This window comes from Rattus norvegicus (genome assembly GCF_036323735.1).
Source record: "Rattus norvegicus strain BN/NHsdMcwi chromosome Y unlocalized genomic scaffold, GRCr8 chrY_unlocalized_39, whole genome shotgun sequence".
In the NCBI taxonomy this organism is placed as follows: Eukaryota; Metazoa; Chordata; class Mammalia; order Rodentia; family Muridae; genus Rattus; species Rattus norvegicus.
The window spans coordinates 93,623-237,801 of NW_026947399.1; the positions used below are offsets into that span (position 1 = coordinate 93,623).

Here is a 144,179-nt window from a genome sequence, read left to right on the forward strand (position 1 = left end):
ATTTCTGGATTTTAAATTCTTGGCCTAGTTGCACAGAATCCATGTTACAATTCCACCTAGCCTCATACCTGTTGGAGCCACCAAAAGTATATATATATATATTCAGCCACCAAAACTAGATAAGATTGATGAAGCTAAGAAGTCCCTGATGCCAGGAACTGGATATAGATCTTTCCTGAGAGAAACAGCTAGAGTATATCAAATACAGAAATGAAAGCTACTGTCAAACCAGTAAACTTGAAAAGGGTCTCTTGTTGGTAGATTTTGAGATAGGATTACAAGTGCTGGAGGGACTTTCAACCCCATAAGAAAAACAAAGCCAATGAACCAGAGATTTCTGGTACTAAACTCATATTCAAAGAATGTGCAAGGAGAGAACTGTGGCTCAAACAGGATATGTAGCAGAGGATGGCTTTGGTGGGCACGAATGGAAAGAGAATTCCTTGGTTTTTCCTTTTTTGACACCCTGTTCAAGGGAATGTCAAAGGTATGCAAGGGGTTTATAGAAGAAGGGGAGGGGGACCTGTTAGGGAACTTTTGTACAGGAAATTGAGAAAGGAAAAATATTTGAAATGTTATTATAGAAATATCCAATCACAAAAGTAATAATATTTGGTAAAAAGTAAAAAAAAAATGAAAAAAAGAAACTGCCAGCTAATCACACCTATTGACTCTGAAGTCTAGAGAGTCACTGTCAGGGAATGGTAGTCAGAGTAATACTAGTGAAAGACTGAGATGATGAAGACTCAACTAGAAGCACTTCTCTCTCCCACATATCAGTGTCATACACAAACTGCACTACAGGGATCATAATCCTGGAGGAGTTTACTCTGAGCTAAGGACAAAATACTTGTCCATCCCTTCTTCCTTAGGATGTTTTTCTTCTTGACAAAAAGAATAATGGCCATGGGCTCTCAGGAAACAACTGTGCCATTCCCAAAACATGGCTTTTGGAATAAAGAAATGAATGATATAAACTCTCTGACTTTCAGGAACCATAAGATCAGGGAAGTCCAGATGTTTCTAAGATGCTTCCATCTCCGGATTCCCATATGTGGAAGGCTCAGATCAAGGCTGTCTCTTCAGGGAACCCACTAAACCCCTACCCATGACTAACTGAGCTCTGCAATGGACCACATATTTCTTCCTTTTTTATACCAATACCGAGGGGCAGCTTCTTTTTCCCCATCTCTGATCTCCTCATCCTCTTTGTTCTCCCTCCCAAATGGCTGTTTACTCTTAATTAAAGGCCAATTAGCAAGCCCTAGAGGTACTGAAGGAATATCTGAGAGGCAGTTGCTGTCACAGCAACACTTGTGACATTACAGAAGGAGCTAGGGCTCTCCAGGATACAAGAGATTTTTCAGGGAGGGCCTAATGATGATGTCACTGAGAACTGCCATGGCCTACCTGCTGAACAGCTTTCCTTACATTACCAGTTTTGAGAGTGCCTTTTCCAAGAGACTCTCTTGTGACACAGGGTAAACCTTTATGTACTCCATCTCTCTAAGCCTTGAGACTTCTCTTGTCCTCATTAGTGGTAACATGCTCTGAATGGAGAATGTTAGTCTGGGGCTTGGCATGGGTAGAAATGATTTAGGAAAATAAAGTATAGGATATTCTTCTAGATAATAATTTATTCCCAGGTTCATTCGTGTGACTTACAGTTCAATATTCTATGATTTCTCTTTTCCCCAACTGGCAGTATTTTCCCTATAGACGACTAATTTATTGAATATTGTATTACACAATTGTGATCATGTTCTAGTGTGCTTCTCTTGCTTAGTGCTGAAAAAAGTGATACCCAATACTGTATTAGAACAAATATTACATAGTACACCTAAAGAAAACAAATTACTTCCAAGGCCAACATAACTTCATAAGTAAGCAATTTGAATTTACAGAGAAATGTATTATTGTAAATTGTATTATTTATCTTCAAAAGTACCCTTATAAGAATCTTTAAAACAATAGAAATCTAAACATCTGTATAAAAATTTCATTCCTGCTTTAAAAAAATCAGAATGCACATCTGTGATATTGAGTTGTAAAGTGCGTAAATAAATAAATGAATTTTAAAGACACAGATGTCCCATCTATGGTCAACATGTTTTGGGAAAGCCCAATTCTAGTTGTTCGGTACCCACATGAAGACTCTGTAGTTCCTATGTCCTTAGAGGCCATAATCCTTTTCATTCTATTCTTCCATCAGAGTCCCAAGCTCTACCCATGGTTTGGCTAGTTGATGTCTGCTTCTGTATGAGTCAGTAGTTTAGTGGAGTCTCTCAGAGGGAAGCCATCTTAGATTCCTTTCTCCAAGCATATCAGAGTTTCATTAATAATGTCAGGGATCAGTGCTCATCCACGGGGTGGGTCTTAATCTGCACTAACCATTGGTCAATCATTCCACACTCTCTGCTCTATGCACGGACCTTTTATTTCTTGTGGTCAGAATAAATTTTGGGTCAAAAGTTGGTGTCTCTCTCACTCCATTTGGTTTGCTCTCTGGCTACAGGAGATGGCTTCTTCAGGTCCATATCTGTGAGGCTGTGAGTCTCAGCTAAGGAAACACTCATTGATTCATGGGCATCTCTTACCCCAGGTCTCTGCCACTTTCTGGATATGACTTCTACCTCCACACCCCTTTCCATCTAGGCTGCTGTATCTGGCCTCTGTAGCAGAGGATGTGATAACAGAGACTAGATATCCAAGGTGAGGAGATACCCATGGGGTCCACTCCTGATCAGAGGAGAAAGGGCTAGGAGAAAGATTGTGAGAAGGGTGAACCTGAGGGGGGCAGTGTGCAGTAGGTACAGTGAATATATAAACAAATAACTATGAAAATAACTAAGTCTACTTGAAGGTAGGAAGCAGATATGTGTATATGTGTGTGTGTGTGTGTGTGTGTGTGTGTGTAACTAAGCAAACTTGAATGTAAGAAGCAGGTGCTTGTGTGTTTGTGTGTGTGTAAGTAATTAAGTAAACTTGATGTAAAGAGCAATTTTGCATGTGTCTGTGTGTGTTAGTGTGTGTGTATCTTTGTGTTTATGTCTGTGTGTATCTGTGTGTTTGTACGTGTGTGTTTGTTCATCTGTGTGTGTGTGTGTTTATCTGAAACTATGATATTGATGTTGAGAATCACCTGGTTGAAATTCTTTTACACCGCCCTATTAGAAATCAAAAAGGGGAGGAAAGACTACTCATGTTCCAAAATCGTAGGCCCTGGGTGCCCAGAACTGAAGTATGGACTGACCAAATGGTACACAAAGCAGAGGCTAACAATTCACTCTCCTGAGAACTACTTAGCAGTTCCAGTCCAATGCAATGAATTTACATGTACTGAGGAATATGGAATTGTAGCATAATGAGCTGAGATCATTTACAAACAATTTCTGGAAAATTTCCAAAGAGCTAAGAATGGATATAGGGAATTTTCAAGGCCCCTGAGATATTAGTTTGTGGTTTAAACTCTGCCCAGATGAAAACGTTTAAATACTGGACTAATCTACTAAAGTAATTTAGTAGCAAGCATGCTTTACAATTAATTGCAATTAAGCATGGTGGTGAATAAAGAGAACACTGTAAAACAAAGTTATGTTTCTTAAAGTTTGTTTGAAGCCAGCAAGAAAGAGCATAGTGGTTTTGTTTTCTTTCTTTCACAGACTTTTCACCTTTTTGAAAGAGCTCTTTGGGATCCTTAATTACCTATTTATTATCAGACCTTCCTTCCAACCCAGAGTTCTTTCAGGTCTGCCTTGACTTCTTGGTTCATTACCTATAGACAATGGGGTTCAGCATGGATATCACTGTGGTATGGAAGATGACCAAGAATTTATCACCTACTTGTAGGTGGTTACATGTGGGTCTCAAGTAGTTTTGTCCCAACCCTACAAGGCAACCTATTCCCGATGAAAAATTGCCAAATGGGAATATACCTCTCGACTCATTTGTGTTGAATAGTTAATTAGGGCCATACAGTGGTCAAAGGCCATGGCTGCCAAAGCAGCACTCAGTTATACCTGAAAGTGTGAAGAAAAAGTGTGGCACATCCCTCCTGAGTGACTCCTCAGATCTCACTTACAAGGCTCTCCATATCTTGGGTATGACAGAACCAGTGTAACCAACTTCCAGGATACATAAGTTCGCCAGAAAGAAGTGCATGGGGGTGTGTAGAGATGGATTTATGTAGATAGCTAATGCTATGAGAGCAGAATGAAGGTTAACAGGAGGAAGCATTCTCCAGAAACCTCAAAGTTCTTGGTAATTGCAAAGCATTTTTAAAACAATCCCTTTTCCTGCCACAAAGAGCAATTGACACAATTGACACTCATCTCCTGGAAGACAGAGCAGTAAGCCATTAGAAGGATTCTTGCAGATGAGAGATAATGATTTTTTAACAGTTTTAGACACTCACTTACATCGGAGTCAAAGTCTTTCTCTGTAGTCACAAAAATCAAACTTAGAAATGATTTATTCTCACAGATTTTCATATCTAATACTTTCTTTCTTAACACCAGGGGATTTTCCAAAATGTGCTAAGCATTGAGCAAAGTGTCCAAATATTTACAAAGATGGTGCAAACTTGTATTCTTGGCACTAATGAAGCTCAGGCAGAAGGTTTACCATGGGTCTGAGTTCAGATTCACATGCTGTATAAGCAATCATTCAAATTAAGGAAAGAAAACCTTGACTGTATCTCAAGTTTTTACCCATTCTAATCACTAACTAGTTATAAATGTTATGCAGAAAAACAGATCAACCCAGTCATTTCTACGCTTTCGTTTTGCCACAGGTATAGTCTCTCCAACCACCGTGTGTGTGTGTGTTGGGCCCCGATTATTCTCTGATTGCTCTTATGAATATTGAAACCCACACAGTAAAGGTATAATTTCCACAAGACCCTTTATTTTTGAAAATAATGTAAAATCAAATAATCATTTGATAAAAAATGTTTACAGGTTTACATACATAAATTTAAAGCCATGGAACATCTAGATGTCTGCACAATATTGACATGGTCTGAGGTGCATCTGAGCCATGAAAGAGAAGAAGGATCAACCAAACAGGACCATAGCCCTTCATGCTGGATTTTTCACTATTGCAGCTGTTATCTGTAACTTAAAAGTTTCTGTCTCTTTATAGAACATGTTTTCTTAGTGAAACTATCACTGCATAGGCATTAAATTTCTGTTTTCTTAATATTGTTCATGTTATTCTATCAATCAGACTATTGATTTAATTTAAAAAAGAGAAAAAATGAGGTGTTGTCTTGATATGTATTCCAGGCTAACCTGATTCCTTATTCCTCTCCCTCAGTCTTTTGAATGTGAGTATTCAAAAAGACATGGTGCCTGGCTTGATAGAAATTTCGTCCTATCCTTTCATCTCAACATCTTAGAATTCCACCAAATTGCCTGTATTTCTGTACACATAGTATCTATACAGTTCATTCCTCTTTGCTCACTTTTGCATATGGCAGCTGCTGTGTGCTTGCTTGGTAACCTACATGGAAAGATGTTCAATTCCAGCACAGCCTTTTCTGTATTCATATACCACCCTCTCTTCTTTCTACAGGCACATTCTGTTTTCACACTGTAACTTGTAAAGTAGCTTTAAGCACTGCGCTGGCGACTACTTTTCATCTTGTTCACATTGTAGCCTTATATGGAGACTGAGTATGGACTGCAAAGTTCTTATCATTATGTTTACCATCCTTACCAATCAATGAGCTCTCATGTAATGAGAAGCTCCAGTGTTTAGCTTATTTTGGCTCCTTTGGGATTCTGCCTGTCCCTTCCCATTATAACTTCTGAAGTTTAATCTCATGTCTCTCAAGTATTGGAGAAGTGGCTAACTCATTTTTCTCCCAGTCTGATATCTTTTCCCTTCAAATGATATAACCTTTCCTGTTTTGTTGGTTGTATATGTCTTTGCTGAAGATTGGGTTTTCTTGCCAAAAAATACTTTTTCCTGACAAGGTTAGAATAGGAGATACCACCAGCCTATTAGGTTCTATCTCTGTTTACTTGATATAATGGAATTTCAAAGATATGTGAGTAGATCAGTCGCATGGTTGATCCACAAATCAAATGTGAGCTTCAGTATTTCCAAATTATAAATACACATGTTACCTATGTTTATAAATACTATATAAGACACACACACACACACACACACACACACATGCACACATACTCACATGTATGCCACATACATATGTGTGCCTATATATTCATGCAGAAACACAGACACAGAGAAACAGAATAGAAAAAGAGCACATGGAGATTGTACATGTATTAAAATGTTTGTATAAACAACAATGCAGGGTAACAGTATTTGTTTACATCCCATTTCACCATTTGGTCACTTAAAGACATGCCTGAGAAAACAATGTATTCCCAATGAGTTTGCTTGTGTGTGAAATAACTTAATTTCCCAAATCACTTATGTTGATCTGGTATTGAATGTTTGTCAGCTACATGGGTCATGAGCATGTGTGCATGTCTACCCACACACATTTCAGATTTACATTTGCTTACACTCTGTTTTGGGGAATTTCTCATCATCGTACATAATTTTCGTTTCTATTCACTAATTCATTACTAGATTAATTTTCTATTGGGAATAATAAAAAAACCCAGCTCCCCAAACAACAACAACAAAAAAACCAAAGCAATACATAATTTCTCATGGGGGCAGGAGACATAATCAGGTATACCAGTTTATTAGATCTATTAATTAGATCTGCATCCATTCATAAAAATCTAAGTGTAGAGAATATGAGACATACTTAAAGCTCTGACATTTATGAAGCAGGAGGTCTGTTGTACATACTTGACATCTCAGTGGACTCTGAAATTGTAGAAAAATTGTGGAATGCAAAGGATTCTATTGTGATGCATTTCACACTTATTTTGATGTACTGTAAATATTTCTCAATATTAAATTAAAACAAACAAACAAAAAGAAGTAAAAAACACAGAAAATGAATACTTTTTTAAATCTGAAATATTTATAAAGAAACTTCCTTTTCATTAGTAGGTTCTGTATTTGTATAGGCATCTCTTTAAGTAGAGAGTGTGGCCTTTCCTCTCACAGTTAAATTTTCAGAAAATCAACTCAAGAACTAGAATGTTATATTTACATTTAAATTTGTCCAACAAAAATGATTCGTGGGAAATCCTGAGGCTGCAGGACATATTGACACATCTCCGCACCTCAGCACAGATCCCTGATGCAAGGAGAAATTGAACAGTGCTTCTGGACACTGTGATATAGGAACCGTCTGCCACTGGTACACAGGATTCTGGTCTGCAGCGAGGACTGCGCTGAATGGGCAAACAGTTCCCTGTACCCAAATCCCATAGGGGTGACAGCTGCTTACACACATGAGAACAGAACACCAAAGACAACTCAATGACTAGGGCCAAGCGTAGAAACCTAAGAAACAAAACCAATACTACTTGGCATCAGCAGAGCCCAGTTATCCCACAAAGAAAACACTGAATATATAAACTCACCAGAAAAGCAAGATTTAGATTTCAAATCACATTTGTTGATAGTGACGGAGGAATTTGAGATATACCTAAAGAATTGCATTAGAAAAATCCAGGAAAACACAAGTGAACAAGTAGAAGCCCTTTGAGAGGAAACACAAACATCCATGAAACAATTACAGGAAACATGACCAAACAGGTGGACGATTTGAAAATAGAAATAGAAATAATAAAGAAAGCAAAAAGTTGACAAAGATGGACATGGAAAAACAAAGGAAGAGACAAGGATCCGGAGATACAAGAATCACCAACAGAATGCAAGAGATAGAAGAGGAATCTCAGGGGCAGGAGATTCCATAGAAAACATCGAAACAACTGATGAAGATAATGTAAAAACAAAAAGTTCCTGGCCCAAAACTTAAAGGAAATCCAGACGGAAATGAAAAGTTAAACCTGAGGTTAATAGATATAGAAGAAAGATATGACTCCCAACTTAATGGGCCAGTAAATATCTTCAACAAAATTAAAAAAGAAAACTTCCCTGACCTATAGAAAGTGATGCCCCAAAACAAACAAGAAGCACACAGAATTCCAAAGAGATTGGAACAGAAGAGAAATTCCTCCCATCACATAATAATCAAAACACCAAATGTGCAAAACAAAGAAAGAATATTAAAAGCAGTAAGGGAAAAAGGTCGAAGTGACATATATACTCAGACCTATAAGTATTACACCAGACTTCTCACCAGAGACTATGAAAGTGAGAATATCCTGGACAGATGTCAAATAGACCCTAAGAGAGCAAAATTGCCAGACCAGGTTATTGTATCCAGTAAAAATTTCAAGTAACATAGACAGAGAAACCAAGATATTCCATGAAAAACCCAAATTTATGAAATGTCTTTCAGCAAATCTAGGCGTACAAAAGAAAATACACGGAAAACACCAACACAAGGAGAGAAAATACATCATACCAAAAACAAGAATATAATTTCCTTGCAATGAAATGAAAAGAGAGACAAACAAACATAATTCTACCTCTAATTAGAACAATAAATATCTCTCCACATCAATGGACTCAAGTCCGCAATGAAAAGGCACAGACTCACAGAATGGATACAGAAAGAGTATGAAGCATTTAGCTGTAGGCAGGAAACACACCTCAGAGACAAAGACGGATACTACCTCAGAGTACATGCCTGGAAAACAAATTTCAAGAAAATTGCCTGAACAAGCAAGCTGAAGTTGGATTATAATATCAAATAAAATTGAATTTCAACCAAAAGTCTTTAAAAAAAGATAAGGAAGGAAATGCCTTTCTAAGGAGGATAAAGAGGATGATGACTTCATAGTCATCATAGGATATATCCACCAAGATGAACTCTCCATCCTATGTATCTTCAAATGAAAGGGCACCTGCATTCATTAAAAAAAAAAAAAACCTTACTAAAGTACATAGCATACATTGCATTTCACATGATAGATAATAGTAGGAGATTTCAACACCCCACTCTCATCACTGGAGAGATCATGGAAACAGAATTTGGACAGAGATGTAGAGAAACTAACAGAAGTTATGAACCAAATTTATTTAACAGATATTTATAGAATATTCCATCCTAAATATAAAAATATATACATTATTTTCAGAACCTCAATGAACCTTCTCAAAAATTAACCATATAATCGGTCACTAAACAGGTCTCAATATATACAGGAAGATAGAAATAGTCCCATGCATTCTGTAAGATCACCATACACTAAGACTGGTCTTGAACAAAAACAATAATGATAGAAAGCTCATGTATACATGGAATTTGAACCATGCTCTACTCTATGACAATGTGTTCAAGGAAGAAATAAAGACATAAATTAAAGACTTCTTAGAACTTAATGAAAATGAAGATACAACATTCCCAAACATATGTGACACAATGAAAGCAGTACTAAGAGGAAAACTTATAGCTCTGAATGCTTGGGAGAAGAAACAGGAGAGAGCATATATCAGCAGCTTGACCGCACACCTAAAGCTCTAGAACAAAAAGAAATAAGTAAACCCAAGAGGTGTAGAAGGCAGGAAATAATCAAACTCAGAAATGAAATGAATCAAGTAGAAACAAAAAGGACTTTACAAATAATCAACAACACCAGAATCTGTTTCTATGAGAAAAACAACAAGATATATAAACCCTTACCCAGACAAACCCGTGGTCACAGAGACTGTATCCACATTAACATAATCAGAAATGAAAGGGGAGACATAAAAACAGAATTTGAAGAAATTGCAAAAATCATGAGATTTCACTATAAAAGCCTATATTCAAGAAAATTGGAAAATATGGAGGCAATGGACAATTTTGTAGACTGATACCAGGTACCAACATTAAATTAGGAACAAATAAACCATCTAAACAACCCCATTAATCCTAAAGAAATAAAAGAATTTATTAAAGGTCTCCCAACCAAAAAGATCCCAGTTCCAGTTGGGTTCAGTACAGGATTTTATTAAACCTTCATAGAAGACCTTGTAAAAATACTGTCCAAACTGTCCACAAAATTAAAACAGAGCACTATCAAATTGCTTCTATGTAGCCACAATTAGTCTAATACCTAAACCACACAAAGACCAAAAAAAGAAAGAGAACTTCAGATCAATTTCCCTTATGAATATTGATGCAAAAATACTCAATAAAATACTTGCAAACCAAATCTAAAAAAAACATCAAAATATTCATCCGTCATGATCAGGGATGCAGCAATGTTTGAATATACAGATAACAATCAATGTGATCCAACATGTAAACAAACTCAAAGATAGAGACATATGGTCATTTCATTAGATACTGAGAAAGCATTTGACAAAATTCAACAGCAATTCAGGATAAAAGTCGTGGAAAGATCAGGAATTGAATGTCCGTATCTTAACATAGTGAAAGAAATATACAGAAATCCTCCAGCTAAGATCAAACTAAATGGAGAGAAACTTGAAGCAATCTCACTAAAATAAAGGACAAGACAAGTCTGCCCACTCTGTCCCCACTTATTCAATACAGTTCTTCATGTCATAGCCAGAGCAATCAGACAGCAAATGGAAGACAATGGGATACAAATTGGAAAGGGGAGAAATCAAAATATCACTATTGGCACATGATATGATAGTATAATTAAGTGATTCCAAAAGTTCCACCAGAGAACTTTTTAACCTGATAAACAACTTCAGAAAAATGTCAGGGTATAAAATTAACTCAAACATACCAGGAGCCTTCCTCTCCTCAATGTATCCATAGACAGGCTGAGAAAGAAAATAGTGATTTCACAAACTTCACAATAGTCCAAAATAATATAAAATATCTTGGTGTGAATTTAACCAAGATAGTAAATGATCTGTATGAAAGAAGTTCAAGTATCTGAAGAAAGAAATTGAAGAAGGTCTCAGAAGATAGAAAGAGCTTCCATGCTCATGGATTGACAGTAGTAATATAGTAAAGGTGACCATTGTGCCAAAAGCAAACTACACATTCAATGCAATCTCCATCAAAAATCCAACTGAATTCTTTAATATAGATAGAAGAAACAATGTTAAAATTCATTTGGATTAAGAAAAAGCCAGGAAAGTGAAAACTATCTTCAACAATAATAGAACTTCTGGGGAAATCTTCAACCCAGAATTCAACAAGTATTACAGAGCAACAGTGATAAAAAGTGCACGGTGTTGGTACAGAGACAGAGAGATCGACAATGGAATAGAATTGAAGACCCAGAAATGAACCCACACACCTATCAGTTGATCTTTGGTAAAGGAGATAAAATCATCAAAGGAAGAAACATAGCATTTTTCAAAAATAGGGCTTATTCTACTGGAAGCCAGCGTGTAGAAGAAGGGAAAATATCCTATTCTTTTTTTTTTTTTGGTTCTTTTTTTCGGAGCTGGGGACTGAAAAATATCCCATTCTTATGACCATGTACAAAGGTTAAGTCCAATAAGGGAGAGAGAGAGAGAGAGAGAGAGAGAGAGAGAGAGAGAGAGAGAGAGAGAGAGAGGAAGAAGAAGAAGAAGGAGGAGGAGGAGGAGGAGGAGGAGGAGGAGGAGGAGGAGGAGGAGGAGGAGGAGGAGGAGGAGGAGGAGTTGAAACAGAAAGAAAACTAAACTTTAATTCTTCCCCATTCCCTCTCTTCCTCAGCTGTTGTGTAGGCAGTCATGTTAGTGAGACATTATGAGTGTAATTTCTGGTGTTACTTTGAGAACCCATCTTGTAGTACTCTTTAATCTTTTACAATCTTCTCGCACCCTCCTCTGTAATGTTTCTCAGCCTTGAATCAAGTGACATTTTGTAGATAGAGCCATTGAGACTGGACTTGAAATTGCTAACCTGCAGTTTGAATGGCTGGGGTTTTTCCTGTGATCTTTGTTGCAGAGACTGTAATTAATTCTGTATATAAGGACACATGGCTTTGATTGTTGTTAGGTAAGATACTTGCTTAAGTAAGTAAGGGGCTTTTCATTCTACCCCATAACCACAGCTTCAATAGCCTTCTACACATGGGTAAATTACCAGTACCATCCATGTTCATTGAACAGGACTTAAGCAAAATTAGAGAGTTTTTTTGCTATTACCAAGCTATTTATGCCACTGCCCTGCCATCGTGGATATTCTGCCATGTTGATCATTGTGTTCTCCAGGCATGTTGTGAACAATCACTTAAAACTGACAAGACTGATGATTGTAATTACAGGTTATACTAGAAATTCGACCAGTGCCTGGCACATCTTCCTGTAATAGAATATTGACTTTCTGATAGGCAGGAGTATGTAAAAGTTAAATTTAGTCTTAACTAATAAAAGGAAATTAAAATTTTCCTGCTATAGCACATTTACTTAATTGAAGCAAAATAAAATCTATTTACTTGATGTTGGGGAAATATCATTTAACAATATAATCCTAAATCCTTTTAAGTGATTAAAAATCACAGATAGTTATTAGCTGTCATACTGTGTAAAATTGGCATCAGGATTGTGACTTTGAAATATCCTGTTTTATGCAAATGCATAGTAATAATGAACAAAATTATGTACCAAGCTTCATGCTTTAGGTAACTAATTGCATGTATTCAATTGTATCTAAGATAATTTTACATTATCTAGGTATCAAATGCATAATTATGATTAAAATAATTAAATATTAAAATAAGCATACTAGAGTTACCAAGTGGACATGGAAAATAAAATATATTAGAATAATCAAAAATATTTATTAAAAGCCAAATGATGAAAACATTGTATATATAAAAGTAGCCTGGAGCTATATGTCACCTTAAAGTGTTAGAGTGTGTTCCAGTGAGGTGGTTTAGCAGATAAAATTTCATGGCATGAAAAGCCAAGAACCTAAATTAGATACCTACTCATATATGTTTGGGAGACTTCTATATTCACTATATGAACAGAACACATAAAAGCTTACACAGAATATTAATAATGAGACTAATGAGAACAATAATACTAAGAAAAAAACAAAACTCTAGGAATATTTTAAAAATTAATGTATTGCCCTTCAAATAGAAAATTCAAAACATTTTCTTAGTACATTAACTATTCAAAGAACAACTAAAAAGCTCTTACTTCATTCTATATGAAAGCAAAAACACATCAGATGGACTGTGTAAAGAGAGAACTGCAAGGTGTAAAATTAATATAGTCATTGCAGAGGAAAGAAACAGACACTAACCCAAGGTTTTGTAAGTAAACATTTGAAGGATTTAGTGCATAATATTAACATATTTAATCCAACACATCTTAAGATGATAAAGAAAAGAAAGCTGGGAAAAAATAATGCTTGTATGTAGTCATAGCACTTAAAACGTGGCAAGATGTCTCAAGTTCAATGATACCCTGAAATACATCAGAAAATTATAAATAGGTTGATTTTATTATGGAGTGAGTACTGTAGTATTAGCTTAGTGGTTAAGAGTACTTACTGTTCTTAATAGCAAACACGTTCGGTTTCCAACACCCATGAAGCCACTTGTGACCATCTACAAAAGCAGCTCCTGGTCTCCCCATGTACCTGTGTTCATATGCACAAATCTATACATAGACATTCACACATAACAGATCATTAATATAAAAAGATTCATAAATCTATTTTCTGCACAAATTATAAAGAGTAAGCCTTCTACATATGCAAACAGAATTGATGCAATGTAATAAAAAAGAAAATTCGCAAATAGTATGAAGAGGAAGTTTAGGATTAAAGCTTACACAGTTCAGTAAGCATAAAACGCTAAACTTCATGATTGAATTGCAATGTAGATGTTAAAAAGAATCTAGCATTTGAATTTATAAGTGAATCTATTTATAAATTATTTTATTTATTTACATTCTTTCCATTGTACACTCTCCTTGTCTCCTCCCAGAATTCTTTATCCCATTCCACCTCTTCCTTCCCTGACTCCAAGAGGATTTTCCCCAAATCCTGCCAGACACCATAATCCCTGTGGCCTCAAGTCTCTCAAGGATTAGGCCAGACCAGTCAGTCCTCTGCTATACATGTGTCAGGGCATCAGACCAGCTTGTGTATGCTGCCTGGTTGGTGGCTCAGTGTCTGGTAGATCTCAGAGGTCCGGGTTATTTGAGACTGGTGGTCTTCCTATAGAGGTTGCCCTCTGCTTCAACTTCGTCAATACTTCCCCTATTCAAAATATGACAGAAGTCAGAGACTGATACCCTTTTAAAATATATGTCTCATTTAATTTTGAATGGTATACTATGGGTTCTTTCACATAAAATTGATTACTATATGTATTTATTATAGTCTCTGAGATGGAAATTGGCAGTATTTATACAAATATTACATTACTTAACAGCCTTGACATCATTCCAACAACGTGTTTTGTAATTTATACAAAATATAATGTAAATAATCACCACTGAGCACAGTGCCTGAGTCAGTGTCCATGCTGATTTTCTGTAGCTAACTTTAGTTAATGAAAATGAAAATAATATGAAAGCCACCATGAGGTTATTATTTAAACAAATGAGTATACTACCATTTATTAAATGGATGATGTTCCATGAAGAAATTCCCCATGCACATGTATTCAAGATATATTGTTAAAAGAAAAACACATGACAGAATATTGCATTATGTAATCAAACTTCATAAACAGAAGATTTACACATATTCTATAATTTTGTCAATGTAGAGTAAACCTGCTACAAGAGCATGGGAAGCAGTAGATAGAACACTGGGAGTTCTAGTTCAATTTGAGCTACACTATGAGACCCAATTTTAAAAACAAATAGAGTAGATTTGAAAGAATGTCTGCCAAACCGTTCTTAGTGGTTACATTTGAAAGTTTTAAGAAAGCAAGTTATTCTTTGACAATTCCACACTTGCACAACACATGTATGGAAGCCCTCTACACTCTCAATCTAATATCTTTCCCAATCAACATACTCTCTTTACACCAAATCCCATAGAACGTGCATGTCTTTTATCTTTTTTGCTTCATGACCCCGTGGATATAAACTGAGCCTCTTCTGTGAACATGTGCATGAAGCTATACATGTAACACCTGGTAAGACGCCCGTAGCTACATCATTTTCTATTTCCAGCACTGCGCTTAGTTCCTTTGAATAGGCAGTATCAATATTGTATAGAGTCTGTTCAGATAGATGTAACTATTGTGAGTTCCTGAGTGCCACAAATGTATCATGCTCAGAGGACAGCATCTCACAGATGTCCTTAATTATTAATTAGCCCTTGAAAGAAGCCAAGCCCTGCATCTCACCTTCTCTCTAAACTGGAAGTTATCTTCAATGGGTTATCATTAGAAAATGAAAACTTAGTTTTCTCCAAGGCAATTTCACTGGGTAACCAAACTTATTTTAAGGGTAGACTGCATATAAAGCACTAAGGGAACTCAATATTATCTTTGGAAAATCCTTGTTAGGACTTTTTCTTCAGAATGTTTTTTTTCCTTTTGCTATTTGTTTATTTATTTATTAATTTTTTCTCTGTATGTTTTGTGTATATATTTTTTCCTGGTTTTATGTTTCCATCGAATTCATGAGTATGTGAATGGAAGTCTGGGTCTCTGTGTCTGTATCTGATTCTTGTAGCATGCATTGGCTCTTTTCTATCTGCTTGTTTTGTTCTACTCCAGTTCATTAACTTTCATTTTATTTTTATCCCATAGATGACTGTTTTCTACTGAGAGTCAGAAGAATGTAGAAACAGATGACTAGAGAGGCATAGAAGAATGGGGTAGTAGAGGGAAGGGAAATCATAATTCAAAAATATTGCAAGAGAAAGTCTAATTTTAAGAAAATAATTTTAAAAACATACTTTCTAGGGCCTGTCTGTCCCCTTTTCTCAAAGTCCTAAGTAGCTCCACATCAAAAGTTAGTGAAAATATTTAAAACCCTTTCGAAGACACAGCAAATGATTTATTTACAGCCAATCTGGAACGGCCAATATGGGAGTGAAGCTTCTGTAGAGTTGCAGTAATGCAGTAGGAGAGTCTTTAAATGCTTTCAGATACATCAATCCACAGAGGTTCAGTGGGAGTTTCACATGATGGATGTTACAAGTTTTGAATGGGAAGGTATACATTTTCGATACTTCAGTTTTCATGAATCTCTTCAAGATCAAATTAAAAGTTCTATGGGATACAATCATGGCATAGGTATGTTCCTTTTAAATTTTCAAAATTAAACCAAGTAATACTAAAATATCATTAATACATAGAACATAATGTATCCTAAGCCCATATCAACATGACAATTAAGAAATAGAAGTAAATGCATATTAGTGGATAAAAGCTGTTTCTAGAGAGGCACTATCCTATTTCTGTGACAATTTCACTTCGTTGTCAGATTTGTTGAGTCAAAATCTGATAATGAAGGCCTTGCTGTAAAGTACCATTCTCTCACTAAGGGACTCCCAAACACTGTTGTATAGGGCACTAGCATTTCATTCAATCATCTGAAGCAACTTTTGCAATATCTTTATAACATTAAAATGACTGTACAGGACTTAGTATTCATTAATATATCTTATTCAAGCACAATACTTCTCATTTCATTCTTTGGTGTATCAAAATTCCAAATTCAATTTCATGTAAATTAGATAATGATGGTGTTGATGATGTTGATGATGGTGGTGGTGGTGTTGGTGTTGGTGGTGGTGGTGGTGGTAGTGGTGGTAGTGTAGTGGTGAAGATGATGAAGAAGAGGTCAAAAACGATCTGTTGGGACAGAGTACAAAGCACATACTATATTCAGTGTTTTTCCTTTCTTTAGTGTGACTAGGATCTACAGTGAGAAATAATCTATTGTCAGTGCTATGTTGGGAAGGAGAGGTTTAAGCTCATCAAAACCCCACAAAACACCAGAAGAGAAAGTAAAATTTGTCATGAGAAATTTATTTCTATTTTTAAAAGAAACCCTTGTCATAACCATAGCAATGAATCAATATAATTTTGTGAGGCAGCAAATTGCCTTTCATAGTTTAGCTAATTAATATAAAGTGATAATGTACAGAGTGCAATCCCTGGCTGTCAGAACCAAAGCCCATGGATTTTAGATCTTGTTGTCCTAGGATTTTAAAAATGAATGACATAATTGATGGCAATGTGCCACCCTAAAAGTCTTACCACATAAGTCACAGAGACACCATAATATATGCTGAGTATCAGGTTAGAACTTTTATATTCATAAGAATTTGGAGTTTCAAAGAGTAAAATTGTTGAGGTTAAGAACAGGACATTTTTCGATTTGGATTTCAATCTCTAGTGTGCAGTTTGGTTTTGGTGGATCATTATGCAGTGTTTCATTTTATTTTATTTGAACAGGTGATATAAGTTAACTGTACAGATTAATGAGCCTCAGTTTGATATTTCCATAATGCAGACAGCATTCACTGAACTAAGGTAACTAAATTTTTTCACTGAATTTTCTGCAACTTACAAAAAGTTAGGATACTCTATTCTATTTTTGAGAAAAATGACTTCCATAGGATATAGAAATCATTAATATATTTTCAGAATTTTTTTTTATTTTAGAATTTTTATTTATTCCTCACACATGTATACAATGTACCTTGATCACACCGATCCTTAACTTGGTTCTACACTCTCTGAATACATTCCCTTTTCAGCTTCCTGTTCTTTATGTTTTCCTGTTTTATTTTCTTTATAATCCATTGGTTCACTGAGTACTGCCTGCTTGGATCTTCCCTAATCCATTGTCTTAATTATGTACAGGACTTTGTCATATGACTGTAGATGCAGTGAGCCCGTAGGTCCAATAACTGTGTCATGTCTAGATGGGACAATTTCATCTTCTCGTTCCTCAAATTCTGCCTTCTCCTTTTCTGCAATGTTTCCCTAGCCTTATACTCAGCTCCCTTCTTCTCACTTTCTTAGCACTTATACCAGTTACACAAACTACAGTAATTGCTGCACAGTACACCTACTCATTTCTCTGACCACAGCTCATAAAAGCAGTAATGTATGGACAAAAACAATAAGAATTGGAAGGCAGTTTGACAACATGGATATTTAGCAAAACAGGAATAGTAGAATCCTCTCTATGGCCATGTGAACCATGGGAAAAATGTGACCATGATTATAACATGACATCTGACTTTCCTTCTATAGAAGAGGCTTCAAAGTCAAACAAACAGCAGTTGGCCACTTTAATAAGATTTAGATAATTGTCTTCATACTTCTGAATTTTCAACTGGCACAATGATATCTATTTTCATCAATATCCATGCCAATGATATAATTTTGCTCTTTTGTTGGTTAAATAAAGGTCTAGTGCCTATATAATTTATTTTTCCAATTTTGTAACATGGATATTGTGAAGAGCTAGAAGGTAAAGACATTCATGGAATTAAAACTGGGGTAGACAGATTCCTTCAGGTAGATATTGCATAAGTGGTACTATTGGATCACAAATAATTTCAATTTTCAGGTTTATATTAATTTCTTTAATAACTATATTAAATTTTAGACCCAACAAACTTATACCAGGGTTCTTTGTTCCAGCAACACTATACAAACACTGTTATTTGTAATTGTACTTCAGCAATGATTTGTGGGTTTAGTATTTTTCATGTAATTTTTGATAATTACTGTGCCATTATTTTAAGCATTTATTCAAATATATAGCGTATTTAATTGCATTACTTTATTTATGAAGCATAAGGTATTTTGTGTCTAAAAGATATGATCCATACGTCAGATAAAGAGCCAGTAAAGTTTTATTTTCTCCATTGATATTAACTTGGTATCTCTTAATGACACTCCATTGTGAGGATGTACCATATATCTGTGTCCATTCCTCTGTTGATGAGCATTTGATTTCTTTCCAGCTTCTGGCTATTATAAATAAGGCTGCTATGAACATAGTCGAGCATGTGTCTTTGTTAAATGTTGGGGCATCTTTTGGGTATATGGCCAAGAAAGGTGTAGCTGGGTCTTCAGATATCTCAATGTCCAATTTTCTGAGGAAACTCCACACTGATTTCCAGAATTGTTGTTCCAGTCTCCAATCCCACCAACAATAGAGGTGTGTTCATCTCTTTACACATCCTCGCAACATTTGCAGTCACCTGAGTTTTTGATCATATCCATTCTGAGTGGTGTGAGGTGAAATCTGAGGGTTGTTTTGATTTGCATTTCCCTTATGACTAAAGATTATACATTTCTTTAGGTATTTCCCTGCCATTCGATATTCTTCAGCTGTGAATTCTTTGTTTTGCTCTGAACCCCATTTTTCAATAGGGTTATTTTTCTCATACAGTCTAACTTCATGGTTTCTTTGTATATTTTGGATGTAAGTCCTCTATCTGTTGTAGGATAGGTAAAGATCTTTTTTCCAATCTGTTGGTTGCCGTTTTGTCCTAACAGCAGTGTCCTATGCCCTACAGAAGCTTTGCAGTTTTATGAGATCGCATTTGTCGATTCTTGATCTTAAGCATGAGTCTTTGGTGTTTTGTTCAGGAAATTATATTCAGTACCCATGTGTTCCAGATGCTTCCCCACGTTTTCTTCTATTGGTTTGAGTATATCTGTGATGAAATGGATGTCTTTAATCCAGATGGACTTAAGCTTTCTACAGTGTAGTAACACTGGTTCGATCTGCATTCTTCTACATGCTGACCCCCAGTTGAATCAGCACCACTCTATAAACATGCTATCTTTTTTTTTCCATTGATGGTTTTGGCTCCTTTCTCACAAAATAAGTGACCATGGGTGTATGGGTTGATTTTTGGGTCTTCAATTCTATTCCACTGGTTTATTTGCCTACCTCTGTTTTAATGCCATACAGTTTTTATCACTGTTGCTCTGTAATACTGCTCGAGTTCATGGATAGTGGTTCCCAGGGAAGTAATTTTATTTTTGAGGACAGTTTTAGCTATTCTGTGTTTTTTCTTTTTCCAGATGAATTTATTAACTTTTCTCTCTAACTCTATGTCTTGGATTGGAATTTTGATGGGGATTGGAAAGAATCTGTAGGTTGCTTTTGGTATAATGGTCATTTTTACTGTATTATTTCTGCCAGTCCATGGACATGGGAGATCTTTCCACCTTCTGAAGTATGCTTCAGTTTGTTCAGAGACTTGAGGTTCTGCTCATATGCTTATATCTTTTACTTGCTTGTATAAAGTAACCCTGAGATATTTTATATTATTTGGGGGGTATTGTGAAGGGTGTCATATCCCTAGTTTCTTTCTCTGCTTGCTTAGCTTTTCTGCAGAGTTATTTTTATACCCAGCCACTTTGCTGAAATTTTTTATCAGGCTTATTAATTCTCTTGTGGACTTTTTGAGGTCACTAAGTATACTATCATATCAACTACAAACAGTACTATTTTGACTTCTTTTTTTCCGGTCTATATCCCTTTGACCCCCTTCAGTGTCTACTTGCTCTGGCTAAGATGTCTAGAACTATATTGAATAAGTTGTGAGAGAGTGGGCAGCCTTGTCTAGTCCCTGATTTCAGTGTGATTGTTTTAAGTTTCTCTCTACTTAGTTTAATGTTAGCTATGAATTAGCTGTATATGTTTAGGTATGGGCCTTAAATTCCTGGACTTTCCAGGTCTTTTGTCATGATCGTGTTGAATTTTGTCAAATGCATTCTCAGCATCTAATGAAAGGATCATTGGGTTTTTATCTTTGAGTGTGATTATATAATGGATTAGGTTGAAGATTTCCACATACAAAACCATCCCTGCATGCCTGGGATAAAACCGACTTGATCATGAGGGATGATTGTTTTGATGTGTTCTTTGACTTTTTTTGCAAGTCTTTTATCGAGTATTTTTGCATCGATATTCATAAGGGAAAATGGACTGAAGTTCTCTTTTTTTGTTGGGTCATTTTGTGGCTTAGGAATTAGAGTAATTGTGGCTTCACAAAAGGAATTCAGTAGTGCTCCATCTGTTTCAATTTTGTGGAATAGTTTGGACAGTATTGCTATGAAAATTTCTATGAATTCTGGATAGATTTTTGCACAAAACCCATCTGATCCTTGACTCTTTTTGTTAGGGAGGTTTTTAATGATTGGTTGTATTTCCTTAGCAGTTATTGGTTGTTTAAACATTTTTTTCTGTTCCTGACTTAGCTTTGGTACCTGGCATTACTCTAGAATATTGTCATTTTTCTCCAAATGTTCAAGTTTTGTTGATTATAGGCTTTTGTAGGATGATCTGATGACTTTTTTAATTTTCTCTGATTCTGTTTTTATGTCTCCCTTTTCAATTCTTTTTTTGTTAATTTGGACACACTCTGTGTGCCCTCTTGTTAGTCTGGCTAAGGGTTTATGTATCCTGTTGATTTTCTCAAAGAACCAGCTTTTGGTTCTGTTCATTCTTTGTATAGTCCATTTTGTTCTACTTGGTTGATTTTAGCCATAAGTTTGATTATTTCCTGCCTTCTACTATTCCTGGGTGTATTTGCTTCTTTTTGTTCTAGAGATTTTAGGTGTGCTCTCAAGCTGGTGACATATGCTCTCTCCTGTTTCTTTATGCAGACACTCACAGCTATGAGTTTTCCTTTTAGCACAGCTTTCATTTTATCTCAAAAATTTGGGTATATTGTACCTTCATTTTCATTACATTCTATGAAATCTTTAGTTTCTTTCTTCATTTCTTCCTTGACAAAGTTATCATTGAGTAGAGCATTGTTCAACTTCCATGTTTATGTGAGTAGTTCTTTCCTAATTGTTATTGAAGAAGAGCCTTAGCCCATGGAGGTCTGATAGGGTGCATTGGATTATTTCTATTTTTCTGTATCCTTTGAGGCTTGCTTTATGACTGATTATATGATCAATTTTGGAGAAAGTGCCATGAAGTGGTGAGAAGAAGTTGTCCTTTTGTTTTATGATAGAATATTGTAAAATATCTGTTAAGTCCATTTGGTTTATAACTTCTGTTAGTCTGTATATGTCTCTGTTTAATTTCTGTTTCTGTTATCTGTCTAGTGATGGGAGTAGTGAGATTAAATCTCCTGGATTATTATTTTCGGTGCAATATGTTTTTTTGAGGTTTAGTAAGGTTTCTTTCATGTATTTGGAGCATAGATATTTATAATTTCTAGTTCATCTTGGTGGATTTTTGCTTTGATGAATATGAGATGTCCTTCCTTAAGCTTTTTGATCTCTTTTGGTTGAAAGCGATTCTATATGATTTTAGAATGGCTACTCAAGCTTGATTCTTCAGACCATTTGCTTGGAATTTATTTTTCCAGCCTTTTATGCTGAGGAAGTGTCTGTCTTTGTCTCTGAAGTGTGCTTCCTGTAGTTCAAAATGCTGGATCCTCATTTGGTATCCAGTTTGTCAGTCTGTGTCTTTTCTGTGGGGAATTGAGTCCATTGAAGTTGAGAGATATTAATGAATAGTGATGGCCACTTTCTCTTAATTACAAAAATGGTGGTTACTTTAGGATTGTGTGGTTCTCTTTGATTTGTTGTGAAAATTAATTCTTGCTTTATCTATGATTTTACTTGCCTCTATGTGTTGGGGCATGCCAGTGAGTGTCCTTTGTATTACTGGATATGTAGAAAAATATTGTGTAAATTTGGTTTTGTCATTGAATATCTTGGTTTCTTCATCTATTTTAATTGAGAGTTTTGCTGGATACAGTTGCCTGGGCTGTCGTTTGTGTTCTCTTAGTGTCTTTATGTCATCTGTCCAGGATCTTCTGGCTTTCATAGTCTCTGGTGAGAATTCTGGTGTAATTCTTATAGATTTGCCTTTATATGTAATTTAATCTTCCCCTTACTGCCTTTAATATTTTTATTTGTTTTGTGCATTTGGTGTTTTGACTATTATGGGATGGGAGGATATCATTTTCTGGTCCAATCTATTTGGAGTTCTGTAGGCTTTGTGTATGTTTATGGGCATTTCTTTCTTTAGATTAGGGAAGATTTCTTCCTTAATTTTTTTGGAGGTATTACTGTCCATTGACGTTGGCAGTCTTCACTCTCTTCTGTACCTGTTATCTTTAGGTTTGATCTTCTCATTGTGTCCTGGATTTCCTGTATGTTTTGGGCTAGGAGCTTTTTCTGTTTTACATTATCTTTCACAGTTGTCTCAATGTTTTCTATGGAAACTTCTGCTCACTAGATTATGTCTTCTATCTCTTTTATCCTGTTGGTGATTCTCACATCTATGACTCCTGGTCTCTTTCCTAGGTTTTCCAACTCCAGGGTTGTCTTCCTTTGTGATTTCTTTATTGTTTCTATTTCCATTTTTAACTCCTGGATGCTTTTATTCATTTCCTTCTCCTTTTTTGTTGTTTTTCCAGTAGTTCTTTAAGGTATTTGTGTTCCTTCTTTTTGGGATTCCACCTGTTTACTTCTGTATTTTCTGTTATCCTGTATTCTCTTAAGGGAGTTATTTATGACCTTCTTAAAATCCTCCATCGTCATGATAAAATGTGAACTTAAATCTAGATCTTGCTTTTCTGGTGTGTTTAGATATCCAGTGTTTGCTTTGGTGGGAGATTTGGGCTCTGATGAACCCAAGTAGTCTTGATTTATGTTGTTTGATTTCCTGTGCTTCCCTCTAGCCATCAGGTTGTCTTTGGAATTTGATTGTCTTGCTTTTTCTGTCAGTGGCTTGACCGTCCTGTAGGTTCATGTGTCAGGACTGCTGTAGACCTGTTTTACTTGTTTTTTTTTCCCCAGTCATGGGAACAGAGTATTCTGCTCTCATGCGTCCAATTGCTCCTGTGTACTGGCTTTCATCTCTCCCTGTGGGCAGGAGCCAGAAAGAACTTCCCATACTTCTCCTAGGTCCTTCTGTGGGGGTAGATGACACAGAAGGCCCAAGGTGTTTTCCTCTTTAGTCAGGAATCTGGGCAGAAAGTAGTCTCCTCTGGTTTCCCAGGAGTATCTGCTCCTCTGAAGATCTAGTTCACCCACCCCCAGGATTTGTGAGCAGGGAGGTGTTTGACCAGTTCACAGTCTAGAACTACTCCTGCAGTTTTACTCCTCCTATATTCCTGGGTCCAGAGGCACTATGGAGTTTTTTCTAGGGCCAGAGATGAGAGTATGGGTGGGCAGACATGGCAGTCTCTGTGCCTTCTAGGCTCAGTATTGCCCACACTCCTGGGTGTTCATCTCTCTCCCACAGTGTTTAGGAGCAGGGAGCTCTGGGCTGGGATCAGCAAGGTTCAGGAGCTTGCTAGGAACTGGAAGTGCCTGGTACCAGAGATGTTGTTTCTTTGCTTGTCCTGAGTCCACCACTCAGGTCACTTAGAGGAAAAAAGTAGGATTCACTTCTGGTCTAAGGCCTGAAGTTGCTTCTCAGGCTGACTTTCAGCTCACTATGAGAGCCTCAGCGAGAAAGGTCCTGCCCCTACTGCACGTAGGTCCCTATGTGCAGGATGCCCAGATGGAGCTAGGTGGTTTTTTTTTTTCTTTTTTTTTTTTTTTTGAGTCAGGAATGTGAGCAGAGTTCTCAGGAGTTCTGCCTCTCAGACAGTCTAAGTCTTCCCCACCCCACATGAGAATTGGTAGTAGGTGCAGTTTGGACTACAGGGCTCCTTCAGCTTAACTGCTCCTATATTCATGTGTCCAGAGGCATTATGCAGTTTCTTCTTGGGCTAGGGATGTGGGCACAGGTGGGCAGAAGTGTCAATCTTTCCTTCCCTGAGGTCTCAGTATTGCCAGCTTGTAAAAATACAAGACTGATTTCCAGAATGGATATACCAACTTGCAATCTGACCAAAAAAGGAGGAGAGTTCCTCTTTCTCCACCTCCTTTTCAGAATCTGTTGTGAATTTCTTATCTTACCATTCTGAGTGGTGTGCTGTGTAACCTCAGAATTTGTTGATTTGCATTTACCTGATGGCTAAGGATGTTGATATTCCTCAGTAGAGAATTCTTTGTTTAGTGCTATTCACCATTTTTGAAAGGACTATTTGATATTCTGGAGTCTAACTCCTTGAGACTTTTATAGATAGATTTTAGCCCTCTATCAGATGGAAGCTTGGCAAAGATCTTTTCTTAACCTATTTTATTACCTTTTTCCAAATTCCAGTGCCCTATGATTTTCAAAAGCTTTATGAAGTCCCATTTGTCAATTCTTGATCTTGGAGCAAAGACATTGGTGTTATGTTCAGTAAATTTCCCCACTTTTTCTTCTATTAGTTTTAGATTATATGTTTCTTGTGGAGATACTTGATCCACTTCGACTTGATCTTTGTACAGGGTGATAAGAATTGTTTGATTTCCATTCTTCTACATGCTAACCTCCAGTCGAATGAGAACCGTTTGTGGACAATTTTATCGTTCCATTGGTTGGTTTCGATTCATTGTCAAATATCAAGTGGCCATAGGTGTGTGCCTTCATTTCTGGGCCTTCAATTATATTACATTGATCTACCTGACTGTCCCTTTACCATTCCGTTCAATTTTTATCATTATTGTTCTGTAATACAGCTTGAAGTCATCAATAGTGATTACCCCAGAAGTTCTTATATTGTTGAAGAACTTTTTCTCTATCATGGGGTTCTTGTTATTCCAACTGAATTTTCAAATTGCTCCTTCTAACTCTGTGAAGAATTGAGTTGGAATTTTGATGGTGATTGCCTTGAATCTGTTGATAACTTTTGGCAAGATGGCCACTTTTATAATATTAACCCTGCACATGCAAGAGCATGGGAATTTTTTCCATCTTCTGAGATCTTCTTCAAAATTTTTCTTTAGAGACTTGAAATTCCTGTCATACAGAGCTTTCACTTGCTTGTTTAGAGTCAAGATGAGGTATTTTTTATTATTTGTGACTATTTTGAAGGCTGTCATTTCCTTATTTTCTCCTCATACTGTTTATCCTTGAAATAGAATGCTTTTGATTTGTTTGAGTTAAGTTTACATGCAGCCACTTTGCTGAAGTTGTTTATCAGATGAACGAGTACCCTGGTGGAATTTTGGGGTCTAAAATATACAATCACATCATCTTAAATCATGATATTTTAAGTTCTTGCTTTCTAAATTTTTCCGTTTTCCTACATGTTTTTGTCTAATTTTTGTGGATAAGACTTCCAGTACTATATTGATGGGGTAAGTAGATATTGGGCAAAATTTTCTAGTTCGTGATATTTGTGGTAGTGCTTCAAGTCTCTCTTCAGTAAGTTTGTTGTTGGCAACTTTTTTTATGTATTTTCTATTACTATGTTTAAGTATGGGCATTGAATTCCTAATATTTTCCAAGACAATTAACATGAAGAAATATTGATTTTTCAAAATATTTTATCAGCATCTATAAAGATGATCATTTATTTCCCCCCCAGGAGTTTATTTACATAATTGATTTTTCTATGTCCTGAAATCCAGTTGAACCATAATTTCTTGAAAATTCTGTCTTTTTTCCATTTCATAATTTTAGCACCTTTGTCAAAGACAAAGTGACCATAGGTGTGTGCATTCATTTCTGCATCTTCAGGCTAGTGATCATTTCTTTGTCCCACAGAGTTCCCAAAGGAGTTTCAAATGTTCATTCCCTATCCTACAGGTCTCCAGTCTTTGCACTTATCCTCCAAATGTGGTGAAGAAGACAACTCTGGTCAAGGGGAGGTACAACAGGCCCCATAATACAAAGAGGATTGCAAAACTTCCTATCTTAAAGGTAATCTCAGTGATTTCTCATAATCCACAAATGGATTAAGTCCTGCCCCCTCTCCTTACGAGACTGTATTACCTTCACCAGCTGCCAAAGCAGGGCAGAGAGCTATGTCCACTCACGAAGACAGTCAAATGTGTCCCCCATCTCCAACAAAGTGCGTTATGCAATCTGCTTTGGGTAAAATGAGTTTGAAACCTGATTCTGCTGACAAAGGGGATTTCAGAACTTCCCTATTAAACCTAGAGGACCTTCCAAGTCCTCCACTATTAAAAAATGTGCTTAAATCATCACTTATGTTCCAAGGGGGACAAAATACAGTCACAAATCCCCAAGTGAACCTCATAACACACATACCAGCCCTGGCAGAGACAAAATTTTCTGCATGTACACCTTTAGATCAAGGACCATTGCCAGCTTCAGAAGGGGCTCTTGAGAGTTCTATACCCAAGGAAAATGTGATAGAAAATTCTGAGTCCACCCAAGGGACTCTTGTGCATTCTGTACATAAAAAATATGATTAGCACACTCTCCATCTCCCCCAGTACATCCAATGTCCCTATACAGAACATTACTCAAATATCCTCTAAAATTGAAAAGGACCCTCTTGACTTATCATCAGGCCCAAAACGAGACAAGTTTATCTAAACACACAGTCAATGAGCCATGCACTGTGCATATTTATACAATGTACAGAGAAGATAAAACACCCCCTACCTCGTCAGAGAACTCTAGGTCATTCTGTCCTGAAAGGAGAGGCTCCAAAATTTTCCACATATACATCAGAGATGCTAGAATTTCCCAAAACTGAGCAGGATTTTCTGAGTAGTACTCTACCTCATAAAGAGATTGTGGGACAAGAAACATCTACAAAAGGATATCTACCCACAGCCACATCTTTAGAAATGACTTGTGGATGTGACACAAATAAAAAAAGATGTTGTAGGACATTTTCTATCTTAGAGAAGGTTATGGATTCAACCATATGTTAACGAGGAGTGGGGGAACATGATATGCAAACACCAGTGTCTGCAGCATCCTTGATAACTGAGGAAAGGGATTCCTTCTTTTCCATTTGGGCAAAAGAATGCATACAACCTCTGCAAACTTCACAGGGGGCTATAGGACCTTCCTTATCTCCTCAAGGTCAGCCATCTTCCCCAAATACAGAAGATGCTACACACACTTTCAAATATGAACAAGGGGTTTCCAGTCCTTCTTTATACCCACAAGCTGGCCCAGAACATCTGCAAAATACATCAAAGACTTTGGATTTTACCTTATATTCTGAAGGGGCCTTGGAACCTGTTTTGCCTATCAAGCAGGCTATGGAACCTGACACTTCTACACGAAAGTCTGTTTCCACTTCTCCAGCAGAAGAAATTTTTTTTGGAACTTCCTCAATTACACAACAATATCTAGAAACATCGTTATCTGATCATGAGGCTCTCAGCCCTCTCACATATGTCCATGATGGTCTAGGAGAGGTCACATCTTCTGAGGTCGCTCTAATACCTATACCACATTCTGACGTCACAGTCAGTATTTCTACACGTATACACGGTACATTAAGACCTTCCTCATCTGAGAAGGATGTCTTAGGATCTACTGCATCTCAACAGCTTGCTTTACAACTGTCCCCATCTACCCAAGTAGATTTATTTCACATGTCCACTCTGGGGAGAAATGGTCACCATTCTCCCTCTACCAAAATGGACCTCAGGAATCCAGTTTCTAGAAACAAAGGGTTAAGATTTGACCCTTCTGATGGAGTCTTGAGAAATTTCTCCTCGAACGAAGACAGTTTCAACCTTACCCCTTCTGCCAAAAGGTATCCTTTGCCATCTTATGCTGCCAAAGAGAAACCAAAAGGTACAACTATTCCTCAGGAGAGTCGCACAAATTCTCCATATGTCCAAAGGGATTTGTAATTTTCCAAAAATGATGAAGGAATTGTGGAAAGTTGCCAATCCTTACAAGGGCATGCTAGATATTCCATATTGTCCCAAAATGCTCAAGTACCTCCTCCTTCTACCAAAAAGGCATGTTCACCGTCTGCCCTAGGATTTCAGGGAATTTCATCACCCCTCTCTAGGGTTACAGAAACTGTTCTCGGTCCTCAAAGTAATTTGTCATTGTGAAAATTAGACTTCAAAAATACAAAAACGTTTTTTATACTTCCAAAGTTCTGATGGAAACTCCACATCGAAAAAAAACTCATTTATACCTTGTGCCATTAGCCCAAGTGTATCAGAAAAATTCCATGTCTTCTAAAGCATCAAAAAAATCAATCTGTTTCTAGCACTCTTCCTGGGAAACATATACCATCAGCCATAGAATCCCCAGGATCATTAAAATCTAAAAAAGCAGTATCTAGAATATTTATCATCTGCCCAAAGGTCTTTAAGATGTTCAGCAACTTCTCCATTAGCTTGGTTAACCCATAGAATAAAAGAACAAAATCCATCTTCCCAGTGTGTTTTCCCAAGAACCACATAGTTTTTCTTTTCTTTATGGCAAGATATAATGCCAGCTTCCTTCTCCCCATCTCTATTCTCTTGACCCTCTTTCTTCTCCCTCCCAAATGGCTGTTTACTCTGAATTAGAGGCCAATTAGTAAACCCTAGAGTTACTGAAGGAATATCTGAGAGACAGTCTCTTTGAGGACAACTCTACAAACATCACAGAACCTGCTAGGGCTATCCAGGATACAAGAATATTTCAGGCAGGACCGAATGATGATGTCACTGAGAACTTCCATGGCCTACATGCTAAACAGCTTTCCTTACATTGACCAATTTCTAGGGTGTCCTTTCCATGAGTGTCTCCTGTGACACAGTGGAAACCTTTACATACTACATCTCTCCAATGCTAAGTACTTCGATTGTTTCATTAGTGGTTACATTATCTGAATGGAGAAAGTTAGTTAGGGGCTTAGCATGGGAAGAAAAGATCTAGGAATATGGAGTGGAGGAGATTCTTCTGGATAATAATTTTATTCCCAGGTCCATTCCTGTGACATACACTTCAATTCCCTAGGTTTTCTCTGTATCTCCAAGCAAGTATTTTCCCTACAGACCTTCAAATGAATAAATATTGTATTAATTATTTTGTCTGCATTCCATGAGAGGGGACGTTATATATATTCCTGAATGTGTACTCAAAAATTCAGTTTTCCAATTAAATTTTTTGCAATGATTTTGTCTACAAAGGGGGCACAGCAATAGAGTGCGTATAACAGTGTAAATACTGTGTACCTTCCTCAAATGATAAACTCCCAAATCCTTATTTTATCCAAACATTACCAGACATCATTAAAGCAAAGGACAGCATGGACTATAATATTCGGTTCTCTTGTCCCATTTGATATCAGTTCTGCATTATCTACCTTACTGGATTCCCATGACGAGACTTGAGGGATTTGGATGTTTTACCCTGATTCTTTCCTCAGGCCAAACATAAGATTCAGGAGGATGTGCAGGATGAGGAATAGAGTGTGGTCCAGTGAAACCTCAGCTTCATTAGGTTCATAAGAACAGGAGAGAATCTATTTGGCACTGTCATTTGTGGATTCTATCTTCTTGATCTTGTATCCCAGAATCCATGTTTAAATGCCATCTAAATTCATAGCTATATCATATATATATATATATATATATATATATATATATATATATATGTGTGTGTGTGTGTGTATGTGTGTGTATATAGATGATATATATATGATTTATAGACATATAGATATATAGATATATAGATATACGGATATAGATTTATAGATATATAGATATACAGATATATAGATATATAGATATACAGATATATAGATATACAGATTATAGATATGGATATAGATAGAGATAGAGATAGATATATTAGCCAGCAAAACTAGATAAGATGGATGAATCTTATTATTGCATGATTAGAAGAAACGGATATAGGTCTATCCTGAGAGACACAGTTAGAACATGTCAAATACAGAAGTGAATGGTAGTGGCCAACCAGTGAACTGAAAACCGATCTCTTGTTGGTAGACTTTGAGAAGGGTTACAAGAGCTGAAGGAGCTTTTAATCCTATAAGGAAAAACATGCCATCAAACCAGAGTTTTCTGGCAGTATACAAATATTCAAAGATTGTACATGGATAGACCTATGGCTCCCACTTCATATGTAGCAGAGAATGGTCTTGTTGGTCACCAAAGGAATGAGATGCCCTTGGTCTAAACTAGGTATTATTACCAATTCAATGGAATGTCAAAGAGCAATAAGAGGGATTATAGAAGAAGGGCATGGGGACCGGTTAGGGATCTCATGGAAAGCAATCTGGGAAAGGAAAATATTTGAAATGTAAATATGGAAAATCAAATTAAAAAAGCAAAAAAAAATCTTGCTAAAAATAATAAATATTAACTAAGTTAAAAATAAGAAAACTGCCATCGAATAATACATATTGAATGAGAAATCTAAAGGGTCACAATCAGGCAATGGTTGTCAGAGTAATCCTAGCGAAAAGACTGATATGATGAACTATAAACACATCTCACTCCCAAATCCAGTATCAAACACAAACTGCTCTATAGGTATTCAAATAATCAAGGAGATTCCTCTGAGCTGAGGACACATTAATTGTCTTTCACTTCTTCCTTAGGACCCTTTTCTTTTGGGCAAAAAAATAAAAGGCATGAGCTGTAAGGAAAAGGACAGTGCCCTCCCCTACACCTGGCTTTTTTGATAAATATATTAATGATATAAACTCTCTGACTTAAAGGAACCATTAGAAGGAGAGAAGTCCAGTTAGTTTTGACAGGTTCCGAGCCCCTGAACCCATGTGTGGAAGGGTCAGATCAATTGTATTTCTTCAACATACCTACTCAACTCCTAGCAAAGAGTCAGTGAGATTTCCCGGGGTCAACATATTTCTTCCTTTGTTTTATACCAAGAAAGAAGACCATCTTTGTTCTCCCCATCTCTGAGCTTTTCATATTCTTTGTTCTCACTCCCAAATTGATATTTCCTCTGAACTACAGGAGAATTAGTAAACCTTATAGGCACTGAAGGAATATCCAAGAGGCATTTGCAGACACTTGTGACATCACAGGAGAAGCTAGGGCTCTCCAGGATACAAGAGATTTTTCATGGAGGGCCTAATGATGAATGTCTCTGAGAACTGCCCTGGCCTACCTGTAAACAGCTTTCTTTACATTGACCAGTTTCAAGAGTGCCTTTCCAGGTATGTCTCCCGTGACATAGGGGAAACCTTTATGTACTCCATCTCTCTAAAGCTAGGGTCTTCTCTTTGCTTCGACAGTGGTTACATGCTCTGAATGGAGGAAGTTAGTCAGGGTCCTGACATGGGTAGTAATGATGTAGGAACTTGGGAGTGTAGGAGATTCTTCTGGATAATATTTTTATTCCCATGTCCATTCCTGTGACATACAGTTCCATTTTCTAGGTTTTCTCTGTTTTATAATGGCCAGTATTTTCGCTATAGACCTTTAGGTGAATGAATATTGTATTTCACTTTCTTATTGTACATTCCTTGATAGGGGACTTTATAAATATTTCTGAATGTGTACTCTAAATTACTGTTTTCCAATTCCATTTTCTGCTATGATATTGGAAACAAATGTGGCCCGGCTATAGAGTGAGTATAATAGTGTGAATACTGTGTACTTACTTCAAATGATAAACTCCCAAATCCTTATTTTATCCAAAGATATCCATACATCAATAAAGCAAAGGACCACATGGACTATACATTTCGGTTCTCTAATCAAATTTGATAACTGTACTACATTATGTACCTTCCTGTGGTCCCATGGCCAGCCTTGAAAGTTTTAGATGTGTTACCATGATTCTTTTAAAGGCCAAATAAAAGAAACAGGGGTATGGGCAGGAAAAGGAAGGCCTGAGGGACAGTGAAACCTCAACTTCAATACCTTCATAAGTATAGGAGTGAGTCTATTAGACATTGACATTAGTAATTTCTACAATTTCTACATCTTTACATAGTTGCACAGAATCCATGTTGACATTCCACCTAACCACCATATATATATATATATATATATATATATATATATATATATATATATATATTTTTTTTTTCTTTTCAGACACCAAAACTAGATAAGAGTGATGAAGCTAAGTAGTGCTATTGCTATTGGCCAGGAAACTGATATACATATGTCCTGAGAGAAACAGCTAGAGCATTTCAAATAAAGAATAGAATGCTAGTGGCAAACAGGTGAACTGAAATGGACCTCTTGTTGGTAGATTCTGAGAAAGAATAACAAGAGCTGAAGGAGCTTTCAACACCGAAAGAAAAAAAATGCTAATGAACCAGAGCTTTCTGGTACTAAACCAATATTCAAAATCTGTACTTGGACAGACCTATGAATCCAACTGCATATGTAGCAGAGGATGGCTTTTTGGGCACCAATGGAAGTAGAAGGCCTTGGTCCTTCCCTTGGTTTGACTCAAAGTTAAAATAAATGTGAAAGGACAGTAAGGTAGTTTATAGAAGAACAGGAGAGGGACCAGTTAGGTATCTTATGGTAGTAAACTCTTGAAAGAAATAATATTTTAAATGTAAATGTACATATTTATTTGTTTAAAAAAACAAATAAAATTTGTAAAAATAAAAAAAAAATATAAGAAATAAATGAAAAGAAAACTGACAGCCAAACACAAACACAGATGTTGACTCAGAAATCTAATGGATCACTGTCAGGGTATGGTAGTTACAGATATAATAGTGGAAAGACTAGGATGGTGAAGACTCAACTAGAAACACTTCTCTCTCCCAGATATCTGTATCAGACACAAACTGCACAATAGATATCTAAAGCATGGAGGAGTTTACTCTGAGCTAGGGACACAATACTTGTCCTTCCTTTCTTCCTTAGGTCCTTTCTCTTCTTGTCAAAAAGAATTAAGGCCATATGCTCTCAGGAAAACAACTGTGCCCTTCCCATCACTTGGCTTTTGATATATATGAATGATATAAACTCTCTGATTTCCAGGACCCATAAGAACAGGGAAGTCCAGATGCTTCTGAGAGGACCCCAAATCCTGATTCCCATTTGTGGAAGACTCAGATCAGTGCTATCTGTTCAGAAATATCACTCAACCCGTACCAAGGAGTCACTGAGCTTTCAGAAGCACACATATTTCTTCCTTTTTTTAGAGCAAAACAGAAGGGAAGCTTCCTTATCTCCATATCTGATCTCTTCATCCTCTTTGTTCTCACTCCCAAATGGCTGTTTACTCTGAAATGGATGCCATTCACTAAACTCTAGAGGTACTGAAGGAATACCTGAGAAGCAGATGCAGTCATGACAACACTTGTGACATCACAGAAGAAGACAAAGCTCTCCAGGTTACAAGAGATTTTTCAGGCAGGGCCTAATGATGATGTCACTGAAAACTGCCCTTGTCTCCCTGCTAAATAGTTTTCTTTACATTGACCAGAGTTGAGGGTGCCCTTTCCTGGTTTGTCTCCTATGATTCAGTGGAAACATTTACTCCATCTCTCTAAAGCTAGAGATTTCCCTTTGCATTATTAGTGGATACATGCTCTGAACGGGAAAATTTAGGCAAGGTCCTGGAATTGGTAGAAAAGATCTTGTAACATGGAGTGGAGGAGATTCTTCTGGATATTAATTTTATAACCAGGTACATTTTGTGAAATACAGTTCAATTTTGTAGGTTTTCTCCGTTTCCCAAAGGCCAGTATTTTCCCTACAGACCTTCAATTGAATGTATATTTTATTTCACTTTCGTATTGTACATTCCTCGATATGGGACTTTATAAATATTGCTGAATGTGTACTCAAAACTTTTTTTTTCCAATTCCATTTTCTGGAATGATTTTGGCAACAAATGTGGCCTAGCTATAGAATGAGTATAAGAGTGTAAATATTGTGTACCTACTTGAAATGATAAACCCCCAAATCCTTAATTTATCCCAAAATTATCAGGGATCAGTCAAGCAAAGGACAACATGGACTATAGAATTCGATTCTCTAGTCCCATTTGATATCAGTTCTGCATTATCTACCTTACTGTGTTCCCGTGGCCAGACTTGAGGTTTGCGGTTGTTCTACAATTATTCATTCTTCTGGAATAATAAGATACAAGAAGGACAGGGAGAGGAATGGCTTGAGGTCCAGGGAAACCTCAACTTCAATATGTTCATAAGAAAAGTAGGGAGTCTATTTGACATTGTCCTTTGTGGATTCTACATTCTTGACTTAGTTAAGCACAATCCATGTGAAAATTCTACTTATCCACGTAGCGGCAGGAGCCACGCAAAGGATATATATATATAAGATAAGATTAGATAAGATTGATGACGCTAAGAAGTGCATTCTGCCAGGCAACAGATATAGATATTTCTTTTTTTTTTTTTTTTTTTTTTTGGAGCTGGGGACCGAACCCAGGGCCTTGCGCTTCCTAGGCAAGCTCTCTACCACTGAGCTAAATCCCCAACCCCAATATTTCTTGAGAGACACAGCTAGAGCATATTATATACAGAAAAGAATGTGTTTTGTAAAAATATGAAAATAAAAAAGTAAAATTTCCTGTTACCCTGCTAACTCTGGCACCAATATGTCTGAAATTCGCTGCTAGATATCTTGGAGGAAACACATTCCCACTCCTCGGCTGCACAGTGTTTTTTGCCACCACACACTTTCCTATACACAAACCCTCACATAAAAAACACACAACACAATAATCTTTGATCTAGTAGAATAGATATAATTGCCCACTTAAACATACAAATCTGGGTACCATCCATCCCTTAGGAACATTAATAATAACATGTAAATACACAGAGCAAAATCTTCGATTCACTTACCATGGCTTCTCACTCTGTCATCTTCCTTTCTCTCCTTTTTCCTCTAGTCTTCTCCTCTTCTTTCAAACTTCTCTCCCGCCCATTCTTCCTTCTCCTCCCATGACAACCCTCCTTCTATCCTGTTCCTGCCACTCACATATACTTCACAAATTCAATAGGCAGGTGGTTCTGGTGAAGTAACCTGAGTCCTGAGTACAGGACTATGCAGCTGACCTTGGGGCATTGGAATTAGTATCAAACACAGATAACTTCAGGGCAAACCACAACATGAACCCTATTGGACAAAAAGTGAACTGAAAATGGACTTCTTGTTGGTAGATTTTGAGAAAGGATTAGAAGAGGTGAAGGTGTTTTCCACCCCTTAAGAACAAGAATGCTAATGAAGCAGATCTTTCTGGTAGTAGACCAATGTTCAAAAAATGTACATGAACATATTTATGTCTCCAACTACGTATGTTGTAGAGGATGACCTTGTTGGACAACAATGGAAGGAGAACCCTTGGTCCTGCCTAGGTTTGGCTCCCGGTAAAGTAAATGTCCAGGGGCAGTAAGGGTGGTTATAGGAAAAGGGTAAGGGGACCGGTAAGGAATCATATAGTCTGAAAACTGGGAAAAGAAATAATATTTTAAATGTAAATTTAGAAATATCCAATTAAAAAAGCAATAAAATTTGTTTAAAAACTAAAAAAAAATGATAGAAATAAAAGAAAATAAATCTGCCAGCTAATCACACCAATTGATTCAGTATTTTAAGGGGTCACTGTCATGGAATGGTATTCAGAGTAATACAAGTGGAAAGACTGATATGATTAAGTTTCATCTAAAAGCACTTCTCCTTCCCACATCTCCGTGTCAGACACGAACTTCATTATTAGAATCCAATGCATGCAGGAGTTTACTCTGTGCTGAGGACAAAATACTTGCTTTACTTTCTTCTTTAGGACCTTTCCTTCTTAGCAAAAGGATAAAAGCTATGAGCTCCTTGGAAAAACTAGAGTGCCCTACCAAAACCTGACATTTGGGATAAAGAAATGAAATACATAAACTGTCTGACTCCCAAGAAAAATAACAAGCAGGAAAGTCCAGATGCTTCTGAGAGGCTCCCAGCTCCTGATTCCCATAAGTGTGAAGCTCAGATAAATGTTATCTCTTCAGTGAACCTACTCAACCCCTACACAATACTTAAAGAGCTTACCCATTGACAACGTATTCCTTCCTTTTTTTATACCAAGACAGAAGGCTAGCTTCCTACTCCCCATGTCTGGTCACTTCATCCTTTGTGTTCTCCCTCCCAAATGGCTGTTTACCCCCCATTAGTTGCCATTTTGTAAACCCTAGAGGTACTGAATGAGAATCTGAGAGGCAGTTGCAGTCATGACAACACTTGTGACATCACAGAAGAAGCTTGGGCTCTCCAGGATACAAGAGATTTTTCAGGGAGGACTAATGATGATGTCACTGAGAATTGCCATAGCCTACCTACTAAACAGCTTCCCTTGCAATGACAATATTTGAGGGTGCCATTTCCAGAATTTCTCCTGTGACACAGTGGAAACCTTTACATACTAATTCTCTCTAAAGGTAGAGACTTCCCTTTGCTTCATTAGTGGGTACATGCTCTGAATGAACAAAGTTAGTCAGGTGCTTAGCATGGCAAGAAAAGATTTAGGAATATAGAGTGGAGGAGACTCTTCCAGATAATATTTTATTCCCAGGTACATTCCTGCGACTTACAGTTCAGTATCCCAGGTTTTCTCTATTTCCCAAAGTCCACTATTTTGCCTACAGACCTTAATTGAATGAATATTGTATTTCACTTTCTCATTGTACATTCCTTGAAAAGAGACTTTAATATTCCTGTATGTGTACTCAAAAATTGTTTCTAATTCCATTTTCATCAAAGCAAAGGACAAAATGACTATAGAAATCACTTTTTTAGCACTTTTTGGAATCAGTACTACACTATCTATCTTCCTGTGTCCCCATTGCTAGACTGGAGGGTCGGATGTTTTACCATCATTGTCTCTGAAGGCCAAACATAAGATAAGAGAAGATGGGTAGAAATAAGAATGGCTTGAGGACCAGTATAACCTCAATTTCAGTAGAAACATAAGACAAGAGGGATTCTATTTGTGTCAATTCTCAACTCTACATTCTTGAACTAGTTGCGCAGAATCCATGTTACACTTCCATCTAACCACATAGCTGTAGGAGCCATCAAAAGTATGTATATATATATATATATATATATATATATATATATATATATATATATACATATATATATACATATATATATATATATGTACATAGGTATATATACACACACATATATATATATATATATATATATATATATATATATATATATATATATATACCTCTGCCACCAAAACTAGATAAGATTGATGTATCTAAAGAGTAAATTCTGCTAGCAACCAGATATAGATATTTCCTGAGAGACACAGGTAGATCATGTTAACTGCCTAAACCACACAAAGATCCAACAAAGAAAAAGAACTTCAGACCAATTTCCTCTATGAATATTGACGCAAAAATACTCAATATAATTCTTGTGAACCGAATCTAAAAAACAATCATCCATCATGATCAGGGATGCAGAGATGTTTTCATATACAGAAAATCGTCAATGTTATGTAACATATAAACAAACTCAAAGATAAGGACACATGGTCATTTCATTAGATGCTGAGAAAGCATTTGACAAATTTGAACAACACTTCAGTGTAGGGAGCGTTGAGGTAAAGCATAAATGGTGCCGAAATCCAGTCCCGTCTGGAAGTAAACGATTTATTGCATATGCACAGGCTTGTCTCCTTGCCAGGGTGGCTGTAGGGTAATTAGGTGATCCGGTGCCCTCCTGTTGTGACCAAAGATACTGCACATGTGCGGGTTTTGCCCCTGGCATCAGTTTGACGGGATGGTAATAAGCTAATGAGGAATTCATGCGCAGCCAATACCTGAAGGAAAAGTAGCAGGGGTGATAGTGGGGTGATTCATTCTCCGCCAATCCCTGAAGGACAATTAGCATAGCCACAGCCTGTTGTGTATAGAAGGCAAGTGCTTTTGCCGCTAGAGGTCCCTGTATCACCAAAGAGGTGGTATTGCCATAAAGGCTGTAGAGAAGAATCCGACAATGTTGTGTCTTCCTTGCCAGATGAGGTGTATACACTTATTGACCCCAAAAGTTTAACCAGAGAACTTCTTAACCTGATAAACAACTTCAATAATGTGTCAGGGTATAAAATTAACTCAAACATACCAGGACCCTTCCTCTCCTCAATGGATAAACAGGCTAAGAAAGAAAATAATGAAACCACACACTTCACAATAGTCCCAAATAATATAAAATACCTTAGTGTGAGTTTAACCAAGTAAGTGAATGATCTGTATGACAAGAAGTTAAAGTATCTGAAGAAAGAAATTGAGAAAGATCTCAGAAGATAGAAAGAGCTTCCTTGCTCATGGATTGACACGATTAATATAGGGAAGATGACTATTTTCCCAATAGCAATGTACACATTCAATGCAATGCAATATCCATCAAAAATCCAACTGAATTCTTTAATAGAGATAGAAATAGCAATTTGCAAATTCATTTGGAATAAGAAAATGCCAGGACAGCTATAACTATCCTCAACAATAAAAGAACTTCTGGAGGAATCATCACTCCTTAACTCAAGCAGTATTACAGAGCAATAGTGATAAAAACTGCTTGGTATTTGTAAAGAGACAGATGGATGGACTAGTGGAATAGAATTGAAGACCCAGAAATGAACCCACACACCTATCATTTGATATTTGGCAAAGGAGATAAAACCTTCCAAAGGAAGATACATAGCATTTTCCAATTAGTGCTGGTTCAACTGGAAGTCAGCTTGTACAAGAATGCAAATTATCCCATTTTTATGACCATGTACAAAGCTTCAGTACAAGTGAATCAAGGACCTACACATCAAACCAGAATCACTCAAACTAATAGAAGAAAAGGTTGGGATGAGTATTGAACACATGGGCACAGGGAAAGTTTCCTGAACAAAACACCAATGATGTAGGCTCTAAGATCACAAATTGACAAATAGGACCTAATAAAACACGAAAGCTTCTGTAAGGTAAAATACACCATCATTTGGGCAAAGCTGTAACCAACAGATTGGGAAAATATTTTTACCAATCCTTTATCTGATAATGGGTAATATTCAAAATGTACAAACAACTTAAGAAGTTAGACTCTAGAAAGCAAAAAAAAAAAAAAATTAAAAACATACGTTCTAGGGCCTCTCTGCCCACTTTTCTCAAAGTCCTAACTAATTTCATATCAAAAGTTAATGAAAATATTTTAAACCCTTTCCAAGGCACAGAAAATTATTTGCTTACAGCCAATCTGAATCAATCAGGCTGACTTTCAGTTCTTTATGAGAGGCACGAAGAAACATCCAGCCCCTACTGCTCCTATGTCCCTATGCACAGGAGGCCCAGATGGAGCTAGGTGTTTTTTTTTTTTTAAGTCAGGAATGTGAGCAGAATTCTCAGGGGTTTCTGTCCCTCTGATGGTCTCAGTCTGACCACACCACACGAGATTTGGGAGTAGGATGCTGTTAGGACCAGTTCAGATCCAGTTGCAGTTTGGACTGCAGGGCTCCTGCAGCTTGACTGCTTCTATATACATGTGTCCAGATGCACTATGCACTTTCCTCTTGGGCTAGGCCTGTGGGAACAAGTGGGCGGAGGTAGCAGTCTCTCCTTCCCTGAGGTCTCAGTATTGTCCACTCTTCTGTCTCACAGAGTTTCCAAAGGAGTTTCAAATGTTCATTCCCTATCCTGCAGGTCTCCAGTCTTTCCAATTCTCCTCCAAATGTGTTGGAGAAGACCCCTCTGGTCGAGGGGAGGTACAACAAGCCCCATCAAACAAAATGGTCTGCACATCTTCTTCTCTTAAAGGTAATCTCAATGATTTCCATATTCCACAAATGGATTAAGTCCTGCCCACTCTCTGCATGAGACTTTAATACCTTCGCCAACTGCCAAAACTTGGCAGAGAGCTTTGTCCACTCACAAAGACAGTCAAATGTGTCCCCCATCTCCACCAAAGTGCCTTTTGCAATCTGCTTCGGGTTAAATGAGTTGAAAACTGATTCTGCTGACAACGGGGATTTCTGAAATCACTATTAATCCAAGAGGAACTTCAAAGACCTCTACTATTAAAAAAGGACTTAAATCATCACTTATGATCCAAGGGGGGCAAAATACAGTCACAAATCCTCAAGTCAACCTCATAACACACATAACAGAAGAGGAGTGACAAAACTTTCTGCATGTACACCATTAGATCAAGAATGACTGCCAGTTTTTGAAGGGGCTCTTGAGAGTTTCACACCCACACAAGATATGTTAGAAAATTGTGAGTCCACCTAAGGAACTCTTGTGACTTCTTCACATAAAAAATATGATCTAGCACCCTCACCATCACCCCCAGTACTTCCAATGTCCCTATAAAACAGAGAAATATTCAAATATCCTCTACCACCAAAAAGGACCCTCCTGACTTGTCATCAGGCCCAAAAAAGACAAGTTTATCATAACACATTGTCAATGAGTCATGCAGACTCCATATCGATACAATGTACAGAGAAGATAAAACATACCCTTCCTCCTCAGGGGACTCTATGTCATTCTGTCCTGAAAAGAGGGGCTCCAAAATTTTCCACATGTACATCAGAGATGCTAGAATTTCCCAAAACTGAGCATGATTCTCTGAGTAGTACTCTATCTCAAAAAGAGACTGCAGGACAAGAAACATCTACAAAAGGAATTCTACCCACAGCCACATATTTAGAAATGGCTTGTGGACGCAACACGTGTACAAAAGATGTTCTAGGACATATTGCATATGTAGAGAAGGTTATGGATCCAACCATATATGAACGAGGAGTAGGGGAACATGATATGCAAACACCAGTGTCTGTAGCATCCTTGACATCTGAGGAAAGGGATTCCTTGGATTCCATTTGTGGAAAGAATGGATATGACCTCCGCAAACTTCACAGATGACTATAGGAACTTCTTAATCTCCTCAAGATCAGCCATCTTCCCCAACTACAGAAGATGCTACACACTCTTCCAAATATGCACAAAGGGTTTCCAGTCCTTCTTTATACCCACAAACTGACCCAGAACACCTGCCAAATACCTAAAAGCCTTTCAATTTTACCTTATCTCCTGAAGGGGCCTTGGAACCTGTTTTGCCTATCAAGCAGGGTAGGGAACCTGACACTTCAATACTTCAATATGAAAGTCTCTTTCCATTTTTCCTGCAGAGGGAATTTTTCTTGGAACTTACACAGTTACACAACGATGTCTAGAACCTCCTTATCTGCTCATGAGAGTCTCAGACCTCTCACATATGCCCCTGTCTCTCTAGGAGAGGTCACATCTCAGAGGTAGCTCTAATACCTTCCCCCCCCATTCTGACATCACACTCAGGATTTCCACATATATACACGATACATTAAGACCTTCCTCATGTGAGAAGGATGTCGTAGGATCTACTGCATCTGAACAGCATGCTTTACAACTATCCCCATCTACCCAATTAGATTTATTTCACATGTCCACTCTGTGGAGAAATACTTGACATTCTCCGTATACCAAATTGGACCACAGGCATCGAGTTTCTAGAAACAAAGGGTTAAGATTTTATCCTTTTGATGGAGTCTTTAGAAATTTCTCCTCTAAGGGAGACAGTTTCAACCTTCCCCCTTCTGCCAAAAGGGATCTTGTGCCATCTTCTGCTGCCGAAGAGTCACTAAAAGCTACAACTACTACTCAGGTGAGTCTCACACCTTCTCCATCTGCCCAAAGGGACATGGAATTTTCAAAAAAGACTAAGGAATTGTGGAAAGTTGCCAATCCTTACAAGGGCATGCCGGACATTCCATATTGTCCCAAGATGCTCAAGTAACTCTTCCTTCAACTGAAAAGGCATGTTCACCATCTGCCCTAGGTTTCAGGGAATTTCTTCACCCCTCTCTAGTGCTCCAGAAAGTGTTCTCCATGCTCAAAGTGATTTGTCACTGTGCAAATTAGACTTCAAAGATACAAAACCTTTTTTTTTATATTTACAAAGGTCTGAAGGGCAGTCCACATCGAAAAAAAATCATGTAGACCTTGTGCCATTAGCCCAAGTATATAAAAAAAATTTCCATGTCTTCTAAAGCATCTTAACATCAACCTGGCTCTAGCACTCATTCTGGGAAACATTTACCATCAGCCATACAATCCCCAGGACCATCAAAATCTAATAAGGGGTATCTAGAAACTTTGCCATCTGGCAAAAGGTCTTTAGGATGTTCAGCATCTTCTCCATGAGCTTGGTGAACCCATAGAACAAAAGAATTAAACCATCTTCCCAGGGTGTTTTCCCAAGATCCACATATTTCTTCTTTACTTTTATACCAAGATAGAAGGCCAGCTTCCTTCTCCCCATCTCTGTTATCTTCATCCTCTTTGTTCTCCCTCCCAAATGGCTGTTTACTCTGAACAGAAGGCTAATTGGTAAATCCTAGAGGTACTGAAGGAATTTCCGAGGTGCAGTTGAAGACACGACAATACATGTGACATCACAGAAGAAGCTAGGGCTCTCCAGGATGTAAGAGATTTTTCAGAGAGGGCCTAATGATGATATCACTGAGAATTGCCATGGACTACCTGCTGAACTGCTTTACTAACATTGAGTAGATTCAAGGGTGCACTTCACAGGAGTGTCTCCTGTGACACAGTGGAAAACTTTACATACTTGATCTCTAAAGCTAGGGAATTCTCTTGGCTTCCTTAATGATTACATGCTCTGAATGGTGAAAGATAGCTAGGGACTTGGCATGGGTAGAAAAGATTTAGGAACCTAGAGTGGAGGAAATTAATGTGGATAATAATTTTATTCCCAGGTCTAGTTCAATTTTCTCAGATTTATCTGTTTCCCAAACACTAGGATTTTCCCTATAGTCCTGTAATGGAATGAATATTATATTATATTTTCTTATTGTACATTCCACGATAGGGGACTTTATAATATTCCTGAATGTGTACTCAAAAATTCTTTTTTCCAATTCCATTTCTGCAATGATTTTTGGCAACAGAGGTGGCCCAATTATAGAATGAGCATAACAGTGTAAATGCTGTATACATACTTCAATGACACACTCCCAAATCCTTATTTTATCCAAAAATTACCAGATATTAATAAAGGAAAGTACCACATGGACTATTTAATTCGTTTCTCTAGTCCCACTTGATATCAGTTCCGCAATATCTACCTTCCTGTGTTTCATTGCCATACTTGAGGGTTTTGGATATTTTACCATGATTCATTATTAAAGTCAAACATAAGATATAGGAGGATGGAAAGCGAGAGGAATGACTTGAGAACCAGTGAAGCCTCAATATAAGTAGTTTCAAAAGAACAGGATGGAGTCTAATTGGTGTTGCCATTTGTGGATTCTACAGTCTTGACCTAGATGCGCAGAATTCATGTTAAAATTCCTGCTAAAATTATAGCTGTAGGAGCCAACAAAAGTACATATATATACATCAGCCACCGAAACTACACAAGATTGATGGAGGTAAGAAATGCATTCTGTCAGATATAGATATTTCCTGAGAGACACAGCTAGATTATACAAATACAGAAGTGAATGCTAGTGGCATACCAGTAAACTGGAAATGGACTTCTTGTTTTTAGATTTTAAAAAAAGATTACAAGAGCTGAAGGGCTTTAACACTACAAGAACAACTATGCCAATGAACCAGAGCTTTCTGATACTAGAACAATATTCAAAGAATGTACATGGACAGAGTTATGGCTCCAACTGCATATGTGGAAGAGAATAGACTTGGTGGGCACCAATGGAAGGAGAAGTCCTTGGTCCTCCCTAGGTTTGACTCCAAGTTCAAGGTAATGTCAAGGGGTAATAAGGAGGGTTATAGAAGAAGGGCAGGGTAACTGGGAAAGGAAATAACATTTTAAATGAAAATATAGAAACATCCAGTTAAAAAAAGCAATAAAATTTGCTAAAAAATGAAAGATATAAAATAAAAGTAAACTGCCAACTAATTATACCTGTTGACTTGGAAATCTACAATGATAGTCAGAGTAATACAAGTGGTAAGACTAAGATGATGATATCTGAACTAGAGCACTTCTCTCTCCCAGATAGAAGTATCAGACAGAAACTGCACTATAGGTATCGAAAACATTGAAGAGTTTACTCTGAGCTGCGAACATAATGCTTGTCCATCCCATCTTCCTAAGTAACTTTCTCTTTTTGAGAAAAAATATAAAGTCCATGACCTGTCAGGGATACAACTGTGCCATTCACAACACTTGACTTTGGAATAAAGGAATGAATGATATAAACTCTCTGACTTCCAGAAAGCAAAAGAAAAGGGAAGTCCAGATGCTTCTGAGAGGCTCCCGGCTCCTAATTCCCTTATGTGGAAGGCGAAGTTAAAGGCTATCTCTTCAGAGTTACCCCTCAACACCTAACAAGGACATACTAAACTTTCCCAAGCACCACATAATTTTCCTTGTTTTTTTTATACCAAGACAGAAGGCCAGCTTCCTTCTCTCCATTTCATATCCTTCATCCTCTTTTTTCTCACTTCCAAATTGTCTCTGAATTAGGCCAAATAGGAAACCTTAGAGGTATTGAAGGAAAATCTGAGAGGCAGTTGCAGTCATGACAACAGAAGGAGCTAGGGGTCACCAGATTATAAGAGAGTTTTCAGGGAGGTTCTAATGATAATGTCACTGAGCAGTACCGTGATCTACATGCTGAACACTTCCTTACATTGACCAGATTCAAGACTGCCTTTCCCAGGTATGTCTCAGGAAACACAGTGGAAACCTGTATGTACTACATCACTCTAAAGTAGAGACTTCTCTCTGCTTCTCTAGTCGTTACATGCTCTGAATGTAGAAAGTTAGCCAGGGGCTTAGCATGGGTAGAAACGATTTAGGAACATGGAGTGTAGGAAATACTTCTAGATAATATTTTTATTGAGGTTCATTCCTGTGACATAAAGTTCAATTTTCTGTGTTTTCTTTCTTTCCCAAATGCCAGTATTTTCTCTACAACCTTTAATTGAATGAATATTGTATTTCAATTTCTTACTGTAAATTCCTTGATAGGGGACTTTGTAAATGTTCCTCATTGTGTAATCAAAAATTCTGTTTTCCAATTAAATTTTCTGCAATGATTTTGGTCACAAAGGGGGCCCAGCTATAGAATGAGTACAACACTGTAACTACTGTGTACCTATTTCAAATGATGAATTCCCAAATCCTTTTTTTTTACCAAAAAAATTACCAGACATCAGGAAAGCAAAGTATAACATGGATTTTTTAATTCGGTTCTCTACTCCCATTTGATATCAGTAGTACCCTATCTATCTTCCAGTTTTCCCATGGCCAGACTTGAGTGTTTAGGATGTTTTACCATGATTCTTTCTTAAGGCCAAATGTAATCTACCAGATGATGGGCAGGGGAGAAGAATGGCTTGAGGACCAGTTAAATGTCTACTTGAATAGGTTCATAAAAACTGGAGGGAGTCTATTTACATTGTCATCTGTGAATTCTACATTCTTGACATAGTTGGGGAGAATCCTTGTTAACATTCCGCCTAACAACGTAAGTGTAGAAGCCTCCAAAATTATTTATATACATCAGCCACCAAAACTAGATAAGATTGATAAAGCTAATAAGTGCATTCTTCCAGGAACTCGATAAAGATATTTACTGAGAGACACAGATACAGCATGTCAAATACAGAAGTGAATGCTAGTAGCAAACCAGTGAACTGAAAGCAGACCTCTTGTAGGTAAATATTGAAAAAGGTTAGAAGAGCTGAAGGTGATTTCAACCCCATAAGAACAACAATGCCAATAAACCAGAGCCTTCGGATACCAGACCAATAAACAAAGAACGTACATGGACTGATCTATGGCTCCAAATTCATATGTGGCAGAGGATGGCCTTTTTGGGCAAAAATGGTGATGATGCCCTTGGTCCTCCCTAATTTGTCTCCCAGTTCAAGGGAATGTCAATGGACAGAAAGTCTGGTTATAGAAGTAAGAAAAGGGAACATGTAGGGATCTTAAGGGAATAAACTGGGAAAGGAATTAATATTTTAAATGTAAATATAGAAAACATCCAGTTCAAAAAAAGCAATAAAATTCTCTAAAAAATATGAATGACATAAAAGAAAAGAAAGATGCCAAGTAATCACATGTATTTCCTAGGAAACTGAAGTGGTAGTCTGAGTAATACTAGTGGAAAGACTGAGATGATCAAGTCTCAACTAGAAGCACTTCTCTCTGCCAAATATCAGTGTCAGACACAAAGTGCTCTATAGATATCCAAAGCATGAGTTTACTTGGAGCTAAGCATACAATACTTGTTTTTCCCTTCTTCCTTAGGACCTTTTCTTCTTTACAAAGTATAAAGGTCATGACTTATCAGGAAAACAAATATGCCCTTCAAACACTTGGCTTTGGAATAAAGAAATGAATGATATAAACCCACTGTCTTCCAGGAACCATAAGAACAGAAAAGTCCAGAGTGTAGGAAGTTCTTATAGACAATATTTTTATTCACAGGTCATTCCTGTATACTCTATCTAGTTTCCAGTGTTTGAATGCCCAGACATAAGGGTAGGATGATTTATCATCATTCTTTCTTAAGTCCAAAAGTAAAATACTGGACTAAGGACAGGGAGAAAAATGTCTTGAGGACCAGTTAAACATATTCTTCAATAGGTTAATAAAAACAGGAGAGAGTCTATTTGAAATTGTCATTTGTGAATTTTACACTATTGACATATTTGGCCAGAATCCATGATAATTTTCCACTTAAACATTTAGGTGTAGGAGCCACCAAAAGTATATATGTATACATCAGCCAACAAAACTAGGTAAGATTGATGAAGGTAAGAAGTGCTTTCTGCCAGGCACCAGATATAGATATTTACTGAGAGGCACAGATACAGCATGTCAAATACAGAAGTGAATGGTGGTAGTAAACCAGTGCACTGAAAACGGACATATGGTTGCTAAATCTTGAAAAAGGATTAGAAGAGCTGAGGGTGCTTTCAACACCATAAGAACAACTATGCCAATGATACAGAGTTTTATTGTACTAGACAAATATAAAAAGAAAGTACATGTACTGACCTATGGCTCCAAATGAATAAGTGGCTGAGGATGTCATTTTTGGGCAACATTGAAAAGAGAGGCACTTGTCCTTCCTAGTTTTTCTTCCAATTCAAGGGAATGTCACGAGCCAGAAAGGCTGTTTAGAGAAGAAGGAAGGGGTTGGGGATTTAGCTCAATGGTAGAGCGCTTGCCTAGGAAGCGCAAGGCCCTGGGTTCGGTCCCCAGCTCAGAAAAAAAGAACAAAAAAAAAAAAAAAAAGAAGAAGGAAATGGAATGCGTAGGGAACATATGATCAGGAAACTGGAAATTGAAATAGTATTTTAAATGTTTATATCTACTTAAAAATCTAGTTAAAAGGAATTAATTTTGCTAAAATATAAAAAAATGAATGATACAAAAGAAAATAAATGTGCAAAGTCATAACAATTATTGGCTCAGAAATTTAAAGTCATAGTCATAGTAATACTAGTGGAAAGACTGAGATGATGAAGTCTCAACTAGAAGAATATTCTCTCCCAAGTATCAGTGTCAGACACAAACTGCACTATAGGTGTCCAAAGCACAGAGGAGATGATTAACTTGAGTTAGGGACAGAATATTTGTTTTTCCCTTCTCCTTAGGACCTTTTCTTCTCGACAAAAAGAGTAAATGTCCTTAGCTCTCATTAAAACAACTGTGCCTTTCACAACACTTGGTTTTTGGAATAAAGAAATGAACGATATAATCCCTCAGGAACCATAAGAACAGGAAAGTCCTGTTGTTTCTGAGAGTCTCCAAGCTCATGATTCCCTTATTTATAAGGCTCAGATCAAGGCTATCTTTTCAGCGATATCACTCAAGCCCTACAAAGGACTCACTGAACTTTCCAAAGGACCACATTTTTCTTCCTTATTTTTTATACCAAGACAGAAGGCCCGCTTCCTTCTCCCCATTTCCAAACACTTCTTCCTCTTTGTTACCACACCACAATTTGCTCTGAATTAGAGAATATTAGTAAAACCTATTGTTGAAGGAATAACTGAGAGGCAGTTGCAGTCACGACAATAGTTGTGACATCACAGAAGCTAGGACGCTCAAGGTTACAAGAGAGTTTTCAGGGAGGTCCTAATGATTATGGCACTGAGAACTGCTGTGGACTACCTGCTGAACACCTTTCCTTACATTGACCAGATTCGAATTTTCACTTTCCAAGTATGTCTCCCGTTACACAGTTGAAACCTATACATAACACATCTCTCTAAAGCTAGAGACTTCTCTCTGCTTCACAAGTGGTTACATGCTCTGAATGGAGAAAATTAGACAGGGTAGAAAAGATTTAGGAACATGGAGTGTAGGAGATAATTCTAGATAATATTTTTTTGGTTCTTTTTTTCGGAGCTGGGGATCGAACCCAGGGCCTTGCGCTTCCTAGGTAAGCGCTCTACCACTGAGCTAAATCCTCAGCCCCTCTAGATAATATTTTTATTCCCAGTTTCATTCCATTGATATAAAGTTCAATTTTTTGTGTTTTCTCTGTTTCCCAAAGGCCAGTATTTTCCCTACAGACCTTTAATTGAATGAATATTTTATTTCAATTCCTTATGGTTAATTCCTTGATAGGGGGTTTTGTAAATATTCCTCAATGTGTACTCAATAATTCTGTTTTCTAATTCCATTTTCTGCAATGATTTTTGTCACAAAGTGGGCCCAGCTATATAGTGAGTATAACAGCATAAATACTGTAAAACTACTTCAAATGATAAACTCACAAATACTTATTTTAACAAAAAAATTACCAGACATCAGGAAATCAAAAACAACATGGACTATTGTATTTGGTTATCTAATCCCATTTGATATCAGTACTACACTATCTAGCTTCCAGTTTTCCCATAGCCAGAACTGAGGGTTTAGGATGTTTTACCAAGATTCTTTCTTAAAACCAAATGTAAGATACCAGATGATGGGCAGGAAGAAGAATGGCTTGAGGACCAGTTATACGTCTACTTCAGTAGGTTCATAAAAACAGGACGGAATCTATTTGCATTGTCATTTCTTAATTCTACATTCTTCACATAGTTCGGCAAAATCCATGTAAACATTCCACTTGACAAAATAGGTGTAAGAGCCACCAAAATTATATTTGTACTCATCAGCCATCCAAACTAGATAAGATTGATGAAGGTAAGAAGTTCATTCTGCAAGGAACCAGGTATAAATATTTACTGAGAGATACAGATACAGCCTGTCAAATACAAAAGTGAATGCTGGGACATACCAGTTAACTGAAAACAGACCTCTTGTTGGTAAATTTTGAAAAAGGATTCGAAGAGCTGAAGGTGCTTTCAACCCGAGAAGAATAACAATGCCAGTGACCAGCGCTTTCTCATAATAGACAGATTTACAAAGAAAGTACATGGACTAACCTATGGCTCCAAATGCATATGTTGCAGAAAATGGCATTTTTGGGAAACATTGGAAAGAGAAGCTCTTGTATTCCCTACTTTGTCTCCCAGTTCAAGGGAATGCATTGCGGCAGAAAGGCTGGTTTGAAAAGAAGGAAATGGAACGGGTAGGAACCTTATTGGCAGGAAACTGGGAAAGGAAATAATATTTTAAAAGTAAATATAGAAACATCCAGTTATAAAACAATAAATTTTGGTAAAAAATAAAAAAAAAAGAATGATATGAAAGAAAGAAAGCTGCCAAGTAAAAAGACATCTTGACACAGAAATCTGAAGTGTTATTCAGAGTAATACTAGGGGAAAGACTGAGATGATGAAGTCTCAACTACAAATACTTCTCTATCCCAGATATCAGTGTGAGAGACAAACTGTACTATAGGTATCCAAAGCGTGGAGAAGTTTATTCAGAACTAGGGATACAATACTTGTTTTTCCCTTCTTCCTTAGGACCTTTTCTTCTTGAAAAAAAGAGTAAGGGTCATGAGTTCTCAGGAAAACAACTGTGCCCTTCACAACACGTGACTTTTGGTATAAAGAAATTAATGATATAAACTCTCTTATTTCAAGGAACCATAAGAACAGAGAAGTCCAGATAAGAACAGAGACGTGCAAATGCTTCTGAGATTCTCCCAGCTCCTGATTCCCTTATGTGGAAGACTCAGATCAATGCTATCTCTTCAGCGATATCACTCAAACCCTACAAAGGACTCACTGAACTTTCCAAAGGACCACATATTTCTTCCTTGTTTTTTATACCAGGAAAGAAGATCAGCTTTTTTCTCCCTATTTCTATTCTCTTCATCGTCTTTGTTATCACTCCCAAATGTGCTCTGAAGTAGAGGCCTATTAGTAAACCCTAGAAGTACTGAAAGAATATCTCAGAGGAAGTTGCAGTCACAACAACACTTGTGACATCACAGAAGAATCTAGTGCTCTCCAGGTTAGAAGAGAGTTTTCAGGGAATGCCTAACAATGATGTCACTGAAAACTGTCATGGCCTACCTGATGAACACCATTCCTTACATTGACCAGATTCAAGTTTGCACTTTATAGGTATGTCTCCTATGACACAGTGGAAACCTTTATATACACCTTCTCTCTAAAGCTAGAGAATTCTCTGTGCTTGACTAGTGGTTACATGCTGTGGGGCGTGGCATGGGTGAAAACGATTTAGGAACATGGAGTGTAGGAGATGTTCCTAGATAATATTTTTAATCCCCGGTTCATTCCTGTGACACACAGTTAAATTTTCTAGGTTTTCTCTGTATCACAATGACCAGTATTTTCCCTACAGATGTATAATTGAACGAATATTGTATTTCAATTTCTTATTGTAAATTCCTTGTTAGGTGACTTTGTAAATTTTTCTCAGAAATTGATCTCAAAAATTCTGTTTTCAAGTACCATTTTCTGCAATGATATTGTCACATATGGGGCCCTGATATAGAGTAAGTATAATAGTGTAAATTCTGTGTACCTACTTCAAATGTAATCTCTCAAATTCTTATTTTATCAAAAAATTACCAGACAACAGGAGAACAAAGACAACATTGACTATTGAATTCTGTTTCTTGTCCCATTTGATATCAGTACTACACTCTCTAGCGTCCAGTGTTCCCATGGCCAGAATTGAGGGTTTAGGATGATTTACCATGATTCTTTCTTCAGGCCAAACGTAAGATGCTGGATGATGTGCAGGGAAAAGAATGACCTGAGGACCAGTTAAACGTCTACTTCAGGTTTGGGATTTACCTCAATGGAGAGCGCTTGCCTAGCAAGCGCAGGACCCTCGGTTCCTTCCCCAGCTCTGAATAAAAGAGAAAAAATCAAGTCTACTTCAATAGGTTCATAAAAACAGGGGGAGTCTCTTTGAAATTGTCATTTTTGAATTCTATATTCTTGACCTAGTTGGTCAGAATCCATGTTAACTTTCCAATTAACTTCATAGGTGTAAGAGCCACCAAAAGTATATATGTATACATCAGACCAAAAAAAAAAAAAAAAAAAAAAAACTAGATAAGATTGATGAAGGTAGGAAGTGCATTCTGCAAGGAACTGGATATAGATATTTACTGGAGACACAGATACAGCATGTCAAATACAGAAGTGAATGCTAGTAGCAAACCAGTGAACTGAAAACAGACATGTGGTTAAATTAAAAAAAAAAAAGGATTAGAAGAACTGAACGTGCTTTAAACCACATAAGAACAATGATGCCAATGAACCAGAGATTTTTATAACTAGACCAATAATCAGAGAAAGTACATGGACTAGCCTATGGCTACAAATGCATATGCTGCAGAGGATGGCCTTTTTGGGCAACATTGAAAAGAGAAGCCCTTGTCCCCTCTAATTTGTCTCCCTGTTCAAGGCAATGTCATGCGGCAGAAAGTTTGGTTAGAGAAGAAAGATATGGAACAGGTAGGGATCTTATGCACAGGAAACTGGGAAAGGAAATAATATTTTAAATGTATATATAGAAACATCTAATTAAAAAGCAATAAATTTTGTTTAAATATAAAAAAATGAATGATATAAAAGAAAAGAAAGCTGCAAAGTCATCACAAATATTGACTCAGAAATCTGAAGTGGTAGAGTAATACTAGTGGAATGACTGAGTTATTGAAGTCCCAACTAGAAGCACTTCTCTCTCCCAAATATCAGTGTCAGACACAAAGTGCATGATAGGTATACAAAGCATGTATGTGTTTACCTTTAGTTAGTGACACAATACTTGTTTTTCCCTTCTTCCTTAGGACCTTTTCTTCTTGCGAAAAAGTGTAAAGGTCATGAGTTCTCAGGAAAACAACTGTGCCCTTCACAACACTTGGCTTTTGGAATAAAGAAATAAATGATATAAACCCTTTGACTTCCAGGAACCATAAGAACAGGGAAGTCTACAAGCTTCTAAGAGCCTCACAGTTCCTTATTCCCTTATATAGAAGCTCAGATCAAGGCTATCTCTTCAGCCATCCCACTCAACCCCTACCAAGGGCTCTCTGAGTTTTCCAAAGGACCACATATTTCTTCCTTGTTTTTTTATACCAAGATAGAAGGCCAGCATCCTTCTACCCATTTCCAATCTCTTCATCCTCTTTATTATCACTCCCCAATTTCTCTGAATTAAATGTCAAGCAGTAACCACTTTCAAAGTATGTCTCCTGTGACACAGTGGAAACCTTTATGTACTCCATCTGTCTAATTCTAGAGATTTCTCTCTGCTTCACTAGTGGTTTCATGTTCTGAATGGAGAAACTTGTTCAGGGGCTTGGCATGGGTAATAAAGATGTAGGAACATGGAGTGTTGGAGATTCTTCTAGAGAATATTATTATTCTGTATGTCACAGATTTTTTCCTGTGACATACAGTTCAATTTTCTAGGTTTTCTCTGTTTCCCAAAGTCTAGTATTTTCCCTACAGACCTTTTATTGAATGAATATTGTATTTGAATTTCTTATTGTAAATTCCTTGAAAAGCAACTGTAGGCAGCTGCGACGTGCCAGGACTCTAAGTTGGTGCTAGTTTCTGCCTTCCACCCTCCCAATGGTGAGCTCTCCTTTTAGTAAACTATTCCTTATTTGGCTATGCCACCTGGCCTGCCAGATTCTGCATTTTGAAAGCCTATCTGCATGACCCATTTGGCTTGCTAGGATTGGCCAGCACTATCTATTTAAGTTTGGTTTGGGGGTTCCCTGTGGTCAGAAAATTGTATCAACGTTCCTGAGTAAAACTCGTCGAAGAAGATCTTCACTATTCGTGTCTTACATGCTGGTCGAGGGTGGACACGGCAAGTGGTGACCCGTAAAGGGACCTCCTGATATCAGAACTTCTTGCAGTCGGGGCATCGCTGGAAATTTCCCAAGGTAAGGTGGGACCATAAGGACCATGGGAAATAAGTGGTTATAAATTCTCAGGGTAGTTAAAAAGTAAGTTCTCGGTAGAAACAAACTGAAATTAGGAAGACGCTTAGGAAGTCACAGCAGCCTAAAAAGTTTTGATCCTGAGGACCTCACAGTCTCATCCAATTTTTCTGGCTCTTCAAGAGCTGTTTGAGCATAAGGAACTAAAAATAAAAAGGAGCACCATAGAGAGATTTTTGTGTGAATGCCATGTCTTTGCTCCCTGGTTCTCAGACTCTGGTAACCTTACTGTGGCAAGTTGGGAAAAAATAGGGAAAGACCTTGATTTTGCATTGGAACAGGGGACTCTAAGACCTGGGGTCCATCCAGTGTGGCATTTACTGCATAGTTGTCCTGAGGATCAAAAATGTTGTTAGGCAACTATAGAGAAGGGGAAAGCTGCCCATGAAATGCTTCAAGAGGAAAGTACAGAAAACCAGGGAAGTACAAAGGAGACAGACTCAGAAAAGACAGATATAGAGGAAGAAACAGACGAAACAGATTAAGAAGAAGAAAAGGAAAAAGTCTAAAATGGTGGACGAACTCCATAGGAGGGTCCCCTTAGCTCCTCCTCCCTGCAAAGTTGTAGAGGGAGAAAATAAAGTTTCAGGTGCAGGGGGTCCTCCTGTGGTTAACAACGGCACTGTACATGTGCAGGGTTTTCACCCGGCATCAATTGGCTAGTAATATGCTAATGAGGGAGCAGCACATTGCTAATGAGGTAATTCATGCTCCACCAATCCCTGAAGGACAATTAGCATAGCCTCTGCTGCTGTCTATATAAGGTGAGCACTCTTGCTGCTTGAGGTCCCACTGTCCCTGTTCAAGAGAGCTGTACAATAAAGGCTTGTTCGCAGAGGAATCCTGTTGCCACGGCTTCTTCTTGCGAGACATTGGGCATGCAACAACCAGGTAGTCCATTCTGTCCAGAAGTGTGGGAGCCAGTCCGCACAGAAGTGAATCTGGCCTATCCTGTTTATGTGGATGCTAATCAACAAAGGTATCATGAGCCTTTAGACTTTAAGGTTATCAAGTCCCTGAAGGAATCAGTAACACTTATGGCATTATGGCCTCATTTACCATAGCTTAAGTTGAGGTCTGACACAGATTTTGCATGACTCCTAGTGATTGGATTAAACTTACTAGGGCCTGTCTTAGACTGGGACAGTATTTGTATTGGAGAACTTGTCTTATTGAGTTTCCCAATGAACATGCTGACTCTAACTTGGCAGCAGGGCGAGGGGCAGCCAGTCTGTCTGGGATAGAGATATGCTGCTGGGTCAGGGACGCTTTGCCAATGCTCAGACAGGGTATCCAGGACAGGTTTACCAGCAGATTAAGAAGTTACAACAAAGGCATGGAAATCCTTACCTAATAAGGGAGAAGTGAGTGGAAACCTAATCAAGATCCTTCAACGACCTATGGAGCCATTCTCTGACTTTGTAGCCTGATTAGTGGAAGCAGCGGGGAGAGTCTTTGGCGACCCCGATACGGCTATGGCGTTGATTAAACAGTTGGCCTATGAACAGTGCACAAAGGAATGTCGAGCTGCTATCATTCCTTACAAGAATAAGGGACTTGAAGCTTGGATGAAGGTCTGTAGAGAAATAGGGGGACCTTTGTCTAATGCTGGACTTGTGGATGCTGTTATGCAGAAGACGCAGAGAAAAGGAGGAAGTTCAGGAGTGTGTGTTAAGTGTGATCAACAGGTGCACCTAAAAAGGCAATGTTGAGAAAGGAGAAGTCTATTCAGTACAGGAATTGGCCAACGCCCAAGGCAACAAGGTCTGTGCCACAAGTCCAAAAAGGGGAACCATTGGGCTCATGAGTGCCACTCGGTAAAAGACATCAATGGGCAGCCTCTTAGCTCGGGTTTTGGTGGAGCAGGTCCAAAAAATGGACAGCCGGTTCCAGGACACCAGGACCTACAAATATATGGGCCAGTGGAGAATCAGGACGTATAACAGAGTCACGAGATATGGCCGTCCCTTCGCCATCCGAGAGGACAAGGTGAGCCACTAAGTGCTCCACAGGACTGGACCTCTGCTCCACCAGCAGACCTGTACTAACGCCTTGAATGGGGGTCTAGTTGATAGAATCTGATTTTAAAGGACCCCTTGAACCTGGGCCAGTAGGGTTACTTATAGGGAGATCATCTACATATTTAAAAGGACTACATGTCCATCCAGGAGTTATTTACCCAGATTAAACTGGGGTAGTCAAGATCATGGTAGAATCACTGAAAGGTATTGGTACCATTTCCCCTGGGGACAGAATACCCCAAATATTACTTTTGCCTAGACTTCATGAAAGATTTGTAGCCCACTCTAGAGGGAGAGGAGAGAATGGTTTCCATTCCACAGTCCCCGACCTTACATTTTTAGCCTTGGGTTTAAACCAACGCCCAGTAATGGAGCTAAGGGTAGATGGTAAAAGGATCCTAGGAGTGTTGGATAAAGGGGCCGATAGAAGTATAATAGCTAAGAAAGATTGGCCCTCTGGAAGACCAGTACAGGCCTCATCTCAAACATTACAAGGTCTCCATTAGACAAAAGCTCCTGATATGAGGGCAAGACAACTGAGTTGGAGAGATCAGGAAGGGCATTCAGGAGTTATGCAACCCTATGGGTTGGATTTGCACATTTCCCTTTGGGGGAGATATTTGCTGAAAGATATGGGTTTCAAATTGACCACTGAGTATTCTGAAACTTCACTAAAGATTATGAAACATATTGGCTATTTTCCTGGTATTGGAATAGGGAAACACCTGCAGGGTATGACTAACCCTATAACTGCCCAACAGAGAGAAAGGAATCAGGTCCTGGGTTTTTCCATGGGGCCACTGAAGAAGGATTCCCATTACCTGGAAAACAGAGGAGCCGGTTTGGGTTCCTCAGTGGCTGCTTTCTTCTGAGAAGTTTGCTACAACTAAAGCTGGGTGCCAAGCTTATAAAACCATCAGTATTATCTTGGAATACCCCAATTTTTATGTTTAAAAAGAAGTCAGGGAAATGGAGAGTGTTGCATGATTTACGAGTTATTAATGAACAGATGCAAATCATGGGCCCCAGTGCAACTCGGGCTTCCTCTTTTATCCTCTCTGCCAGACTGTTGGCCTGTTGTAGTGATTGATATAAAAGATTGCTTTTTCTCCATACCTCTTTGTCCAAGAGATAGTGAAAGATTTGCTTTTACTGTTCCATCATGCAATCATGAAGAACTTGATCAACGACTACAATGGGTAGTTTTACCACAGGGTATGGCCAATAGCCCTTCTGTGTGTCAACTTTTTGTGGGCAATGCCATTGCCCCAATAAGACAGAAGTTTCCTGCACCCAATTTTACAGATGATATCCTTTTAACTGCAAAGTATGAAGAGATTTTAGATTTAGTATATGGAAATTTAGTTAAATTGCTAGAAGGTAGGGGATTTGATTACTGCCCCAGAAAAGGTACAAAAGGGAAATTTTGTAAATTATTTAAGAACAAAACTAAGTCCTTATACCTTTATCCCCCAGAAGGTTGAATTGAGGAAAGATAATCTTAAGACTCTTAATGATTTTGAAAAATTACTCAGAGATATTAATTGGGTCAGATGTCATTTAAAATTACCAAATAATGAATTAAAACCATTGTATAATACTTTAGTTGTGGATTCGGCCTTGTAATCTCCAAGACAATTGACTGATGAAGCAAAGGAAGCTTTAGAGAAGGTTGAAAAAGGATTACAAGGCACAATTTTACATCGATGGAAGGAGGGTGTTATGCATTCTAGCCACCCACAGGCAGCACACAGTATTGTTGTGGCAAGATGGTCCTCTGCTTTGGGTTTATCCCAAGGCTTCTCCAGCTAGATCAGTAGAGTATTACCATACAGCAGTTGCATGATTAGCCCTGAATGCGATCCAACAGTGCGTACAATAATTTGTTGTTTCCCCAACCTCAATCATTGTGCCCTATACAGGTCAGCAGATGAAGATCTTGTGTGGCACTGTGGATGATTGGGCTATATCATGCTGTGGATTCCATGGAGGGATAGATAATCATTATCCAAAACACTCTTTGCTATCCTTCTTTAAAGAACATCCCGTGATCTTTCAGTGTTCCTATATAGGGGGCGCCAAACATTTTTACAGATGGATCCAAAAATGGCTGTGGAGCTTATGTGATTAACCATCAAGAGACAATTTTGTGCCAATATCAACCCGGCTCTCCACAAATAATTGAATTCAAGATTGTGCAGGAAGTGTACAAAATTGTTCCTTTGCTTTAATTTTCTCTCTGATTCGTCATATATGTTAATGCAGTTAAGATATTAGAAGTGGCTGGCCCTATTAAAATTAGCAGCACGGTATGCCAGCTGCTGAGGGAACTTCAGGAATTGATCTGAGAAAGAGGTCACAAGTTTTTTGTCCAAAATATTAGAGCACATAAAGGTTTGCCTGCTCCTCTCAGTGAGTGAAATGATCTTGTGGATAGATGTACCCGAATGGAGTTCATATTCCTAAGCTCATCATTGGATGAAGCCCAACAGTTTCATAAACAATTTAATGTGCTTACTAAGACCTTAGAGCAGAAGTTTCACTTGTCTTGAGCAGATGCTTGACAGATAGTTTTAGGATGTCAACAGTGTATCACTTTTCACCATCCCCTTAGTGTAGGGGTTAATCCTAGAGGGCTTTTGCCCCTAAAGGTTTGGCAAATGGATGTAACTCACATATCTGGATTTGGGAGCCTAAAATACATTCATGTTTCTGTGGATACTTGTTGAGGTGTCATTCATGCTACCCCTACGAGTGGAGAAAATGGACCCAATGTTGTTGGACATTGCCTCTAAGCCTGGGCTGCTTGGGGAAACCCTCAACACTTAAAAACTGATCGTGGCCCAGCATAAACTGCCAAATCTTTCAAATCCTTTTATAAACAGATGAATGTGCCATGACCTGCCTTATAATCCCCAACATCAATGTGTTGTTGAGCAAGCACATCGTACCTTGAAGGAATGCATAATTAAACAAAAAAGGGGAATAGGCCATGGTAGAAGCCGCAAGGAACAGATATCCTTAGCCCCTTTTATTCTTAATTTTTTTTTTTAATTTTGAATGATGATGGCCTTTCTGCTGCTGACCGACATCAGTGTCGGGCGGGCACATTGAAAGTTATGTGAAAGGGAAAGATGTGATCACTGGCTTATAGCATGGACCAGATCCCATGTTGGCATGGGCAAGAGGGTCTGTTTGTGTGTTTCCTCCGGATCTGCAAGATCCTTTGTAGGTCCCTGAAAGATTGACCAGGAGGTGCTACAAGAATGATGATCCTGCTGTTGCTGACACTCCTCGGTGTGACCCAAATGCTGGTTCAAACAGAGCCCTGGTGGGGGATACTATTGGTGTTCCCAAGACTCATGCCGATACGTCATGACTTTTAAGCCCACTCCTCTAATTTGGTTAAACAGTTGTCACGTTATCTTCAAGGCAATTGGGCAGGAGAATTCGACTCCTAAATGGATCAGCTACATGTAGCCATCCTGAAGATGAACTCCACACGTGCAGATGCTAGACTGGCTACAACATTGTCATCTTGGATTGCTAATGCTATGAATCATCTGAGGGTATGGGTGGGTATGGAAACCCTAGCTGGACTCTTGCTGCTGGTCTCCCTAGTGTGCCTGTGGTTTCTATTTTAGAATGAGGTTTGTTCAGAGGTGGCACACAGTTTGCAGCCATTGAAGCAGGACAGTCCCCTCAAGCCTGTCTAAGGGTCATTCAGAAGACCTTGTTGTACCTCACGCCCGAGTATGTGTGAGTGACTGTGCACAGTGATGGGCAACCTACCTTCTATCTATGGCATGGAAACTTGTGGAAGATGAGTTGTCCTAAGACTGGTTTAATGAAGAGATGATCCTAAGACACGTGGTTGGGGGGGTCACCATGCTCAGTGGTTCCTTTGCCTGCTTGGTTAATTAAATAAAAGGGGGAACTATAGGCAGCGGTGTTTGGTCCGCCTCAAACATGGCACTGGTTTCCACCTTCCACCCTCCCAATGGTGCGCTCTCCTTGTAGTAAGCAGGTTCTTATTTGTCTATCCCTGCCTGGTCTGCTAGCTTCTGCATAGTGACAGCCTACCGGCATGGCCCACGTTGCTTGCTGGGATTGGCCAGCACTAGCTATTTAAGTGTGCTCCGGGGGTTCCCTAGTGTCTGAAAATTGTATCAAGGTTCCTGAGTAAAACTGCTTGAAGAAGATCTTCATTGGTCATGTCTTCCTTGTTAGTCGAGGTTGGGCATGATAAGGGACTTTGTAAATATTCCTCCATGTGTACCCAAAAATATTGTTTTCAAATTCCATTCTCTGCAATGATTTTGGTCACAAAGGGGACCCAGGTAATGAGTGAGTATAACATTGTAAATATGGTGTACCTATTTCAAATGATGAATTCCCAAATCCTTATTTTATAAAAAAAATTACCAGACATCAGGAAAGCAAAAGACAACATGGACTAATGAATTTGTTTTCTTGTCCCATTTGATATCAGTACTACACTATTGAGCTTCCAGAATTCCTATGGCCAGACTTGAGGTTTTAGGATGTTTTAACATGATTCTATCTTAAGGCAAAACATAAGATACCAGATGATGGGCAGGGAGAAGAATGGCTTGAGGAACAGTTAAACATTTACTTAAATAGGTTTATAAAAACAGGAAGGAGTATTTTTGAAATGGTCATTTGTGAATTCTATGTTCTTGACATAGGTGGGCAGAATCCATGTTAACATTCCACTTAAACACTTAGGTGTTGGAGCCATCAAATATATATATATATATATATATATATATATATATATATATATATATATATATACACATCAGTCAAAAAAACTAGATATGATTGACGAAAGTAAGAAGTGCATTCTTCCAAGAACCAGATATAAATATTTCTTGAGAGACACAGATATAGCATGTCAAATACATAAGTTAATGCTAGTAGTAAGCCAGTGAACTGAATATGGACCTCTTTTTGGTAAATTTTGAATAAAGATAGAGGAGCTGAGGGTGTTTTCAAACCCATACTAACAACAATACCAATGACCAGAGCTTTCTCGTACTAGCCCAACATACAAAAAAAGTACATGGACTGACCTATGGCTCCAAATGCATATGTGGCTGAGATGGCCTTTTTGGGCAACATTGGAAAGAGAGGCCTTGTCCTCCACAGTTTGTCTCCCAGTTCAAGGGAATTTCATGCGGCAGAAAGGCTGGTTAGAGAAGAAGGTAATGGAATGGGTAGGGATCTTATGGAAAGGAAATGGAGAAAGGAAATATTTTAAATGTATATGTAGAAACATCTACTTAAAGAAGAAAAAATTGTTAAAATATAAAAAAAATGAATGATATAAAAAAAAGAAAGCTGCCAAGCAATCTCACATATTGACTCAGAAATCTGAAGTGGTAGTCAGGATAATACTAGTATAAAGACTGAGATGATGAAGTCTCAACTAGAAGCAGTTCTCTCTCCCAGATATCAGTGTCAGACACAAAGTGCCCTATAGGTTTCCAAAGCATTGAGGAGTTTAACTTGAGTTAGGGACACAATACTTGTTTTTCCCTTCTTCCTTAGGACCTTTTCTTCTTGACAAAAACAGTACAGTCATGAGCTCTCAGGAAATCAACTGTGTCCTTCATAACACTTGGTTTTGGAATAAAGAAATAAATGATATAAACCCTCTGACATCCAGCAACCATAAGACCAGGGAAGTCCAGAAGCTTCTGACAGTCTCCCAACTCCTATTTCCCTTATGTGGAAGGCTCACATCAAGGCTATCTCTTCAGAGACCCCACTCAATTCCTACCAAGGACTCACTGAGCTTTCCAAAGGACCACATATTTCTTCCTTGTTTTTTATACCAAGACAGAAGGCCAGCTTCCTTCCCCCCATCCTATCTCATCATCCACTTTGTTATCACTCTCCAATTTTCTCTGAATTAGAGGCCAATTAGTAAACCCTAGAGGTATTGAAGGATATCTGAGAGACAGTTGCAGTCATGGCAACAGTTATGACATCACAGAATAAGCCAGGGCTCTCCAGGTTACAAGAGAGTTTTCAGGGAGGGCCTAATGGTCATGTCACTGAGAAATGCCATGTCCTACATCCTGAACATCTTTCTTTACATTGACAAGATTCGAGGGTGCCCTTTCTTGGTGTGTCTCCTTTGACACGGAGGAAACCTTTATGTACTCCATCTATCTAAAGGAGAGACTTCTCTCTGCTTCACTAGTGGTTACATGTTCTGAATGCAGAAAGTTATTAAGGGGCATGGCATGGGTAAAAAAGTTTTAGGAAAATGGAGTGTAGGAGATTCTTCTAGATAATATTTTTATTCTATATATCATAGGTTCATTCTTGTGACATACAGTTCAATATTTGAGGGTTTCTCCGTTTCTCAAAGGTCAGCATTTACCTACAGACCTTGAATAGAATGAATATTGTATTTCAATTTCTTACTGTATATTGTTTGATAAGGGACTTTGTAAATATTCTTCAATGTGTACTCAAAAATTTTGTTGGCCAATTCCATTTTCTTTAATGAATTTGGTCACAAGTGACTCCAGCTATAGAGTGATTATAAAAGTGTAAATACTGTGAACCTACTACAAATGATAAACTCCCAAATCCTTATTTTATCAAAAAATTTCCAGACATCAGGAAAGCAAAGGACATTTTTCACTGTTGAATTCAGTTCTCTACTCCCATTTGATATCAGTACTAGACTACATAGCTTCCAGTTTTCCCATGGGCAGACTTGAGGGTTTAGGATGTTTCACCATGATTCTTTCTTCAGGCCAATCCTAAGATATTGGATGATGTGAAGGGAGAAACATGGCTTGAGGAACAGTAAATTATCTACTTCAATAGGTAAACACAAGAGGACTATTTGAAACTGTCATTTGTGAATTCTAGATTCTTGACATAGTTGGGCAGAACCCATGTTAACTTTCCCCTTAACCACATAGGTGTAGGAGCCACCAAAATCATAGCATATATATATATATATATCAGCCAACCTAACTAGATAAGATAGGTGAAGGTAAGAATTGCATTCTGCCAGGAATCGGAAAAAGATTTTTCCTGAGAGACAATGATACAGCATGTCAAATACAGAAGTGAATGCTAGTAAAAAACCAGTGAACTAAAAACGGACCTGCTCTTGGTAAACTTAAAAAAAGGATTAGAAGAGCTTAAGGTACTTTCAACCCCATAAGAACAACAATGCCAATGAACCAGGGCTTTCTCTTACTGTACGAATACACAAAGAAAGTACATGGACTGAGGAATGGCTCCAAATTCATATATGGCAATGGATGTAATTTTTGATCAACATTGGAAAGAGAAGCCCTTGTCCTCCCTTGTACATCTTTCAGTTCAAGGGAATGTCATGCGGGAGAAAGGCTGGTTAGAGAAAAAGGAAATGGGAATGTGTAGGGATCTTATGCTCAGGAAACTCAGAAAGGAAATAATATTTGAAATTTAAATATAGAAACATCCCGTTAAAAAAAAACAATAAAATTTGCTAAAAATAAAAAAGAAAGATATAAAAGAAAGTAAAAGCTGTCAAGTAATCACACATATTGACTCGTAAATGTGAAGTGGCAGAGTAATACTAGTGGAAAGACTGAGATGATGAAGTCTCAACTAGAAGCACTTCTGTCACGTTAATATTAGTGGCAGACAAAAAAATCACTATTGGTGTCCAAAGCATGTTGTTTACTTCGAGATAGCAACACAATATTTGTACTTCCCTTCTTCGTTAGTACCTTTCTTCTTGACAAAAACAGTAAAGGTCATGAGCTCTGGAAAACAATTGTGCTCTTCACAATACTTGGGTTTTGTAATAAAGAAATGAATGATATAAACTATTTGAATTTTAGGAACCATAAGAACAGGGAAGTTCAGATGCTTCTAAGAGACTTGCAGCTCATGATTCCCATATGTGGAAGGTTCAAAAAAGGCTATCTCTTTAGCGATCCCACACAAATCCTACCTTGGACTCACTAAGCTTTCCAAGGACCACATATGCCTTTCTTTTTTTAAAAAAAAACAAGACAGAAAGCCAGCTATTCCCCTTCTCATATCTCTTCATCTTCTTTTTTCTCACGTCCAAATAACTGTTTACTCTGAATTAGAGGCCAATTACTAAACCCTAGAGGTAATGAAGGAACATCTGAAGATCAGTTGCAGTCACAGCAATACTTGTGACATCACAGAAGAAGCTTTGGCTCTCAAGGATACCAGAGATTTTTCATGAATGAACTAATGATGATGTCTCTAAGACCTGCCATGGCCTATCTGCTAAAGAGCTTTCCTTACATTGACTAGATTTGAGGGTGCCCTTTCCAGGTATGTCTTCTGTGACACAGTGGAAATGTTTACATACTCCATCTCTCTAAAGCTAGTGACTTCTCTTTGCTTCATTAGTGGTTACATGCTCTGAATGGACAAAGTTATTCAGGGTCTTGGCATGGGTCGATGAGATTTAGGAACAGGAGTGTAGAAGATTCTTCTAGATAATATTTTCATTCTCAGGTTCATTTCTGTGACACAGTTCAATTTTCTTCGTTTTCTATTTTCCCAAAGGCCAGTTATTCCCTACAGACCTTTAATTGAATGCATGTGTATTTCAATTTTTATTGTATATTCCTTGATAGGTGACTTTATACATATTCCTGAATGTGTACTGAAAATTCTTTTTTCCACTTCTATTTTCTTCAATGATTTTCGCAACAAAGGCACCCAGCTCTAGAGTGATTATAACACTGTAAATTGGGTGTACCTACTTCAAGTGGTAAACACCAAATTACTATTAAATCCTAACATTTCCTCATATAAGTAAAGCATAAGACCACATGTAGTATAGAATTTGGTTCTCAGGTCCGTTTTGATCTCGGTTCTTCTGTTCCAGTGTCTCAGGGCTAGATTTGAGGTTTTTGGATGTTTTACCATGATTCTTTCTTGAGGCCAAACATAAGATAGAGAAGGATAGGAAGTGATAAGAATGGCTTCAGGACCAGGGAGACCTCATCTTCAATAGTTTCATAAGAACAGGAGGGAATCTATTTGCCAATGCAATTTGTGGATTCTACATTCTTGACCTAGTTGCACTGAATCCATGTTAAAATTCCCCCTAACTTCATAACTGTTGGAGCCACCAAAAGTATATTCATATATATCATTATATATATATGTATATGTATATATATATACATATATATCATTATATATATATATCATACGTATATCACACACACACACACACACACACACACACATATATATATATATATATATATATATATATATATATATATATATATATATATATATATATATGGTGATCAGCCACCAAAATTAGATAAGATTTATGAAGCTAAGAAGTGCATTCTACCAGGAACTGGATATAGATATTTCCTGAGAGACACAGTTAGAGAATGTCTAATACAGAAGTGAATGTTAGTGGCAAACCAGTGAACTGAAAACGGACATCTTGTTGGTAGATTTTGAGACAGTATTACAATTGTTGAAGGTGCTGTTAACTACAAAAGAACAACATTCTCAATGACCCAGAGCTTTCTGGTACTAGACCAATATTCAAAGAATGAACATAGACAGAAATATGGCTCCAAATGCATATGTGGCAGAGGATTGCTTTTTTGGCACCAATGGAAGGAGAAGCCCTTGGTTCTACCTTGGTTTGTCTCCCAGTTTAAGGGAATGTCAAAGGGCAGAATTATGGTTAGAGAAGAAGGGATTGTGAACAGGTTGTGATTTAATGGGCAGGAAACTGAGAAAGGAAATAATATTTTAAACGTAAATATAGACTCATCCAGTTTAAAATCACTTAAATTGATAAAAAATTTAAAAAAGAAAGAAATAAAAGTAAAGAAAACTTCCAACTAATCACAGTTATTTACTCAGAAATCTAAATTGGTATTCAGAGTAATACTTGTAGTAAGACAAAGATGATGAAGTCTCAACTAGAAGCACTTCTTTCTCCGAGATATCCGTGTCAGACACAAAATGCACTATAGGTATCCAAAGCTTGGAGGAGTTTACTCTGACCTGAGGACCCAATACTTGTCTTTACCTCCTTCCTTAGGACCTTTTTCTTCTGGGCAAAAAGAAAAAAAGGCCATAGATCTCAGAAAAACAACTGTGCCCTCTCAAAATTTTGCTTTGTAATTAGGAAATGAATGATATAAAACCTTTGACATCCAGGAACCATAAGAACAGGGAAGTCCAGATGCTTCTGTGAAGCTTCCAGCTCTTGATTCCCATATGTGTAAGTCTCAGATCAAGTCTATCTCTTCAGCGATACCACTCCAACCCTTCCAAGGGCTCCCTGAACTTGTCAAAGTACCACTTATTTTTCCTTTTTTTTCATACAAAGACAGAAGGTCAGCTTCTTTCTCCCCATCTCTGATCTCTTTATCCTTTTTGTTCTCACTCCCAAATGGCTGTTTACTCTGAATTAGTGGCCAATTAGCAAACCGGAGAGTTACTGAGGGAATATGTGAGAGGCAGTTCCTGTCAGGACAGTAATTGTTACATCACAGAAGAAGCTAGGGCTCTCCTAGTTACAACAGATTTGTCATGGAGGTCCTATTTATGATGTCACTGAGAACTGCCATCTCCTACATGCTAAACAGCTTTCCTTACATTTACCAGATTCGAGGGTGTCCTTTCCAGGTATGTCTCCTGTGACACACTGGAAACCTTTATGTACTCAATCTCTCTTAAGGTAGAGACTTATCTCTGCTCCACTAATGGTCACATGCTCTGAATGGGGAAAGTTAGCCAGAGGCATGGCTTGGGTCTCTAAGATCTAGGAATATGGAGTGCAGGAGATTCTACTGGATAATAATTTTATTCCCAGTTCCATTCCTCTGGCCTATAGTTCAATTTCCTCAGATATCTCTCTTTTCTAAAGGCCAATATTTTCCCTACAGACCTTTAATTGAGTGAATATTTTATTACATTTTCTTATTGTACATTCCTTGATAGTGGACTTTATATATATTGCTGAATGTGTACTCCAATGTTCTATTATCCTATTCCATTTTTTGCTCTGATTTTAGAAAAAAGGGGGCCCAGTTCTAAAGTGAATATAATAGTGTAAATATTCTGTATCTACTTAAATGATAAACTCCTAAATCCTTATTTTATCCAAAAATTACCTGACATTAGTAAAGGAAAGGACAACATAGACTATATAATGTGGTTCTGCAGTGGCATTAGATAGCGGTTCTCTAATATCTACCTTCCAGTGTTTCCATGGCCAGATTTGAGGGTTTTGGATGTTTTACCATGATTCTTTATTCAGTCCAAACATAAAGTTCATGACATGGGCTGGGAGAGGAGTGGCTTGAAGTCCAGTGAATCTTCTACTTCAGTAGGTTCATAAGAATAGGAAGGAGTCTATATGGCTTTGTCATTTGTGGATTCTAAAATCTTAACCTAGTAGTGCAGAATCCATGTTAAAAATCCACCAAACACCATAGCTGTACAAGGGACCAAATATATCCTCGTCATTCTGATTGGTGTGCTGTGGAAACTCAGGATTTTTTTTTTATTTCCATTTACCTGATGGCAAAGGATGTTGATATTCCTCATTTGAGAATTCATTGTTTAGCTCTACAGACACAGAAACACACACACACACGCACACACACACACACACACACACACACACACACACACACACACACATTCAGCAACCAGATGTAGATAAGAGTGATGAAGCTAAGGAGTCTATGCTGCCAGTGAACTGAAAATTGACATCTTGTTGGTAGGGTTTGAAAAAGGATTAAAAGAGCTAAAGGTGCTTTCAACACCATAAGAACAACAATGCAAATGCAACAGAGATTTCTGGTAATAAACCAATATTCAAAGACTGTACATGGAAAGAACTATGGCTCCAACTGCATATGTAGCAAAGCATGGCCTTGGGGTCACCAATGGAAGGAGAAGTCATTGGGTTTGACTCCAAGTTCAAGGCAATGTCAGGGGGCAGTAAGGTGGGTTATAGAAGAAGGGGAGCAGAATTGTATAGGCTAATTATGGAAAAGAAACTGGGAAAGGAAATAACATTTGAAATTCAAATGTAGAAATATCCAGTTAAAAAAGCAATAAAATTTTATAAAAAATAAAAACAATGAAAGAAAGAAAAGAAATCTGCCAGCTAATCAAACCTATTGACTCAGAAATCTAAAGAGTCACTGTCAGAGAATGATATTCAGAGTAATACTAGTAGAAAGACTGAGATGATGAAGTCTCAACTAGAAGCTCTTCTCCTCCAGATATCAGTGTTATAAACAAATTACACAATAGGAATCCAAAGCATGGAGGTGTTTACACTGCTGAGGAGACCATACTTTTCTTTCCTTTGTTTCTTTGGACCTTTTTCTTCAGAGCAAAAAGAGTAAAAGCCACGAGCTCTGAGAAGAACAAATGTGCCCTTCCCAACAACTGGCTTTTACATTGAAGAAATTGATTACATAAACGCTCTGACTTCCAGGAACCATATCAAGCAGGGAAATCCAGATGATTCTAAGAAGATCGCAGCTCCTAATTCCCATGTGTGGAAGGCTCAGATAAAGGCTACTACTTCTGCAATCCCACTCAATACGTACCCAAGACTCACTGAACTTTCCCATGGACCAGATTTGAGGGTGCCCTTTCCAAGAGTGTCTCCTGTGACATACTGGAAACCTTTACATATTATATATCTTTAAAGCTAGAGACTTCTCTTTGCTTCATTAGTACTTACATGTTCGGAATAGAGAATGTTGGTCAGGGGCTTGGCATTGGTAAAAAAGATCTAGGAACATGGTGTGGAGGAGAATATTCTGGATAATAATTTCACTTCCACGTCCATTCCTGTGACATACAGTTCAAGTTCCTAGGTTTTCTCTGTTTCCTAAAGTCCAATATTTTCCCTCCAGACGTTAAATTGAATGAATATTATATTACATTTTCTTATTGTACATTCTTTGAAAGAGGACTTTATATATATTCCTGAATGTGTACTCAAAAATTCTGTTTTCTAATTTTATAATTATAATTATAAAATTATAATTATAAAAATTATTAATTATAATTTTATATTTTTGTAATGATATTGGCAACAAAGTGGGCCCAGCTAAAGCGTGAATATAACAATATAAATATTGTATACCTACTTCTAATGATAATGTCCCAAATCCTTATTTTATACGAAAATTACCAGCCATCAATAAAGCAAAGGAGAACATAGACCCTAGAATACGGTTCTAAATTTCTTTTAGGCTTGAAAAATTTTGCCTAGAAAGTTTTGTAGTTGTATTTGTGCCTTTATCCCTCCACTGGTGTCCTTCCGGGCTACAGGAGTTGGCCTCTTAATGTTCCATATCACCAATGTAAGTCACAGCTTCGGTAAACCCCATTGATTCGTGCGTACCTTCATTATCCCGGACTCTTTCTCTTCCTGGAGATTTCCCCTACCTCCTCATCTCTAAAAGTTCAAGATATCCTTTCCTTCTCCTGACTATCGGGTCATATCTCCTCTCCCTTCCCACACAGGATCCATTTTCCTCTTCCTTCCATCTCCCATCTAGTTCCTTCCCTCAATCGGCCTCCTAGACAATTTTATGCCCATTCTACATGAGACTCAATCATATGCACTTGGGGCATTCTTCTTGTGTATCTTCTTTGTCTCTATGAGCTTAGTGGAGAATGTCCTGTAGTTTACGGATAATATTACTTATAATTGAGCAATTTCAAAAACCCTGCTGGATCATACTTTTATATTAGTATTCAACTTTGAAAATGATAATTTAATATGTGTGAATGTCTGGAGGAACAAATTTAAGTAAAAAAAAACTTAAAACATAGATCAAATCACAGATTTTAAAAGTTGACCTAATAATAAAATTGTCTACTATCATAAAGTTTGATTATATCACAGGCAATTTTTTAAGTGGTACAATAAATTTGGCAGACAAATGATGTTTTTACCAAATAATTATGGATAATTTGACTAAGATCAAATAAGATAAATATATTATTTCCATTTTGATATCACTTGCTGGCACTTTTCCTCAAACATGATGTATATAGCATTAAACATAATGGTATTAGATTTAAATTTTAATATTTATTTTAACCTAACCTATAAAGTAACAGGTTGTCTTATTTTATTCTTGTTGACATTCAACCTCATCCTCGCTTTTTCAGTTCTTTATTCCTTCCTGTCCTATGTCCCTCACCACTTATACTAGTCTCACTTCATTATTCTTACATCTACATCCATATCCCACATGTTCAATATCTTCCATGGCACACTGTTTAAAACCCAACTTTCTAATGTCTGCGACCTATATCAGTTAAATAAATTCAAACCATCCACAGCTTCACATAAATACAAGTATATTAGAAGGAGATTCTATGATCTATATGAGGAAGAACACATGGTATTTGCCTTTCTGAGTCTTTGCTACCTTACTCGGTATATTTTCTAGTTACGTTTATTTTCCTGAAACCATGATAGTTTAGTTTTCCTAGGGCTTAATGAAATACCATTTCGTATATTGTCATATTCTTATGTATCTACATATCAATGAACATTCCTTACTATTCTCAATAAAACAACAATAGATTTTTTTGTGAATAATGATGAGAAAGCTCAGATAGAGAAGTCAAGATTAATTACTGACAAACTAAGAAAAAAATTTTACAGATAAAAATTTGTGGTTATGTTAACTAGATCAGTATATGCTAAGGTTAATAAAGGTTGTGGTATATATAATGTTTTAATACTAATTAAAATTGTAGAATATTCATACTTTAGAGAATGTTTATAAAATTGTCCATCACTAAGTGATTTTCCACTAATAATTTAATTTTTTTATAAAATATTTTTGTTATATATATATATACATATATATATATATTTACCTATTTACCTTAAAAATAAAGAACATTAAGAAGATACTGTCATAAAATTCAATAATAACACCAAAGACCTGTTAAATTAATTAAAAACGGACTAGAAGTTATGGAAAACCTCTTCAGTTAAATTAAGAGAATTAGAAAAGTGATAGCATTTTAATAGAAATGCACGTGTCAAACAATATACTATAAAATCCTGAAACTATACTAAGATGGTTACTATTCATTCCTATGTGCTAAGGATTCATCAATAAGCATGGTATATGAAGAGAAGGCATATATCAGAAAAATTTATTCATGTTTAACATACTAACTTTCTTCATAAAACTCAAGCGGACAATTCTCTTTTTTGTTGCTTAAAAAGTTTGTACAAAGCACGGCTTTTGATTATAACATAATATTTCAAAACTATCATTAAATATGCAAAGATCTTAACACAAAACCCAGTGTTTTCAGAGCAACCATACAACTCAAGAAGAAAAGAAAACATTTTTAAGTACATAAATATGCGTAATGAAGTCCCCACCTTACCAGTAACAGACGGGTCAAATTTATTGATCTATATATTACCTAGAATACTCTATCCCAGTTCATTGTTCCTTAGCATATGTTTTTCCTCATCTTTCTCTGTTTCTTATCTTCTGAAAGCAGGTGGTATTTCTCATAAAATTAGTTCAAATTATAAAATCTTCACTCAACAAAAAGAAAGTGTTTACATTAGAGGAAAACCAATTAAAGGTTCTCATTCTTTATTGTGCAAAATTTTATATTTGATTTTGTATGCTTAATATGCTTCTACACCTTAGTGATGACCTTTCAAGATTGGCCTGAAATTCACCATTCTTAATTCACAATGTAAAAGCCCTTTAGCTAATCACAGAAAAGCCTTCAGAGTGTATTTACATAGGTTTATTTAATAAAAATTCAACTTATAGTTTAAGGGGAATAGTGATGTAAAGCACCTTTTCTTACATTTTCGGTGCCTTCAGATTATTTTATAGCTAAGTCATTTCATTAGAATGAAGAAAAAATTATTAACATCTTACTAAAATAAAATGAGAATTTTTTTCTCTGTATAATACGGAACTTATTCTTGAACATTTTTTTGACAGTGTTTCTTTTATATCCCTGGCAGTACCAGAAAACTCTCTCTCTCTCTCTCACCTTTTCTCTCTTTCTCTCTCTGTAGACCAAGCTGGCCTTGAACGTAGAGTTCTGCCTGCTTCTGCTCCCTAGTACTAAGATTAAAGGCCTGTGCAACCACACCACGTGCTTTTCTACATCTTTAACAAGCTCTTTTCTGATTATATTCCAAATCTTATGAAGTTAGTTCCCTAAAGTACCTAGAAGAAATCCAATATCAAAAATATATTTTGCATATCTAAGTCCCTCTTCCCAAGTTCCTCCTTGATCTAGTCTCCTAGCAAGCTCTCTGAAGGAACTGAAAACAATAAATGTTTGCTTTCATTACAGGAATAAAGAAAAGGACTGTTTACTGCACAATCTCATGATATCACAGAACAATTCTTTCAACACTACAAAGTGAAATCTCATAAAAAGATGGGTACCCGAAGCCACAGTTTATTACCTTCTATTTGGTTGTGCACACTGTGACCACCATTCATTTTAATCAGGTTTAACAAAAAGGTAATCTCTGCCCCAAGAATCCATTTCTACTATATTGACATATGCAGCCATGTTCAGTTAAATTTAAGCACCAACCGCACCAAAGTAAGGATTTATAAAATATCCAACAGAAACATGGGAAGACATTCTACAAAAATAAATTCATACCGAATAAATAAACAAAAGGTCTTTTACTTTTTGTAACACAACATCTATCCATTTTTATTATATTAATTGGTTCTGTGTACATTCACAAGCAAAGAAAATTGTATTTAAGCCAGGAAACAACTTGTGAGACTTAGTTCTCTCTATTATTTAGACTATGAAGACTAAACGTAGATATCAATGCTTAATAGAAAGCAATTTTAAATGTTGTGTCATTTAACTGTTTCTCAGATTTTTTTGTATAATTGAAAAAGTATAGCTAAATCTTGTTATCTAATATTTTTCCCACTCCATTTTATTATCTACTTTAACTCTGAGTAATAAGTCCAAATGGGATCTGATTACATATATTGGCCACATATGTATTTTTCTAAAACTTATAAGGCAAAGTTTTATATGCTAAAATGTACACTTTTGGGAGTACTGGAATTTAGTTCATCCTTTTTCATTATTTTCTCTGAAAGACTATTATTTACTAATTTGTTTTAAATTTTTAGAAGTATTTTGTGTGTGTGTGTGTATGTGTGTGTGTGAGTGTGCCTGTTTGAGTATACATACATACATATACATGTTCTTTTGATAATTCAAATATAATAAGACCAGAGAAAGTAGCTTGAGTGATATTGATAATTTATGGACATAGTTAATTTTTGTATATGATGTATATATAAACTTGAAAATATTTTCTGAGTATTTTTCAAAAGCAATTTTTAAATATGTACACTAGATCACACATGCTAATTGCATTTTTATCTTTTTCCACACTAATTTTATCTCATTGGATGTCTAGAAAGAAATACATGGATCCATGAATCATGTCTTAACTCCAACTGTAGGTAGAATCAATGATAGATCTTACTTTTACTCACCTTTAGTTCATAAATTATATATTTAATTTGCTCTATTTATATTAGAAACGTGTGCCATATATATATATATATATATATATATATTCATTGATAACTTCCTTCTGTCAACAAACATTAAGAATTAATTATTTATATGCATTATTACAAAATCTAAGAACATTTAGTTTCTTCCATAATCAGCTACCATAATGCATAAATATTAGAACCATTTCCTGACTGACGCTTTTAACAAAAAGTACTTGATGTACCATTCCTATAAACATATTTTGATATTATCCATCAAAGTGTCTTCACGGAGATGTCTAACTTTTACTAAAAGGAAATATAGTAAAATTGTTATTATCTTTGAATCACAAATGATGTCAGTATTTTTCCATTCTATATTTATTTAAATTGTAAAATACAGTTCTTTTAAAATAAGGCATAGAAAAAAGGGACATATTGGCTATAGACAGCAAAAGAGACCAAAGAAATTAATGCTAAACTCTAATATTTGAGCCAATATCAGAAATGGGAAATGATATTTCACTATTAATTTAATGAGACATAGTGTCATTTTTATTTAATAATTTTTCCTGAATATTTTATGTATTTTCAGTTCAAATGGTATATCCTTTCCTACCTTTCCCATAAACCCCCACTTCAGCTTCTTTGAGGATGTTCCCATTCCCACCCACCCACCTCAACCTCAATCCTCTGGCATTACCCTACACTGGGGATATAAGTCTTCACTGTATTAAAGGCTTTTCCTTCCAATCATGCTCGACAGTGCATTTCTCTGCCACACATGTGGCTGGTATCGTGGGTTCCTCAATCTGTACTCACTAGTGGGTTGTTTAATCCCCCGAATTTATAGTGGGATCTTGTTGGTTGGTGGTGTTGTTTTTCCTGGGGTTTTGCAAATCCCTTCAGATCATTAAGTATTTTCTCTAAAACTTCCATTGAAACCCCCTTGTTTAATCCAATGGTTAACTGCAACCATCCTCATTTATATCAGTAGGGATCTGTCAGAGCCTCTCATGAGACATCCATATCTGATTTGTATCAGTAAGGATTTGTTGGCATCAGCAATAAAGTCTGGATTGGGTGGCGGCATAGTGGATGGATCCCCACGTGGGGCAGTCTCTGGTTAACCCTTCTTCAGTCCCTGCTTGACTCTTTATCATTGTATTTCCTCCCATGAATATTTAGTTCCTTTTTCTTAGAAACAATGTAGCATCCACATTTTGGTCTTCTTTATGCTTGGGCTTCATATGACCTGTGGATTCTTTCTTATGAATATGTTTGTGTGTGTGTGTGTTTATAATACAATATATATGTATATATGCACATATAATTATATATATATATTGTTGCTATACACATATAGCATCTTGTGTCCTTGTTACATGTTGGAGCATCTTTTGGGTAAATAACCAAGAAGTGGTATTGCAGGATCCTCATGTATTACCAATTGTGTTAGAAAATTCCAGACTTATTTCCAGAGTGGTTATACCAGCTTGCAATCCCACCAACATTGGAGGAGTGTTCCTCTTTCTCTACCTCCTTTTAATTATCATTTGTCATCTGAATTTGTTTTTATCTTAGCCATTCTGATTGGTGTGCTGTGGAACCTCAGGTTTTTTTTTTTTTTTTTTTTTTTTTTTTTTTTTTTTTTTGGTTTACATTTACCCGATGGGTAAGGATGTTGATATACCTTAGTTAAGAATTCATTGTTTAGCTCTATACACCATTTTGAAAGGACTATTTGATTCCCTGTAACATAATTCCTTGAGTTTTTGTTTAGATTGAATTTAGCCCTCTATCATATGTAGGATTGGTAAAGATCTTTTCTTAATCGATTGGTTGCTCCTTTTTCCTAATGACAGTGCCTTATTCCTTACAAAAGCTTTACAATTTTATGAAGTTCCATTTGTCAAATCTTGATCTTAGAGCATAAGCCATTGGTTTTATATTCAGGAAATTTCCCCAGTGCCCAAGTGTCCAAGATTCTTTCACATTTTTTCTTCTATTAGTGTTAGGTTATATGATTTTATGTGGAGACCCTTGATCCACTTTGACTTGAGCTTTGTATGCGGTGATAAGAATTGATTGATTTCCCTTCTTCTGCATGCTAATTTCCAGTCAAACCAGCATTATTTGTTGAAAATGCTATGTTTATTCCATTGGATGGTTTTGGCTCCTTTGTAAATATCAAGTGCCTGGGATGTGCCTTCATTTCTGGGTCTTCAATTCTATTCCATTGATGTGGGTATCTGTCTCTGTACCATAACCATTAAATTTTTATCATTATTTTTCTGTTATACAGTTTGAGGTAAGGGATAGTGATTCCCAAAGAAGGAAAAGATCTTTACCAATCATGCAACAGATAGAGGCCTTATATCCAAAATGTACTAATAACTCAAGAAGTTAGACCGCAGGGAGACAAATAACCCTATTAAAAGTGAGGTTCAGAGCTAAACAAAGAATTCACAGCTGAGGAATGCCAAATGACTAAGAAACACCTAAGGAAATGTTCAACATCTTTAGTCATAAGGGAAATGCCAATCAAAACAACCCTGAGATTTCACTTCACACCAGTGAGAATGGCTAAGACCAAAAACTCAGGTGACAGCAAATGCTGGCGAGGATGTGGAGAAAGAGGATCACTCCTCCATTGTTGGTGGGAATGTACAACCATTCTCGAAATCAGTTTGGAGGTTCCTCAGAAAATTGGACATTGAACTGCCTGAGGATCCAGCTATACCTCTCTTAGGCATATACCCAAAAGATGCCCCAGCATATAAAAAAGACACATGCTCCAGTATGTTTATAGCAGCCTTATTTATAATAGCCAGAAGCTGGAAAGAACCCAGATGCCCTTCAACAGAGGAATGGATACATAAAATGTGGTACATCTACACAATGGAATGTTACTCAGCTATCAAAAACAATGCCTTTATGAAATTCATAGGCAAATTGATGGAACTGGAAAATATCAACCTGAGTGATGTAACCCAATCCCAGAAAAACACATATGGTATGCACTCATTAATATGTTGCTATTAACCCAAATGCTTGAATTACCCTAAATGCCCAGAACACATGAAATTCAAGATGGATGATCAAAATGTGAATGCTTCACTCCTTCTTTAAAAGGGGAATAAGAATACCCTTGGCACGGAATAGAGAGGCTAAGATTAAAACAGAGACAGAAGGAACATCCATTCAGAGCCTACCCTACGTGTGTCCCATACATATACAGCCACCCAATTAGACAAGATGGATGAAGCAAAGAAGATCAGGCAGACAGGAGTCAGTTGTAGATATCTGCTGAGAGACACAGCCAGAATATGGCAAATACTGAGGCAAATGCCAGCAGCAAAGCACTGAACTGAGAACAGGAAACCCGTTGAAGGAATCAGAGAAATAACTGGAAGAACTTGCAGGGGCTCTAGACCCCATATGAACAACAATATCAAGCAACCAGAGCTTCCAGTGACTAACCCAGTACCTAAAGACTATGCATGGACTGACCCTGAACTCTGACCTCATAGTAGCATTGAACATGCTAGTAAGATCACTCATTTAAGGGGAAGTCTTTGGTCCTGCTAAGACTGAACCCCTAGTGAACAGGTTTGTTGGGGGGAGGGCGGCAATGGGGGGAGGATGGGGAGGGGAATACCCATAAAGAAGGGGAGGTGGAGGGGTTGGGGTATGTTGGCCTGGAAACCGGGAAAGGGAATAATACTCAAAAGGTAAATAAGAAATACTCAAGTTAATTAAAAAAAAGAAATGAAAGGATCCAGTGTTAGAAATATGCAAAAAAAATTAAGCGAAAGACTACAGAAATTTGGAAGGGAGATGAGATGCGCGCAGGTCTAGGAGGAGCAGGAGGGATTGTGGGTGCACTTGATCAGAGCACATTGTATTACATGTACGGAATGTTCCACAAATGAAAAGCAAACCTTCCCATCCTTTTGATATCCTTATGCTGTGTTACGATGCAAGGCTTTCAAGAAGAACACAGATCAGATATCAGCTCCTGCTTCTTCCTTTAGGGGTGCCCTTGTGGTGAATAAACTTTACAAGCAGAAAAAAAAGAAAAAGTAAAGAAGTTCTTTTCTTGTTGAGGAGAGTTTTCTCTGTCATGGGGTTTTTGTTATTTCAAATGAATTTTCAAATTGCTCTTTCTAACTCTATGAAGCAGTGAGTTGGAATTGTGATAGCGATTGCCTTGAATATGTTGATTGCTTTTGCCAAGTTTGCCATTTTTGCAATATTAACTCTACCAATCCATAAGCATGGAAAATCTTTCCATCTGAGATTTTCTTCATTTTTTTTCTTCACAGAGTTGAAGTTCTTGTCATAAAGACCTTTTACTTGCTTGGTTAGAGTCACACTGAGATATTTTTTATTATTTGTGACTAATGTGAAAATTGTCATATCCCTAAATTCTTCTCAACCTGTTTATCCTTGAAGTAGAGGAAGCGTAATGATTTGTTTGAGTTAATTTTATATCCAGCCATTTTACAGAAGTTGTTTATTGGCTGAAGGAGTTTCTCTGGTTGAATTTTTGGGGTCACTAAAATATACTATCATATCATATACAAATCATGATATTTTGACTTCTTGAATTCCCTTTATCTCCTTTGGTTGTCTAATTTCTGTGAATAAGATTTCTAGTGCTATATTAAAGAAGTAAGTGGAGATTGGACAACCTTTTCTATTCCCAGATATTTGTTGAATTGCTTCAAGGTTCTCTCCATTTATGTTGATGTTGGGTACTCTTTTTGTAATATTGTTTTTACTAAGTTTATGTATGGACCTTGAATTTATAATATGTACCAAATCTTTTAACATGAAGAGGTATTGATTGTTTTCATTTTTTGTCACCATCTAACAATGTGATCATTTGTTCCCCCACCCTGTGAGTTTGTTTAAATAATTGATTTTTCTATATGCTGACCTCACGTTGAACCATCACCATTTTTTGAAAATTCTGTCTTTTTTCCATTAAATGGTTTTAGAACATTTGTCAAAGATAAAGTGACCGTAGGTGTTTGCATTTATTTCTGGATCTCCAGGCTTGGATATCTGGTAAAATTTTCACTTACCATGAATGCAGAAACCAAGATACTCCATGACAAAGCCAAATTTACAAAACATCTTTCAACAAATCTAGCCCTACATGGGATAGTAGATGGACACTTCCAACACAAGAAAGGAACTACACCCTAGGAAAAATTTGGGAATTAATCTTTCAACAAACCCAAAAGATGATAGCCACACAAAAGTAATTCCATTTCTAACAATAAAAATAGCAGGAAAGAACAATAAATTTTATTTAATATCTCTTATCATCAATGGACTTAATTCTCCAATAAGAATATATAAACTAAGGGATTGAATAAATAAAGTGGACCGAACATTTTGCTGCATACAGGAAATATACCTTAATTATATAGACAGTCACTATCTCAAGGTAAAAGGCTGGAGAGAAATTCCAAGCAAATGGTCCCAAGAAATAAAACGGAAATAGCCTTTCTTACATTGAATAAAATTTTACTTTCAACCAAAGATATCAAAAATGATAAGGAAGGACAAAATAATTGTCAAAGAAAAAATAATACTAAGATGAACTATCAATTATGAACAACTATGTTTCAAATGCTAGGGCACCTAAATTCACCAAAAGAAAATCACTAAGCCTCAAAGAATATATTGGCGCCAACACGATAATAGTAGGAGATTTCAATACCCAAGTTCATCAATTGACCGTTTGTGGCAACTGAAACTAAACTGATACATTAAAAATAACAGAAATAATCATCCAAATGGATTTAGCAGATATTTAAATAACATTTCATCCTAAAACTAGAGAATATACCTTTTTTCTTTGCACCTAAAAGTAACTTCTCCAAACTTACCATATACTGTGTCACTAAACAGGTCCATATAGATACCAGAATATTGAAATAATCCCATGCACCCTATCAGATTATCATGGACTAGTGCTGGTCTTCAATACTTTCTTATTTTTATATTTGTTTTTATTATCGATATTTGCTTAATGTGGTATTTTTGAAACACTAGCTTTCTTGATAGTTTGGCACTATGAAATCTAGGTTGGGTTTAGCCTAATAGTAATTCTTCCATTTTGCCTCTATAGTAGCAAGAATGAGAGCTCCATTCCATTCTTTGGTATATACTATATTTTGAGTGAACATTTTGGGCACACAGTGCATTTAATGGTTTTCATCTCTTTTTAAGTATATATTATTATTATCTCATCTTAAAAATTTGTAACTTGACAATGACATTTTTAATATCATGTTTCTGAATGGGTCTTTTGATCTCATTTTGTTTATATTTTATCTCCATTTTAAATGGATTTTCCTTTGTGAATATTTTCTGTCTTTAAGTATGTTTGTGCCTTTATGAGATTTTATTATTGTTTATCAATGAAAAAATGCATTTTATTTACACCAGCAGCCATACAGGAAGGGGAACACAAGAGTTAGTTAGCTATTTGTATAGTATTGGTTACTTATTAAAAAATAAAAATCTCTGAAACAAAGGACAGTGATTAATTTCACACTATCCTCCCCCAATGTTCCCAGCATACAGTAATTCCTAGTAATGGCCTGAGGTCATGTGGTGTTGGGAAATACTTTATGGAAGAATAAACCCACAAACCACAGAATATTTAAAGAAAATCTTTCTTCCATACACACAGATACATAATACGATTACAGGGAGGTCAATACAATTAATTAAAGAAGATGTAAAGAATATGTTGTTACAAGAAACTGAGGACAAGGAAAGAATTTCAAACCACTGTCAACTATACAATGGTGAACATTTGTTCCCAAAAAGTAGTTTGTGTGCCAGAACAATAACAGCTGTACTGGACCCACCTTTTATCTACACAGAGTGGGGAGCTATGGTCCTATTGGAAACAATGAAGACAGAAAACCAAAACAATAGCAAAAGGGGGAATTAATATAAGCAATCTGGTAATGCAAACTACCAAAGACATCTTTATGTTCTAAGCAGAAATCGCAGGAAAACTCATATCTGAGCGCCCTATCTAATGACAAGAGTGAGCAAGCCATGGCCTTTCTCCCTTTCATATTTTTAAGTACTTTACAGAAACAAGAATCTCAGATTGCTTTATCCATGATTTATGAAAGGGTTTTCTAGGCGTCATGTATTAAGAAATCATTTAAAAGTATTTTTAGCTCCTGACAAGTTTTTATTAAAGTCCTCAAACTTCTTGGACTTAGATCCCAAAGTGTAACTAGGCCAAACCTGAGCTGTAAAACTATGACAAGGCAACAATAACAGATATTTTCATGGCCCAAGCACTATAGCAATATACTATTGAGTACAGAGATCCAAATTTATTCAAACAGATCAGGAGAGAAGGGAGAAAAAAAGTTAGAAAAGTGATGAAGAATCAACACCTCCCTTGTGTATGCCAGCATTTATGGTTCTGCAGTAAGTCCTAAGAGGCAGTATCCAAGTAGCAAGGGGAGGAAAGGACTAAGGACAAGACAGGGAGATAAACTAGCATGGCAGGTGTATGTAAGAGAAAAACTTAGACATGAAAATGTCCTGTAATTTAAAAAAAAAGATTTTTTTCATTATTTTCTCATTCCAATCAAAAGAGACATCCATGAATGATTCTCCTCTAAGGCTTCCATAAAAGAGGTAAAACAAAAACGAATATAAACATTGAAAGTTTGAAAATAAAACAAAAGAAAAAGAACTTGTGTACGTTTCAGAGCAGGAGCACTGAAAAATGAACTAAATCTGGTCAAGATGAAACCTAGAGTGAGAAGTAGGAACTAGAATTAAGAGCTGCAAGAGATAGGCAGGTGAGGAGTGACAGGAACATGGCCAGGCCTGAGAGATAAGACTGGTTCTTTACAAGGGCACAGAATGAGGTAAGAAAACATTTCAAATAAAGCAGCACCTTTCCTTTATGCTCACCTCAGTAATCCCATCCTCTAATAACCCCCATTTACATACTAAAATAGAAGAGTTGTGGTATGTATATCACTCACTTCCCATTTACTTTTAACCCTGCCTCCAAAGTCAGGAAGTCCAAACTTTCTAACTTCCAAGAACAAAAATACAGCCCCATGTATAAGGGGATCCTGAGGGCCAAGTGACAAACTGCAATATGTGAGAGTAGAGAATATGGAGATTTCTCATTCAACATAGCAGAAGTTTGATGGCCCAAGCTAAGAAAGGAAAAGGCAACCATATCAGGTAAACAAGGTCTGCTTCTCATAACATTAAACTCATTTATATTATTCTTTCCTTTAAAAAAGAAATACTTTATTTGGGCTTATAATCCAGAATATCAGAGTCAGTGATGGATGATATCAGAGTAAAGATAAACAGGCAGAGGTTGCTGAAAGATTACATCTCAGACCATAAGCAGAAGGTGGAGAAAACTAGATTGAAATAGCTTCAGTCTTTTGAAACCTCAAAGCCTACCCCTAACAACATACCTCCTGAAACGAGGAAATACCACTTAGTGAGATTGCAATTTTTGGGCATTTACATTATTCTTAACTACACTTAGTCAAATCACTTCCCAGCTCAATCTTCATTTTGAATGAAGCTGATTTTCCTGCAAAGTGGCTGTACCATCTTCTCTTCCTAATATTGGCTTTCATCATGGTGATAATAGATGATTCTGGATACATAGGGGATGTTTTTATTCCTATGTATCATTCCATTTATGTACTACATGTGTACTGACATTTCAATGAGTTTCATTTGGAAAAGGTATAAATGGTTGATCTTATATATACGGTTTCAACCTCTATTAACATCTTTTAGAAAATATCAAATATCCATTCTTGATTAATAATTTCTTCTCTCATAAGATAAAAAAATAAAATTTTACTCTAATCATAATAATTATCTATATTTTCATACTGAAAATACAGAAGAATATTAAGATAATGTGGAATATTAAATCAGCTGAAATGCATGTTCATTAATTAAGAATAACCAGAATCATTGATATGTTTTTGGAACATAATATACGAAAAAATACCAAAGCATTGAATAAATAGTGTCAGAAGACGAGGGTCATTATATAAAATGTACCTTACCTTCAGATCCAGTGTTTTTGTTCATGTAGCAAGAATTCAATTTACCTACTCTTCCTCAGTATTTTTCATCCTCTCATTGACTCGAATTTCAAAGCTGTATCCTATAACTAGCATGATTGTTAAATTTCAAACCAAGAACAGTGCATGTGTCAATCATTTTCCGCCTTTCCTTATTTGTGTTTTATTCTGTTCCCAAAGGCCATGTTGTGTTGAAGTTATGAAGAATTTCTTGCTCCTTTGATGAAAATTTTCTGAAAGCATAGATTATTCATATTTGTAAAATACTATTGATATGTTTAATAGTACTGGATATTATAGTTAAAATCATCTGGGTTAGGAATTTTTGCATGTATATCATAACACACTAAAATACTAAAGATTAAAAGTAGAAGAGATAGAATTTATTACGTTTTTACTCTTCTAGGGTTTGTAAGTTTACAAAATCTGAGCAAATGATTTCTTTCTGTGAAATTCACATTCATGAGCTATTATATTCTAATCAAACAGTGTGTCAGCACCAATAAACTTGGATTAAATTCTAATTGCAATACAAAATGTTTGTAGTAAGTAAATGGGCAAATAATTTGTCTGAATATACTAAATAAGCATGTAGTATAATCATAGGTTTGCTCTTAATTAAATAAGTACTCCCAGATACACCTTGAAAAAATACAGATAGTAATGTAAGTTTTTTTTTATATAACAGCTAATAATGGTCTGAGTAATGGTTTAAATCAACAAACCATGAACAGTAAGTAGGAATGTCTAGTGAGTTAGAGGTTCTTTCAAGCATCTTCAAGGGTCTAAAATAAATTCCTTTATAATTCTCCTAAATCCACTTATCATGAAACATTCCACATCAGAGTAAATAACACCAACATCTTTTCATTTTCTCAAAAAAAGTCATTGGGTTTCTTTTCTTCCTACTCAACCCACCCTCATTCTACTACCAAACACAACAATTTCCATCATAGCTCTCTGATATGACTCTTTTTCATTATCATTGACACTACTTCCAGATAGACTTCAAAAACATCCTTAAAATCATTCTCTGTATCATATCATAATTCATAAGTAACCACAGTCCCTTACTATATACATTGTGAGTTAAACAAACTTATTTAAAACTATTCAATGATTTCTAAGACATTTTCAGTAAATAAAAATTATATGTCTAACATTGTTTCTATATTCCCATATGAGACATTGCCTGAGATTCAGCTTTATTTGGACCGTACTTCTATCTCTTAATCAATGCAAACTACTCTCATATTTACTTTTTTGGATATGTCAAGGTCTTTGTCCTCTTATCATCCTTATATTTACTGTAATTTTGCCCAAAATATAGATCAATTATTTTTCATCTAATTTAACTTAAATGTCACTTCCTCATGACAATCTCCATGACCTTATTTCTAAAATAGATTCTTCAACTACTTGCATACTATCAACTCCAACACACTGATTTATGCATTCATTTTTTTCTTTTTTCTTGTACTATAATGCAATCTTTATAGAAGAAAGTTCATAATACTTTCTATTCATTCCTAATCTATACACTATTATGGACATGGTACATTAGTGGAGACTTATTATTTATTACATGATTCAGTAAGTTGCATAAATAAACTTTATACTATTCTTCATTTTAATGAATATGCATCCCGTGCATTGGTTAGACCATCATGTAGTAATTATGTGAGTTCTTCAATTCAATGACCTAGTTGACATTGCCTAAACATTTTAATTTGTCACAGATAGTCTCTGTCATATTCAAAACAATACTTTGTTCACTGAACAATTATCTCAGCTGGGAATATATTTGACATGAAAGAATGACATTCCTAAGTTTAATTCACAGCATCCATGTGAAAATGCCAGCTGCCATATGTTTGTGGTCCCATCTCTGAAGAGACAGAGAGATGATGATTCCTAGGCACTTACTTATCAGGGAGTCAAATTTCTTTTGTGAGCTGTTCCAGTGAAAGTTTAAAAACCAAGAGGACCCAGAGCTGTGTTCCCAGAGCTGAACCTGTACCTCAGCTCTCTGTCCCCAGATCCAATGAGGAAATAGATGGACTTCCAGGAGTGCTGACACACTCAAGAGCACAGGAAAGACTTTTTCTTCTCAGAGGTAACTTCCTGGAGTGCTCAGAACCCACGAAAAGAGGTGCAGTCTGTTACAGCATACTTTTGTTTCTATCTATTCCATATAGCTGAAATTTATCCACAGTTCTGGGCACACAAGATAATTCAAGAGAGAACAACGGTCCCATTACTGTTGACACACAGGCTAAGAGAGAATTCAAGCCACTTTCAGAGACAGCAAAACCAGCTAACTCCAGATGGTGAGGGGCAAGTATAATTCCCTAAAGAATATAAACTGATGTTACTAGACATCATCAGAAACCAGTTCTCCCACCAAAGCTAGCCCAGTATACCCCTGACACACCAGAAAAGAGATAGAAAAGTTTGTAGTTCAAATCACTGAACATGATGAGGTTAAAGGATTTTAAGAAGGACATAAATAACTCCATCAAAGAAATACAAGACAACAGATGTAAAGAGATAGAAGACCTCATAGAGGAAACCCAAAAATCCCTTAACGAATTACATTACAACATAACAAGCTGCTGGAGGAATTGAAAAATCCATCAGGAAGTAAAAATGGAAACAGAAAACAACAACAACAACAACAACAACAACAAAAACAACAACAACAACAGCAAACCACACAAAGATGAACACTCTGAATATAGAAAACCTGGGAAAGATATTAGGAGTCATAAACGCAAGCATCAACCAACAGAATATAAAATATAGAAAAGAATCTCAGGGGCAGAAGATACCATAGAAAACAGTTACACAATTGTCCAAAAATACAAAACAAAAAACTCCTAACCCAAAACATCCAGGAAATCATAGACAAAATGAGAAGATAAAACCTAAGGATAATAGGTATAGAAGAGAATGAAACTCCCACTTTGAAGGGTCAGTAAATATCTTCTACAAAATTATACTAGAAATCTTCCCTAACCTAAAGAAAGAGACAACCTTGCACGTACAAAAAGCAAAAAGAATTCCAAAAAAATTGGAGCAGAAAAGAAATTTCTTCCATCACATAATAGTTAAAATATAAAGTGCACAAAACAAAGAAAAAAATGTTAAACGCAGTAAGGGAAAAAGGTCGAGTAACATAAAAAGGGAGACCAATCAGTATTCCACAGTTCTTAAAATAGACTGTGAAAGCTAGCAATCCTGGGCATATATCACACAGATCCTAAATGAAAAAAAATGTCAGCCCAGGCTACTGTAAAACCTCTCAACTACCATAGATGGAGATTCCAAGATATGCCGTGTCATGAGCAAATTTACACAATATCTTTCCACAAATCCAGTCCTACAAAAGATGATAGATGGAAAATTCCAGTACAAGGCAGGAAACTACACCCAGAAAAAGAAAGAACACAATCTACTTTTAAAAAACACAAAAAAGAGATAAAGTAGGTAGCCACAGAAACATAATTCGACATTTAACAAGAAAAATAATAGACAAAACCAATCATTTGTCCGATATCATTAAACATCAAAGGACTCAAATACCTATAAAACGACAAACACTAGAAGTCAACTGCCCTGGAATAAAAACACTTTATTCTTCCTCTGTCTGCAATGGAGGGGTCAGAGACATGGCCATCTGATGGACCAAAATCTAGAATTGACCTTGTGACTGAGGAGTGTCTCAAACATTCAGCCTCTGCTGTAGTGTACCTGAAACTGAATCCTTGTGAACAAGAATCCATAGATGATTCTCACTTTGTTTGTGGCTGACCAGAACTTGTTCCTCAAACCTTATTGCATAGCCAATACAACTCTGACCACCAAAAAATCTCCAAGAACAATGGATTGAGGTCCCTTGGCCAATGAATAAAACTTCCAGCCTGGATCCAAGGCCACTTATCTAAGATTCTCACCAGAAAGGCCAATATCCCTCACACCCATACCTGTGCGGCTTATAGTAAGTTTAAATAGGGTTTAGATCCAGTGACTTTGACACAAGATTTCAGAATAAAACTCAGATTGCTGTCAAGTCTGTAGTGGAGGCCTTGGAGATAAGAATTTTCTTGAGTTCTCTGAAAATATGGAGCCCTGGAGTGCTGGGACCATAGTCTTCTATAGAAGGTAATCAGGAATAGTCCCTTACTTTCAAACTGGTTTAAGACCTTTCTCCTTTCAAAAACATTGGTATTTTTTTCTGCTCAGGATGATTAGGCCTTAGAGTTACTCATTTGACCAAATGGTCTCTCAGAACCATCCCTTTTGCTTGGGGCCCATGGAATATTTTACCTCAGACCATGGAGCATTGATCCCTCTGTTGAAGGTTCACTGAAATCCAAAAGGAGGGAGCAAATCCTGGAATCTCATGCTACTTCCTTGTGTAAGGTCACATGATATGTTGTGAAGTCATCAGTCTGGTGCTCATTTCTTTTTGGTTGAATATAGTTTTTAGGAGGCAATCAGGCTTAGGACACCCCCAACTTTTCTTGAATCATGGAATCTATATTCAGTCTCTTGCAGATTCAGCTAAAGATGTGTATATGCTAGACTGTGAAGTACCATTAGAAGATGAAGCAATGTAGGACCTCTTGAGCTATTGTAAGCAATTTAATTTTTTTCTCAAATACTAGGGGATTTTGAATACTCAAAACAATTTCCTGTCACAGGGACATCAGCAACTGTTCTTTACTCAGGGGTACTCATCTATTCTTTCTTTGATTAAGGAGGTGTCATATGTTATCCCTGAAAGAAAGGTTACTTCATATCATTCTAGTTTGTCCAAAGGAAGTTTAGATATTAATTTAGGGTGAGGAAACCCACACTATTTCTTGATATTATGGACTGTGCCACAGATATGTTTCCTAATTTTTCCCTGGTTTCTCTGTCAGTTCAAGGTAAACTGGAGGTTCACTTGGGATGCAATGAAGAGCCCCTGACAAGCATATTCTTCAAAGTAAGATGAATATATTCCCCTTTCTTTGAATAAGAAAATCTAGACATACCCTTAAAGTTGAACGTGGCTTAATACAAATTCTTCTGATAAAGAACATACAGAGAAGCAAATGAAATGAATTCTCATACAGATGTTTATTTTTTCTTAAGGAAACTTTAAATTAATATCCCCTGACAATGGTTTCTTCCGAGAATCCACCTCTATCCAGAGAATATCAGTTCTATTCTTCTAAGAGGTCTTAATGTTTCCTTCTGACCTGGGTGGCCAGGCATACATAAATGTTTGAAGGAATGGCAGACCACATGGACATGATGTCCTCAGACATGTCAGTGCAAATCTGAGCCCTAACCTACGTTCTGCCTTTAAGGTTTGTAACATAAAATGGAGCAGTTTCATCTTTGTTGTCCATGATTATCCTGCTGCTTAACAGCTTGAGTAAAAGATAAATCCAGAGATTACCACCCAATATGTAAGAGCAAATTCCCTAATCTCTGGCAAGCACGCCTCATAGTCCCCAGACACATGGTTATTCTGGACTGTGAAAACAGTTGCACTTGACTCTCTTCTTCCAGTACCCAAGGTAAACCTATGCCTGAAGGATTCTGTGACCTTTTCGCTCTTTCCAGTCCTCCTAAATGTTCTCTCTGAATATTGGGCCCTTGAATTTCCAACAAAGTAGTTGTATACCTAACTGATCAGACATATTTTCAAAAGTGACTCCTTCTATAATCCAGGGACTCGACTCTACTCCGGTTTGAAGTCCCAGAGTCGAAGTTTGGAATCAGAGTATATAACCCTTGCAAACTGCAATCAGGCAAATCAATAGAAATGTAATAATTTCAACATTTCTGCTTAGATCTTAACAGCTGAACGAACCAGAAGGATTAACCTAGCCAGAAACAATTATCCAAAGCCTTTGGCAGAAGAAATATGTTCCTGTCTTTTCTCTTGCATTAACAGAAATTATGAATATATAAAACTCTGAATGAGAATTTGAAACTTATGATTACTGCTGGAAACTTTATCCTGGCATAAGGTACCAGGGACCTTTTCTGTTGACAGAAGTGTGTATGGCACCTATATACACTATGCCTGAAGAAATTTCTCTTCATTTTCAATAGTGCTTTAGAGTTTTCCTCTCTTACATGGGGTTCACTTTACCCAGTGTTAACTTACTCCTTCTTCTTATATTGTAGAGCATGTCAGTACTCGCCAAAGTACAGCATTGCCCTAGATCCTTTATGGTAAAGAGGCTTAAAACCTGCTTGAAGACTTACATGGCCCTTTTATATTCCTATTCCCATCAAGTGGTGTTGTCTTTTCTCCTTAAAGAGCTGCCAGACCAAGGGAGTGTTATACCACGCATCCTACATGAATGATCATCTAACATTCCCTGTCTTTCCAGTAGGATTGTGGGTCAATTTTGTACTTCAATCCACCCAGTAGATTTTAGACCCTCAGCTTCTGCAAATGGGGGCTTGGGAAATCAAATTCTATTGAAAGGGCTCTAAAAATTATTCCCAGTGCACATCAATTGTCTCAGACCTCCTCCCTGTGTACTATGGGAATTTTGGAGTACCTGTGGAACTAAAGAATCACTAGAGCTGCCCTTCGTCCTATGCCACAGAACACAGCTATTAAGAAAGTTTGCTTAAAACTAACCTCTTTATTCAAGGTATTCATACAACACATATGCAAACAATGGTATCTTATATTTCTCTGCTTCTAAATCCTAGTTCAGAAGACACAAAGCTAAATTGACTCTTATACTATGTGCCTTAAAGTAGGTCATCAAAATATACACCATTCCTATATTTTATTCACATATGTGTGTAGCTGAACACATCCATGAAGAAACATCACCGCTTCCTGAACCACTTATACTGTTGTTGTGACCATTGCCTGGACTAAAAGATATATAGGGTATACATATAGAGAACATACTTAGAAGTTACTGAGATAGAGGCAGAACATTTCTCCAAGACCCAGTGTAGCCGATAACCTTCCCCTGCTGACCATGGGTGAAGTGGATACTTCTTTTCTTCAAAATATGACTAGGGACCTCCACATTCTGAACCAATACATTCAGGACTTCACTTTTGCTGAAGATCTTCTCAGAACTTCCCATTCTGTGAATCTCTTCTCAGAACTCTACTGTTCTGATATACGTCCTAGACTCATTCCTCTTTGACGAGGCCCTGAGAACCACCCTGAATGATGATGTGACTCCTTCCCCATCAGTGTGGCCTTGGATCTTTCTCACCTCTTGATGGAGTACACTTCCTTTGACCAAAGGAAATTCACACATTCCTTTATTCACAAGGTGACATGAGACATGCTTTTCCAAAAAATAGTATGCCATACCTTGTATTCTAAAGAAGTCCCTCATGAATTTGAATTACCTCACATGGATATACTCTAAATAATAGAAATTCAAGGCTTTTACCTTTTACCATGGTGGATAGAGAAATATGTTCTTCCACTCGGGTTTGAGGTCCCAGTTCCTATATATAGAATCATTGATTGATGGAATCAATCCAATCACTAGAAATCAAGAGCACCCTTTGTTGCTGCCAATATATGGACATATTAAGACAAACTGAATGAGCAAAAGATCCAGAGACAGTAATGCAGGCTGTTTAAAAAAGGCCTGGGATGTTACCTGCACTTCCCCATATTAAATACAAGATGTAAAATTCCTACCAACTAAAGAAGTATAGAAATTGAACGGCATTGTTGGGGAAAATCCTTTACCAAATCAGGTAATAATGACATTCATGTTTCACAGGATGTTTCATACTACCAACCCGAACTCCAAGGGTTTTCTAACACATACCTTTGCACAATCAGATCTCAAAGTTTTCTCTTTATTAAAGGCGTCAAGATCTTCCTTTTTCCATCAATTACCTAAGTCATTGAACAGAATGTCAGACCTCCCTCCTACAACTGAGCCTACTCTACACATTCCCTGGTTGCCTTATGTCCTCTCAAGTACTCATATAAAGGAAAGACCCCCAAACTTTGATTATTTGAAAGTGGGCTCAATTCACTTCACTTCTGACGAAAGAGGCCCCATGGTCTCATGGCATACCTCTGTAGAAGCCAGAATCAGATTCAATAACATGCAGTTCAATGTAGTACAAAATGGGATCTTCATCCACAAAAACTATAGACATCCTGTTCCTGGCCAAGGGAGTATTGGTATGGATTGATGCTCACAGAGAAATCTCAGGTTTGGCTCCTATGGGCAAGTCTCATTGATTCCATCTATATTTGTGAGGAGTTTCAGTTGTAGCCTCTAGCTCTGGATGCCCCAAGAGCATCACTTAATTACAAGGACATCTTATACCTGATTTAACTTCATTTTTCTTAATTGCCAAACTTGACCAAGATTGCCAGGCAATCATAATTCCAATTTCCCAGTGGGACATCATAAGATTCTTGGTGTAGATCTGAGGGCAGAGTACAGATAGCTAAAATTAAAATATATGCAACCTTACTACAGAAGGTTGTCAGAAATGCAATTTTTCCATCTCTCATTTATGGATGTGTACACATGTACACTTATAAATATATACATCATATATACATATATACATCACATATATGTATATATGTATATATACATTATATATATATACATCATAGGTATACATATATACATCATATATACATACATATATGATATATATACATGTATAAATCTTATATATACATATACATATACATATACGTACACGTACACATACAGATACACATACACACACACACACATATGTGTGTGTGTGTGTGTGTGTGTATCAATGGAGCATCACAGTTCAGACAATCACCCTGATAGAAGAGCATGCTGACTAATGGAAGCTGGAAAGAATAATTGGAAGAAAATTATGCAATACCATATGTTTTCCCACCACCAAAGGTGAGCTAGAATTTTTCATTCTTCACAGTTAGGTGACTGGATCTTGGTAATTGGTTAAACATGGCCAGGCACTTTCTTGTTTAGCAAAACAGTTCAGCATGACCCCATAAGTTGCAGTTATGAACACAGGTTACACAAACTGCACCTATTTCCAAGCCATCTCAACACCATCCCCTTTAGATGAAGGGAAATCAGCACTTCACTTTGATTGGTAGCCTTCAGGTTTTTATTCTTTGACAAATAATACCTTACACCATCCTCTTCTGTCTAAGATCAGTTATAAGAATGACTATAGTTTACTATTGAGATCTCAGAATTTTTTTTTTTGCCCAAGAGGACCAAGATTAAAGAGTCCTTAGAGCATACTCAACCTTCTAATAGGGATGTTTAGATCAAAGGTAACCCTCTAATAGGGAGCTTTAGATCATGTCCATCTAATTATGGCCACTAAGAAAATACAGATGTGACCAAAGGCACTTCACTTAATTATGATCTATGTTAGTAAATTGTGAAACTTTCATTATTTGTCCTATATACCATCCTTCATGCTTATAACCATTGTCGATGATTAGCTTCAAGAGGATTTAGAGACTGAAAATCATGACTGCTGAATAATACTAATGCTTGGATCCCTGACAGGCCTCCCATGGTGTAACTGAAGATACGATATGTGAAGTAGCCCTAGCTTGCCTGCTCAAGGTAGGCTTGAACACTCCATTATCCTTAAATAGGTTTGTCACTTTAAGCAGATTCTACGTTTCTTTAATATTCTACTCTTAAAAGTCATTACTTTAGATCATCGATTTATGTCCAGTATATATCAAATGTACATTCTGTATATAAGAGTGTCCGATATCTGTCTTATAAGACTTACAATTCCTGAAGTCATCTCTGGCACCCAGGTCTCAAACTCCACTTCCACTCAAAAAGGTCCTCAGCAGCTAACCTATTTGACAAAGAATGATTCTGAACCATGCTACTTTTGATGAAAGATGTCACAAAATTAACACTTAACTGTGTCTCACATTCAAAACTTCCTCTAGGAGGGACATCAGAATGATACCTTTTGCTCCAGTTGTTCTCAAATTCACATCTTCTGTCCATGGGGTCTGTAATGTCACCGTTTCATAGAAGAACTTCAGTGTCTCTCCTTTTCCCTATGGGAGCATCAACACTCCACATCTACTCACAAGTATTTCACCTTTTTTCTCTGTATAGTGGACAAGAGCACTTTCACCAAAGGCCCACATTGGCCTGAAATATCTTATTTTGCCCAAGGCGTACTCATGCCTGCACTCTCTTGTGGCCATCATTAGCACTTCTTCTCTTGATTTTGTGAGCCTGCTATATCCCAACTCTTTAGGATTACATACAAACTTATTTCTGCTACATGTATTCTGAGACATTCCTCCATGGAAGAAAGGGGTGTTGATCTTTTCTTGTCTGACAAAAGTCTTCAAAGCCCAAAGACAACTGCTGGAATGAAATGCAACCTATAGGACTGATGGAAGAATTGCTACCTGGACTTTCAAATGGCATGAAAATATATGGACATTCTAAATACTGAAAAAGAATAGGAAGCTGATCAAGCAATACTGGATCTTCCTCTGCTCCACGAGGTACTAACATTTTCTCCAGAATAAAATGTTTTTTCTTATAATTTTAGAAGTAGCCAGAGATTTTAAACTTCTAACAAACCGGTATACAATATCTCCTTTGCACATTTTCTCAGAATTCCCAGTGATGTCCACGGTGCATAACAACTTTTTCCCATGAAGTCTGGTATATTACCTTTTTGATGACTGACACAACAGTCCTACTTCTGTGTAAGTTCCCTACCTCCACCATCTTACCGAGTAAGATTTAGACTTATACAATTAAGAGGACTCCAGAACGCCAAGGAATTACGACACATTGCCATATGCCAAATCCATTTCCTCTCTAAAATTTCTAAGTTTATTGTCCTGAGAAACACTGTTCTGACGAAGAGATCTCAGAGAAATCTGGACTGAGTTCTCAAAAAAGAGTCTAAAAGCAAGCACAAATCAGACTACTATCTTCATTGTGTTCCCTTACACAGAGGTGTCCTTTCACATGCAGAGGAATGTGTAGATGGACATATATTTGAATAAGATACCGAACCTAAGACTACTGCATTAGAGCCTCATACAAGAATTCTAAGACTGTTGACTGCCTACCATGGATATTCAGGTGTGTATTCTTTACTGTGATTTTCAGTTTGGAGTTGCTGAAGTAGTGTGTGGCTGGAATGTTCTATAATTTCCAAGGTATCAATCAACCTTCAACTTCTGCTCAATAGTACTCCAGACATAAGAGGAAGAGAAGCTATGCACATTCCATACAGTCCAGGGGAGATCCTATTTCACCCTTATACTTTAAAACATCAAAAATCTATCACCTTTTCCTGGAGGGACAGCAAAAATTCCTCTTCTGCACACAGGGAAATTAGATATTCCTCCACCTATTCAAAGGAATCTGAGGATCCTCTTTTCATTTATATGATTTTTCAATTTAAGTTTCAAATATACCATTTCCTTGTTTCCTGTTCATACGTCATCTATCTGCTCTCACTCCTTCTTCGATAATGGTGTTCCCATCCACATCATCCACCCGTCTAATCTTTCTAACCTTCCTTATATTAAGAGTCCACATTTGGAAGGATTAAGAGCTTTTCCTCCCCTTGTTGCCCAAAAAGGCCATCTTGTGCTACATATACATCTACAGCCATGAGTCAATCCATGTATATACTTTGGGTGATGCTTTACTCCCTGGGGCCTTTCGTTGTTGGGCATTGTTGTCCTATGAGGTTGCAAGCCCCTTCAGGTCTTTCAACCGCTTCTCTAATTCCTGCAACTGGTGTTCCATTTTCAGATTAATGTTTTGCTGCTAGCATTCAACTATGAATTTGACCTGCTCTGGCTGTGTCTCTCAGGGACATCTATATCCAGTTCCAGTCAGCATGCACTTCTTAGCGTCAATAATCTTATATACTTTTGGTGACTGTATATATGTATATGAGCCACAGGTGGGGCATGAATTCCTTCAGTCTCTACTTCTACCTTTGCCTCCACATAAACTCCCGTGAATGTTTTTTGTTCTGCCGTTTAAGAAGGAGTGAAGCTTGCATAATTTGATCATTCTTCTTGAACATCATGTGGTCTGTGGATTATATCTTGCCGAATTCGAACTTTTGGGCTAAAATGCACTTATCAGAGAGTGCATACTATGTGTCCTTTTCTGTGATTGGGTTACCTCACTAAGGGTGACGCTTTCTAGGTCAATCCATTTTCTTATGAGTTTCATGAATTCATTGATTTTAATGTGGAGTAGTAGAACATTGTACAGATGTATCACATTTTATGTATCCATTCGTCAGTTGAAGAGCATCTTGATTCTTTCCAGTTCCTGGCTATTATAAATAATAATGCTGTGAGCATAGTGGAGCATGTGTCTTTGTTGAATGTTGCACCATCTTTTGGGTCTATGCAGAGTACAGGTAGAGCTGGGTCCTCAGTTAGGGCATTATCCAATTTTCTCAGGAAACTTCAGAATGATTTCCAGAGTTATCATACAGGTTTGCAATCCCTCCAATAATGGAGCAGTGTTCCTCTTTCTCCATAACCTCACCAACATCTGTTGTCACCTGAGTTTTTGATCTTAGCCATTCTGACTGCCGTGAGGTGGAACCTCGGGACTATTTTTATTTTTATTTGCTTGATGACTAAGGATGTTGAACATTTCTTGACACACTTCTCAGCTATTTGTTATTCCTTAGTTGAGAATTCTCTGTTTAGCTCTGCACCCCATTTTTCATAGGATTATTTGGCTCTCTGGTGTCTAACTTCTTGAGTTATTTGTATATTTTGGATATTAGATCTGTATCAGGTGTAGGATTGATAAAGATCTTTTCCCAATCATTTGTTTGCTGTTTTCTCCTAATAACAGTGTCCTTTGACTTACAGAATCTTTGCAGTTTTATGAAGTCTCATTTCTGATTCTTGATCTTACAGTACAAACCAGTGGTGTTTAGTTCAGGAAATTTTTCCCAGTGCCCATGTGATCAAGATTCTTCTCTACTTATAGTTTCAGTTTATTGGGTTTGATGTAGAGGTTTTTGATCCACTCAGACTTAAGGTTTGATTAGACCAATAAAAATGAATCGATTTGCATACTTCTACATGCTGCCCTCCACTTGTTGAAAATCCTAATTTTTTTTCATTGGATGGTTTTGGCCTCTTTGTCAAATATCAAGTGACCATTGATGTGTGTGTTTTTCTTGGGGTCTTCAATTCTATTCCACTTATCAACATTCCTAGATCTGTACAAATACAACTTTTTTTTTGTCATTGATTTTTTTTAATCACTATTGCCCTGTAATACTGCTTGAGGTAAGGAATGGTGATTCTCCCAGAGGTTCTTTTATTGTTGAGTACAGCATATGTATGTTGTGCCATCACTTTTATTAAATTCTAAAAAGTCTTTAATCTTTCTTTATTTCTTGCTTGACAAGTTATCTTTGAGTGGAGCACTGTTCAACTTACAGGTATGTGTGGGCTCGCTGATGTTTTGTGGATATTGAAGATCAGCCTTTGTTTGTCACGGTTTGATTGGATAAATGGACATATTTCAGTTTTCTTAGATCTGTTGAGGCCTGTTTTGTGACTTGTTATATGATTAGTTTTGGAAAAAATACTATGAGATGCTGGGAAGAAGGCATATTATTTTGTTTTAGGATGAAATATTCTATAAATATCTGTAATGTCCATTTTGTTCACAACTTCTGTTAGTTTGTCTAGATCTTTGTTTAATTTCTATTTCCATGATCTGTCCATTGAAGAGAACGTGGTGTTGGAATCTCCCACTCTTATTATGTGAGGAACATTGGGTGCTTTGAGCTTTAGTAAGGTATCCTTTAGGAATGCAGTTGCCCATGTATTTGGAGCAAAAATATTTAGGAGTGAGAGTTCCTATTGCTGTGATAATCTTTTGATAAATATGAAATTTCCTTCCTCACCTGTTTGGAAAACTTTTGGTTGATAATCGATTATATTCCATGGTAGAATGGCAAATCCAGCTTCCGTCTATCAGACCATTTGCTTCAAAATTTGTTTTCTAGCCTAATACTCTCAGGTAGTGTCTGTCTTTGTCTCTAAGTTGTGCTTTTTACATGCAACAAAATGCTGGGTACTCTTTATGTATCCATTCATTTAGTCTACGTCTTTCTATTGGGGAATTCACTCCATTGTTGTTAAAATATATTAAGGAATAGTGATTGTTGCTTCTGTCATTTTTGTTGTTAGAGGTAGAATCATGTTTGTGTGTCTCTTTTCTTTTGGTTTCATAGCAAGATTAGTTTGTTGCTTTTTATAGTGTGTAGTCTCCCTCCTTGTGTTAGAGTTTTCTACCTATTATCTTTCGTAGGGCTGGATTTGTAGAAAGATACTGTATAAATTTCGTTCTGTCATGGAATATCTTCGTTATTCCATATGTGTTAATTGAGAATTTTCCTGGCAATAGTAGACTGGAATGGCTTTTGTGTTCTTTTATGGTCTAGAGTATATCATTGCAGGATCTTCTGACTTTCATAGTATCTGGTGAGAAACATTGTGTAATTCTCATAGGTCTGACTTTATATGTTACTTGACCTTTTTCCCTTATTGCCTTTAAACTTCTTTCTTTATTTTGTGCATTTAGTGTTTTGACTATCATGCGATGTGAGGAATTTCTTTTCTGGTAAGATCTACTTAGAGCTCTTTTGGCTTCTGGCATGTTTTTCGGCATCTCTGTCTTTAGGTTGGGGAAGATTTCTTCAAATTTTTTTGAAGATATTTACTGGCCCTATAAGTTGGGATTCTTCACTCTCTTTTATACTTCTTATTCTAACACTCGATCTTCTCATTGTGTCCTTGAGTCCAAACAACAGGTAACTTGGAGCAGAAAAGATGGTCTTATCTCTGCCTTCAAGTGTGTAGGCACTCTTACCAACTGGTTTTCAGCTCTCAGTACAGCCAGAAAACAAAAAAGTCCTTCAGCTGAATTCTCCTAGTTCCCTGTGTAAATATTGTGTACCTCCTTCAAATGATAAACTCTGAAAGCCTTATTTTATCCAAAATAGTTGTGGTGCATATGTGTGTGTGTGTGTGTGTGTGTGTGTGTGTGTGTGTGTGTCACATGTCCAGCAGACTCTGAATGGTCATTCCTTCAGTCTCCAAAGAACAATATCTCCCTACCCCTCTTATGGATATTTTATTTACTCTTTCAAGGAAGGAGTAAATCATCTGCATTTTGGTCCTCCTTCTTGAGTTTCATGTGGTGTGTGCCTTGTATCATAGTTAACTTGAGCATTTGCACTGATATCCAATTAAAAATGAGTGCATACTTTGTTTTTCTGTAATTGAGTAACCACCCTCTGGATGATATTTTCTAGGTGCATCCATTTGCCTATGAATTTCATGAACTCATTATTTTTGATAAATGAGTACTAGTCCATTGTGTAAATATAGGCCATTTTCTGTATCCATTCTTCTCGTGTAGCACATCTGGGTTAATTCCAGCTTCTGGATATTATGAATAAGGCTGCTATGAACATAGTTTAACATTTGTCTTTGTTGTATGTTGGAGCATCTTTTGGGTATATGCCCAGGGGAGGTATAGTTGGGTCTTCAGCAAGTGCAATGACCAATTTTTGAGGAAACTCAGGTCTGATTTTCAGGGAGGTTGTACCAGTTTGCAATCCCAACAACAATGGAGGAGTGTTCCTCTTTCTCCACATCCTTTCCAGCCTCTGCTGTCACCTGAGTCTTTGATCTTAGCCATTCTGACTGATGTGAGATAGAATCACAGGGTTGTTTTGATTTGCATTTCCTTTATGACTAAGTAGGTTATACATAAACCAAATCGTTCTAAGATATGATGTTACCCTAACTGTTGTTCTGTATATAGCTGTGTGCCAATTGAACAATTTCTATCTCCTTCTTCAAAGTTCAAGTCAAATCACATCAAGGAAATCCACACACAATCACATATGCAGAAGCCAATAGAATGGGCAGTGTCAGAAAGTGCCTAGAACACATTTGAACAGGAGAAAATTTTCAGAACAGTACACCAAAGGCTCTAAGATCACCAGTCAATTTACAAAATCCCATCATTCGGAAAACTTTCTTTAAAGCCAAGTACACTACCAATAGGAAAACAACAACCTACACATTTGGAAAAGAGTTTTACGAACCCTACATTTGAGAGAGTGCCAAAATTAAAAATATAAGAACTCAGAAAGGTAAACTCCCACACAACAAAGAACCCAACTTTTAAACTGGATTAGAGAGCTAACCAAGAATTCTCAACTGAGGTATCTCAATAGGTGAAAAACATATCGAGAAATGTTTAACATCCTTAGTTCACATAAAGGCAAATCAAAATGAACATAAGAGTCTTCCTTAAAACAATCAGATTGGCTAAGACAAAAAAACTAATGCAGTAGCAGAGTGGGCTAGGATGTAGGGAAAGTGGAATACTCCTCCACTGCTTGCGGGATTAGTAGCTGATAGCCACTTTGGATATCATCAGTGTGGAGGTCCAGAGAAAATTGCAAACAGCTTTACTTGAAAACCAGCTTTACCACTCACTTCAACACATATACTCAAACTTGATCCATACATAACGTGGACATGTGGTTGAAGATATTCACAGCAGTCTTACTTATAACAGTCGAATGCTGGAAAGAACCATGATATACCTCATCTCCACTCAGGAATAAATACAGAAAGTGTGCTATATGTAAACAATGGAACATTACTTAGGTATTAAATATGAGGACACCAAGAACTCTGTAGACAAATGATGGAACATGAAAATAGTGAAGTAACAGAAATCGAAAAGGACATAACATGGGATGGACTTAGTGACTAGTAGATGTTAGCCCTGCTAACAGAATACCCACTATACAAATCTTTTATAACATGAAGGGTAACATGTGAGAAGGCCAAATGGCGGATACTTGGAACCCACTTAGAAGGGAGAACAAAATAGTCATGGAATGCAGTGGAGTGGAAGAATCTAGCTAGATGTGGAAAATGATGGATAAAGTGGTGGGAGTTGCACCAATTAAAAGAGACAGGAGAGAAATTCAGAGGAAACGTGGAGTAAATAACAATAAGCGTCAGTGGTGGGTGGTGAACTTGGGTATCCCCAGGAAAATCCCAGATGCCAGAGATGCAAGTGTATCCCAGAAACTTACTGTGATGGTGGTAGTTTAAATACCGAGCAGGAAAATAGATAGAACAACTAGAGACTTCCTCCTGTAGCTAGACATGCCCCCCAGTGAAGGGGTGGTGCTGCCCACACAGCTCACATTTTTTTTACCTATAAATCTCCAATCTAAAAAATGTAAATACAAAAATGGAGCAGAGACTGAAGGAAAGGCAATCCAGAGACCACCCGACCAGAAGAACAATTTCATCCAGAGACTCCAAATCCTCAGACTATTCCTGAGGTCAAGATGTGCTCGCAGATAAGAGCCTAATACGTCTGTCCTCCGTGGGGCTCTGCCATCACCTGACCGTGACAGATGCAGAAACACCTAAGCATTTGACAGCACCTGACAGCCACAAAGGAAGAGATAGTGGAATGACTTAAGGATCTGGAGGGATTTGGAACCCAATATGAAGAACAACAGTATCAATTAAGCTTACCCTTCAGAGGTTCAGGAAATTTTCCACCTTCTAGTATATGCTTTGGCCAGTCCAAGACTTCTGCTACATAGATACCAGAGCATATGGGGAAGACAACTGCCTCAACTGCCATATCTGGGAAGGGAAGCAATTGGTCCTGTGGAGATGTCATATCAAAGAGAAGGGGGATGTTAGAGGGCAAAAGTCGAAGTGGGGAGCACCATATTAGAAAAATGAGGATCGGAATAGCTTAGGGAATTTAAGAAAGAAAAACCAGTTTGGGAAATGACATTTGAAATGTAAACAAATAAATATATTATTTTATACATATAATGTGTACAATATAACACATTTATGTTTACAACAGAGATATTCACATCTGTCTCCTTAAGGACTATATATTTCATTTTCTGTACTATAGGTTTGTTGAGAGTTGAAATCCATAATTTTCGTGAGTTTCTTACTATTGAAAATCACATAGATACACCCAATCAATGTTTTATCTCCTGTCCTTATAGCTATAAATCTTTAGTTACCACTGCAAAAAAAATATGTTTTATTTCTGTTGCATTGGGATTCCTTTCCATGCCTCAAATGTTTCCCAACTTAACTGTACATCTCTATATTCCCTCCATTGTCATCCTCTTCCCTCTTTCTTCACGTTTGACATTCCTGTTCTTGACAGTGTTCCTCTGCAATCCATAAGTTCATTTGTACGTCCCAAAGTGAGGACAGTCTGGACCGCATCCCTTGAATTTACACTAAACTAATCAAACCGAAATAGTGTGGAGAATTAACATTCAGATTAAAGTGAAAATGTCTCCCATTTTTCTTTTTTGATCTGGATTATCTCATCTATGATGACATTCACAAGATCCATTCATTGTCTTGAAAATTACATGCTTTCCTTTTTCAATCTGTAAAAGACCCACATTTTCTTTATGCCTCCATTTGTTAAGGAACAACTTGAATATTTCTAATTATTCAAGGGTCTCTATACTAGTATGAATCAAAATTTGGATATATTTTCCTCGAGTTATATCTTTAGGCGCATCCATTTCCGGATTCCTGAAGAAACATCATACTGATTTCAAAAGGTGCTGTAGAAGTTTGCATTCCAACCAGGAGAATAGTAATGTTCCCCTCTCTCCATAACACAGCAAACATAAGTTGACTCATGTGTTATAAAACTAAAATTTCTGAAAGGGAGGAAAAAATTCTCAGAATAATTTTGTTTTGCATTTCTGTATTGTATAAGGATGATAAATATTTCACTTTCGATTCTTAGTCACTTGAGTTTCTTCACTTTTGAATATTTTGTTTAGATATGTAGCCTAATTTAATTTAGTTTCTTGATATATAGTGTTTTAGTTTTTCTAATATTATTTATAGAAGCACGTTTTTGAACATGTACATGGAAATAATGCTTACTATTTTTGAAAATAGCCACTTTAAAATCATTAAGATCAAATTACATAATGCTCTCATTAAACTCACAGAATTGGCAGATCTGTTTTAACCAACTGAAATCATAAGGTCGCTTCATGAAATATCCCTATATAATAAAACATTTTCTACATACATTATACTGAGGAATATAGTTTATATATTTTACTCTTTGAGAATTTCCACCAATGAATGTTGATGATAATTTTCCATTTATTTTTTCCACATCACTCTATTTCTTTGAATTCTTCCTGTGTATATCTTCTACATTAAAGTACTGTTTAATAACTCTATGATAAACCCTTACAAATAATTTTCAATCCTCCAACTGAAGATACTAACTGTCCATAGTATGTCAGATAGGTATAGCAGTTTTCAGGCCTTTTCCCTGCATTCTTCCCTGTTGACTGGTTTGAAGCTGTGCAGGAAACAACAGCTGCTATGTGACATGAGGGCAATATTTCTTGTATCCAGAAGACACGCTTTATGTCTGATCCCTCCCACAATTTTCTACACCTAAAGTCTCTTTTCACCTTGTTTCAGAATGGCTTTTTGGCCTTGCGGAAGGTGTATAACATGTATATCCAACTCATCATGGCTGAAATCAGTAAAATGTAGACAACTATATAATGAATGAAAGGAAGGGGTCACTCTTGGAAAGTATTAACAAGATCGTCATAACCTCTGGCCATGTTAGGTAATGAAAGGGTTGAATGAATAAAATGAAAGAGAATATAGGAAACATGGAGAAAACGCAGATTATTTAGATTTACAGTCCCAAATCTAGAATATTTTTTAAAGCATTCGTGATTTACTGTGGGGAGCTGGCGTAGTGGCAATCCCAAGATGGAGTCCGGGACTGCTGCCACGTCTCACGAATAGCACCTGAACTTAAGCCCATGCCCCATTGTGAGAACTGCGCAGGCGCACCATAACATTATATGACGTGGACCTATGAACAGAGGTTACACAGACTGGTGAGGTGGTTGAGGGAGGATATAAGGGAGTGGCCTCGGGGGCTGGATGGAGGCATTGTTCCTGCTTGCAGACAAAAGGGTTCCTGAATAAACTGCTTTGAGAAGAACGTGTGGTATTGCTCCTTTCCTGCTGGTCGGGGTTGGAAGTGAGAGTATATACTAGATGTATTGGGTATAGCAATATTAAATCAGCTCACTTTGCATAATTAAAACAGCTCTATACTAAATAATTGCATAGAATCAGGTATTTAATTTCTCCCACCTCAAATATCATAGATTCACATGTATTCAGTTGAAAAGAAATGAATATACATTTAAATAGCATTTAAAGTGTTTAGGACTATTTCATAAAGTAGACAAAAGGATTTAATACATTAAAATTCTATTTTGAATCTGGTATTATCTAACAATGATAGAGAAAATAAGGAGAGAGAGTGAGACAGGGGGACAATCTGGCAAAAGGGAAGGTAATGAGAGAGGGAGAAAGAGGTATGGACCACTGACACAAAGAGAGGAAGAGGGAGTATTTTACACACTAATTTAAACCTATACACACATATTCTCAATAAAATACTTGTGAACAGATTCAAGTCAACATTAAAAATAATCTTCTACCAGATAAGCTTTCTTCAAATCCCAGACATACAAGAGAGAAAAATTTAAACAGGTCCACTACAAGCAACAAGAAGACAAGAATATACACTGGTTTCACAACTATGTATTACAGTATTTGGAATTTTAGCTGGAGGAATATGACAACCGAAGAAGATCCAGGGAATACAAATGAAAAATTAAGAAATCAAAATGTTCTCGTTTGCAGATGTCATGACACCATTTTAAAAACTCTAAAAATGTATCAGTCTCTTAAGACTGAAAAATACGGTCATAAAAGCAGAATATCATAGGAACACACAAAATTCCTTAGTCTTCCTTTATGACAATCCAAACCATACTTTGAGGAAATATGGGTCAAATTCCCCTCACAATAATCAGAATATATAAAATAAAATATTGTGGATGAAAATATTAAAAATGCAAAGACCACTATGAATTAGCTAGACGTGATCCTGAATAGAGACAATTGTTCTTTAAAAGTTTACGTTTCTTAAAGCTGAAAATATATTCACAATTCAAAGTGAAAACTCAAAACACGTTATCGTTTTTGTTTTCCAATTTCAAACCATGGGAGAGAAATCAGGGAAGTATTCCACTTGAAACACTCTTAAAATATATAACAAAATACCCTGAATTCGCATAGTTATAAAGCATACTATGAGAAGACATACGAAGTAACCATGATCCATCCAGAAAACATATAAGAACATTCCAGCTGATGTTCTGAAGGACCTTAAAGACTTGAATAAATCAAACTTTTATAGTTTTAAGAATAAGTAGATAGTGTAATAATGTCAATTTTTGATTAATTAATAAAGGAAGGCTAAGGAATTTTGTGTGTTCGTATGATATTCTGATTTTATGACCGTATTTTTTCAGTCTTAAGAGACTGATACATTTTTAGAGTTTTTAAAATGGTGTCATGACATCTGCAAATGAGAACATTTTGATTTCTTAATTTTTCATTTGTATTCCCTGGATCTTCTTCGGTTGTCATATTCCTCTAGCTAAAATTCCAAATACTGTAATACATAGTTGTGAAACCAGTGTATATTCTTGTCTTCTTGCTGCTTGTAGTGGACCTGCTTTAAATTTTTCTCTCTTGTATGTCTGGGATTTGAAGAAAGCTTATCTGGTAGAAGATTATTATTAGAAATAAAATCTCCTCTTCTGGAGATTGCAGATTAGCCTCAGGAAATGGTTTTTGGCTGGCAGCACCATTGACAAAACAGTGTTTTGGTGGAGGATTTTCCATCAAAAAACTTAGATTTACCACAGAGGCTAGGTCCAAAATACAAATGATAGTCAGTCAACAGTTTGCCATATCTTGATATCCAAAGAAAAGGAACAGTTGATTTAGTCATGATTCGGTGATGACTCTAATTCATTTCAGAATCATAGATATTGCCAGCATATATAAAACCAAAAGACCCGTTGTCAAACAGCAGTATTCTCCGCATTGCCCACAGTCACCATAGTAATACCAGTGGTGAGCTCTACAGTATGGTTTGTTTCTGTTTCCTGTTTTTGCAGCTTATAAACCTTGTTTCTTTGACCCACAGAGAATTTTCAAATAAAATAATGAAAAAAAATTTGAATTGAAAGCTATTGGTCGCTTGTAGTTGTAGTTAAAAATGAGGACCTCAAGCAATCTTCACTTGGTCCTCTTCTTTTAGGATTGGGGTTGATTCGCTTTTGCTTTTGCTTTTAGTTTCATTTTGGTGATTTTATTTTTGTTTTATTATGTTTTCTTTTTCTTTTTTTTCTTTTCTACATGCAGAGATCAAGAAGTGGTCAGAAGAATTTCAAGTACAAATTCAGATGGCTGGAAAGAGCCGAGTCTCTCTAACAGGTCCACATTGTTTGCTGTACTAGGGATTTTTCTCTTGCCTTTAATATTGCCCATTTCCACTTTTTGGATCCTTTTATCCTGGCATAATTAATACTACATGTATATTATAATTATTTGAATTTCAACTCTGAAATTCTAACTCCTCTATCTCCCACACAAAACCAGAGACATGGATTGAGTCTTGTTTGGTCACGTTTTGATTCTTAGATCGGGAATCTTCCTGCAAACACTGAAGGTCCTGTTCCCAAATTGATTCTCTATAGTTCAATAAAGATGCTCTTGGCCAACCAGTTGTGAGGATATCTAGTATCCTGCAAACAGGCTAGTAGACACAAGGGTGGAGAAAGGATTTAAGGGTGGAGTAAGAGCTACCAGTCATGTGAGATCTAGTATGGAGTGGCCATTGGTGTAGCAGGCAGGATGTTAGAAACACAGTAAGATAAGCTCATATTTGGGGTGCTGCGCTATGACCAATGAAACTGAGCCATTGAGCTAGGGCTCATTTAGAGGTGTTGAGGAGGGAGTAAAAAGGACAGCTTGCTATTTGTTAGAGGCTTAAAAAAACTTGACAATAGAGCTAAAGCACATCAAAAGTTCCTCAGCGTATGTGGCTTTCAAGTGCATTCTAAGGGAACCTGATCAGCTCTGGTAGCTTGGTCTTCCTGGAGCTTACACTGAGGCAATAGGAAAAACCTTCTGCAGAGTCTTATGAGAGCAATCCATGACCACAATGAGCGTGTCCAAATTGACCTTGACCATGAGAGTTAGAGCTGACCCACATGTATCTTTTGATTATAACCATTTCTTCTATCTGATCTTTTAGTGTTCTATTTGCTCAAAACTATTAGTGAAGAGGGTAAAATGATTCTAAAGGCTATTCTTGTTTGTCAACTATTCATCTGAGATTATTTAATCCCCAATGATAGAGGGAATATGTGAAGAATTTCTTAATAATATAAGGTCAATGTCAAATGTGCTTCTTATATGGATCTTTGGAGTAGGATGTTGCATCTTTACCCTAGAATTTTATCAAGATCTATTCTTTATATTTATTTTTTCAGGCATCTGCAGATACATCCCTTTGAATAATGAGTCCTTCTCACTAGAGACCATAGAGAGAACCTGCATTTCAATGATAATTAAATGTCATTTCAAGACATCAAATCAAAATATCAAAGTGAGAATGGAATAAATTTATTAGGACAGTGTTTTGCGAACAACTTCTTTCACAAACAGCCTTGGAAGGAGAGTTCTGAAATTTTGCATTTTATATTTGACTTTGCTCGTACTCTGACACAATCAACTCAGAGCTGTTTGGGACTTTATGGGCAATTAAACACGACAAACAGAGCTGAATGCATCATATACTCTGCCGTCTGTGTTAATATGGCTACAGTGAAGAACAACCATGCTAAAGCTATTCATCTGTTTCTCAAACAACATCCTCATACAAGTGTGGACTTCTGTGGGTTGTTGGATGAATAGGTTAAAACACAGGCTGAGAGTTGCCAAGGCAGACGTGGGATGGTACATGCTTGGGGCATGAAAGGCCTGTGTGTAGATCATAAACAACTTCATAATATTCATTGCTTTAATAATTACTAGGAAGTGGACTTCTGTAAAATGACTTCAGAAGACCAGCATGGTAGGCAAACAGTAACTGATTCCCTGGAGATTTAAATGATCTGGCTTGTGAAACATGGACTTAGAAGTAGAGACATGTCAGAACATGAAGACTGGAAAATCAAACCTCTGTTGCCTCTTAAGTTTCCCTACCCCATGGTTTGAGGCAAACAGCAACAGATTTTTTTGCACTGAGGAATAGAATAAAAGCCAATTTGTTCTAAATCCCTGTCCTATGAAAATACTGAAGTCATCTGTGACGCACTTCAACTCTCAGCATGGTTGAATGTCTGCTGTCAGCATGGGCTTTTACTGCCATCCCTTTTATAACTGCAGAGCTCCAAACTGCTTCAGCAACATCATTATATTCTCTTTCTGTTGCAGGGAGATTAGATCACTGTGACTACCTATGCAGTCTTTCTCTACCTTTAAAGATCCAAGGAACTGTTCTCACTCCAGTGACCTGTTGTAAGTAATCTTGAATCGCATTGTTGTTGTTAGTAGATCTAATCTCTTCGAATCCCAGAAGACCATGTGTCCAAAAAAGTTGATTGAGGAAGTCTTGGGTGTTTCTGTAGTAGGGGCAGGTGTGATTGATGAACAGGAATGCCTTCCCAGACTAGATCTTGCAGTTCACATACACCTGAGCCATTCTGACAGCGTGCAGCTTCCCAGAAATGAATGTTCAGTTGAAGATACTGGTCTGTTTGAGAATTGCAATCCCAGTCTATTCTTAACTATGCCTTTTATTTGAATCCCCATAGAAAACATGGAAGAATGAAGCTTTTACTTTTTCATGTTTGCACTCACAATGCTACCAAACCCTCACATACATTAGAACCTGCATACTGAAAATTTATCCATATACTTATGACCAGATGAGACACCAAGCCTTTTGGACTAATAATCTAATGGGTTCTAGGAGTTTACAAATAGTCAGCCATTGTTAAATTATGTGGTCCGTAGTCTGTGATCATTTTGAACAATCAGATTCCTCTATACAGCGAGATTCATCCTTTACTATCTGTTGGGAACACCAACTACTACACCAGGTATCTAGAGAAGACCTTTTATGGCAGTTTGTCTCTAGTAAGAGTTTCAGCTAAGTTACAAATTTCCAATGGACACATTCCCGTAGTCTGACTTTCAAAGGATGCTTTGATACAGCCCTTCTTATTTTCTATAGTTCTTGGCAACAGAATTAAAATATCAATTGTAATCTATCAATGAAATGCACCCTAATTTATTTGCATTAGTGCATCAGAGAGAAGGATTATAGGATGAACAAGAATTGAAAAACAAGATGTCCTTCCTTCTGAGGACCAAGACCAGGAAATCTGAACTACATAGAAATCTGAGACAAGTTGTCTGAAGTTTGTTCTTTCCTTCAATCATGGATCTCCTAGTGAAGGAGCTCAGGTCTCATGAGTTGGCAAAAATAACTTTATTGCTGAGCCAGGTCAACTGCTGAATACCTCTTTCATGGACCTGAAGAAACTCTGTATTCATCCTGCTATAATGTGTATATATCTATGTATCATTCATAGAATGGACACTTTACTGTTTGTTTGAAAGCAACAGTTTGTCCCTGAAGAGACACTAATTTCTTCTTTCGCACATTATTTCACAGGCTGATGGTGGGTCTCATAAGTTTATTCTGGAAGTTGCTTTACAATAATCATTCTCTGATCTGGAAGAGACCCTTTTTAATGTTATGAGATCTGTTAGAACCATATCAATCATCATTTTCCATTCCCAGTTTAGTACTGAATCATTCTAAACTAAAGGTCTGTGGTCTCTGATAAAGGCAGCATCTCCCCAGACTAGTATTAATATTGCTCTTGGCACTGCATTTATGATACATCAATGTGATTTCCTTACCATTTTCATCCCCAGGAGAGTTTTTCAATTCTTCATTTCATCTGATGGGTCTAATCTACATCGTCACCCAGGATGATATTTGAGAGTTTTGCTAAAAAAATTAAAAAAAAGAAAGAAAGAAAAGAAAGGAAAATGCAAGCTTATCTCACCAATTGACTCAGAAAACTTAAGTGTTAGTCAGTGGAAATACTAGTGGAAAGATTGAGATGATGAAGTCTCAACTAGAAGGACTTCTCTCTCCCAGATATTAGTGTAAGAAACAAACTGCACTATTGGTATTCAAAGCATGGAGGAGTTTGCTCTGAGCAGAGGACACAATACTTTTCTCTCCCTTATTATTTTGGACCTTTTTTATATTTTACGAAAAGAAATAATGCCATGAGCTCTCAGGAAATCATCTGTGACCATCCAAATACTTGGCTTTTGGAGTAAAGAAATGAATGATATAAAATCTCTGACTTCCAGCAGCCATAAGAACTGCGAAGTCCAGATGTTTCGGAGAGGCTCACAGCTCTTGATTCCCATATGTGTAAGGCTCAGATCCAATCTATCTCTTCAGTGATCCTACTCAACACCTACCAAGGATTCACTGAGATTTCCCAAGGACCACATATTTATTCCTTTTTTTTTACACCAAGTCAGAAGACCAGCTTCCTTCTCCCCATCACTGATCTCTTCATCCTCTTTCTTCTCACTCCCCAATGGCTCGTTATTCTGATTACAGGCCAGTTAGTAAACTCTAGAGGTCCTGAAGGAATATTTGAAAGGGAGTTGCAGTCACAACAACACTTGTGACATCACAGAAAAAGCCTACCTGCTAAATAGCTTCCTTACATGAAACAGATACAAGGGTGCCCTTTCCTGGTATGTCACTTGTGACACAATGGAAACCTTTACGAACTCCATCTCTCTAAATCTACAAACTTATCTTTGTTTCATTAGTGGTTACATGCTCTAAATGGTGAAATTTGGTCAGGGACCTGGCATGGGTAGAAAAGATTTAGGAACATGGAGTGTAGGAGATTCTACTAGATAATATTTTATTCCTAGGTACATTACTATGAAATACAGTTCAAATTCTAGGGTTTCTCTGTATCAAAAAGGCCAGTATTTTCCCTATAGACCTTTAGTTTTAATGAATATTGTATTTCACTTCTTACTGTATATTCCTTGATAGGTGATTTTATAAATGTTCCTGAATGTGTACTCAAACATTCTAATTTCCAACTCATTTTTTTGCAATGATTTCTCAACAAAGGCGCACAGCAATAGACTGAGTATAACGTGTAAATATGGTGTAGCGACATCAAACGATAAACTCCAAAATTATATTTTATCCAAAATGTCCACATATCAGTTAAAAAAGGACCATATGGAGCATAGAATTTTCTTTTCTAGTCACTTTTGATATCATCTGCAAAAATATCTACATTCTAGTGTCTCAGGCCCAGATTTAATTGTTTAGGATGTTTTACCATGTTTCATTCTTAAGGCCAAGCAGAAGGTAGAGGAGGATGATCACAAAGAAGAATGGCTTCTGGACCAGTGAAACCTCAACTTCAATAGGTTCATAAGAACAGGAGAGAGTCTACTTGGCAATGCCATTTGTGGATTCTACCTTCTTGACCTATTTGCGCAGAATCCATGTTAAAATTCCACCTAACTTCATAATTGTAAGAGTCACCAAAAGTATATATATATATATATATATATATATATATATATATATATATATGTATATCAGCCACCAAATTAAATAAGATTGATGAAGCTAAGAAGTGCATTGTACCAGGACCTGGATGTAGATATTTCCTGAGAGATATAGCTAGAGCATGTCAATTACAGAAGTGAATGCTAGTGGCAAACCAGTGAACTGAAAACGGACCTCTTATTGGTATATTTTGAGAAAGGATTACAAGAGTTGAAGGTGCTTTCAACACCATAACAACAACGGTACCAATGAACCAGAACTTCCTGGTACTAGACCATTATTCAAAGACTTTACATGGACAGACCAATTTCTCTAAATGGATATGTGGCAGATGATGATCTTAATGGACACCAATGGAAGGAGAAGCCCTTGATCCAACCCAGGATTGTCTTCTAGTTCAAGGGATTGTCAAGGGGCAGAAAGTGTCATTAAAGAAGGGATAGTGAATAGGTAGGGATTTTATAAGAAGGAAAATTAGAAAGAAAATAATATTTTACAGGTAAATAGAGAAACATCTAGTTTAAAAAAAGCAATTAAATTTGCTAAAAAATAAATAAACTCAAGATATAAAAGATAAGAAAACAGTCATCTAATTAAACCCATTGACTCGAAAATCTAAAGTGGTATTCAGAGTAATACTAGTGGAAAGACAGAGATGATGAAGTCTCAACTAGAAGCACATCTCTCTCCCAAATATCAGAGTCAGATAAAAACTGCACTATAGGAATCCAAAGCATGGAGGAGTTTACTCTGAGCTAGGCACACAATACTTGTCTTTCCCTTCTTCCTTAGGACGTCTTTCTTTTGGACAAAAAAAAAATAAAGGCCATGAGGTCACAGCAAATCAACTGTACTGTTCCCAAAACTTGGCTTTTGGAATAAAGAAATTAATGATATAAACACTCTGACTTCTAGGAACCATAAGAACTTGGAAGTACAGATGCTTCTGAGGAGCTCTCAGCTCCTGATTCCCATATGGTGAAGACTCATATCAAGGCTATCTCTTTAGTTACTCCAGTCAACACATATGAAGTATGCACTTAGCATTCCTAAGGACGACGTATTTTTCTCTTATTTTAATACCACGGCAGAAGGCCAGGTTCCTTCTCCCCATCATAGTTGGGCACTATGGGAGTAGCAGCCCTTTGTCCTCCCTAGCTTTGTCTCCAAGTTCAAGGGAATGTCAATTGGCAGAAAAGGGGGTTTGAAAAGAAGGAAAGGGAACAGATATGGATCTTAAGGGCAGGAATCTGGGAAAGGAAATAATATTTTAAATTTAAATATAGAAACAACCCATTAAATAAATAATAAAATTTGCTAAAGAGTAAATATAATGAAAGATATGAAAGAAAACTGAAAATTAATCACATATATTGACTCAGAAATCCAAAGTGGTATTCAGAGTAAAACTAGTGGAATGACTGACATGATGAAGTCTCAAACAGAAGCACTTCTATCTTCCAGATATCAGTGTCAGACACAAACGGCAGCATAGGTATCCAAAGCATGGTGGAGTTTACTCTGAGAAGAGGACACAATACTTGTCAATCCTATCTTCCTTAGGACACTTTTTTTTGACAAAAAGAATAAAGACTATGAGATCTCAGGAAAACAACTGTGCCCTTCCTAACATTTGACTTTTGAAATAAAGAAATAAATGATATAAATTCTCTGACTTCCAAGAACTATAATAACAGGGAAGTCCAGATGTTTTGGGGAGGCTCCTAGCTTCTGTTACCCTTAATTGAAGGCTCAGATCAAGGCTGTCTCTTCAGCCATCCCATTCAATCTGTACCAATGACTCACTGAGCTTTCCCAAGGACCATGTATTTCTTCCTTTTTTTATATAAAGAAAGAAGGCCAGCATCCTTCTCCCCATCTCTGATCTATTCATCCTCTTTGCTTTCACTCCAAAATGGCTGTTTACTCTGAATTAGAATTCAATTAGTAAACACTAGAGGTACTGAAGTGATATCTGATAGGGAGTTTCAGTCACAACAATACTTGTGACATCACAGAAGCTAGGGCTTTCCAGGTTACAAGAGATGCTTCAGGGAGGGCCTAAAGATTATGTCATTGAGAAGTGCTATGGTTTACCTGCTAAACAGCTTTCCTAACATAGACCAGATTCGAGGGTGCCCATTCCATGTATGTCTCCTGTGACACAGTGGAAACCTTTACATACTCCATCTCTCTTAAGCTAGAGATTTCTCTTTGATTTTTTTAAGCAGTTACATGCTTGGGATGGAGAAAGTTAATAAGGGCCTTGGCATGGGTAGAAAAGTTTTAGGAACATCTAGTGTAGGAGGTTCTTCTAGATAATATTTTTATTCCCAGGTTCATTCCAGTGACATAGAGTTCAATTTTCTTGGTTATCTATGTATCACAAAGGCCAGTATTTTCCCTACAGTCCTGTAATTAAATGAATATTATATTTTACTTTCTTATTGTACTTTCATTGACAGGGCATTTCATAAATATTCCTGAAAGTGTACTCAAATATATTGATTTCCAATTCCATTTTCTACAATGATTTGGCAACAAATTGTGCCTAGCTATAGACTGAGCATAATGGTGTAAATACTGTGTACTGACTTCAAATGATAAACTCCTAAATGCTTATTTCATCTAAAAATTACCAGACATCAGCAACACAAAGGGCAACATGGACTATAGAATTCGGTTCTCTAGTCCCATTTGATATTAATTCTGTACTACCTATCTTCCTGTGTTCCCATGGCCAGACTTGAGGGTTTTGAATGTTTTAATATTATTCTTTCTTAAGTAAAAACCTTAGATACTGGAGGATAGGCAGAGAGAAGAATGGCATTACCACCAGTAAAACCTCAAATTCAATATGTTCATAATACAGGATGGAGTCCATTTGACATTGTCATTTCTGAATTCTACATTCTTTACCTAGTTGGGAAGATTCTATGTTAACATTCCACCTAACCACCTAGTTGTAGGAGCCACCAAAAGTATGTATATATATACATCTGCCACCAAAATGATATAAAATTGATGAAGCTAAGAAGTGCATTATGCCAGGAACAGATATAGACCTTTCCTGAGAGACACAGCTAAAGTATGTGAAATACAGTGTTAAATGATAATGGCAAATCCTGAACTGAAAATGGACTTCTTGTTGGTAAATGTTGAGAAAGGATTACAAGATCTGAATGGGGCTTTAATCCCCATAAGAACAATGCCAATGAACGAAACCTTTCTGGTACTAAATCAACATTCAAGACTGCACATTACAGACCAATGGCTCCAATTCCATATGTATCAGAAGATGGTCTTGGTGAGCAACAATGGAAGAAGAGGCCCTTGGTCCACCCTAGGTTTGATTCCTAGTTCAACGGAATGTCAAGAGGCAGTAAGGGGGTTATAGAAAAAGGGGAATTGGACAGGTCAGGGCTCTTTTGGAGAGGAAACTGGGAAAGGAAATTATATTTGAAAAGAAAATATAGAAGTATCCAATTAAAAAAGCAATAAATTGCTTAAAAAATGATATAAGTAAAAGAAAAGAAAATTGTCAAGGAATCATACGTATCGACCCAGAAATTTAAAGGGTACCTGTCAGGGAATTGTAATCAGAGTAATACTAGTGGAAAGACTGAGATGATGATGTCGCAGCTAGATGCACATCTCTGTCACAGATATCAGTGTCAGAAACAAAGTGCACTATAGGAATCCAAAGCAAGGAGGAATTTACACTGAGCAGAGGATACAATACTTGTCATCACTCCTTCCTTAGGAACTTTTTCTCATGGAGAAAAATAATGAAAGTCATGAGCTCTCAGAAAAACAACTGAACCCTTCCGAATCCCTGCCTTTTGGAATAAAGAAATTAATAATAAAAAATCTCTGACTTCCAGGAGCCATAACCAGCAAGGAAATGCAGATGCAACTGAGAGGCTCTCACCTCCTGAATCCAATATGTTGAAGGTTCAGATCAAGGCGATGTGTTCAGTGTACCCTCACAACCCCTACACAGTACCCAGAGCTTTCCCATGTACCATGTATTTCTTCGTTTTTTAAACTAAAACATTAGGCCAACTTCCTTCCCCCCATCTCTGATATCTACATCCTATTTGTTCTCCCTACTAAATAGCTGTTTAAACTAAAATAAAGGCCAATTAATAAACCTTAGAGGTGGCAGCAGCTCTCTGCTCCCAGACCCGGTGAGAGAGAAACCCAACCTCCTGGTCAGGTGGGCACTCCTGAGGCTGCAGAGCGGAAGAGACCACCAACACTGCTCACCCCTGCCCACATCCCTGGCCCAAGAGGAAACTGTATAAGGCCTCTGGGCTCCCGTGGGGGAGGGCCCAGGAGCGGCAGGACCCCGCCGGACCCTGAAGGAAACAGACCGGATAAACAGTTCTCTGCACCCAAATCCCGTGGGAGGGAGAGCTAAACCTTCAGAGAGGCGGACAAGCCTGGGAAACCAGAAGAGACTGCTCCCTGCACACACATCTCGGACGCCAGAGGAAAAAGCCAAAGACCATCTGGAACCCTGGTGCACTGAAGCTCCCGGAAGGGGCGGCACAGGTCTTCCTGGTTGCTGCCGCTGCAGAGAGCCCGTGGGCAGCACCCCACGAGCGAACTTGAGCCTCAGGACCACAGGTAAGACCAACTTTTCTGCTGCAAGAAAGCTGCCTGGTGAACTCAAGACACAGGCCCACAGGAACAGCTGAAGACCTGTACAGAGGAAAAACCACACGCCCGAAAGCAGAACACTCTGTCCCCATAACTGACTGAAAGAGAGGAAAACAGGTCTACAGCACTCCTGACACACAGGCTTATAGGACAGTCTAGCCACTGTCAGAAACAGCAGAACAAAGTAACACTAGAGATAATCTGATGGCGAGAGGCAAGCGCAGGAACCCAAGCAACAGAAACCAAGACTACATGCCATCATTGGAGCCCAATTCTCCCACCAAAACAAACATGGAATATCCAAACACACCAGAAAAGCAAGATCTAGTTTCAAAATCATATTTGATCATGATGCTGGAGGACTTCAAGAAAGACATGAACACACTTAGGGAAGCACAGGAAAACATTAATAAACAAGTAAAAGCCTACAGAGAGGAATCGCAAAAATCCCTGAAAGAATTCCAGGAAAACACAATCAAACAGTTGAAGGAATTAAAAATGGAAATAGAAGCAATCAAGAAAGAACACATGGAAACAACCCTGGATATAGAAAACCAAAAGAAGAGACAAGGAGCTGTAGATACAAGCTTCACCAACAGAATACAAGAGATGGAAGAGAGAATCTCAGGAGCAGAAGATTCCATAGAAATCATTGACTCAACTGTCAAAGATAATGTAAAGCGGAAAAAGCTACTGGTCCAAAACATACAGGAAATCCAGGACTCAATGAGAAGATCAAACCTAAGGATAATAGGTATAGAAGAGAGTGAAGACTCCCAGCTCAAAGGACCAGTAAATATCTTCAACAAAATCATAGAAGAAAACTTCCCTAACCTAAAAAAAGAGATACCCATAGACATACAAGAAGCCTACAGAACTCCAAATAGATTGGACCAGAAAAGAAACACCTCCCGTCACATAATTGGCAAAACACCAAACGCACAAAATAAAGAAAGAATATTAAAAGCAGTAAGGGAAAAAGGTCAAGTAACATATAAAGGGAGACCTATCAGAATCACACCAGACTTCTCGCCAGAAACTATGAAGGCCAGAAGATCCTGGACTGATGTCATACAGACACTAAGAGAACACAAATGCCAGCCCAGGTTACTGTATCCAGCAAAACTCTCAATTAACATTGATGGAGAAACCAAGATATTCCATGACAAAACCAAATTTACTCAATATCTTTCGACAAATCCAGCACTACAAAGGATAATAAATGGTAAAGCCCAACATAAGGAGGCAAGCTATACCCTAGAAGAAGCAAGAAACTAATCGTCTTGGCAACAAAACAAAGAGAATGAAAGCACACAAACATAACCTCACATCCAAATATGAATATAACGGGAAGCAATAATCACTATTCCTTAATATCTCTCAATATCAATGGCCTCAACTCCCCAATAAAAAGACATAGATTAACAAACTGGATACGCAACGAGGACCCTGCATTCTGCTGCCTACAGGAAACACACCTCAGAGACAAAGACAGACACTACCTCAGAGTGAAAGGCTGGAAAACAACTTTCCAAGCAAATGGTCAGAAGAAGCAAGCTGGAGTAGCCATTCTAATATCAAATAAAATCAATTTCCAACTAAAAGTCATCAAAAAAGATAAGGAAGGACACTTCATATTCATCAAAGGAAAAATCAACCAAGATGAACTCTCAATCCTAAATATCTATGCCCCAAATACAAGGGCACCTACATACGTAAAAGAAACCTTACTAAAGCTCAAAACACACATTGCACCTCACACAATAATAGTGGGAGATTTCAACACCCCACTCTCATCAATGGACAGATCATGGAAACAGAAATTAAACAGTGATGTCGACAGACTAAGAGAAGTCATGAGCCAAATGGACTTAACGGATATTTATAGAACATTCTATCCTAAAGCAAAAGGATATACCTTCTTCTCAGCTCCTCATGGTACTTTCTCCAAAATTGACCATATAATTGGTCAAAAAAACGGGCCTCAACAGGTACAGAAAGATAGAAATAATCCCATGCGTGCTATCAGACCACCACGGCCTAAAACTGGTCTTCAATAACAATAAGGGAAGAATGCCCACATATACGTGGAAATTGAACAATGCTCTACTCAATGATAACCTGGTCAAGGAAGAAATAAAGAAAGAAATTAAAAACTTTTTAGAATTTAATGAAAATGAAGATACAACATACTCAAACTTATGGGACACAATGAAAGCTGTGCTAAGGGGAAAACTCATAGCGCTGAGTGCCTGCAGAAAGAAACAGGAAAGAGCATATGTCAGCAGCTTGACAGCACACCTAAAAGCTCTAGAACAAAAAGAAGCAAATACACCCAGGAGGAGTAGAAAGCAGGAAATAATCAAACTCAGAGCTGAAATCAACCAAGTAGAAACAAAAAGGACTATAGAAAGAATCAACAGAACCAAAAGTTGGTTCTTTGAGAAAATCAACAAGATAGATAAACCCTTAGCCAGACTAATGAGAGGACACACAGAGTGTGTCCAAATTAACAAAATCAGAAATGAAAAGGGAGACATAACTACAGATTCGGAGGAAATTCAAAAAATCATCAGATCTTACTATAAAAACCTATATTCAACAAAATTTGAAAATCTTCAGGAAATGGACAATTTCCTAGACAGATACCAGGTATCGAAGTTAAATCAGGAACAGATAAACCAGTTAAACAACCCCATAACTCCTAAGGAAATAGAAGCAGTCATTAAAGGTCTCCCAACCAAAAAGAGCCCAGGTCCAGACGGGTTTAGTGCAGAATTCTATCAAACCTTCATAGAAGACCTCATACCAATATTATCCAAACTATTCCACAAAATTGAAACAGATGGAGCCCTACCGAATTCCTTCTACGAAGCCACAATTACTCTTATACCTAAACCACACAAAGACACAACAAAGAAAGAGAACTTCAGACCAATTTCCCTTATGAATATCGACGCAAAAATACTCAATAAAATTCTGGCAATCCGAATTCAAGAGCACATCAAAACAATCATCCACCATGATCAAGTAGGCTTCATCCCAGGCATGCAGGGATGGTTTAATATACGGAAAACCATCAACGTGATCCATTATATAAACAAACTGAAAGAACAGAACCACATGATCATTTCATTAGATGCTGAGAAAGCATTTGACAAAATTCAACACCCCTTCATGATAAAAGTCCTGGAAAGAATAGGAATTCAAGGCCCATACCTAAACATAGTAAAAGCCATATACAGCCAACCAGTTGCTAACATTAAACTAAATGGAGAGAAACTTGAAGCAATGCCACTAAAATCAGGGACTAGACAAGGCTGCCCACTCTCTCCCTACTTATTCAATATAGTTCTTGAAGTTCTAGCCAGAGCAATCAGACAACAAAAGGAGATCAAAGGGATACAGATCGGAAAAGAAGAGGTCAAAATATCACTATTTGCAGATGACATGATAGTATATTTAAGTGATCCCAAAAGTTCCACCAGAGAACTACTAAAGCTGATAAACAACTTCAGCAAAGTGGCTGGGTATAAAATTAACTCAAATAAATCAGTTGCCTTCCTCTATACAAAAGAGAAACAAGCCGAGAAAGAAATTAGGGAAACGACACCCTTCATAATAGACCCAAATAATATAAAGTACCTCGGTGTGACTTTAACCAAGCAAGGAAAAGATCTGTACAATAAGAACTTCAAGACACTGAGGAAAGAAATTGAAGAAGACCTCAGAAGATGGAAAGATCTCCCATGCTCATGGATTGGCAGGATTAATTTAGTAAAAATGGCCATTTTACCAAAAGCAATCTACAGATTCAATGCAATCCCCATCAAAATACCAATCCAATTCTTTAAAGACTTAGACAGAACAATTTGCAAATTCATCTGGAATAACAAAAAACCCAGGATAGCTAAAGCTATTCTCAACAATAAAAGGACTTCAGGGGGAATCACTATCCCTGAACTCAAGCAGTATTACAGAGCAATAGTGATAAAAACTTCATGTTATTGGTACAGAGACAGACAGATAGGCCAATGGAATAGAATTGGAGACCCAGAAATGAACCCACACACCTATGGTCACTTGATTTTTGACAAAGGAGCCAAAACCATCCAATGGAAAAAGATAGCATTTTCAGCAAATGGTGCTGGTTCAACTGGAGAGCAACATGTAGAAGAATGCAGATCGAACCATCCTTATCACCCTGTACAAAGCTTAAGTCCAAGTGGATGAAGGACCTCCACATCAAACCAGACACACTCAAACTAATAGAAGAAAAAATAGGGAAGCATCTGGAACACATGAGCACTGGAAAAAATTTCCTGAACAAAACACCAATGGCTTATGCTCTAAGATCAAGAATCGACAAATAGGATCTAATAAAACGGCAAAGCTTCTGTAAGGCAAAGGACACTGTGGTTAGGACAAAACGGCAAACAACAGATTGGGAAAAGATCTTTAACAATCCTACAACAGATAGAGGCCTTATATCCAAAATATACAAAGAACTCAAGAAGTTAGACCGCAGGGAAACAAATAACCCTACTAAAAAATGGGGTTCAGAGCTAAACAAAGAATTCACAGCTGAGGAATGCCGAATGGCTGAGAAACACCTAAAGAAATGTTCAACATCTTTAGTCATAAGGGAAATGCAAATCAAAACAACCCTGAGATTTCACCTCACACCAGTGAGAATGCCTAAGATCAAAAACTCAGATGACATCAGATGCTGGCGAGGATGTGGAGAAAGAGGAACACTCCTCCATTTTTGGTGGGATTGCAGACTGGTAAAACCATTCTGGAAATCAGTCTGGAGGTTCCTCAGAAAATTGGACATTGAACTGCCTGAGGATCCAGCTATACCTCTCTTGGGCATATACCCAAAAGATGCCTCAACATATAAAAGAGACACGTGCTCCACTATGTTCATCGCAGCCTTATTTATAATAGCCAGAAAATGGAAAGAACCCAGATGCCCTTCAACAGAGGAATGGATACAGAAAATGTGGTACATCTACACAATGGAATATTACTCAGCTATCAAAATCAACGAGTTTATGAAATTCGTAGGCAAATGGTTGGAACTGGAAAATATCATCCTGAGTGAGCTAACCCAATCACAGAAAGACATACATGGTGTGTACTCATTGATAAGTGGCTATTAGCCCAAATGCTTGAATTACCCTAGATCCCTAGAACAAACAAAACTCAAGACAGATGATCAAAATGTGAATGCTTCACTCATTCTTTAAATGAGGAAAAAGAATACCCTTGGCAGGGAAGGGAGAGGCAAAGATTAAAACAGACACAGAAGGAATACCCATTCAGAGCCTGCCCCACATGTGGCCCATACATATACAGCCACCCAAATGGACAAGATGGATGAAGCAAAGAAGTGCAGACCGACAGGAGCCGGATGTAGATCGCTCCTGAGAGACACAGCCAGAATACAGCAAATACAGAGGCGAATGCCATCAGCAAACCACTGAACTGAGAATAGGTCCTCCATTGAAGGAATCAGAGAAAGAACTGGAAGAGCTTGAAGGGGCTCGAGACCCCAAAAGTACAACAATGTCAAGCAACCAGAGCTTCCAGGGACTAAGCCACTACCTAAAGACTATACATGGACTGACCCTAGACTCTGACCCCATAGGTAGCAATGAATATCCTAGTAAGAGCACTAGTGGAAGGGGAAGCCCTGGGTCCTGCTAAGACTCAACCCCCAGTGAACTAGACTATGGGAGGAGGGCGGCAAAGGGGGGAGGGTAGGGAGGGGGGCACCCATAAGGAAGGGGAGGGGGGGAGGGGGACTTTTGCCCGGAAACCGCGAAAGGGAATAACACTTGAAATGTATATAAGAAATACTCAAGTTAATAAAAAAAAAGAAAGAAAAGTAGGAAAATAAATACCACAAAACAAACAAACAAACAAACAAAAAAAATAAAGAAAATCAATGCCAACGAAACAGAGTCTTCTGGTACTATATGGATATTGAAAGATTGTACATGGATAGCCCTATGGCTCGAACTGCATATGTAGCAGAGACTGGTTTTGTTCGGCCCCAATGGAAGGAGATGCCCTTGGTCTAAATGAGGTTTTATTACCAATTCAAGGGAATGTCAAAATGCAGTAAGAGTGATTATACAAAAAAGGTAGGGGGACCGGTTAGGGATCTTATGGGCAGGAAACAGGGAAAGGCAAAAATATTTGAAATGTAAATATGGACAAATCAAATTAATAAAGCAAAAAAATGCTAAAAAATAAAAAAATAAATAAGTTAAAGATAAGAAAACTGCCAATTAAACACATATTGACTGAGAAATCTAAGGGGTCACGATCAGGAGTCAGAGAAATATTATTGAAAAGACTGATATGATGAACTAGAAACATGTCTCACTCCCAAATACCAGTATCAGACACAAACTGAACTAAGGTTATCCAAATAATCGAGGAGTTCATTCTGAGTAAGGACATAATATTTGTCTTTCACTTCTTCCTTAGGACTTTTTTCTTTTGGGCAAAAAAATAAAAGCCATGAGCTCTAAGGAAAAGGACAGCCCCCTTCCCAACAAATGGCTTTTGTTATAAAGATATTAATGATATAAACTCCCTGACTTACAGGAATCACTAGAAGCAGGGAAGTCCAGATTCTTCTGACCGAGTCTGAACACCTGATCCCATATGTGGAAGGCTCAGATCAATTCTATCTCTTCAACTTACCTACTCAACTCCTACCAAAGACTCAGTGAAATTTTCCAGGGTCGACATATTTCTTCATTTTTTTTCTACCAAGACAGAAGGCCATCTTTGTTCTCCCCATCGCTGAGCTCTTCACCCTCTTTGTTCTCATTCCCAAATTGCTGTTTGCTCTGAACTAGAGGCCAATTAGTTAACCCTATAGGTATTGAAAGAATATCTGAGAGGTATTTGCAGACACAACAAAACTTGTGACATCACAGGAGAAGGTAGGGCTCTCCAGGACACAAGTGATTTTTCAGGGAGGGCCTAATTATGATGTAACTGAGAATTGCCATGGCCTACTGCTGAGCAGCTTTCCTTACATTGCCAAGATTAGAGGGTGTCTTTTCCAGGAGTGTGTCGTTTGAAACAGTGGAAATCTTTACATACTCCATCTCCATAAAGAAAGAGACCTCTCTTTGCATCATTAGTGGTTACATGCTCTGAATGGTGAAAATTAGTTAGGGGCTTGGCATGGGTAGAAAAGAACTAGGAACTTGGAGTGGAGGAGAATCTTCTGGATAATAATTTTATTCACTGGACCATTCCTGTGAAAGACAATTCAATTTCCTAGGGGTTTTCTGTTTCTCAAAGGGCAGTATTCTCCCAACAGACCTTTAATTGAAAGAATATTGTATTACATTTTCTTACTGTACATTCCTTGATAGTGGACTTTACATATATTCCTGAATGTGTATTCAAAAATTCTGTTTTCCAGTTCAATTTTTTGCAATGATTTTGGCTTCAAAGAAGGCCCAGCTTTAGAGTGAATATAAGTTTAAAATTGTGTATCTACTTCAAATGATAAACTCCCAAATCCTCATTTTATCCAAAATTTTTCAGACATCAGTAAAGCAAAGGACAACATGGACTACAGAATGTGGTTCTGTAGTCCCATTAGATATCAGTTCTCAAAAATGTATCTTCCTGTGTTCCCATGGCCAGACTTGAGGGTTTTGGATGTTCTACCATGATCTTACTTCAGGCCAAACATAAGATACAGGAGGATGTACAGGGAGAGGAATGGCTTGAGGTCCAGTGAAACCTCAAGTTCAATAGGTTCATAAGAACAGGAGGTAGTCTATTTGGCATTGTCATTTGTGGATTCTACATTCTTGACAAAGTTATGCAGAATCCATGTTAACATTCCACCTACCCTCATAGTTGTAGGAGAAACCAAAAGTGTGTTTGTGTGTATATATATATATATATATATATATGTATATATATATATATATATATATATATATATATATATATATATATATATATATATGCCACCAAAACTAGAGAAGATTGATGAAGCTAAGAAGTGCATTCTGCCAGGAACCAGATGTAGATATTTCCTGAAAGACATATCTAGAGCCGGTCAACTATATACAAGAATGCTAGTGGCAAACAGTGTACTGAAAATAGACCTCTTGTTGGAAGATTTTGAAAAAGGATTACAAGAGCTGAAGGTGCTTTCAACACCATGAAAACAACAATGCCAAAAAACTAGATCTTTCTGGTACTAGACCAATATTCAAAGAATGTGCATTGACAGACCTATGGTTACAACTGCATATGTGGCTGAGGATGGCCTTGTTGTGCACCAATGGAAGGAGAAGCCCTTGGTCCTCCCTAGGATTCTCTCCTAGTTCAAGGGTATGCCAAGTGGACTTAAGGGGGATTAAAGGAAGGACTTAAGGGGGATTAGGGGAAGGGAACGGGTAGGGATCTTATGGGCAGGAAACTGGGAAAGGAAAAAAAAACATTTTAAATGTAAATATAGAAACATCCAGTTAAAAAAGCAATAAAATTTGCTAAAAAATAAAAAAAAATGGAAGAAATTGAAGAAAAGAGAACTGCCAGATAATCACATCCATTAACTTGGAAATCTAGGGGATCACTGTCAGGGAAGGGTAGTAGAGTAATACTAGTGAAAGACTGAGATGGTGAAGTCTCAACTAGAAGCACTTCTCTCTCCCAGATATCAGTGTCAGACACAAACTGCACTATAGGAATCCAAAGCATGGAGCACTTTATACCGAGCTTAGGACACAATGCTTATATTTCTATTATTCCTTAGGACATTTTCTTCTGGGCAAAAAGAACAAAAGCCATGAGTTCTCAAGAAAACTATTGTACCTTCCCAACACTCAGATTTGGGATAAACAAGTTAATGTTATAAACTCTCTGACATCCAGGAACCATAACAAGCAGGGAAGTCCAGCTGCTGAGAGGCTCCCAGCTCCTGATTCCCATATGAGGAAGGCTCTGATCAATGTTATCTTTTCATCAAACCAACTAAACCCTACACAAGATTCACTGAGCTTTACCATGGACAAGATATTTCTTCATTTTTCTTATACCAAGGCAGAAGGCCAGCTTCTTCTCCCCATCTCTGATATCTTCATCCTCTTTCTTCTCCCTCCCAAATGGCTGTTTGCTCTGAATCAAAGGCCATTTAGTAAACCCTAGAGGTAATGAATGAATATCTGAGAGGCAGTTGCTTTCACGACAACACCTGTAACATCACAGAAGAAGCTAGAGCCCTCCAGGATACAAGAGATTTTTCCAGGAGGTCCTAATGATGATGTCACTGAGACCTGCCATGGCCTACCTGCAAAACATCTTGAGCAGGTATGTTGACAGAAGGCAGCCGAAAAAAAAATACTAAATGTATGACATCGCAGTTGTGATGATCATTCATTAATTAGACCCGTTACCATAGAGATGTCTTATTCAGGGGAATGTATGGATGATAAAGCAGTAAATGGCCCTGAATTAAGAACCAGATGCCTGGTAAAGTTTCACGTTATTCACCCCCATGTTGTATGGGCCCTGAGCGAGAAGAGGGGGACTAGTGGGCAGGTTGTTGATTTTGCAGAGAATGGTAGAAATAGAAACCAATTGGGGTAGGTAATAGTATTATTGAAGAGAAAGGTTTATGACTTTTATGGTGTATGTCTGATAACACAAATATGTCCATAAATCATTATTTTAATGTATTTGAGAATATTCATGTTAATATGCAATGAAGTTAAAGTTGGGTTTTATGTCTTAATTCATTAATTTAAATTACATTTTTATATGATAGGGGAATATATATTAATGTATGATATACATTAATTTTGTAATGTTCTAGATTATTTAATGTACAATATAAACCTGACGTCTGTCTTAGACATATCCTGCCATGCCGTTCAATGTAGGTAGTTATAATATACATTGTTACTGGCAATTCATAGAGTTCTGTGGACCCAAGACAGGTAGCCTGGTCAAGCTGAATTACCAGAAAACTGCCAATTGTTTCTGAAAGAATGATCTTTCCTTCTCCTGTTCACTACCAACCTGTGATTCAAGGTATCCATTTGATTCTTTTGCATGCTCACATCTTATTTATACTGTGAAGTCTCAGGTAGCAGGTCAGTATGATCATGGGTTTTAGGGACACTTGTTGGGAATCCAGGTCAGTGATCTTGTTACCTTTAGTCACAAGGCAGACATCTCTTTGATGTCCATAGTAGTAAGCCTAGCAGATCATAGGGGAATCCAAATATTCTCTTGGAGAGCCAAGACCTTCTCTAAATTCTTAATGTCCTTTACTCAGCAAAAAGGACTATTTTGTCTCTGTATTATAAAAGACATGTGGAGTATCCAAAGCATAATGTCTGTGGATGTACAAGATGACAGGTTTCCCCTTTCCTTATTTGACATCCTGAGTCAGAGTGATAAATCAGTTCTCTTCTCTGGGCCTAGGTACCTGGCCCTAAGGCTTCCGTGAAATAATTTCAATAACAGTAACTATTGAAGCTACTCGATACCTTGCTCAATGTTTAATGAAAATACTACCAACTGTGCTGACTATTGCATTAGTGTCTTTCTTGGGATGGGGTTTTGCAGTAATCCATTAGGTCTGTCTAGATAAATTGGACCATTGTTGTTACCTTGGACAGTCAGTGATGAGCATCTGTGGGTCTACACCACACAACAGGGTAACAGGATTTATGTCAAGTGGGTCTTCTTAACTACACTCCAGGATGGTGCAGGAATAGTATCTGTAAGTGTGCAACAGGGACATATAGAAGCCAGGGTCTCATGAATACACTTGGGAGAAAATAGGGAGGCAAATTTTAAAACAGGGGCAGAAGGAACACCCATTCAGTGCCTGCCCCACATGTGGCCCATATATATACAGCCACCAAACTAGATAAGATGGATGAAGCAGCAAAGAAGTGCAGACTGACAGGAACTGGATATAGATCTCTCCTGAGAGACACAGCCAGAATACAGGAAATGCATAGATGACTGCCAGCAGCAAACCACTGAACTGAAAACGGGGCCCCAGTTGAAGGAATCAGAAAAAGCACTGAAAGAGCTGGAATGGGCTCAAGACCCCATATGAACAACAATGCCAAACAACTAGAGCTCCCAGGGACTAAGCCAATACCTAAAGACTATACTTGGACTGACCCTGGCTTCAAACTCATAGGTACAATGAATAGCCTAGTAAGAGCACCAGTGGAAGGGAAAGCCCTTGATCCTGCCAAGACTGAACCCCCAGTGAATGTTATTGTTGGGGGGAGGGTGGTAATTGGGGGTAGGTTGGCAAGGGGAACACAAATATAGAAAGGGAGGGGGAGGGGTTGGGGGATGTTAGCCCGGAAACCAGGAAGGGGAATAGCAATCGAAATGTAAATAAGAAATAATCAAGTTAATATAGATGAGAAAAATAATAGAAGCCAGATTGTAGTGTTCCTTGTAGAAAGGCTTCAACTCTCTTGTCTGATAGGAGTATAAAATGCTGACACAGAATTAACTACCTTGCTTCTTTCACAGAAGAGGGGCAGCTAATATAGCCTTTAGACAAGTGATCATTCCTGAGGCTACAAGGTCCAGTTGTTTAGAGAGATGCACACAAGGTGTTTTCACGGCCCTAAAATGTTCATGTAAATCCTTCATGCAGTGTCTTTTCATGTGTTTCGTGAAAAAAAAAAGATGGAAACATTCTGAGGAACCTTGAAATTCTAGGAGTTAAACCACAATGAACTATCAAGTATCAAACTCCATACCATCTGTCTCCACGCAGATTAGGTTCTAGTATCCCCATGTGTTCTGGGGTATCTAGGATTTGCTGTTTCTCCAAAACCCTGGTATCCAGGCAGAGCAATAACCACACACACAAATAATCTCTCAAACCTGTCTAGTACCTCCGGAGTTGAGAACAGTGGGATTACATCAACCATTCTATGATACAGGTTCCTTTTGCCTCCCCCAGATTTTTGCCAATATTGTTGTCCTCCTAATATAGAAATGTGAACATTCCTAGCTCACCCTTGCTAGCTAAGTGATTATAACTCTTGGACAAGTGCCTCAGTGTCCCTTGTTCAATTATTTTGAGCTTCAGGAGAGAGGAGGAGGTTATCTCTCTGTTGTAAGGGTGTCAACCTGTGAAACTTCTGAGGCCATCAACAGACAGGACTGAAGAATTTTGAAATCCATGAAAGAATAGGGTCTAAGGTATTTGCCCACTTTAACTCATTCTGAAATGGTCATTCAAATGTTAATTTTATCTCCTTTGCAAAAAGCACCTGAAGAATACATCTTCCAAGAACAAGAAAATCTACATACTTTACTGGAGATTCAGACTTCTGAGTGTATATGAGATCGGAACTATGGGGTTGGTAGTCTCTACCCTCTATTGCCAGTCCCTCATATCTTGGATAGTTCATATGATAAATAGCCCAGTTTCTTCTCAAGTAATGACAACAACTCCAGTGAGACTGTGAGGATATCAGGATGCCCATCTCTTTCAGTTGGTAATATAGACTGTATCTCTCCCTTTGCTTCCAGAGTGTGCATTATTTAATCTACATATGCACAAATGATCTGGTTAGTTGAATAATTATGGGATTATGTTTTAGGGACAGGTATGGGAAGATAGATTCTCCCAATATACCTAGGATTCTTCACTACTAATCTGAAACTACAAGTGTGAGTTTTAGTCCAACTATCTTTTTAATACGTTTCAGGACTTTCACAAAGAAGATATTCTTTTGGTAAACAGAAAAAAGGTTAACTTTGTTAGTATATGTAAGTCGAACTGTGTCTAATTTTTCAAAAAGATGATGGTTGCTTTCTGTTTATGCAAGAGGCCTCTTGCCAGAAGGAAACAGGAAGAAGGGGGGGCAATGAGACATGATTAATAACAGGTGAGTTATTATCCCCTTGCCTATGTCAATGGCATGTTTGCTGCTTCAGAGACATTAAGGGAGTTTTCCTTTTGCTACCGTGAATGGTACCTTTTGATCAGGTAATTGTCACAGTACATTATTGAAGACTGAATATGTAGATCCAGTGACCATTATGAAATCAATTGCTTTGTCACAATTTTAAGTTTTACTATAGATTCTTGGAGTACAGTAGCCTGGGTGCCATCAGTGTCCTAACTGTAGGACTTTCTGTACCTTTTACTTCCAATTACAGCACTTATTTTCCAATGTTCACTTTATTTTCAAGAGGTATATTGGTCTTTCTCCATGGGTTGCTTGCTCGCTTCTAGCCCTTTTCATGTTTGTTTTAACAGGCTTTATTATTATTCAGATTTACTCTTCTGCTTACCGCTTATGGCCTTCTTTTTTTTTTTTTTTTTTTTTTTTTTTTTTTTTTTTTTGAGTACATTTAGTTTATTGTAAAAAGTGATGGAGGGGGAGAAAATAAATGATACGAAATATTCATAATATTAACATATAAACGTTCCATTATTATTTCACTTTTGGTACATCCACATTGTTTATGTTGTCTACAATGACAACAAAGAAGCAAATTCACAAATCTAATAGCATTAGATATCAGCATTCAGCTTTCATATTCTACATGATCTTTGAAGAATCTGCTCCCATGCTCCTCAAAATCATTTTGTTCACTCCAGTCCCCTGAATGATGAGATCATTCATGGCAATTGTAACAACAGAAGAGTGAGACAAGAAGGAAAAAAAATGCATGACCCCTGTGTTATCCCTTACATCATTGTCCTGGACTCAACAACCTATCACATCCTTCAGCATTTACCATCCATATCAAGTCACACAACTACATTTGAAAGCTGAGGCTATACTTCCCATGTATAAGCAATGATGGCATATGACACAGCCCATCCTTCCATGTGAAAAACATGCAGGTTTACTCCTTTTCTGCATAAAATCACACTCAACAGTTCTTTCCTTAGCTTTTATTTGCCTATGAATTCTTGCTAGGAAAAGACATTAAACTACCACATTCAGCATGCTCCTTTGAGAATTTTGTCTTCCTCTGCAGAATGTTTAAGAAACCTTTTCTATCTTAAAAGTTTGGTCAATAAAATTGCCATTATTCCTTTCATTAAAAATCCCAGTCACCTATTCTTATTATTGTTTATTGCTATTTTTACTATTTTTATTAATACTTATTAGTATATACTTTAGAAGTAAGTCCTACCAAGCTCTTGAAGACTTTTATCCTAACAAGACTTAAAGCTATATGTTATACAACAAGCCATTCCAGGACTTAGCACCTTAAACTACTGAACACTTTCTGACAGCCTCGGGTACAAAGCAGGACAACAACTGTAATGTCTCTACCCCCGTTAGCTTCATCTGTTCTGAGGTCTGTTGCTAAAAGCAATCGGAAGGTCAGACAGGATGCAAGCAGAAGAAAAATAAACTTATTTATTTGACAAAGGAGATTCAGTGACAGTTATCAAAATAAAAACAAAGAAAAACCTGCTTATTCTGCTTCCCAACATAGAGTGGATGGAAAAAAAAATGCCTTTTTATAAATATCATATATGTTTTTAACTTCTTTTTTTTAGCATGCCATTTCTTTTCTTTTCTTTTTTTTTATTAACTTGAGTATTTCTTATTTACATTTCCAGTGTTATTCCCTTTCCTGGTTTCCGGGCCAACATTCACCTAACTCCTCCCCTCCCCTTCTATATGGGTGTTCCACTCTCCATCCTCACCCCATTGCCGCCCTCCCCACAACAATCATATTCACTGGGGGTTCAGTCTTAGCAGGACCCAGGACTTCCCCTTACACTGGTGATCTTACTAGGATATTCATTGCTACCTATGAAATGAGATTCCAGGGTCAGTCCATGTATAGTCTTTAGGTAGTGGCTTAGTCCCTGGAAGCTCAGCTTGGTTGGCATTTTTGTTCATATGAGATGTTGAGCCCCTTCAAGCTTTCCAGTTCTTTTTCTGATTCCTTCAACGGGGGTCCTGTTATCAGTTCAGTGGTTTGCTACTGGCCTTAGACTCTGTATTTGCTGTATTCTGGCTGTGTATCTCAGGAGAGATCTGCATCCGCCTCCTGTCGGCCTGCACTTCTTTGCTTCATCCATCTTGTATAATTGGGTAGCTGTATATGTAAGGGCCACATGTAGGGCAGGCTCTGAATGGGTGTTCCTTCTGTGTCTGTTTTAATCTTTTCCTCTCTATTCCCTGCCAAGGGTATTCTTATTCACCTTTTAAAGAAGGAGTGTAGCATTCGCATTTTGATCATCCATCTTGCGTTCCATGTGTTCTATGCATCTAGGGTAATTCAAGCAGTTGTGCTAATAGCCACTTATCATGTGCATGCCATGTGTGTTTTTATGTGATTGGGTTACCTCACTCAGGATGATGTTTTCAAGCTCCAACCATTTGTCTATGAATTTCATAAAGGCATTGTTTTTGACATCTGAGTAATACTCCATTGAGTAAATGTACCACATTTTCTGTATCCATTCCTCTGTTGAAGGGCATCTGGGTTCTCTCCAGCTTCTGGCTATTATAAATAAGGGGGTGATGAACATAGTGGAGCATGTGTCTTTTTTATATGTTGGGGCATCTTTTGGGTATATGCCGAAGAGTGGTACAGCTGGATCCTCAGGTAGTTCAATGTGAAATTTTCCTAGGAATCTCCAGACTGATTTCCAGAATGGTTGTACCAGTTTGCACTCCCACCAATAGTGGAGGAGTGTTCCTCTTTCTCCACATCCTCGCCAGCATTTATTTTTACCTGAGTTTTTGATCTTAGCTATTCTCACTGGTGTGAGGTGAAATCTCAGGGTTGTTTTGATTTGCATTTCCCTTATGACTTAAGATGTTGAACATTTCTTTAGGTGTTTCTCAGCCATTCGGCATTCCTCAACTGTGAATTCTTTGTTTAGTTCTGAACCCCATTTTTTAATAGGGTTATTTGTCTAACTTCTTGGGTTTTTTGCATCTTTTTAATATAAGCCCTCTATCTGTTGTTGGATTGGTAAATATCTTTTCCCAATCTCTTGGTTGCCGTTTTATCCTAACCACAGTGTCCTTTCCCTTCCAGAAGCTTTGCAGTTTTATGAGACCCCATTTGTCAATTCTTGATCTTAGAGCATAAACCATTGGTGTTTTGTTCAGGAAATTTTTTCCAGTGCCCATGTGTTTGAGATGCTGGCCTAGTTTTTCTTCTATTAGTTTGACTGTATCTGGTTTGATTTGGAGGTCCTTAATCCACTTGGACTTAAGCGTTGCACACGGTGATAAGCATGGAACGATTTGCACTCTTCTACATGCTGACCTCCAGTTGAACCAGCACCATTTCCTGAAAATGCTCTTTTTTCCATTGAATGGTTTTGGCTCCTTTGTCAAAAGTAAAGTGCCCATAGGTGTGTGGGTTCATTTCTGGGAGCTGCCTTATGTATAATACCCAAGAGCTAGAAGAATCCGTAATGGCATTCATCAGAGGAATGAATACAGAAAATGTAGTACATCTAAACAATTGTGTACTACTCAACTCTTAAAACCAATTATCTCAAGAAAGCCAAAGACAAATGGGATGATCTAGAAAATATCATAATGATTGAGGTTACCAAATCACAAAATGGTATGAAATCACACATTTAATGAAATCACCAAAAGTGGATATTGGCACAAAAGCTAAAATTACCAAAGATGCAGTTCACAGACAACTGGAAGCTCAATAAAATGATACACAAAATGTGCATGCTTTAATCCTTTTCAAAAGGTGGACACAATAATATCTATGAATTTCGAGCAGAGACTGAGGAAATCCCATTCAGAGCAGGCCGTACATGTGGCAAAAATATATACACATCAGTCACCAAAACTAGATAAGATTGATGGAGCTAAGAAGTGCATTGTGCCAGGGACTGTATAGAGATCTTTCCTGTGAGACACAGCTAGAGCATATCAAATAAAGAAGTGAATTCTAGAGGCAAATCAGTGAATTGAAAACGGACAGTAGGGGAGTTATAGAAAAAGAGGAGTGGGGCCGGTTAGGGATCATATGTGCAGGTAATAGGGAAAGGAAATAACATTTCAAATGTAAATATAGAAATACCCAATTAAAACAGGAATAAAATTTGCTAAAAAAATAAAAAGAAATAAAGAAATTTAAGAAAAGAACACTGCGAACTATTCACAGCTATTGACTCAGAAATGTAAAAGTCATTTTCATGGAATGATAGTCAGAGTAATACTAATGGAAAGACTGAGATGATGAAGACTCAACTAGAAACACTTCTCTCTCCCAGATATCAGTATCAGACAAAAACTGCACTATAGGCATTCAGAGCATGGTGGAATTTACTCTGAGGCGAGGACTCAATACTTGTCTTTCCATTCTTCCTTAGGACCATTTTCTTCTTGACAAAAAGAATAAGGCTATGAGATCTCAGCAAAACAACTGTGCCCTGCCCATCACTTGGCTTTGGAATAAAAAAATAATGACATAAACTCTTTGACTTCCAGGAATGATATGAACAGGTAAGTCCAGATGCTTCTGAAAGGCTCCCAGCTCCTGATTCCCATATGTGGAAGATTCACATCAAGTCTAACTCTTCAGAGATCCCACTCAATCCCTACTAAGGACTCTGAGCTATCCCAAGGATCATGTACATCTTCCTTTTTTTATACAAAGATAGAAGGCCAGCTTCCTTCTCCACATCACTGAAATCTTTATCCTCTTTGTTCTCCCTCCCATATGGCTGTTTACCGTGAATTAGAGGTCAATTATTAAACCCTAGAGGTACTTCAAGAATATCAGAGAGGCAGTTGCAGCCACAACAACACTTGTGATGTCACAGAAGCAGCTAGGGAGTCCAGGTTACAAGAGATACTTGCAGTAGGGCCAAATCATGATGTCACTGTGAACTGCCATGTCCTACCTGCTAAACAGATTTCCCTACATTGACCAGATTTTGAGTGCCCTTTCCAGGTACGTCTCCTGTGACACAGTGGAAACCTTTACATAGTCCATCATTCTAAAACTGTTGAAATCTCTTTTCTTCATTAGTGGTTACATGCTTTGAATGGGGAAAGTTAGCCATGGGTTTGGCATGTGTATAAACGATTTAAGAAAATGGAGTGCAGGAGATTCTTCTAGATAATAATTTTTTCCCAGGTTCATTCCTGTGAAATACATAAAAATTTTGTAGGTTTTCTCTGTTTCCCAAAGGCCAGTATTCTCCCTACAGACCTTTAATTGAATGAATATTGTGTTTCAATTTCTTATTGTACATTCCTTGATAGGGAACTTTATAAATATTCCTGAATGTTTACTCAAAAATTCTGTTTTAAAATTCCATTTTTTGCAATGATTTTGGCCCAATGATAAAGTGAATATAACAGTGTAAATATTGTGTACCTACTTCAAATGATAAACTCCCAAATCCTTATTTTATCCAGGAGGATGGACAGTGAGAGGAATGTCTTGAGGTCCAGGGAAAACTTAACTTCAATAGTTTCATAAGTAGAGAATGGCATCTATTTGGCATTGTCATTTGTGGATTCTACATTCTTGACCCAGTTGTGCATAATCCATGTTAAAATTCCACCAAACCTTATAGGTTTAGGAGACACCAAAATTACATAAGATTGATGAAGCTAAGAGGTGCATGCTGCCAAGAACTGGAGAAAGATCTTTCCAGAGAGTCATAGTTAGAGCATGTTAAATACAGAAGTGAATGTTAGTGGTAAACTGGTGAACAGAAAGCATGTCTCTTCTTGGTAGATATTTAGAAAGGATTACAAGAGCTGAAGGGACTTTCAACCCCATAAAAACAACTATTCCAACAAACCAGAGCTTTCTGACACTAAACCAATATTCAAAATCTGTCCATGGAAAGTCCTATGGCTCCAACAGCATATGTGGCAGAGGATGGATTCCTTGGGCACCAATGGATGTAGAAGCCCTTGGTCCTTCTCAGGTTTGGTTCCCAGTTCAAGGAAATGTCAAGGTGCAGTAAGGAGGGTTGTAAAAGAAGGGGAGTCGGTCCAGTTACGACCTTATGGAGAGGAAATTTGGAAAGAAAATAGCATTTGAAATGTAAATATAGAAATAGCCAATAAAATAAGCAAAAATTTACTAAAAAAATGGAAGAAATGAAAAAAGAAACTGCTAGCCATTCTCACCTATTAATTCAGAAATATAATGAGTAACTGTCACGGAATGGTAATCAGAATAATAATGGTGAAAAGACTGATATGATTAAGAGTCGAATAGAAGCACTTCTCTCTCCCAGATATCAGTGTCAGACACAAACTGAACTATAGGAATCCAAAGCGTGGAGGAGTTTACCCTGAGATGAGGACATAGTACTTGTTTTTCACTTCTTCCTTAGGACATTTTTCTTCTGGGCAAAAAGAATAAAAGCCATGAGCTGTCAGGAAAACAACTGTGACCTTCCCAAACTTGGGTTTTGGGATAAAGAAATTAATGATATAAACTCTCTGATTTCCAGGAACTGTAAGAGCAGGAAGTCCAGATGCTTCTGAGAGGACCCCAGCTCCTAATTCCCATTTGTAGACGGCTCAGATCAAGACAATCTCTTCATGAAACAACACCTACTAAGGACTCAGAGAGCTTTCCCAAGGACCTTTTTTGTACCAAGCCAGAAGGTCAGCTTTCTTCTCCCCATCTCTGATATCTTCATCCTATTTGTCCTCCCTCCCAAATGGCTCTTTACACTGAATTATAGGCCAATTAGTAAACCATAGATATATGGAATGAATATCTGAGAGGCAGTTGCTGTCAGGACAACACTTGTGACAACACAGAAGAAGATAGGGCTCTCAAGGATACAAGAGATATATTACGGGGGTACTAAGGATGATGTCACTGAGAACTGCCATGGACTACCTGCTAAACAGATTTCCTTACATTGACCAGATTTGAAGGTGCCCTTTCTAGGAGAGTCTCCTATGACACAGTGGAAACCTTTTGTACTCCATCTCTCTAACGCTAGAGACTTCTCTTTGCTGCATTAGTGTTTACATGGTCTGAATGGACAAAATTAATCGGGACTTGGCATGGGTAGAAAAGATCTAGGAAGATGGAGTGGAGGAGATTCTTCTTGATAATAATTTTGCTCCCTGGTCCATTCCTGTGACATACAGTTCAATTTCCTAGTTTTTCTCTGTTTGCCAAAGGCCATTATTTTCCATACAGACCTTTAATTGAGTGAATATTGTATTTCATTTTCTAATTCTTCATTCCTAGATAGGGCACTTTGTATTCATTCCTGAAAGTGTACTCAAAAATTCTCTTTTACAATTGCATTTTTGTAATGATTTTGGCAAAAAAGAGGGCCGAAGTATAGAGTGCAGAGAACAGTGTAAATATTTTGTACCTACTTCAAATGATAAACTCCAAATTCTTATTTTATCCAAAAATTATCATACATCAGTAAATCAAAGACAACATGTACTATACAATTCGTTTCTCTATTCCCATTTGATATCATTTCTGCAATATCTTCCTTCTTGTGTTCCCATGGCCACACTTGAGGTTTTTGGATATTTTACAATGATTCTTTTTTCAGGCCAAACATAAGACTTAGGTGGATGGGCAGGGAAAGAAATGTTTTGAGTTCAACTGAAACCTCAATTTCAATAAGTTCATAAGGACAGGAGGGACCTTTGCATCTGTAGATTCTACATTCTTGTTCTAGATGCTCAGAATCAATGGTAAATTCCATCTAACCTCACATAGGAGCCAATATATATATGATAGATAGATAGATAGATAGATAGATAGATAGATAGATAGATAGATAGATAGACAGATAGATAGATCTGCCACCAAAATAAGATAAGATTGTTGAAGTTAAGAAGTGCATTCTGCCAGGAAGAGGATATAGACATTTCCTGAGAAACACAGCTAGAATATGTCAATTACATAAGTGAATGCTTGTGGCAAACCAGTTACTTGTAAATGGAACTCTTGTTGATAACTTTTGAGAAAGGATTACAAGAGGTAAAGGGGTTTGCAAACCCATAAGAAAAGCAATGTCAATGAACCAGAGCTTTCTAGTACTAGACCAATATTCAACGAATGTACATGGACATACCTATGGCTCCCACTGCATATTTAGTACCAGATGGCCTTCTTGGGAACCAACAGAAGTAGAAGCTCTTGGTCCTCCCTATATTTGATTCACAGTTCATGGGAATGCAAAGGGGTAGTAAGGGGATTATAGTAGAATGGGAGGTGGACTGGTTAGGGATCTTAGAGACAGGAAATTGGAAAAGGAATAACATTTGTAATGTAAATATAGAAATATCAAATTTAAAAAAGCTATATATTTTGCTAAAAAAGAAAAAAATGAAAGAAATAAAAGAAAAGAAAACTGCCAATTAATTACACCCTTTGACTCAGAAATCTAAAGGGTCACTGTCAGGGAATGATAGTCAGAGTAATACTAGTTCAAAGACGAAGATGGTGAAATCTCAAATAGAAGCAATTTTCTCTCCCAGATATCAGTGTCAGACACAATCTGCACTCTAGGAATCCAAAGCACGGAGTAATTTACTCTGAGCTGAGGACACAATACTTGTCTTTCCCTTTTTCCTTAGGACCAAAACCATCAGCTTTAAAGAAAACTGTGCCCTTCCCAACACTTGGCTTTGGAAAAAAGACATGAATGATATAAATTCTCCGACTTCCAGGAACCATAACTAGCAGGGAAGTCCAGATGCATCTGAGAGGCTCCCATCTCCTGATTACCATATTTGAAAGGCTCCAATCAATACTATCTTTTCAGCAAACCTTCTCAACCACTACCCAGAAATGACTGAGATTTCCCATGGACCACATATTTCTTTTTTTTTATAACAAAGCAGAAGGCCAGCTTCCTTCTTCCCATCTTTGATCACTTCATCCTCTTTTTTCTCCTTCCCAAAGGCTGTTTATGCTGAATTAGAGGCCAAATAGTAAACCCTAGAGGTACTGAAGGACTACTGGAGAGGCAACTTCTGTCAGGACAACACTTGTTACATCACAGAAGAAACTAGGGATCTCCAGGATACAACAGATTTTTTTAGATAGGCCTAATGGTGATGTCACTGAGAATTCCCATGGCCTACCTGCTAAAGTGTTTTCCTTTCAATGACCAGATTCGAGGGTGCCCTTGCAAGGTTTGTCTCCTGTGAAACAATGGAAACCTTTTCATACTACATGTCTTTAAAGCTAGAAACTTCTCTTTATTTCCTTAGTGGTTACATGCTCTGAAAGGAAAAGATAATCAGGAGCTTTGCATGGGTAGAAAAGATCTCGGAACATGGAGTGGAAGAGATTCCTCTGGATAATAATTTTATTACCAGGTCCATTACTGTGACATACAGTTCAATATCCTAGGTTATCTCTGTTTCCCAAAGGCCAGCATTTTCCCTACAATCCTTTAATTGAATTCATATTTCATTACAGTTTCTCATTGTACATTCCTTGATAGGTGACTTTATATATTCCTGAATGTGAAGTGAAAAATTCTGTTTTCCAATTTCATGTTTTTTTGCAATGATTTTGGCAACCCAAGGGTCCCACCTAAGGTTGAATATAAAAATGTAAATATTATGTACCTACTTCCAATGATGAACTTCCAAATCCTTAGTTTATCCAAAAATTTCGAGACTTCAGAAAAGCTAAGGAAAACATGAAATATAGAATATGTTTCAGTAGTCTCATTAGACATCAGTTCTTTAATATCTAACTTCCTGTTCCTCTAGGGCCAGACGTGAAGGTTTTCGAGGTTTTACCATGGTTGTTACTTCAGGACAAATATAAAATTCAGGAGGATGTGCAGGGAGATGAATGGCTTGATGTCCAGGGAAACTTCAACTTCAATAGGTTCATAAGAACAAGAGGGAGGTGTTTGGAATTGCCATTTGTGGATTCTACATTCTTGACGTAGGTGTACATAATCCATGTGAAAATTCCACCTAACCTCATAGCTGTAGGAGCCACCAAATGTATAGTTGGAACCAGATGTACATCTTTCCTGAGAGACACAGCTTGAGCAAGTCAAATACAGAAGAGAATGCTACTGGCAAACCAGTGAACCAAAAATGGATCTCTTGTTGGTAGTTTTTGAGAAAGAATTACAAGAGCTTAAGGGGATTTCAATTCCATAAGAACAACAATGCCAGTGAACCAGAGCTTTCTGGTACTAAACCAATATTCAAAGACTGTACTTGGACAGACCTATGTGTCCAACTGCATATGTAGCAGTGGATGGCCTTGTTGGGAACCAATGGAAGGAGAAGTTCCTGGTCCAACCTAGGTTTAACTCTCAGTTCAAGGTAATATCAAGGTTCACTAAGGTAGGTTATAGAAGAATGTTAGGGGGACTAGTTACGGGTCTTATGGACATGAAACTGGGAAAGAAAATCAAATTTGAAATTCAAATATAGAAATATCCAAATAAAAAAAGCAATAAAATTTGCTAAAAATTAAAAAAAAAATGAAATAAATTAAAGAAAAGACATCTGTCAGCTAATTACACATATTGACTCAGAAATCTAAAGGTTAACTATCAGGAAATGGTAATCAGAGTAATACTAGTGGAAAGACTGAGATGATGAAGTCTCAACTAGAAGCTCTTCTCTCCCAAATATCAGTGTCAGACACAAACTGCACTATAGGTATCCAAAGCATGGAGGCGTTTACACTGAGCTGAGGAGACAATACTTGTCTATCCTTTGTTTCTTCGGACCTTTTTCTTCAGGGCAAAAAGAGTGAAAGACATGAGCTCTCACTAGAACAACTGTGCCCTTCCCAACAACTGACTTTTGGAATGAAGAAAATGATTATATAAACTCTCTGAATTCCAGAAACCATATCAAGCAGGGAAGTCCAGATGATAATGAGAGAATCCCAGCTCTGTATTCCCATGTGTGTAAGGCTCAGATCAAGGCTATCTCTTCAGATACAACACTCAACGCCTACCCAAGACTCACTGAGCTTTCCCATGGACCATTTATTTCTTCCTTTTTTTATACAAAGACAGAAGGCCAGCTTCCTTCTCTTTATCTCCCTAACAAATGGCTGTTTAGCCAGAATAAGAGGTCAATGAGTTAACCCTAGAGGTCTTCAAAGAATATCCAAGAGGCAGTTGCTGTCACCATGACAGTTGTGACATCACAGAAAAGCTAGAGCTCTTCAGGATACAAGAGATATTTCAGGGAGGACCTAATGATGATGTCACTGAGAACTGCCATGATCTAACTGTTGAACAGCTTTCTTTACATTGACCAGATTTGAGGGTTCCCTTTCCAAGAGTGTCTCTTGTGACACACTGGAAACCTTTAAATACTATATATCTCTAATGCTGGAGACTTCTCTTTGCTTCATTCGTACGTACATGTTCGGAATAGAGAATGTTGGTCAGGGGCTTGGCATGGGTATAAAGATCTAGGAACATGGGGTGGAGGAGATTATTCTGGATAATAATTCCACTCCCAGTTCCATTCCTGTGACATACAGTTCAAGTTCCTAGGTTTTCTCTGTTTCCCAAAGTCAAATATTTTCCTTCCAGACATTTAGGTGAATGAATATTGTATTACATTTTCTTATTGTACATTCTTTGAAAGGAGACTTTATATATATTACTGAATGTGTACTCAAATATTCTGTTTTCCAATTTTAATTTTTGCAATTATATTGGCAACAAAGTTGGCCCAGCTAAAGCATGAATATAACAGTATAAATATTGTATACCTACTTCAAATGATAATCTCTCAAATCCTTAATTTAAGCAAAAATTACCAGCCATCAGTAAAGCAAAGGACAATATGGACCCTAGAATGCGGTTCAGATTTTCTTTTAGGCTTGAAAAATTTTGCGAAGAAGGTTTTGTGGGTGTATTTGTGTCTTTATCCCTCCATTGCTGGTCTTTCCAGGCAATGGGAGTTGGCCTCTTAATGTTTCATATCACCAATGTAATTCACAGCTTAGGTCACCCCATTGATTCCTGGGTACCTCCATTATACCAGGTCTCTTTCTCTTCCTGGAGGTTTCTCCCACCTCCTCATCTCTTTAAGTTCAAGATTTCCTTTCTTTCTCATGACTATCGGGTCCTATCTCCTGTCCCTGCACACACAGGATCCATTCTCCTCTTCCTTCCATCTCTCATCTAGTTCCTTTCCTCAATCGGCCTCCTAGACTATTTTATTCCCCATTCTAAGTGAGAGTCAATCTTATGCACTTTGGCCATTCTTCTTGTTTATCTTCTTTGTACCTTTAAGCTTTGTGGAGGATGTCCTGTAGTTTATGGATAATATTACTTATAATTGAGCAATTTCAACAACCCTCTTGATCATATTTTACAGTAGTATGTTAAAATTGAAAATTATAATTTAGTATGAGTGAATGTCATGAGGACCAAATTTAAGTAAAAAGAAACTTAAAACAAGATCAAATCACAGATTTTAAAAATTGACCTAATAATAAAAATTCTCTACTATCATAAGGAATTATTATATCACAGGCAATTTTTAAGTGGTACCATAAATTTGGCAGACAAATGATGTTTTTAACAAGTAATTATGGATAATATGACTAAGATCAAATAAGATAAATATATTATTTTCATTCTGATATCACTTCCTGGCATTTTTCCTCAAACATGATGTTTATAGCATTGAACATTATGGTATTAGTTTTAAATTTTAATATTTATTTTAACCTAACCTATAAAGTAACAGGTTGCCATATGTTATGTTTGTAGACAATCACCCTCATCCTCGCTTCCTCAGTTCTTTGTTTCCGCCTGCCCTATGTCCCTCACCACTTATACTAGTCTCTCTTCATTATTCTTACTTCTAGATTCATATCCCACATGCTCAATATCTTCCATACCACACTGTTTAAAACCCTACTCTCTAATCTCTCTAATCTCTGTGACGTATACCAGTTAAGTGAACTCAAACCACCCACAGCTTCACATAAATACAAGTATATTAAAAGGAGATTCTTTCATCTCTTTGAAAAAGAACACATGGTATTTGCCTTTCTAAGTCTTTGTTACCTTACTCGGTTTAGTTTTCCTAGGGAGAATGAAGTACCATTGTGTATATTGTCACATTATTATATATCTATGTATCAATGAATATTCATTATGATTCTCAATAAAAGAGCAATAGATTTATTTTTGAAAAACGATGAGAAAGCTCAGATAGAAAAGTCAAGAAACTAAGAAACTAAGAAACTAAGAAACTAAGAAAATTTCAAAGATAAATATGACGAACATATTTGTGTTTATATTAACTGGAGCAGTGTGTGTTAAAGTTAATAAAGGATGTGGTATTTATAATATTTTTATACTAATAAAATGTAGAATATTCAATAATTTAGAGAATACTTATAAAATTGTTCATCACTAAGTTATATTTCCACTAAAACTGTAATCTTTTTATAAACTATTTTACATATATATATATGTATATGTATATATATATTTTACCTTCAAAATAAAGAATATTAAGAAGTTAGTCATAAAATTCAATAACAACACCAAAGACGAATTATATGAATAACCAACAGAATAGGAGATATTGCAAACCTCTCCAGTTAAATTAAGAGACTTAGAAAAGTGATAGCATTTTAATAGAAAGGCACATGGCAAACAAGATACAATAAAATCCTGAAACTATACTAAGATGGTTACTATTCATTCCTATGTGCTAAGATTTCATCAACAAGCATGGTACATGAAGATAATGTATATGTCAGAAAAATTAATTCATGTTTAACATAGTAACTTTCTTCATAAAACCCAAGCAGACACTTCTCTTTTTTGTTGCTTAAAAAGTATGTACAAAGCACGGCTTTTGATTATAACACTAATATTTCAAAACTATCATTAAATATGCAAAGATCTTAACACAAAACCCATAGTTTTCATAGCAACCATACAAACTTAAGAAGGAAAAGAAAACATTTTTAAGTACATAGATGTGCGTAATGAAGTCCCCACCTTACCAGTAACAGATGGGTCAAATTTATTGTTCTATGTATTACATAGAATACTCTATCCCAGTTCACTGTTCCTTAGCATATGTTTTTCCTCATCTTTCTCTGTTACTTATCTTCTGAAAGCAGGTGGTATTTCTCATAAAATTAGTTCAAATCATCCAATCTTCACTCCAACAAAAAGAAGGTGTTGACATTAGAGGAAAACCAATTAAAGGTTCTCATTTTTTATTGTGCAAAATTTTATGTATGATTTTGTATGCTTAATATGCTTCTACACCTTAGTGATGACAATTCAAGATTGGCATGAAATCCATCATTCTTAATTCACAATGTAAATGCCCTTTAGCTAATCACAGAAAAGCCTTCAAAGTGTATTTACATAGGATTATTTAGTAAAAATTCAACTTATAGTTTAAGGGGAATAGTGATGTAAAACATCTTTTCTTACATTTTCGTTGCCTTCACATTATTTTATAGCTAAGAGATTTCATTAGAATCAAGAAAGAATTGTTAACATCTTACTAAAATAAAATGAGAATTTTCTCTGTATAATACAGAACTTATTCTTGAAAATTTTTGTGACACTGTTTCTTTTATATCCCTGGCAGTACCAGAACTCACTATCTCTTTCACCTATTCTCTCTCTCTCTCTCTCTCTCTCTCTCTCTGTAGACCAAGCTGGCCTTGAACTTAGAGTTATGCCTGCTTCTGCTACCCAGTGCTAATATTAAAGGCCTGTGCCACCACACTCCGTGCTTTTCTACATCTTTAACAAGCTCTTGTCTGATTATATTCCAAATCTTATGAAGTTAGCTCCCTAAAGTACCTAGAAGAAATTCAGTATCAAAAATATATTTTGCACACCTAAATCCCTACTCCCGAGTTGCTGATTGATCTGCACACGTAGCAAGCTCTCTGAAGGAACTGAAAGCCACAAATTTTTGCTTTCATTACAGGAATAAAGAAAAGGCCTGTTCACTGCACAATCTCATGATATCACGGAACAATTCTTCCAACACTACAAAGTGAAATCTTATATTGACTCCTGTACCTGAAGCCACAGTTTCTTTCCTTCTATTTAGTTGTGCTCATTGTCACCACCATTTCATTATAACCAGGTTTAACCCAAAGGTATTCTCTGCCCCAAGAATTCATTTCTACTATATTGACATATTCAGTCATGTTCAGTTAAATTTAAGCACTGACCACACCAAAGTGAGGATTTATATAATATCCAACAGAAACATAGGAAGAAATGCTACAAAAATAAATTTATACTGAATAAATAATCAAAATGTGTTTTATTTGTTGTAACACAACATCTATCCATTTTCATTGTATTGATTGGTTCTGGGTATATTCACAAGCCAAGAAAATTGTATTTAAGCCCGGAAAAAACTTTTGAGATTTAGTTCTCTCTTTTATATAGACTATGAAGACTAAACTTAGATATCAATGCTTAATAGAAAGCAATTTTACATGTTGTGTCATTTCACTGTTTCTCAGATTTTTTTGTATAATTGAAAGTGTATAGCTAAATCTTGTAATTTAATATTTTTCCCACTTCATTTCAATTTCTACTTTAACTCTGAGTAATAAGTCCAAATGGGATCTGATTACATATATTGGCCCCGTACGATTTTTTTAAAAATTATAAGGTAAAGTTTTATATGCTAGAAAGTACACTTTTGAGAGTACATTACACTGGAAATTTAGTTCATCCTTTTTCATTAGTTTTGTCTGAAAGACTATTATTTACAAATTTGTTTTAAATTTTTAGAAGTATTGTGTGTGTTTGTTTGTTTGTCTGTGAGTATGCCTGTTTGAGTATACATACATACATACATGTATATCTTTGACAATTCAAATATAATAAGACCAGAGAAAGTAGCTTGAGTGTTATTGATAATTTATGGACACTGAATTTTTGTATATGCTGTATATGTAACCTTGAAAATATGTACTGTATAT

The 144,179-nt window shown here is 37.1% G+C and overlaps 4 long non-coding RNA genes across 13 annotated transcripts; 2 read left to right on the forward strand and 2 right to left on the reverse strand.

Annotated features, from left to right (window-relative positions):
- The first annotated feature begins 31,774 nt into the window (after window positions 1-31,774).
- LOC134484728 (uncharacterized) lies at window positions 31,775-108,686 on the forward strand. Of its 9 annotated transcripts, XR_010062455.1 has the most exons (5): window positions 86,204-87,477; window positions 87,768-87,832; window positions 92,391-92,450; window positions 105,260-105,331; window positions 106,393-107,226. It is a non-coding gene; the product is annotated as an uncharacterized LOC134484728 (long non-coding RNA). The 9 variants fall into 9 exon arrangements; XR_010062453.1 differs by lacking the exons at window positions 86,204-87,477; window positions 105,260-105,331; window positions 106,393-107,226 and adding exons at window positions 31,775-31,861; window positions 93,205-93,817; XR_010062448.1 differs by lacking the exons at window positions 86,204-87,477; window positions 105,260-105,331; window positions 106,393-107,226 and adding exons at window positions 64,304-64,460; window positions 93,205-93,817.
- On the forward strand, window positions 44,290-53,070 carry LOC120099721 (uncharacterized). The gene is made up of 2 exons (XR_010062458.1): window positions 44,290-44,465; window positions 52,924-53,070. It is a non-coding gene; the product is annotated as an uncharacterized LOC120099721 (long non-coding RNA).
- On the reverse strand, window positions 66,012-66,725 carry LOC134484730 (uncharacterized). Its single transcript, XR_010062459.1, has 2 exons — window positions 66,323-66,725; window positions 66,012-66,228 (listed from the first exon to the last, which is right to left on the reverse strand). It is a non-coding gene; the product is annotated as an uncharacterized LOC134484730 (long non-coding RNA).
- Window positions 82,774-108,928, reverse strand: LOC134484729 (uncharacterized). 2 transcript variants are annotated; one of them, XR_010062456.1, is made up of 4 exons: window positions 108,836-108,928; window positions 92,626-92,697; window positions 90,669-90,739; window positions 82,774-83,072 (listed from the first exon to the last, which is right to left on the reverse strand). It is a non-coding gene; the product is annotated as an uncharacterized LOC134484729 (long non-coding RNA). The 2 variants fall into 2 exon arrangements; XR_010062457.1 differs by lacking the exon at window positions 90,669-90,739.
- Between the last annotated feature and the right edge of the window lie 35,251 nt (window positions 108,929-144,179).